Here is a 126,831-nt window from a genome sequence, read left to right on the forward strand (position 1 = left end):
ATGTGCAAAGAGAGAAACAAAGCAAATTGGGCAAATATTAAAAGTAAGCCAATAGCATTCAGAACAAAAGCAAGTTATTTATTCAGTAGGCTATGAGTCAAAGTATTTGGTGAATTCATTTCTAACTTTTCTGACTTCAGTCTCATTGCTGTCTGTTCTGAAATTGTTAGGTTGTGTGGGGGGTTGTGTTCAGGAAAACAATGAAATGCCGCCATCTGTTCTGGCACGTCATGACAGCATTTCTAGAAATCTCCTGTTACCCCATCCATACTACTCCTGCCCAAGCGATGTTTTCAAATTTACACACTCTGGAGGGCGTTGTAGAAAAGCTCCATTTTCGGGGGAGGAAAACGCCGTTTCAGTGTAGACGGAGGGTCAAAACGAAGAGAAAAAGCTTTGGTTACGGATTTATCCAGTCTAGTGTGGACGTAGCCTGTGTCTGATTCCACAATGTACTGACGAACGCAGCACAAGGACTCAGCAGGTAGTCTGCTGCCTCTTTGCAACAGCAGCTCAGTTTGATCCTGGCCTACTTGCTGTCTGTGTGGAGTTTGCATGTCCTCCCTGTGACTGTATAGATTCCCCTGGCTGCTTCAGTTTGCTCCCACATCATAAAGGTGTGCTAATTGGTGTGTTAATTTGCTACACCTTGTGTGTAGGTAGTTGAGGAGGAAATCAGAGAAGTTTTAATGGACATATGTGAGAGAAATAAGTCAGGGAATAAGTCAGGGACTGGGACTATGGGATAGCACGGATTGCCAGCACGGAGACAATGGACTGAATACCCACTTCAGTGTTTCAAGGAATGATGGTAAATCTGTGCATAAAATGTATGAATTCATCCTCCATACTATTACTGCCAATTTTGTTTCCCATGTCATTATATAGGTTAACATCCTCCACAATTATTGTATATGCAAAGTACTGTGCAAAATATCTGAGGCACATATATACATATATAGATAGGGTGTCTAAGACTTTTGCACAGAACTGTAGTAATTTTAGGTATTGCACTAGAATGCTGTCACAAACTAAAGCAAAATTCATGACATACCTGAGTGATGATAAACCTGATTCTGATATGGGTCTCTATTGTGGACTGAGAGTGGGAAGGGGGCAGGGAGATGGGAATCATGGTTGGGAAAGGGGGAAGGGAGAGGAGAGGGAGTGGAAAGCACCAGAGAGACATTCTGTAATGATCAATAATCCAATTGTTTGGAATCAAATGACCTTGCCTGGTGTCTCAGGGCTGGGTATGTCTGCACCCATGCCACCCAACCCAACCACTCCTACTCTGCCACCTGTCCACGCCTCTCCCGTGCACTCCACTTTCACCATTCCCAACATCCTTTTCTCCCACCAGATTTACAAACTCTCTGTTCCACATTGACAAACACAGTACTGTGCAAAAGCCTTAGGCTCCCTAGCAATATGTATGTGCCTGAAACTTCTGCACAGTGCTTAGAATAGTAGATAAATGCCCAAAGTGTGTAACATTGCACTCTAAAAATCAGAGCAATGCCACAAAATGGTGTTGAGTGTCCTCAGAGCAAGAAGTTGATCAGGAAAAATCAGCCTGGAGGAGCTAATCTGAGGGAATCACATCAAGAAATTATTCTGGAGGAATCAGTCAGCTAAAACTACCTGATCAAAGTCCAACAACCTATGAGTGGGAGGCCCAGTTGATGGACTGGGACGTGAGCACAATCATTTGACACTGTTTATTTATTTATTGATTGATTGAGATACAATGTGGAATAGGCCCTTCCACCCCTTTAAGCCACGCCGCTCCCCCAATCCCCTGATTTAACCCAAGAGACAATTTCCGATGACCAATTAACCTACCAACCAGTACATCTTTGGACAGTGGGAGGAAAGCAGAGCACCCAGAGGAAACCCATGCAGCCATGGAGAGAATGTATAAACTCCTTACAGTTTCTGGTACTGTAAAGCATTGTGCTAACCACTATGCTACCATACCACCCTCCCCCCCACAAAATGATCTTATATAACTGACATATGAAGAATGGTTATATGCATAAATAATCAATTGAATGCAAAGAACAGTGACAGCAAAATATAAATTTATTTGGTCACAGTATGTGTAAAAGTGTTAAAATTGCAGAATTGAACTTCATGGTCTAGAATTCTGATCAAAGCTCTTTGTAGCAAACTGGTTAAACTTCATTTAAGTTATGGTTCAGATGTAAACACACCTCTTGATCAGAAACATGAAAGGATTCACTAACTTACCACACCTTTTTTTTTCAATCCTACAATTAAGAACTTCAATGACATACATTGAAGGTATTCATCTAGCAGTTTTTTCCGGGAGTAGCCAAGCACCACTAGGAGAGCAATTTAATAAAAAGTGACATAGTATCAAGTACTTAGTAATCGAGAGCCGCAGTTTACACTGATCCACCAATGCAATTATAACACACTCTCAGACTAAATGGAAATCCATGATTAAGTTATTGCTATAACCTGTACTCATACAGTACCTTCCATGACCTTCAGACATAAAAAAAACACTTCCTAGTACCTTCTAAAGTGTAATCACAATTGTAATTTAGGCAAATAGATACAAGTCTGTCCTCACAAGATCCCTCAGTCAGCAATCACGTAAATGGTCACTAATTTTTAGGTGTGATCAAAGGATAAGTACCCCCTCTCTATTCCTTTTTAAAGAGTGTCTATGTGTGATTGGCATATTAAGTTGCTACTATCTTAAAAACAAAACTTCAGTCATATCCTCCTTCCATCTTCTAGCCTCATGAAAATACAAACCAGGTTTATGTAATCTGTGACATGAATCCACTGCAGGGGTATTTCACAAGGAGTCATAATCTTAAAATTAGAGTTGATCATTCAGGAGTGTAATCAGGAAGCATTTTCCACAAAAAGAACAGCAATAATCTGGAAGGTGGTCCACCAGATCACCACGGGAATATGCGAGATGGAAGTAGGAGCAGGCTTTCTGACTGACCAGGCTCTCCTCCATTCAATAGCATCTGCATTCCAATGTCATAAATCTACCAACCTCAGATACAAATTTTATCAATAAATAAGCATCCATGACCTTCTAATAAGGAATTTCAAAGATTCGTAACTATCTGAATACAGAAATGTCTCCTTAACTCATTTCGAGTTGGTCAACCCCTTATCCTCAGTTTATTCCCTGTTTCTCCAACAAGTGGAAAAAGCCTCTTATCATCTGCCTATTGGGATTTTATTTATTTCAAGACTGGCTCTCCTTTTTCTAAACTCAAGTGAAAATAAGTCCAAGTCCATCAGCATCAGATAACCCCCCTATCCTTGGTTCCAATGATAGACAATATCCATGGAACAGATTTCCAGTGAGAAGCAGAATGCAGGGAACCCAAACCCTTTTTGAGGAGCGGTACCTGTAAAGTTGGCCTCCAGTGAAATACGTTGCCCTAGAGACCCAAACTACAAAAAGGAGCAATGCCCACAAAACCAGACCCCAATGTCTAACAACAAACATAGAATTAGATGAGAGCTGACAACATAGACATCGACATGAGACATTACCATGGAATTTAAACCCCAGTGAGCCATGGTGTTCATCCAACTGACTTCAGTGAAAGGTATTGAATGCAGAACCTGATCCCCAAGAACAGTTAATCCTGAACCCAGGAAGAGATCTTCTAAAAAGTTAAAAGTTAAAGCAAATATACTACCCATAGCAATGATGGAAAAGGATTGATTAGCATTTCTCAATTAATTATATCCTTGAAAATTTTTTTTCCTGGTGGAGATGGGAAAATTGCAATGAAGAAAAACTAACTGGGGATTTCTATCAAAGAGGTGGTACAATTGTGAGCTAAAGGGCTCCTGCTATTTTGTAGCATTCGATGAACACCAAATCCTATTATTTTGTCAAATCTCTGAGGCAAGAAGCAGCAACTTGGATGGTGTCTACTGCCTCCTCGTATATACACCAGGGGACCAGCAGCAAGCAGACAGAAACTGGCAGCTCAGAAACTTAACTTTAATAAATATATTTAATTACTTACATTGACTTCAAACTTAGAAATCTAGAAATACTGATCCGTCCGTGTTCCTTCACTATTTACTCTAAACCAGTTTTGATTCTTTTTCCAGTTTCACAGTACGGGCAGCTCATACTTTCTACATCCAATCAGGTTTAGAAATAAAACTGGGCAGGGAACAGCTGCACATACAGGTAGCTGCACCATCCCACTCTACATAAATCTCAGTAATCAGTAATCATAAACAGAAGACAACCCGCCCACTTAACAATCTGTCAAATAGTGGGAACACCAGTATTTGACATAAGTAGACATAGTCAAAAGTTTGGGGTTTTCATTTCAAACTGAGATATGTAGGAAGTTCTTTTTTAAATACCTCAAAAATTATTCAGCTCATTTAAAGAGGAGACAAATATTTTTGTAAAAGACTGAGGAATTCAAGGATATGTGGACCTGGAGTTGAGGGTTGAGAAAGATCAACCATAATGATATTGAATGGTAGGGGAGGTTTGTGAGGCCAATTGACCTAATCTCATTTCTATTATTTTAATGTTTTTATGTTCCCCACCCTGACATGCCCCACCACTCCACACACCCACCAGCCATCTGTCCCTCAAGGTCCCAGCTCACCAAATGCACAGCCACACCAAGTCTCTGTGCATCTTAACTCACCCTACAGACACCAACCTGTAGGGTCGAAGACATCTTCAAGGAGTGGTGCCTCAGAAAGGCGACGTCCATCACTAAGTACCCCCACCACCCAGACATGCCTTGTTCTCATTGGAAAGGAGGTAAGAAATCTGAAGACTCAACGATTCAGGAAAGCTTTTTCCCTCTGCTATATGATTCCTAAATGGACATTGAACCCATAAACACTATCTCATTACTTTTCTTAATATACTACTTCTGTTTTGCGCTATTTTAATTTATTTAATATACACATATATACTTACTGTAATTGATCTACAGTTATTTTTTACTTTCTTTATTATCATATATCACATTGAACTGCTGTTAAGTTAACACAGTTCACAACAGATGCTGGTGATAATAAACCTGATTCTGATTCTAATTCTCAACCTGTCCTGGACTATTCCAGCTCACCTCACACACAGCAGCCATCATTGGTTTGCCCTAGTTAACCCCTAAACCACCAGCAGTCATAGTTTTACAGCACACAAACAGTTACCATATCCATGTCAACCTTTTATTACCCATCCACACGAAACCCTCATACCAGCACTTGGTCTATACCGGGGGTCGGCAACCCGCGGCTCCGGAGCCACATGTGGCTCTTTTACGTCTGTGCTGCGGCTCCCTGTTGCTTTGGGAAATAATTGGTTGTGGCGACCCTTTTCCTGGCACATCCAAACCGGCTCACAATCAGATAGCCTACGGGGGTTTGCGAGCACAGAGCTTTGGAGCCTCTGCGCCATGGGGGGGGGGGGGGCAGGTTGAGGGAGGCTTAAAAGTGAGGCTGAAGATTTCGAATAAAGTTTTTTCCTTCGACTGCAGTTACCGACTCCGTGTCGTAATTTTAGCGCTGCGTGTAGCACACCGCTACATGGTCAGTATTTAATTAAAATGTATTTTATGTTAGTTTGTTAGTTTTTGAAATGTAATTCTAAATTTGAAGATTATGGTGATCTTGTACAATCTAAATAAGACGTTGTGGCGACCCATTTCCTGACACATCCGAACCGGCTCACAATTAGCCAGCGTTCAGGCTAAGGGAGATAGCCTACGGGGGTTTGTGAGTACGTGTCTTTTGCAGCATCCACGCCCATGGGGGGCGGGTTGAGGGAGGCTTAAAAGCAAGGCTGTTTAGTTCGAATAAAGCTATCTTTGACTGCAGTTTACTGACTGCGTGTAGCACACCGCTACAACGTGTTTTTATCGCTGGCTGTCCAGAGGGGAGGTGCTGAAACGCTTTGTCGCGTGTCTGGAAGAAGTGAAAACTTTCCTGGGCAGCAAAGGGCTCAACTTTCCTGAGCTGGAACAGCCAGAGTGGCTGGAAAAGCTACACTTCATGGTAGACATGACAGCGCACCTGAACACGCTGAACACAGCTCTTCAACGGGGTAAGGACGTACAGGAGGATGTTTTGGCATTCGAGCGCAAGTTGACGTTGCTTGCCAGAGATTTACAGAAAGGCACATTGTCTCACTTCCCCAATTTGAGAGAGTTCAAACAAGGTCACGACATGATAAATTCGGAGTATTTACATTCTGCAATCATCGCAATGCAAACATCGTTTGGGAAACGCTTCTGTGAGTTCAGAGAGGAAAAAGACACATTATCCTTCCTGGTCACTCCCCTAAGCATCGATCCATCCCTACTGAATACGACTGCATTGTCAGGTGTGAGTCAACCTGAACAAGTATGATAAATATTTTAATTGCCTATTATTTTACGTATATTCATATGTTTTCATTGTTCAGTGAAATAGTCCTTTCATTTTTCAGGTTGACAGCTGGCTGACGTTATTTTTGGTTTGCTGCTGGCGGCAAATTTAAGTTTGGCGTTTTTCATAAATACAAGAAGGACTCAAATAGACGTTGAGTATTTTACTTAAAAGTAACCTTCAACCCAACGTCTTTTTTTCGGAGTTCAAAATGTTTTTGTTGCATGCAGAAATGTAATTTCGTTTTCTCTGCAGGAGTTCATCAATTTCATAAATGCAACACATTATAGTTTGTTTATACATAGCATAAAGGCAAAACAAAACGTTGTATGTAGTGTTATTTCATTTTAAATGTCAAACGGGTTTTGCGGCTCCCAGTGTTTTCTTTTCTGTGGGAAACAGGTTCAAGTGGCTCTTTCAGTGGTAAAGGTTGCTGACCCCTGGTCTATACCTTGGTGAACAAACCTGTGGGATTATTGACTTTCCTTGGCATTCAGATCTCAGCCACAACACTGAACTGACAAATTTTGATTAACACTTCTGCTTGAGGTGATTTACTATCAATGTCTTTTCCCTCATCAGCACAATGAAAAGGACTGAGAATAAGGGGCCAACTTTGCTCTTGCATGCCTTGCCTTTGCCTTATGCCTCACAAGGCACGAAATGAAAGACTGTGTGGTGCACCACTCCTCACACAGACAATAGGTGGCCGTTGACTCACAAGGAGTTCATCCGCCCTTTGACAGGTTTTGTTTTGTGCCTACACACCCTCCTCCCTGGTTAACCGAAGTGCACCAGAGGGTGTGCCTGTTGAGTTGACGACAACCCGACCCAAGACAGGTAGTACTGGGCTACGAGGTACCAGTAGCGAGGCAAGGCCTTGACCTCAGGCCCCTAGGCCTGAGTCGACGTAGTAGTAGTTTGTTCTTATGACAATCCAGTCCCTGGACTATGAAACTCCAGAAAATATGGCAGAGGCATGTCACACCACAACTCCATTCAGTCACACATCAGCCATCATATTGGTATTAGTATATTATTGTCACATATGCCAAGATACAGTGAAAAGCTTCTCTTGCATACTGTTCATACAGATCAAATCATTACACAGTGAATTGAGCTGGAATAAGGTTAAACAATAACAATGCAAAATAAAGTGTAAAAGCTACAGAGAAAGTGCAATGCAAGTAAATGATGAACTGCAAGATCATAACAAGGTAGATTTTGAGGTTAAGAGCCAATTATTGTACAGGAGGTCCATCCAACAGTCTGATAACAGCAGGACAAAAGCTGTCCTTGAGCTTGGTGGTACAGTGGATTCCACTTAATTGCACCATCGGTTAATCGGGGCAGCCAGTTATCTGGGACAGCTCTTAAAAAACTAATCGAGAAAATAGCCGATATTCCATTTGCTTATTTGGAACACAATGCCACTTACTTGAGACAGGAGACTGTTGCCGAACAGTTTCTAATTAGCGTCAGTCACGTGCACTTGTGTGGCAGTTAGACACTAAACCGTGCTTCACGCGAACAGTTTTTAAATAGCGTCAGTTGCATGTGTTTGAGTTCAAAAAAGTAGTGATTTTTGTCATTGATAGTTGGCAAGAAATAAGCAGTAAGACAATTCAAAACTGTTTTGCTCACTACGGTTTCAAGCATTGGGGCTTGGAGATGCCAGAAATGGCTGGAAGTGGAAATGAAACAATTTCATTACTTCAACAAGTTAGGACCTAAGAAGAATTTGAAGGTATTGTCAATCATCTTGAATGTTACAATGAAAATGAAGATTTGGAGGATGCAATCGTCGAAAGCATTGTATGAAGGCAGCCATTATCTGCACTAGGTATCTACGCTGATTTTGTTCATTTACAGTCAATCAAAAGAACAAAGCTGCATACACTGGATTAATTCCTCCGTCAATAACTATTAGGAACAAATACACAGTTTTATAATACTGTAGTAGTATTGATAGTGTTCTAATTTGTTCTGTATTTCACTTAAATGCATAATTTCTTACTCAGTTAAATGGTAGTTTGCCTTTTTTATAACTTCTACTATTTTCATGAAACTTTGGTTAATTGGGCCAAAATGTACTGGTCCCAATGTGTCCCAATTAACTGGAATCCACTATGTATGCTTTCGGGCCTTTGTATTTTCTGTCCAGTGAGAGAGGGGAGAAGAGAGAGTGTTTGGAGTGGGTGAGGTATTTGATTCTGCCAGCTGCTTTATTGAGCCAGCAATAACTATAGACAGAGTCCATAGAGGGGAGGCTGGTTTCTGTGCTTTGCTGAGCTGTGCCCACAACTCTGCAGTTTCTTATGAGCATGATGCACCATCAATAACTCTTGGAGACGTGGGTGAGGTGAGATAAAGGCTTTTATTGGCTGGAAGAAAGAACAAGCAGCAATCGACCACCATACTACATCCTGGAGACTGAGGCCGGGGCTCGGGCTCCAATCACCTTTATACCTGGGTCCGTGGGAGGAGCCATGGTCAGTGGGAGGAATATGTAGTTCACCACATTCACCCCCCCCCCTTTGTTTTAAAAGAGAGTCCCCATGGGGTGAAGTTTCTTACAAGTATATTTACAGGTTCAGTCTATCAGGTGGTCGAATCTGTCGCTGCGATCTACGTAGCACTGGCTGTGATTGCACAGGTGCCAGTGGTGATTGCACCGGAGACAGTGGTTGTGCTGGTTCCGGCCTAACTGGAGGTGTCAGCCCACTAGGCGTCAGTGATCCCTCATGCATGTGCGAGGCGCCTGGTATATGCGCGTGTGAGATGCTCGGTATAGGAGTGTCGTGAGGAGTCTGTGTAGGGCTCGGTGTGCGTGGTGTCACCTCGGTGGGTACAGGGTTCATAGTTACCGTGGAGTGTTCGGGGTAGTGGTCTGCTGCTCCTGCAGGCGCCAGGTCGCGGACGGAGACCGTGTCCTCCCGCCCATCAGGTGAGACCACGTAGGCATACTGGGGGTTCGCATGTAGTAGGTGAACCCTCTTGACCAGCAGGGAGTATTTATTACTCCTCACGTGTTTCCAGAGCAGCTCTGGCCCTGGGGACGTCAGCCAAGCCGGTAGGGTGGTCCCAGTGGCAGACTTCCTGGGAAAAGAAAAGAGGCACTCATGGGGGGTGGCATTGGTGGACGTGCATAACAGAGAGCGGATGGAGTGGAGTGCCTCAGGGAGGACCTCCTGCCATCGAGAGACCGACAACCCCTTTGACTTAAGGGCTAAAAGTGTGGCCTTCCACACTGTGGCATTCTCCTGCTCCACCTGGCCATTACCCCGGGGATTATAGCTCATGGTCCTACTAGTAGCAATGCCCCTAGCCAGCAGGTACTGGCGCAGCTCGTCACTCATAAAGGAGGACCCTCAATCACTGTGGATATAGCAGGGATATCCGAACAGAGTGAAGAGCTGGCGCAGGGCTTTTATGATGGACGTGGCAGTGGTGTCGGGGCAGGGGATGGCAAAGGGGAACCGCGAGTGCTCGCCGATAATGTTGAGAAAGTAGACATTGCGGTCGGTGGAGGGAAGGGGGCCCTTAAAGTCAACGCTCAGTTGCTCAAAGGGGCGGGTGGCCTTGATAAGTTGCGCCTTTTCAGGACGGTAGAAGTGCGGTTTGCTCTCAGCGCAGACTTGGCAGTCCCTGGTCATCGTCCTGATGTCTTCAAGGGAGTACAGCAGGTTCCGGGCTTTCACGAAATGGTAAAATCGGGTGACCCCCGAGTGGCAAAGATGTGCATGGAGGGTGTATAGCTGGTCGAGCTGTGCGCTGGCACACGCTCCCCGGGATAGGGCATCAGGGGGCTCATTGAGCCTTCCAGGCCAGTACAGGATATCATAGTTGTGGGTGGAGAGTTCTATTCTCCACTGCAAAATTTTATCATTTTTGATTTTGCCCCGCTGTTGGTTGCTGAACATGAACGCAACCGAGCGCTGGTTGGTCAGCAAGGTGAGCCTTTTGCCGGTGAGATAGTGCCTCCAGTGCCTAACAGCTTCCACTATGGCCTGGGCTTCTTTCTCCACCGCGGAGTGCCGAATTTCAGGGCCTTGAAGGGTACGAGAAAAGAATGCTACTGGCCTGCCTGCCTGATTGAGGGTAGCAGCCAGCGCGAAATCGGAGGCGTCACACTCCACTTGGAAGGGAATGGTCTCATCCACCGCATGCATTGTTGCTTTGGCAATGTCCCCTTTAATGCAGCTGAAGGCCGCGTGGGCCTCGGCAGAGAGGGGAAATGTGGTAGACTTGACCAGGGGCGGGCCTTGTCTGCGTAATGAGGGACCCATTGAGCATAGTAGGAAAAGAAGTCCAGGCACCGTCCGAGGGCTCTGTGGGAAGAGGGAGTTCTAACAGGGGGCGCATACGGTCGGGATCAGGGCCAATGACCCCGTTTTCCATGACATACCCAAGGATAGCAAGGCGGGTGGTTCCGAACACACACTTGTCCCTGTTATAAGTAAGGTTCAGAGCTTTGGCCACTTGGAAAAATCATTGGAGGTTGGTGTTGTGATCCCACCAGACGTGACCAAAGATGGTGATGTCATCCAGATATGGAAATGTGGCCTTCAGTTGGCACTGGTCCACCATCCGGTCCATTTCCCTCTGGAAGACAGAGACACCATTTGTGACACTGAAGGGGATGCGCAGGAAGTGATAGAGCCTGCCGCCCACCTCGAAGGCAGTGTAGGGTCGGTCCTCTGGGCGGATGGGGAGCTGGTGATAAGCGGATTTCAGATCTATTGTCGAGTACACCCTGTACTGAGCTATCTGATTGACCATATCTGCGATGCGGGGTAGGGGGTATGCGTCAAGCTGCATGAACCTATTGATGGTCTGGCTGTAGTCCACGACCATCCTATTTTTCTGCCCGGTCCGAACAACAACCACCTGGGCCCTCCAAGGGCTTGAGCTTGGCTCAATGATCCCCTCCCTGAGCAGCCGTTGCACCTTCGACTGAATGAAGGCCCTGTCCCCCACGCTGTACCTTCTGCTTTTAGTTGCCACAGGCTTACAGTCAGGTGCCAGGTTGGCGAACAGCGGTGGGGGAGGGATCTTGAGGGTGGAGAGGCCGCAAGTGGTGTCAGTAGCGCAGCTGTTGGCATGGTGCTGGGTGGGATGTGTGGGTCGGTGTGTCTGTGTGGTCAGTAGCGGGGTATATGATGAAGTCCCACAAAATTGAGGATTCCTGACAGTGAGTGGTGGGAGGGGCCTGTCATATGCCATAGTCACACTTTCGAGGTGGCTCTGGAAGTCCAGCCCCAATAGCACAGGCGCACACAGTTGAGGCATGACCAGTAGCGCAAAGTCCCGATATTCTGTGCCTTGCACCACCAACGTCGCTACACAACCCGCCTGGATGTCTGCGGAATGCGACCCAGAAACCAAGGTGACCCTCTGGTTTACTGGCCGTGTCACGAGTCCGCAGTGTTGCACCGTGTCCGGGTCAATAAAACTCTCAGTACTGCCTGTGTCAAACAGGCAGCTAGTCCTGTGCCCCTGCACCAGGATGTCCATCATTGACCTTGCAAACTGGTGTGGGGCGCTTTGGTCGAGGGTTATGGAGGCCAGAGTTGAACCGCCGTCTTGGTGCCCTGTAAGCACCGGTGGTCAGGGACGGGGCGAGGTGGCACCGACAAAGATGGCTGCCCCCATGTCTCGCTCGAGGCGGGCAGGCAAGGTGGCGGCCCCCATGCCTCGCATGAGGTGGGCAGGCAAGATGGCGGCCCCCATGCCTCGCACGAGGCAGGCAGGCAAGATGGCAGCCCCCATGCCTCACATGCAGCGCTGCCCGACCCCGCCCGTGGTTCAGACTTACAGACCTTGGCAAAATGGCCCTTCTTCCCGCAGCTGGAGCAGGTCGCTTCTTGGGCCGGGCAGCGTTTTCGGGGGTGTTTTTCGAGTCCGCAGAAGTAACACTGCACAGACTTGCGACTGGCAGCAGCTGTGGTCGGTTTCGGGGAGTTCGTGGACTCACGAATGCAGTGGTGGCGGTGAATTCACTCGCGGGTGGCAGGGTCTGTAGCATCCACGGAACCAGCGGGGGATCACATGGCTGTACAGCGTCAGCGTTGTGCAGAGCAGCCTCCAGCATGTCGGCCATCTCGATCGCTGAGCGTAAGGTAAGATCGGCATTTTCCAGCAGCCGCTGGTGCACGTGCACGTAACGAAGGCGGCTCATACTAGCAGCTCCGCATGTTGTTCCGCCGTCAGTCCTTTGCAGTCTCAAGTTCGCACGAGTGTCTGTAGGGCTCGGAGAAACTGCCTGCTCGACTCGCCGGGTCGCTGTCACCGCGTCGCTAAGCGATGTCTTGTGTAGACAGTGTTCACCAGCCGCAGGTACTGTCTTTTGAGGGCGTCCAGTGCCCCTTGGTAGGTCGGTAGGTCCCTGATAAGGGAGAATACTTTCGGACTTACCTTAGATAGTAATATTTTGTACAGTGTGGCAGGCTCAGTCACTGGAATCTGTTCCAAGTATGATTGGAAGCATGCAAGCCAGAGTTCAAAGGCAAGAGCTGCTTCGGAGTCTTGAGAATCAACATCTAATTTTTCTGAATGTAAAATGCTTTCCATGTTTTAAACTTCCAGCCAATAAAATTGATGCACCATCAATAACTCTCTGGGATGTGAAGCGAGATGTAGGCTTTTATTGGCTGGAAGAAAGAACAAGCAGCAATTGACCACCACACTGCATCCTGGAGACTGAGCCTGGCCTTATAAAGACTGAGCCTGGATTTATAAAGGTATAAATCGCCTTTATACCGGGGTCCGTGGGAGGAGCCACAGGAGCAGGTATATGTAGTTCACCACAGAGCACATGCACAACAGTTGCTATACCAAACTGTTATGCTTTCTATGGTTCAGTAGTAACATAACATTCTTACCTCTGAGTTGAGCCATGGAATTTTACCACAGTAACAAGCACATAACTTTGGCACCAATTGGCAGTGCTGCCATGTGGATGATGTGGTAACAGAAGATTTGATCTGCCCTCTCAAGTGGATTTAATGAATCCATCTGATCCTATAGGATGAAAACAATCTCAGCTCCCTGGCTGTTACTTAATGCTCATATGCCAACCATCAGTAATTTGATGATTACTTCATGCTGGTACGTATCCATGTGGAGATGATGCTGATGACTAAACTTCAAGAACTTTTAATTCTCTTGGCAAGTCTTGAGCATATTATAGTGTTAGCGAGTAGAGAGATCTATAATTAGAAGATATAAAGATGGGAATCATTGCTATAATCAAGGGCCAGCCTTCAAACTACTTCTATTGAATAGATTTATAGCTACATGCAGTTCTCAAATCATAAAGTACAGCAAAGACCACTCTGTATGTGGAAGAGCAGCAGTAATGTTACATAATAGACAGCCATTTGACCCTGTATTTCTGCAACAATTGGTTTCCCAATGTGCACATGTATAGCTTATAGATATACGCCTCTAATATAGCAAGCCTACAATTCTTTTCCAACATTGCTCACAACAATGACCTAGAGATTGATCAGTAACTTCTGGAGACAAGGATAACCTTGGGGAGTTGGCAACTCTACAAGTGAAATAATCTTGCTCTTCTTTGGCATTCACTTAGAACTGGAGATGGCTTATTTGCTTTCACCAGGCCTTTGTGGGCTCTGAGTGGCTAATGAATCTGGTAAAGGATCTGCATACTCTTTTACAGGATGCTGAAGGGAGGGCGCTTGGTAGTTACTGACGTTGTGTATTCCTTCTGCTCTTTACATCAGCTTTCTGTATGCTTCCAATGCATGGACTCAAGGTTCTCAATCCTTTCCCAAATGCTCCTTCTACATTCATGGGCCAGAGACTCCCACCAGTTATTGGAGAAGCTGCAACTTTCTTAAGGAGGCTTTAAGCACACCCTTGAACCATTTCCTCCACCTGCACCCTGACAATCCCTTCTTGTAACAGATCTCAGAATAGCATCTATTTCAGGAGTCTGATATCAGGCATCTGAACATGGCAGGCTGAGTGTAATTAGGGCCACAATGGTGGAACATTGGCCTGGCAGGAGACACTGATATTGGTTAGGATGTCCCTCCTGTGAGCTTGGAGAATTTTGCAGAGGCAGCATTAGAGATACAATTCCATAATATTAGGTGTCTACTATTGGTAGTCCAGGTCCCAGCAGACCATGAGCTTTGTACCAGCTATCAAGTACTAAAATAGTGGACAGAAGCTGACACTCAAATGAACAAATTCTCGGCCTTTAATTTCTCATTCATGTTCTGATAAATACCTCCCAACTATTGTTAGATCACTCAGTCATAAAGTTTTGGATCTACTCCACTTTAGCAAAAAAGGGTCAAAAATATTGGTAAAAGCAATATAGAGCTGTGGTCAGATAGCATTAGCTAACTGAAATGGACCTTCTGCTTCTATGTATTTTGTGATTTAATGATTAGTGTTCAGACACCAGGTTATTGGTTACTTGTGCACCTTGGATCAGGGAAACAGTACATGCCTGCCCTCTGGAGGACTACATGAGTAAATGCACAGGAATAAATGTCCACATCAGGAAAGTGGATGTAAGTTATATGTTGTTTCCAGCTAAAAAAAAACTAAGGTAAAGAAGCAGAGTTTGAATGTCATGGTCTCACTAATTTCACAACAGTAGAGAAAGGATACTTGGGAAATTAGTAGGAGTAATTACTTGAATAGGGAAGGATATGGTGTTATAAATTTATCAAAAGCAACTTTATTTTTATTCACTTTCCAAATCTAGGCATAGTTGGAGAGGCCAGCATTCATCATCCATCTCTAATTGCCCATTTAAGATGGTGGTGAGTTGCCTCTGGTGAAGAACGCTGGAGATGAAGATCCAGGATTTAGGTCCAGTGAAGACGAAGTAGCAGTAATGCATTTCTGTCAGGATGACGTTGGACTTGGACAGGAACTTGAGGGTGATGGTGTTTCATTGTTAATGGTGCTCATGCCCTTCTTGGGTGCTGTGTGTTTCAGGAGTAGCCTGTGTGAGTATCTGCAGCACACTTCATTTTACAAAGTTCACTGCAGCCACTGTTGGGTTAGAAAATTAAAGTTCTGGTTGGATAACAAGGTGCTAATCAAGTGGTCTGCTTTGTCCCAGATGACTTAGAACAATTTCAGAGTTGTTGACTTTGAACACAAGGCAACAATTCCTGCTTGTATCTTGCTATGGTGGAAAGATCCTTAGGTATCAGGAAGTGTTCCTGTCTACTGCAGAATACCCAGCCTCTGACTTACTGTACTCTTATGGTCACAGTACTTATGTGGCTGACACAGTTTAGCTTCTAGCCAATGATGACCACCAGGATATTGGTGGTGAGGGACTAGTGAGGTCGGGGTGGGTAGTGCGAACCTCTTTTCTTGGGGCACCACGGTAGTGTAGCAGCGCGACGCTATTACAGCTCGGGGGGGGGGGGTCGGGGTAGGTAGTGAGATTCTCTTTTCTTGGGGTGTCACAGCAGCTATTCCAGCTCAGTGCTCCAGAATCCAGAGTTCAATTCCAGCTCCATCTGTAAGGAGATTGTACATCCTTGTGAATGCTTGGGTTTCCTCTGGGTGCTCCAGTTTCCTCCCACAATCCAAAGATGTAACAGTTTGTAGGTTAATTGGTCATTGTAAAATATCCTATTTTTAGACGAGGGTTAAATAGGTGGGTTGCTGGGCAGTGCAGTTCATTGGTCTGGAAGGGCCTGCTCCACACTGCCTCTCAAAGTAAATAAATAAAGGCTGCTTGCTGACATTTTTGTGAAGTGAACTTTACTTGCCACTGGCTGGATGTTGACCAGTTCCTATTGCCCACGGGCATGGACTCTACATCATTTACTGAGGAACTGCAAATAGAGTTGATCATCGGCAAACATCCCCATGAGTTGAACCTGTTTCTGGAACTGGCTATCATTCACCTGCCAGCTTGTACTCCTTCCCCTCCACACCACAACTTCTTATTCTGGCTTCTGCCACCCTCCTTTTCCAGTCCTGATGAAAGGTCTCGGCTGAAAATTTATTCTCTCCCATAGATGCTGCCTGACTCGCTGATCAATAAGAGAAGGTCATTGTTTTCCCTCGACTCCTGACCAATACAGTGACTTCCCAGGAAAGGTGAGAAACTCAGGGTGAATAAATCTGAGAAACTCCTCTTCAGTGCAGATTGGGTACATAAATGTGCCAGTATTGCAGGCTTCCCCAAAGTGCTGGTGCTCACAAACTGCAATCACGTAGTATTACTTCTTGAAGAGACTCCACTGACACACCCTTGTAAGTATTGTTCTTCAACAGCCTTCCAATGTCCCTCTAACTCCTGGATAGCCTTTGCCCATATCAGTCACCTCTATCCCCCACCCACGCACCACACCAATTGTTCAAGCAGCCATTCATTAAGTAGTAATCATCCCCAGTAGCCAGAAGAGTGCTATTTGTATTGTTGTACATCTCTGACCAATTGGCTATCAAGTCTCAGTTACTTAGCTGTACACTGGTAGCAAGGAGACTTGGAACAGATACAAGGCAGCATTAAAACAGGGAAACCCAACAACATTGTGTAAACCTTGCTGTTGAAGATTGCTAACTTATTAACTCTGATACCTGCCATTGTCTATTAGGAGCTTGTCCATTCTCCCTGTGAATGTGGGTTTCCTCCGGGTGCTCTACTTTCCTCCCACAGTCCAAAAACATACCGGTTGGTAGGTTAATTGGTCATTGTAAATTGTTGCATGACTGGGCTAGGATTAAATTGGGGAACTGATGGACAGCGTGGCTTGAAGGCCCAGGAGGGGCCATTCTGCACTATATCTCAATAAATAAATAAATTCTCTCTCCACAACTGCTGCCTACAATGCTGGTTTTATGTCAGGTTTCAAGCATCTGCAGCATTTTGCATTGAAGGTGTTACCAGATATTCATATAGTCCTTCTATAGACATGGACATCCATTCAACTCTAATCCTAGGAATGCACATCTCACACAATCTCTCATCCTACACAGTCAGGGAAGCTTACCAATGCCCCTACCTTCTGAGGAGGCTGAAGAGAGCTAGACATGCCCATCTATACTTATGTCCCTTGACTCCTGACTAATCCTGACCAAGCAAAGTTGAGCAACTCAAGGTACACAGTAGAGAGCATCCTAACAAGCTGCATTACCCCATGGTACAGAAACTGCACTACGGTGGACAGGAAGGCTCCACAATGGGTAGTCAAAACTGCCCAACTCATCACCGGCACCAACCTGCCCACCATCAAGGATACATGTACAGAAAGGTGTCAGAAAAGGGCCAGGAACATCATGAAGGATCCCACCCACCCTGGTCATGGACTGTTTGTCTCACTCCCATCAGGGAGGAGGCTACATAGCATCCACACCAGGACAACCAGACTCAAAACCAGTTACTTTCCCCAAGCAGTAAGGCTGATCAACACCTCCACCCACTAATCCGCACCCCCCCCCCCATGCTCCCAACCACCACTACATTATCATTTCCTGTCAGGGTCACCTTATGTACAGATATTCCTGTGCCTAGTGCCACTTTATGGATACTCAATCAATCTATATATTATCTAATGTACACTTTTTTAGGTATTTACAAATTAGGAATTTTTTACGTGGTCTGCTGCCAAATTACCCTTCCGCTTATCCACCTAGTATGACAGATGCTTTCTTTCAGCTTAAACCTATTCAAAAAGGGTTGATAGCTATAATTTATAAACGGTTATTGAATTTACAAATGATATCTAATGATAAAATTAAACATGCTTGGGAATTGGAATTTCAAGAGTCATTTACAGATAATCAATGGAGTAAAATTTTTCATTTGGTTAATAACTCATCTATTTGCGCCTGCCATTCCTTGATACAGTTCAAGGTAGTGCATCAGGCACAAATGTCAAAGGATGAACTGGCAGGTATTTTTTCCAACATCAATCCTATTTGTGACAGATATAATATTGAGGTGGCCACTTGTTTTGGTCTTGCATAAAGCTAGACAATTTTTGGAGAGATGTTTTTAAAACATTATCAAAAGTCTTGGATCTGGACCTACAACCTAATTTACTTACGGCAATGTTTAGGATTATCCCATTGGAAGAAGGAAATATTCCTGTTTCCGCCCAACGTATGATAGCCATTTCAACTCTATTGGCAAGGAGAGCCGTTTTACTGAAGTGGAAGGATTCTAATCCACCCACTGTCTTTTATCGGCTTTCCTCCATCATGTCCTGTTTATGTTTAGAGAAAATAAGAAGTCAGACATTTGATACATCCTTTATATTTGAGCAAATCTGGCGACCTTTTATTCAATATTTTCATTTGATTTGATTTATTACTCTTCCGATTATTTTTTTCTAAGTTTTAGATTTGATCAGAAAGTCTTTCTTTTTTTTTGGCCGTATCCTCAGAATGGACTGCCCAGTCCCTTTTTTTTTCCTTTTCTTGTACAGTATAGTGGCTTTTTTTTCATTTAAAAATTGTTTTTTTTTCTCTCCATAAATTGATAAGAGGAGAATTAGCTATCTTCTTTTTTATTATATACTACATATTAGTTTAACACTATGTATGATTTTGATGACTATTTCACTTTCTGTTTGTATTGTTATTGATATATATATTTGAGATAATTCTCCTCTTGTTTGTATTTACACTCCTTTTAAATCAATAAAAAGATTAATAAAGAAAGAAAGAATCTATGCATATAAGCTACCTTATGCATTTATATTTATTGTGTTCTTCATCTTGTTATGTTTTTCTTTGGATTGCATCAGATAAAGGGTAACAATTATTTTGTTCTTCTTTACACTTGTGTATTGGAAATGACATTAAGTAATCTTGAATCTTAATACAAGTTTGAGAACCATGAATCATTCAAAATATCTGGTTAACATTCTTTATTTAATCAAGTAAATGAAAAATCAAAACACTAAACCTTCATGTACTGTAAATAATATACATATATCAAATTTACTCACATACCAGGGACTCCTTCAGGTGCAATACCCCAAGAACTCTAGTACATTGCTTCACAGACATGCTTAATTAGAATAGGCAGAAGTGAATCCCACACACAGCTATATTCTGTAAAATGCTGTTAGGCTGTACGCTCATGTTATGATGAATTTAGTTACAACCATTTGTTATCCATCTTGTTGCTTATTGCACTGTGGACTTTCCAAATATGAAACTTTATTAGCTTCCTAAGTATTGGAATCCTAATGTTTGTAACACAAATCAATTCACATGACTGTGTCCTCCATTCCTATGATATTTTGGCTAATGAGGTAAAGTCTTCTACATAATAGCCCTAAATTTCATATAGTCATATCTACTGTGAAACCATTCTTTAACATGGAGTTATACATTTTATATTAATATAAGATTAATATAACAAATTCCCATGTGCTTGTGCTCATCATGCAAAATACAAAAACAACACAGGCATCTGAACTAACCCTTCCTATTTAATAATTGAAATCAGGGTCCAATTGAAATAGAAGTTAGGGCTCCAGTTGTATACCTAGGCTGAATATGTATAAATATAATTCCACACAGATATTGACATTGACCATTTTGTTTGAACAGGTGAAGTGATAAATGTTTGCTTCATATTCCTGTTTTAAAAGCATACAAAATAATAATTGCAACACTTCATACATTTGATGAAAATAAATATTATCATCATAATGAAGTAAGAGCTCAAGATTGTTTGCATTGCAAAGATGGACTCAGGATCAGTGAAACTTCGATGGATCCTTGGTGTGAGGCCAATCTTCAGCTTAATCCCAGCCACTTTCTGGCCTTGCTTCCAACAGAAATAGGTCCCAAGATCATTCAACTGAAAGTCACGGAAAACCAGGTGATTGCCATGGTCAATGTACAACCTCATGCTATGGTTTACACCCATCATGTACTCCTGCCTGTAGAGCTGTCGTTCTCCCTTGTCCCAGGCCACTGCTTGTTCTGCTCTGGCTCCTGGACAGGCAAGAATCAAGGGTTGAGCTATGAAATGCATATGCACCTGCACTGGGACTTTAGGAACTACCTTATTCTTGTCATTGGTGAAACCAAACAGGTCAAAGATGAACTTCTGTCCTTCAACGAAATTGGGAGGTTTTGGGCACTGCTTGAAGCAGCTCCGCACCATAATCTCAGCTGTTCGCTTCTTCAGGATTTGGTGGTACCTAGGGGGAACAGCAGCAGAGCCACAGGAGACCACGTCAGGTATGGTCTTCTTGTATCTGAAATAGAGGTAAAGGCTATGGAAGTAACACAAGCCAATGCGCCGTTGTTCTCCTCTCACCCCACACCGATCACACATGGACCAGTCCCAATACAACGTAAAAATCTTGTAGGTCTTAGTCTCCACATCCATCTGAGGCTTCTCCTTCTGCTCTTGGAAGGTTACCTGCACATTGCTGTAACTTTGCACATCAACATCATAACCATAGAAGTAATCGCCCTTCACAGAACCACACATATAATGCCCAGAATCTTCAGGCTGGGCATTGAAAACTACCAGGTTAAACATTAAGATACTGAACCGTGAACTTATTGGTGATCCAAAACGTAACTGTGAAGTATCTAAGATCTTCGCTCCATTGAAGTCACTCAGCACCTTTGTGTGTCCCTTGCCCAGTTTTTTCTGATAGTACCAGACAACCGAGGTCACCCCCTTAGGCTTACAGAGGCATGGCAGTTCAAAGGTCATATCAGCCAGGTAAGCAGCATTCTGGAACATTAAGAAGGCAGGGCAGGACTGGATCTTGAATATATCCTCTTCCTCTTCTATTACAAACTCACTAGCATAAGCAGACAGTGCCCACAGAACGGGTATAAATGAAAAAATAGTGTGTGGGAGCAACATTTAGTGAGAGACTGGCCAAATCTTTCTACAGTCTCAAATGCAAGCAGGTGAAGACCAACATAAAACTGTGAGTTCTAGAAGGAATCCCTTAAAGTTCCAGAACACCACCATTATGACTTAAAGAACATGCTTTGTCAGTAGGAATTTCAGAGCTAGCTTGGTAATCAGATGCAAGTGCTTACTGACACAAGAATTGTGAACCACAGAGGTGAATTGGACAGGTGTGTAAACCTGCTCAATATATCAATTTAATTCAGCTTCCTTCCAATATCTCATCAATGTGAGCCATTACTTTCAGAGAAACATACTGCTCTTTATTGGCCAAACAAGAGACTGCAGACTGCAGTCCTTGAACATGCTCTCCACTCTTCCATTGGCAAAAGATACAAAAGCTTGAAAGGTCTTACCAACAGGCTCAAGGACAACTTCTATCCCACTTTCATAAGATTATTAAATTGTTCCCTAGTACAATAAGATGAACTCTTGACCTTACAATCTACCTTGTTATAATCTTGCATCTCATTGTTTACAAGCACGGCACTTCCTGGGAGATATTACACTTGATTCTGCATTGTTATTGCTTCAGCTTGCTCTACTTCAGTTGATCCATATAAACAGTATGCAAGACAAATTTTTCACTGTGTTTTGGTACATGCGACAATTTATGGATAATAGAGGCTTCGAGGGAAATTAGCCATGAACTTGATTAATGTTTTTTTATATTTCCTGCCTATTTTCCTCACCCATATTTTCATCTCCCATTTAGAGCTTGGATAGCTTTCTCGTTATCTTGACCTTCTACTCCACATTCAACTGGTGATGTTCCACGATTTCTGTCACATTCGATGATATGCCACTACCAAAAGCTTCATCTCTTCCTTTCCCCTTTCTGCATTCCAAATTAACGGACTGTTTCCTTCACAAATACCTTATTTTCTCTTCCATGTCCACAAACTCACAAGACTTTTCCATGCAACTGTAGAAAATTCAAACTGTCCTCTGCCCTTCCCTTCATCCATGAGCCCAAACAATCCTTGTATGAAAATGGACTTTGACTGACAAATCTAGAGATCATTGATTACAAAGTTCATAAGAAGTAAACTAAAGCCAAAAAAGAGGGATTTATGACAAATGTGGGCAATTTAATGTTGTAGAATTCCTGGAAGAATATAGAAAGTATTGGGCTGCAAGTAAAAGGGAAATTAGGAAAACAATTAGAAAGCAAAAGAAAATGGAGGCAGGTAAAATTAAAGAAGATTCAAGGATATGTTAAAGGCAAGTTTTATGCAGAGACTGGTAGGTGCCTGGAATGCACTGCCTGGGGTGGTGGTAGAGGCAGAAACATTAGGGACTTGTAAGAGACGTTTGGATAGGCACATGAATGTGAGGAAAATGGAGGGATATGGACATTGTGTAGGCAGAAGAGATGAGTTTAGTTGGGCATTTGATTATTAATTTATCTGGTTCAGTACAACATTGTAGAATGAAGGTCCTGTTCTATGTTTTATGTTTTATGAAGTCTTATAAATACAATAGGTATAAGAACAGGGAGAGTAGGGCTGATTTAGGACTTAATCTATGTGTGCAAAAAGATTATGTGGGCAGAGAGTCTTTACTAAGGAAAAGAATGATACTGATGTTGAAGTCAACAAGGAAGCATGCACGTCAAGCAAGTAGGTGTTGAATCAGATAAACATGATAAAATATGAATAAATTGGAAGATTTAGCATCTTTTCAAATGGATAAATCACCAGGCTCAGATGATTGGTATCTCAGGGTGTTATACAGCCCACTAGGGTGATATCAACTACAGACTTTTAGATGGAGTTACAGCAAAATCTGTCCACACAATCATAAATGAATAGGGAGTTGGGACTGAGGGTGCAGCCCTGTGGAACACCACTGCCGGCAATGTCAATGTTTATCACCCATTCCTAATTGCCCCTGAGAAGATGGTTTTGGGTTACTTTTTTAAGCCACTAATAAAGGCACTCCCAAAGTGCTGTCGGGGAGGGAGTTGAAGGATTTACACCCAGTGATGAGGAAGGACCTGTGATATATTTCAAAGTCAAGATGATTTACAACTTTGGGAGAACCTGCATCCATTCACTTGCTCCCTGGGTCCTACTTGGGGTGAGGTCAGAATACCTGCTGCTGGAGTAGTCTGAGACAGCAACTGTGTTGTATTTTGTAGGTACTACACAGTACAACCAACCTGTGTTAGTAGTAGAGAAAATTGATGTTTTAGATGGTTTTACATGGTTGACATTTCTCACCGAGATGGATTGGTGAATTAAAAGATTTTCAAGCTAAGCCTTTAGGATCCTTTCTCTGGTTGTTAATCTGCTAAAAACTAAAATGCTCAAATCCTATGAATAGAATATAGTTTTGTTATAATAAATATTATTAATACCTGGGCATCATTCATTCAGACACCTGCACTATAATTTTGGTGCTTCTCTCCTCTTATCCTGGCTTTGGTCTATATTCATTAATCTGGAAGATAAGTTAGGGGAAACTAGGGAAAGGATTGATCACCTCACATTGTGGACCACAATACTCCAAAGCATCACTTATATTAATTCTATACTTCCATTTTAGGTGCAACCAATTTCACTGCTTGCATCCCCAATACTAGCTCTACCCTCCCATTCAAATAAAAGCAACATTCATTTCTGAAAGACATACTAATTTACATTCCAAAAACATTTTGTATGTATGGGTGAGCAAATATCTAAAGTTTGGTGTCATACTTAATAGTGCAATAAAGAAAATAATTTTCAATAAATAGCAAACACTTGAGGAAGAGAAAATGCTAGAGGCACCACATCTCAATACTCACAAAATTAAAGTCATTCATTCCAAACTGAATAATGATGAAAGAACTGATTCACTATCTACTCAATGGCATTGGTCATGATTTTCATAAATGAAGATACTGTGTTAACAGGCACCATCTTCAGTCCTTCTCAAAAAATGGGTCAGGTCCATAGGTGGCAGCAGAAGGCTGTGATTTAAGTCCTCTGCCAGAAACTTGAGCCCAAAAGTTCAAACTCCAGAACGAAGGAATACTGTACATGCAACCCAGTCATAACTGGGGCTGAGGGGAGCATGAATTACCAGAAACTCACCCCAATGCATTTAATTCAATGCAATCTCATCATCTGCACATGCAGCAAGAAATACAAACTGACTATAACAAGATATTGACACAAATTATGTGAGTGAATTTTTATTCTGTATCTCAGAATAGCTAGAGGCTTTTTCCCCAGGGCTGAAATGGTTAACATGAGGGGGCATAGTTTCAAGGTGTTTGGAAGTAGGTACACGAGGGATGTCAGGGGTAAGTTTTTCACACAGAAAGTGGTGGGAGCATGGAATGCATTGCCAGTGAAGGTGGTAGAGGCGGATACAATAGTGCCCTCTTGTCCTGGACTCCCCTACCATGGGAAATAACTGTGCCATATCTAATCCGTTCAGGCCTTTTAACATTCGGAATATTTCTCTGAGATCCCCCCTCATTCTCCTGAACTCCAGGGAATACAGCCCAAGAGCTGCCAGACGTTCCTCGTACGGTAACCCTTTCATTCCTGGAATTATTCTTGCGAATCTTCTCTGAACCCTCTCCAATGTCAGTATATCTTTTCTAAAATAAGGAGTCCAAAACTGCACACAATAGTCTAAGTGTGATCTCACGAGTGCCTTATAGAGCCTCAACATCACATCCCTGCTCTTATATTCTATGCCCCTAGGAATGAATGCCAACATTGCATTCACCTTCTTCACCACCGACTCAACCTGCAGGTTAACCTTTAGGATATCCTGCACAAGGACTCCCAAATCCCTTTGCATCTCTGCATTTTGAATTCTGTCCCCATCTAAATAATAGTCTGCCCATTTTATTTCTTCCAACAAAATGCATGACCATACACTTTCCAACATTGGATTTCATTTGCCACTTCTTTGCCCATTCCCCTAAACTATCTAAGTCTCTCTGCAAGCTCTCTGTTTCCTCAACACTACCCATTCCTCCACCTATCTTTGTATCATCGGCAAATTTAGCCACAAATCCATTAATCCCATAGTCCAAATCATTGACATGCATCGTAAAAAGCAGCGGTCCCAACACTAACCTTGTGGAACTCCATTGGTAACCGGCAGCCAGCCAGAATAGGATCCCTTTATTCCCACTCTCTGTTTCCTGCTGATCAGCCAATGCTCCACCCATGTAATTCCGAGGGCTCTTAGCATGCTAAGCAGCTTCATGTGCGGCACCTTGTCAAAGGCCTTCTGAAAATCCAAGTACACCACATCTCCTTTGTCTACCCTGCTTGTAATTTCCTCAAAAAATTAGTTGGACAGGATTTCCCTTTCAGAAAACCATGCTGGCTTTGGCCTGTCTTGTCATGTGCCTCTGTAATCTCATCCTTAACAATCAAGTTCAACAACTTCCCAACCACTGATGTCAGGCTAACAAGTCCATAGTTTCCTATCTACTGCCTCCCACCCTTCTTAAATAACGGAGTAACATTTGCAATTTTCCAGTCATCCGGTATAATGCCAGAATCTATTGATTCTTGAAAGATCATTGTTAGTGCCTCCGCAAGCTCTCCAGCTACTTCCTTCAGAACCCGAGGGTGCATTCCATCAGGTCCAGGAGATTTATCCACCCTCAGAACATTAAGTTTCATGAGCACCTTCTCAGTCGTAATTTTCACTGCACAAACTTCACATCTGTGACACTCTTGAATGTCCGGTATACTGCAGATGTCTTCCATTCTTAAGACTGATGCAAAATATGCATTCAGTTGCTCTGCCATCTCTGTGTCTCTCATTACAGTATCTCCAGCGTCATTTTCTATTGGTCCTGTATCTACCCTCAATTCTCTTTTACCCTTTATATACTGAAAAAAGCTTTTAGTATCTTCTTTGATGTTAGTTGCCAGCTTCCTCTCATAATTCATCTTTTCCTTCCTGACGACTTTATTAGCTTCCTTCTGCAAGTTTTTAAAAGCTTCCCAATCCTCTATCTTCCCACTAGCTTTGGCTTTCTTGTATGCCCTCTCTTTTGCTTTTACTTTGGCTCTGACTTCACTTGTCAGCCATGGTAGTTCCGTTTTCCATTTGAAAAAATCTTCTTATTTGGAATATATCTGTCTTGTGCTTCCCTCATATTTCGCAGAAAATCCAGCCATTGTTGCTTTACTGTCCTTCCTGCTAGAGTCTCTTTCCAGCCAACTTTGGCTGGTTCCCCTCTCATGCCATTGTAATTTCCTTTATTCCACTAAAATACCAACACATTGGAATTTAGTTTCTCCCTCTCAAATTTCAATGTGAACTCGATTATATTGTGATCACTGTTCCCTAAGGGTTCCTTAACCTTAAGCTCTCTTATCACCTCCAGATCATTGCACAACACCCAATCCCTTAGTGGGCTCAACAACAAGCTGTTCTAAAAAGCCATCCCTTAGACATTCTACAATGACATTACCCTTCTGACACACATTTTCTATCTCCTGCTGTAATTTGCAATCCACATCCCGACTGCTGTTTGCAGGCCTGTATACAACTGCCATTAGGGTCCTTTTACACTTGCCATTCCTTAACTCAACCCATAGAGACTCTGCACCTTCTGATCCTATGTCATCCCTTTCAAATGATTTAATATTATTTCTTATACACTGAGCCACACCACCCCCTCTGCCTACTAACTTATCTTTCCCATACACCGTATATCCTTGGACGTTCAGCTCCCAATGGCAGCCATTCTTTAGCCAAGTTTCAGAGATGGCCACAACGTCACACTTGCCAATCTGTAGCTAAATTTCAAGATCATCCGTTTTAATTCTTATGCTGCGTGCATTCAAATTCAACACTTTCAGTCCAGTATTTGTTGCTTTCTGTTTTAACTGCAACATGCCTCTATTGCCCTGTAACTCATCCCACTGGCTGTGATTAAGCCTCATCTCCTGCCTGTCCTTTCTATCATCTCTGTTGCATGCTATCTTTGATTTATTTCTGTTTTCCCCTTCCTCAGCCCCATCACTCCAGTTCCCAACCCCGATGCCAAATTAATTTAAATCCTCTCGAACAGCTCTATTAAACCTGCTCGCTAGGATACTTGGCCCCTTTGAGTTCAGGTGTAACCCATCCATTTTATACAGGTCATACCTCCCCCAGAAGAGGCTCCAAAGGGGGAGGAGGGGCATTAACAGTTAGAGAAGTCAATGTTCATTGCTCTAACTTCCGTTAATGCCCCGCTCCCCTTTTTACCCCATCCCTGACAATATTTAGTTGTTTGTTTTTTTCTCTCTCTCTCTCTGCCCATCACTCTGCCTGTTCTCCATCTCCCTCTGGTGCTCCCCCCACCTTTTCTTTCTCCCGAGGCCTCCCGTCCCATGATCCTTTCTCTTCTCTAGCTCTGTATCACTTTCGCCAATCACCTTTCCAGCTCTTAGCTTCATCCCACCCCTTCCGGTCTTCTCTTATCATTTCACATTTCCTCCTCCCCTCACTACTTTCAAATCTCCTAGTATCTTTCCTTTCAGTTAGTCCTGATGAAGGGTCTTGGCCCAAAACGTCGACAGTGCTTCTCCTTATAGATGCTGCCTGGCCTGCTGTGTTCCACCAGCATTTTGTGTGTGTTGACAGAACCTCCTGTCTGTTCCCCTCACTATGGAATCCCCTATGACAACCGCATTCCTCATCTTCTCCTCTCCCTCTGCACCACAGAACCAGGCTCAGTGCCAGAGACCCGATCGCCGTGGTCGTCCTCTGTCAGGTAACCCCTTCAACAGCACCCAAAACGAGATAAAGATTACTGAGGGGGATGGCCACGGGGATGCTCTCTACTGTCTGAGCTCTTCCCATCCCTTCCCTGACAGTCACCCACTTATTTAACACCTGCAGCCGCAGGGTGACTAACTCCTTGTAGATCCTATCTATCTTCTGCTCATTTTTCTTAATAAGCAGTAGATCATTAAGCCGCAGCAGATCCCTAACACGGTCTCTCAGAAGCTGCATCTCGGTGCACCTGGCGCAGATGTGGCCATCTGAGAGGCTGGAAGAATCCCAGGATTCCCACATCTGACACCCAGAGCAAAGTACATGCTCGTTATGCCTCTGAAAAAAAAATGCAAGTTCTATACCTGGTCATCTTATACCTGATAGAGGTGTATAAGATGATGAGAGGCATTGATTATGTGGATAGTCAGAGGCTTTTTCCCAGGGCTGAAATGGTTAACACGAGAGGGCATGGTTTTAAGGTGCTTGGAAGCAGGTGCAGAAGAGATGTCAGAGGTAGGTTTTTCACTCAGAGAGTGGTGAGTGCGTGGAATGGGCTGCCAGCAACGATGGTGGAGGTGGATACGATAGGGTCATTTAAGAGACTCCTGGATAGGCACTTGGAGCTTAGAAAAATAGAGGACTATGGGTAACCCTAGGTAATTTCTAAAGTAAATACATGTTCGGCACAGCATTATGGGTGAAGGGCCTGTATTGTGCTGTAGGTTTTCTATGTTCTATGTTTTGGAAGAACTTTGTGAATTTTGCAAAGATGGATTTCCATTTCCTAAACTACCATAAAGTGAGCACCCCCAGTATTGATGCTATACAGAGATCCATCTTCTTCGGCCAATGTAAAACATACCATGGCGTTATTTGATGAAGAACAATGTTGTTTTCCCCAAGACTGTACCAAATATTCATCCCTAAGCCAATACAAAAAATGTGATTGGATAATTTATTTCAATGCTTTATGTAAACTAACTGATGAACTTTGCACAGCAATAGTTTTACTTCAAAGTGCATTGTTGACTGTAAAATGCATTGCGATGATGCCTTGTGCAGTAATCACAAAAAGTCAACTTGTAGATTGAGTTGGTGCTAAGGAAGGCAAATGCAATGTTAGTGCTAATTTTGAGAGGACTAGAATGTAAAAGCAAGGATGTAATGCTGAGGCTTTATAAGGCATTGTTCAGCCCGCACTCAGAGTATCATGAGCAGTTATGGGCCCCTTATTTAAGAAAAGATGCGCTGGCATTGGCGAGGGTCCAGAGGTAGTTCACAAGAATTATTCCAGGATTTAAAGTGTTAAATTTAAATAGGAGAGTTTGATGGCTCTGGGCCTGTGCTTGCTAGAATTTAGAAAAATGATGTGGATCTCATTGAAACCTACCGAATACTGAAAGGCCGATATAGAGTAAATGTGGAGAGGATGTTGAGGGAGTCTAGGACCAGATGGCACAACCTCAGCATAGAGGGACATCCATTTAGAACAGAGTGAGAAGTAATTTCTTCAGCCAGAGGGTGGTGAATCTGTGGAATTCATTGCCACAGACAGTTGTGGTGACTGAGATATTGAGTACATTTAAAGTGGAGGTTGATTGGTTCTTGATTAGTCAAAGCATCAGATATTAAGAGTGGGGTTGAGAGAGATAACAAATCAGCCATGATGGAATGGCAGAGCAGTCTCAATGGGCCAAATGTCCTAATTCTGCTTCTATGCCTTATGGTCATATGATTAAAAGGATGATTAGTCTCCAGTAATCAGTCACACATGAAGATTACCTGGAACTTTTAATAATCATGGTTTTTGGAAACTCAACTATTTGAACTGGCATTACCTACTGCATAAAAATAATGCACTGGAACACAAATAAAACAACAGATCTGGAATTGGAAATAAGAAAAAATGCTGGAAGAACTCAGTTATGCAACATCTGTGGAAAGAGAAAGCAAACAATGTTTTGAAACAAAACAAAAACACAAAATGCTGGCAGAACTCAGCAGGCCAGACAGCATCTATGGGAGGAGGTAGTGATGATGTTTTGGGCCGAAACCCTTCATCAGGAATGTTTTGAATCAATGACATTTCCTCCAAATGGGGAGAGTGGAGGGTATCAGTATTCAAAGCAGAGTTGGGAGGAAGAGAGGCATAAGACAAAAGAAAGCTAAGACGGATCCAGTGGTAAGCAACATGATTATTGACTATTAGTGAGGTTTTTATTTGCTTATTTATTGAGATACAGCATGGAATAGGCCCTTCTAGCCCAGCAATCCTCCAATTTAACTCTAGCCTAATCACGGGACAATTTTCAATGACTGATTAACCTACATCTTCGGACCATGGGAGGAAATTGCAACACCCAGAGGAAACACAGGAAGAATGTACAAACTCCTATAGGTAGCAGCAGGAATTTATTTAATTTTATTTATGTATTGAGACAAGGCTTTTCCAGTCCTTTGAGCCACACTGCCCAATCCAAGCCTCATTACAGGACAATTTACAATGACCAATTAACCTACCAACCAGTACATCTTTGGACTGTGGGAGGAAACCCACACGGTCACAGGGAGGACGTACAAACTCCTTACAGGCAGCAGCAGGAATTGAACCCAGGTCACCTGTACTGTAAAGAGTTGTGCTATTCACTACACTACCATGCAGCCAATTGTAAAGTATCAAGATAAGAAAAGGGTATAGTGTGATATGAGAGAACAGTTTACGTGAAATTTTTTTTTAAATGGTCATTCCAGGTTGCTAAGTACCTATATATGCAAGGCAAGATATTAATCTTCAAGTTTACATTGGGCCTCACTTTTCAATGGAGGAGGCTACAGACAGAGGGTCAGAACAAGAATAGGACTGAAAATTAAAAACGCATATAATGGGAAGCCCATGGTCACTCCTGTGGACTGCATGTCGGTGCTTTGCAGAGTGGCCACCCAATCTGCATTTGGTTCACCAGTGTAGAGACCACGTTCTGAACCCTGAAAGCTGTAGATTAGATCGGAAGAAGTGCAGGAGAGTCATTGCTTCACCTGTTATGGTTGTTTGAGTTCCTGGAAGGTGAGAAGGGAAGAGGAGAATAGACAACTCTTCTAGTTGCATGGGAAGCTGCAGTGGAATGTGGAGCGGTTAGCAGGGATAGAAGAGCAGACCAGGGAGTTAAGAGTAATCTGTCCCTGTGAAATGTAAAGAAGGGAGGAGAGACAAAGATGTAACTAGTGGTGGAGTCATGTTAAAGTTGATAGGAATTGCAAAGGATAATACAATAAATATGCAGAGTGAAAGGCAAATATCAGGGGAACTCTTATTTTACTTCTGTCATGTTTCAGGCAGGAGAAGATTAAAGAACCACCAAAGCAGGATTCTTTACATTGGAACAAATTCAACTGAGACAAAGAAACTAAGAGAAAGGAATGGTAGCCTTACAAGAGAAAGCATGAGAGTATAGTCGAGATTGCTGTGGGTGTCTGTGAGCTTATAAAAGATGTTAGTGACTGCTCTACCTCCTGAGTTAGAGACAGAGCACTCCAGAAAGGGAGTAAAAGATGGACCATGAAAATGTGAGACCATGTTGGAAGCTGGCAGCAAAAGTGATGGCACTTTCTAGCTCTGTGTGGATGCGGAAGGTGGCACCAATGCACAATAGATATGGCTGAAAGTTAAATATTAACCCTTTATGCCTGGGAACTACCTTCAAATCCAGCTAATAATGCGCTAAAAGTTTCCTCCAGTGGTAAGAATCCCAAAGAAGTTTTCAAGGCCAGCCTTGAAAAAGTCCCTAACTACCTGTACACACAGATCCAAATGATCCCTTATTTCAGCATCCACTGACAAGACCAAAACCACAGAATGGCTACAGTCAGGAAAGATAAATTGCAATACCACTGCTTCACTTGAATTCAATTGACTTTATTTCTTACATCCTTCGTATACAAGAGAAGTAAAAATCTTTATGTAACATCTCTAAAGTGTACAACGTGCAATCATAATTAGAGGGAGAATTAACTTTTCATATAGAAATTGATCAGATAAAAGAGGGGCAACTAATTTTCAGCATCAAAGACATTTTTTTCCAACCACTTTTTCTTTTCACTCCTCCAAGAGGACTATACACATATTGGAGGCTTGTGTGCCTCAATGACCCAGACAACTATGTTGGCTGGAGTCAGGACCTCATGCTTTGTCTCTTGGTAGGGTCACCCTTGACAAACAGGCCAAAGAGTAGAGGCCAGACTAAGAGTGGTCCACTGGTCTTCCAGGTTTGGGGAGTTCAGCTCAGGACTAACAACACTGACTGTCAAACCAGCTTACAGGAACAGCAATGAAGAACCCTTCTATACTTACATGCAAATATTTCTGAGTCTCCACCCAGGACTTGCACGACTGACAGTATTTTTTAAATAAATTTTTTAATTGAATTTTCAAATGGTTACAGAAGGAAAAAAATTATCAACCCTTCCCCCCCTTAACCCCTCCCCCTAACATATCCCTACAGGAAAAAAAAAGAGAAGTAAAAAGAAAGAAAGAAAGAATGCCTGGATATCAGAAGATCCCCACATGCTCCACGGAGTTCATAATAACTTTAATATATATATATATTTATTTATTTCCCCAAATAACCAATAATTTTATCTTCAGAGCACCTATATATTTAATCCTATCTTTTGTAAATAAATTTCAGAAATATTTCATATTTATCTCTTAAATTATAAGTAATTTTTTCAAGTGGAATACAGCTAAAAGCTATATCTATTTTCATTTTCTTAATGTATGTTAAAATTCTTTTTCTTTTCACCGGTGCATTAAGCCCATTAACATTAAAACTTAAAAAATTATGTAAATTAGTCATTATTTTTAACAGGGTTACTCCAGTCTATAGTAATACCTAACTTTTCAACTTTCATAGTACCTTGGGGAATCTTTTTAAACTTCTCCGTGTTGCTATGTGTCACCCCCCCACCCCACCCCCGATTGTCCAGGCAAAGAAAAAAAGATTAAAGAAAAATAGATTATAAAGAAAAAAATAACAAAATACCCCCCTACTAATGTTGTGAATAAAAAAAAACACAACATTACCCCCCTCTGTTGTACGGGTCATGGCAATCACCATGATTACACACATGAATCCCGTAGCAATTGATCCAATGTTCCCCCAGCTCCCCCGTAACATAAAAAAGTATATTTAAGAGAAGAAAAAATAATATCACTACTCTCGATTAATATTTCTCAAATTTTTACCTTTCTCTCCCATATCATATAATTAAGAATATATTTAAATATTCTTCTGTCCTTAAACATCCATCAGTTCCATTCATGGTCCCTGTCTTCATCTTTAATCCGTTTTACTTTTAAATCTTTGGCTGTGGTTAGCAAATATTTGGGAGTTCTTGAGCAAATTCTTCCGCATCCTGATAATCAGTAAAAGATCTTCTTTTTCCGTCATCCAAAAAAATTATCAGGGTTGCCGGGTGGCGCAATATAAATTTATAACCCTTTTCCCATAAAACTTTTCTCGCCCGGTTAAATTCCTTCTTTCTCTTCAAAAGGTCATAAATTATATCAGAATAGAAAAGAACTGTTTTCCCTTCTATCATCAATGGCCATTTCTCTTTCTGGCACGTTGGGCAGCCGCCTTCAGGATCTTTTCTTTATCTTGATATCTTAAGCATTTTATCAAGATTGATCGTGGGTTTTGATCAACTTGAGGTCTTGATCTTAAGGCTCCGTGAGCCCTTTCAATTTCAATTAACTGGGTTCCTTCTTCCATTTCCAAAATTTCCGGAATCCATTTTTGAAAAAAAATTATTGGATCCTCTCCCTCTATACCTTAAGTCCAACAATCTTAATATTAATTCGTCTGCTAAAATTTTCAAGTACATCCACTTTTTCCAACAACCGTTTTCTTTCTGATGTCCAGGCAGAAATATTATCTTCCATTTTATTCGCTCTATCAATGGTGTCCAATGGTTTCTTCCAAGTTTTTAATTTTCTTGTCCATTTTGTCCTGTCTTTTCATCATTTTATCAAACATAATCTTCATATTTTTAATATCTTTTTTATTACTTTTAATGCTTTTAATTCATGCATTATTTGCACCAAAGATTTTTTTTTGTCTCCAATATCACCTCCAACCTCTTCCTGTTGCTCTTCGTTGTTTGACTCTTCATCTTCGTCTGATTTATCCAGAGAATCTGATTCCACCTCATATTCACTTTCACTTTCAGTTCCGATCATAGCTGAGATTTGTAGTTTGGGTTGCCCGTGTTTGCACTGCTCATGTTTGCGCATGCCCCTTCCTTCACGCATGCACAATTCCTGTTGCTTTTTTTTTGGAAATGGTTGATGTTGCCGCAGTTTCCTGTTCTGAATCGCCGGAGGTAAAATGCACTTGGACCCGAGGCTCTTTCATGGCGGCCGGCCTTGATTCTTTTCCAACTTGCGTTGTCTTCAAAGTAGTAGTTTTCTTCTGCTTCTGTTTAGGAGACATATCTTAAGACAATCCTGAGTAGTTTATAAGTAATTTTTTAAAAGTATTTACTAACTTTTCTTCACTTAAACATTATTTTACTGTTTTTTTACGGGAGAGCTGGATTTCCACGTCTTGATCCTATATCATCACGAGACGTCCCCCCCACGACTGACAGTAGTGAAAGCTACAAGGATATTACTGGCACAATGAACAGCACTGAAATGGAGGACTTTCATGGCTGCCCTAAACGTCAGTGGCATGACAAGGCAGTAAGTTAGTTCTCTTTTCATTTCCTGAAGTTAAAGTGGCCCACTGAATTACTAAAGAGGGATTATATTCAAAGCTTCAGCATTTACAATTTTAATGAAATTCACACAAAAAGAATGTCAAGAAAGTAGCTTTTTTTTTTGGTACATTCCAAAACAGAAAATTTGATAACATAAATAGATTACATAAAAGCGTTGATGTTTAAAGTGAAGATCCAATAGCCATTACGAGGCTGTTTACTTTGTTGACATTAGCACATTAGCAAAATACATGTCCCTGATTCTGACATAAAGAACAAATATTCAATATCAGACCATGTCTGCCTCCCCAACCCTCCTAAAGACCATTTTATCAGAGATGGCAAAAGCATCCATACATTTTCCATTTGGAGATTGTCTCACAGAAAGTGGAGCTAGGATTATCTATTTACACCCTCATCTGAGCAGCCCTAGTTAGTAACACAGATTAATAACGTTCCAGACATCTGCAAAACAGCAGTAAATGTTGGCACCAAGTGATCCAGTCAGACCCATGGGATAAATCAGATGTGGAAACAGTGGGTGACAGGGCTTGAAGGGGGAGTAGAAACTAGGCCCAGGAAAGGAAATAGTGGTAGATACGAAACATTGAAATTGGAGCCAGGGCAAGAACAGGAATTCAGAGCTTGTGTTAACGTATGTGCCACAGATTTCCCAAAAAGTATACATAACAAGTGGTCCTCTGTATAGAATTCCACCAGCAGTTTTGACCAACTGATAAACAAAATGCTTAAGAAACTAAATTGAAGAGAAGTGGGGCTCTGGAAAAATTTCCCCCCTTTGAGTGACGGGTGGGAATTCTGGAAATCACTAATATCCTTAAAATCAATTTATTTTTCCCCAGTCCCAGCAGACAGTATTCCAGGAATAGTAATATAATAGCCAGAAAGCAGACTGTATTTCTGCAATCAACCCAACCCCAAGAAAACAAGTAACAGCCAAAATGGAACATGCTAACCATTTAATGTTACAGTCCTTGCAGCATGTAGCAAATGTTACAGCAAACACACTTTTCCTGCCATGTGCCATGGATGGTTTATAGATAGTATTAAAAATAAAAACAGTTTAATTACAGCTGTTGTGGAAAGTTCAGCTACTACTTACATTGCAACCAGTAATAAAACATAATACAGTACAACTAAAAATAAAAGTACTGTACTTCAAAAATACAACTGAGCTGGAAGTACCTGAAGAATAGATGAGCTTATTTCCCGCCCGCCCCCCCCCCCCCCATTCATCGGCTTCTAACTAACTTTCTAACCAACACCAATGATTTAAAAAGTGATTTAATTGATTTGATTCAACCCAACAAATTATAAGTATACTGAAATAAAGAGCGCAGTCAAGACACTGTAACGGGCAACTTTGAAACTAATATTAACACAGATTATGGCTATTCCATTTGTCTATTTCAAATGTATACATTCCAGATGGGATTAACAAATCAAAAATACCATACATTTTTGGAATTCTTTACTCTGAGCTGTGGATGCTCATTCTATTACATTCAAGATCAAGATCAATAAATTAGAAACACTCAAGCAATCAAGGCATATGCAGATACAGCAAGAAAGTAGAGCCGATGTTACACGTGCTCATGATCTTACTGATACATATAGCAAGCCAAAAGAGTCACGCTGCCTACATTTACTGCTTTTTATTTTAAATACTGGTTTTTAGACTGGCGCTCCCATTTTGAAAAAAAATTCAGATGCTACACTGTCAGAAATGCAGGGGAATTCCCAAATTTGAATGGGAATAGAGTAGTCCAGAGTTACAAAGACTGGACTAGTTAAATTTGTATGCTTTTATTAACTGTTGGAGCGCTCTCATATTTATTGCCTCAGGATTCATCTCTATCTCACTTCCCTGCTGCAAATCTCCACCCAGGTTCTGCTCTAGCAGTTGAAACAGCCTTAGGCCCTTCTCCCTCTCTTTGCTGTTCAGGAAATCCACACTCAGGCTGAACCGTCGAGTTTGAGAGAGATGCAGCAGGATCCAATAAATTGCGTTCGTGTCTTCTGGTTGGAACTGATCACAAAGTATGACCAAGAATTCACCAAGCAGTCCAAATCCTATTTCAGTATGGAAGATATTTCCCAAGAGCTGGGCACCTAAGGTGAGAAGGAAGGCATACTTCTCTGGTTCAGTAGAATAATATCTTCTCCAGTCACGGCTAAACTCTGCTGCTGTCCTGGGCTGGGAATCTGCATGCTGTAATTTGTGAAATGTTAGCATGATATTGTCTTCACTCAAAAGCAACACACACACAAAATCCTGGAGGAAATCAACAGGTCATGCAGCGTCTATGGAAATGAATTGGAGAATTACTTTCTTCCTGGGAGAAGACCCTAGCACCCCTCCCACAGCAGAATATGGGGAAGCCACCCCATTGGTAACCAAAGGAGCATGACTGCATTGGGCCTGTTCCATTGCAAGCAACTTAAGTACTAAACTACATTTCTGTTTACAGCATTACTGTCACACATCAGCCCACTCCTCCTAAATGCTTCCATCAATATCAATATTTACCCAAATAAAAGCTAGGCTTGTGTTTGGTTTTTTTTTCTAATAAAGATGGTCTAAGGGAGACTGAGAAGAGATTGTTTGCAGACAAGAAAACATGCTGAAGGCAGCAGGCATGAGTCTCAAAAAGTCTGTGTCCTTTGGGTGTCTCCTTGGGCTTTGTCCTATGTCCAGCAATGTTTAACTGCTTGTAGATGAAACGTCAGGGATATTGGGAATGGTTGGTGACAGGCATTGATCGTGGGATAGTCAGAGGCTTTTCCCCAGGGCTGAAATGGCTGCCACAAGAGGGCACAGTTTTAAGGTTCTTGGGAGTAGGTACAGAGGAGATGTCAGGAGTAACAGGTTTTTTTTAAAAACGCAGAGAGTGGTGAGTGCGTGGAATGGGCTGCCGGCAACAGTGGTGGAGGCGGATACGATAGGGTCTTTCCAGAGACTTTTGGATAGGTACATGGAGCTTAGAAAAATAGAGGGCTATGGGTAAGCCTAGTAATTTCTAAGGTAAGGACATGTTAAGCACAATTTTGTGGGCTGAAGGGCCTGTATTGTGCTGTAGGTTTTCTGTATTTTTATGTAGATACAAGAATTGCCCCCAAAAGTTTTGACACAAGGGTGAAAAGAATGAAGTAAGTAATGAACAAAAAAAAATGAGGAAGCAAAATGGTATGAAAGGAGTATCAATTTGAATATATTGTCACAAGGGCAGTGAAGTACAGGCATAATGTAAGACTTTATTTATCACTAAATAACTTGCTTGAAACAGCATCACAAGCACAGAAGATGCAAGTAAAACTAATCGAAATTAGAAAGAAACTCATCTGAAATGAATTAAAAGCAAACACAGAAAAGCAGAAATTCACATGTAACATGACAAAAATTGATTTTTTTCCACCTTGTTAAAGTATAACAGAGGAAAACTGGGTAGAAGATAACAGTGTCAAGAAAAAAAAAGTCTAATTGCATTTAAATTAAAAGCTTCAAAAGATAGTGATTTTCTGGAATTTTGAACCTCAAATTTCTCTTGCACTATCTTGTGAAGAAGAACATAATGATTAGGTCAGAGGTTAAAAAAACAATATGGCTAAAACTTGATACAGCTTTGAACAGAGAAAGGGAAGAGAAAAATATTCAAGACATTTAGAAAGGGCATCAACACATCTTAAAATGTACTTATCTACAACTCAGCTGCATAAGAAGCCCTGCATGTGAAGTGACAGGACAGAGAACAGGAAGAAATTCCTCACAGACAGCCTTTATTCAGTATTATACAGTATTTGTAAAAATAGTCATTTTGCCCCAAAAGGTACATGCCACTATTAATATTCCACACCAGTCTCCCCTAATGTATGCCGACATTACTACATACTGCATTTAGCACCAACTATAGATGAACCTCTGTGCATATACCCTTCAATGCCCCTGTCTAACCTCCATTTAAATAGTTTCAGTTGATGCCCCAGCCTCAACCACTTCATGAGGAAGAGTGTTTTAAACTTCCAGTATCCTCTACAAGAAGAATTGTTTTATACTAGTCTTTCCCCACTTGAAAAACCAGCTTACTCTTATCTACCCTTCCAAGTCCTTTAATAATTATGCTTTGAAGATTTCTAAGGATGAACAGAAGATGCCATTGACCCCACACTTGAGAACCTCCTTACTCGAGTATTGAATACTGACCTTGGATAATTCTACCTGAACACTGCTCTTTGCTTTCGTGGCACATGTATTCCAGGGTTGATTCCTTGCTCCCAACTTGTCTCGCAATTCCAAAGGCTTCAGATGCGAAGCTAGCACAATCTCCCTGTGGAATACAAAGTGGTAAAACAGGATTTACTCACTGCCTTTCTTCACATTTCCATTTCCTCCAACTTCTAATTTTTCTATTGTGAACAAAATTGAAGATTTTTTTTTACAGATGTGCCATAGAAAGTATCATATCTGGATACATTTCAGTTTGGTATGGCAACTGCTCTGCCCAAGACTACAAGAATCTACAGAGAACCATGGACACAGCACACTACAGAAACCAGCCTTCTCTCCATGAACTCTGTCCACACTGCTCACTGCCTTGGTAACGCAACCAACATAATTAAAGACCCCACCCACCCTGGACATTCTCTCTCTTCCCCATTTTCATCATACAGATGATACAAAAGCCTGAAACCATGTTCCACCCTACTGTTTTAAGTCTATTAAATGGTCCTCTAGTGTGATATGATGAACTATTGACCTCACAGTCTATCTCGTTACGGCCTGGCACCTTATTGTCTACCTGCAATGCACTTTCTCTGCAACTGTAACACTTTAATCTGCATTCTATTATTGTTTTCCCTCAATGCACTGAGGTGATAGAATTATTTGCATAGATGACATGCAAAACAAAGCTATACTTCAGTACAGATGACAATAACAAACCAATATTATTAAGTTTTTAAAAGGAAAGGTGGTCACAAAATAAAATAGGAATATAGGTAGAAAATCTCTAGTACTGCATTCAGTGCTCTAACAATTTCCATGGTTCGGTATGTGTAGAATCTGTAAGACAGATGTATACCAATTAATTCAAACCAAGATCTAAACTAAGAACTGAGATGTGCACTAATCAGTAGATAATTAACCAACCAGTGCAACTTTAGGGAACTCAGTCAGTGTTTCTCATTCACAGGAAATATGGATTACTGACAGTTCCCGAAACCCTTACAGTACAGTATATAACATCAGTACAATTTCTGTGGTCCAGATTGTCTGAGGTCTGGCACCAGTCAAGTCCCAAGAGGATCAGATAAGACAGTTTCAACCTGTATTACCTTTCTCTTTGTATCCCATGCACTGTATTCAACACCATATTTAAAATGGATTATAAGGTTTTTAAAAATCAAGGGGGATTCAATAAACAATTATTTCAAATTAACATACTAGAACCAGCTTCAGGTTGGTAGCAATGAGATTAGTATGGAGTGATTTTTCTGGCACAGGAGAGGCACAAAGAATTCTAATGAGAAGGTAGAATAAAATGTGTGTAGTTATCTACAATACCAGACATAACTAAATACTGCATGGGCTTTTAAAAAACTAAACAAAAGCTTCAACTTCTCAAAACCACTGGGTGACAGGCTTCAACTATCTAATGCCAGCACCGTCTGCATCAAGGCTATTCTGTAGAGCTGCACAAAGGAACCTTAGAATGAGATTTTTCCAATTACTAGGTCAACACTTTCTTCAAAAGTAATTGCATGTTAATGATACACATTAATTAATTGGCAAATAGGCAGCAAGTCTAAGGAAAGAAGGGTTATTCCACAAGCTGTGAATCCCCAGAACACACTGATTTATGCCAATCTATTTATTTCACAAAAACAGCATTGTGCCTTTAGCTCACTGTTAGTTTTACAAACATGTTAGATTTGCATATTAATTTAAACTCATAACAGAAAGCAGAGCTTATGCATAATGGTGCAAGAACTCTTAATAATGTGATGCAAATAATTTTGCCCATGTGAACAAGTTAAACTGGCATTACATTACTGAAGTTTGAAAATTTCAGAAATCTTTAAGAAAAATTTCAAACTTTACATTTTATTTCTGTTTTACATTTTATTTCTCTATTTTTATTGCCATCAGTCCAACCTTCTGTTTTCTTTCTCTGTATCTGATTTGACTCCAGATTACCCTGTTCCCTTCTATTGTTTCCTGTCTCAGTTCATCAGTCCTGTAGTTCATTAAAATTGAGTTGTACATATTTTGCCCTTCTTTACGATAAGTTTTTACTGTTACCAGGTATGGTATATTTGAACTAAAACTGCATCAAAATGTCTAACTAGATGTGGCATTAGAAGCCTTGGTGTAGCAAGATGTAGCCCACATTTAGTAGCTGGATTGTCCATTTTCAACTCCACATGTAACACTCTCCAGTTCCCTATCACCATGACTGTTGCCTTGAAACAGTCTTGCTACTGAGGTCATGCTTTGATAGTGCTATCCCCTTGGATACCATGCCTCCTTACTTTCTCAATAATCCTTGCATGGGGTACCTTATCAAATGCTTTGCTGAAATCCATGTACACTACATCTACTGCTCTACCTTCATCAGCGTGTTTCGTCACATCCTCAAAAAATTCAATCAGGCTCGGAAGGCACAACCTGCCTTTCACAAAGCCATGCTGACTATTCCTAATCATATTATGCCTCTCCAAATGTTCATAAATCCTGCCTCTCAGGATCTTCTCTACCAACTTACCAACCACTGAAGCAAGACTCACTGGTCTATAATTTCCTGAGTTATCTCTACTCCCTTTCTAGAATAAGGAACAACATCCACAACCTCCAATCCTCCAGAACCTCTCCTATCCCCATTGATGATGCAAAGATCATCGACAGAGGCTCAGCAATCTCTTCCTTCACCTGCCACAGGAGCCCGGTCCTGGTGACTTATCCAACCTGATGCTTTCCAAAAGCTCCAGCACATCCTCTTTCTTAATATTTATATGCCCAAGTTTTTCAGTCTGCTGTAGGTCATCCCTACAATTGCCAAGATCCTTTTCTGTAGTGAATAATGAAGCAAAGTATTCATTAGGTACTTATGCTATCTCCTCCGGTTCCATACACACTTTTCCACTGTCACACTTGATTGGTCCTATTCTCTCACGTCTTATCCTCTTACTCTTCACATACTTGTAGAATGCCTTGTGGTTTTCCTTAATCATGTCCGCCAAGGCCTTCTTATGGCCCCTTCTGGCTCTCCTAATTTCATTCTTAAGCTCCTTCTTGCTAGCTTTATAATCTTCTAGATCTTTATCATTACCAAGTTTGTTGAACCTTTTGTGAGCTTTTCTTTTCTTGACTAGATTTACAACAGCCTCTGTACACCACGGTTCTTGTACCCTACCATCCTTTCCCTGTCTCATTGGAACATACCTATGCAGAACCCCATGCAAATATCCCCTGAACATTTGCCGCATTTCTTCCATATGTTTCCCTGAGAACATCTGCTTCCAATTTATGCTTCCAAGTTCCTTTCTTTTTCAATCTTTTTATTATTATTATTATTATTATTATTAGTATCAACATAATAAGATTAATACATAGATAATGGGATTACAAACATACACATTTCAACTGAACATGAAAGAATACATAAGCAATAGTTACAATATAAATGAGTCTTCCCAAATCATGGACAATACAAGTAACATATAAACAAAGCAAACCTAGGTATATCATAATATATATTTAAAAAAACAGAAAAGAGAAAAAGAAAACAAACATATATGCAAGAAAAACTAATCTAACAATCTAATAATAAGGAAAAAAACAAAAAAAGAAAAAAGGGGAAAAAAAAGAAAAAAAAGGGCTATTTATAATATCTAACAAAAATACAAAATCATCAGTGTCGTCAACTCCGATCCTCTCAACATATGTAAAAGCAAAACTGGAAAAACAAATAGGCTTGGAACAGAGTCACATTATATCATATGAAAATATTGAATAAATGGTCTCCATATCTTTTCAAATTTAATAGAAGTATCAAATACAACACTTCTAATTTTTTCTAAATTTAGACATAACATAGTTTGAGAAAACCAATGAAATACAGTAGGAGGATTAATTTCTTTCCAATTCAACAAAATAGATCTTCTAGCCATTAATGTAAGAAATGAAATCATTCGACAAGCAGAAGAGGATACATGGACTGAGTCCATCATTGGTAAACCAAAAATTGCAGTAATAGGATGAGGTTGTAAATCAATGTTCAATACCGTGGAAATAATATCAAAAATGTCTTTCCAATATTTTTTCAAAAGCAGATAAGACCAAAACATATGAATTAAAGACACTATCTCAGAATGACATCTTTCACAAATAGGATTTATATAGGAATAAAAATGAGCCAATTTATACTTGGACATATGAGCCCTATGCACAACCTTAAACTGTATTAATGAATGTTTAGCTCATATAGATGATGAAATAACTAATTGAAGAATTTTATCCCAATTCTCAATAGGGATAGTAAGGTTAAGTTCTCTTTCCCAATCATTTTTAATCTTATAGAAGGGCTCTGAACTTATCTTCATAATTATATTGTAGAGTTTTGATATTAGCCCTTTCTGAGAAGGATTTAGTTCAAATAAATTCTCCAAAATACCTAAAGACACAAAATTTGGAAAGGTAGGAAGTACAGTATTTAAGAAATTCCTAATCTGTAAATATCTAAAAAAAAATGAAATCTAGGCAAATTATATTTATTAGATAATTGTTCAAAAGACATAAAACAATTATCCAAAAATAAATCGGAAAATCGTAGTATTCCTTCAGTCTTCCAAGCTGAATAAGGTTGGTCTATAATAGAAGGATAAAAAAAGCAATTGGATACAATAGGAATATTTAAAACAAACTGAGTCAACCCAAAAAATTTCCGAAATTGAAACCATATACGTAAAGTATGTTTAACTATCAGATTGTCAATTTGTTTCTGCAATTTAGAAAGAGCAAAGGGAAGAGAAGACCCTAAAATAGAACCCAATGAAAATCCTTGTACAGATTTAATTTCCAGGTTCACCCAATGAGGGCTAAAAGATAAATCCCAATCCTTTAACCAACATATCAAATATCGGATATTGACTCCCAATAATAAAATCTAAAATTAGGCAATGCCAATCCACCTTCCTTCCTTGCCTTCTGTAAATATTTTTTACCTAATCTAGCATTTTTATTCTGCCATATATATGAGGAAATTTTTGAATCAACATTAGCAAAAAAAGATTTTGGAATAAAAATTGGTACCACTTGAAATATATATAAAAACTTGGGTAAAATAACCATCTTAATAGCATTAATCCGACCTATCAGAGATAAAGATAATGGTGACCATTTAGTAAACAAACATTTAATCTGATCGATTAGGGGTAAAAAATTAACCTTAAATAAGTCCTTATAATTTTTTGTGATTTTAATCCCTAAATAAATAAGAGTCATTAACTAATTTAAAAGGTAAATTTCCATAAATTGGAACCTGTCTATTTAAAGGAAACAATTCACTCTTATTAAGATTTAATTTATACCCAAAAAATTACTAAATTGAGCCAACAATGATATAACTGCAGAAATGGATTTCTCAGGATCAGAAATAAATAATAAATCATCTGCATATAATGATAGCTTATGCATATCCGTCCCACGATTAATGCCAAAAATATTCTGTGATTCTCTGATATCAATTGCCAAGGGTTCTAAAGCAATATCAAATAATAATGGACTAAGAGGACAGCCTTGTCTAGTACCCCAAAATAAACGAAAAAAGGGAGATCTTTGATTGTTAGTAAGCACCAAGGCTACTGAAGTATGATGTATCAGTTTAATCCAGGAAATGAATGTTGGACTAAAATTAAACTTCTCAAGCACAGTAAATAAGTATGGCCATTCCACTCTATCAAATGCTTTCTCCGCATCTAATGAAATTACACATTCTGAAGTGCTATGTGAAGGAGTATAAACAATATTCAATAATCTCCTAACATTGAAAAAATAGCGATTTTTAATAAAACCAGTTTGATCTTCCGAGATGATTTGAGGTAATACCTTCTCCAGCCTGGATGCCAGTAACTTGGAAAAGATCTTGGAATCTACATTCAATAAGGATATTGGTCTATAGGATGCACAGTCAGTAGGGTCTTTATCTTTCTTCAATATTAAAGAAATGGAAGCTCTATAAAAAGATTGTGGCAGATTACCTAATCTAATTGCTTCTTTAAAAACCTTGCATAACCAAGGAGAAAGAGTAGAGAAAAAACATTTTAAAAATTCTACTGTATACCCATCTGGACCTGGTGCTTTCCCAGAATTCATAGAGGAAATAACCCTTTTAATTTCTGCATCTGTAATAGGAGTTTCTAATATTGAAAGATCATCTGATGATAATTTTGGAAAATTCAATTTCCCAAGAAAATCACACATGGTATTATAATCATGAGGGAATTCAGAATGATACAGGAAGGTATAAAATGCTTCCAAGTTCCTGCCTGATGGCTTCATATTTCCCCTTACTCCAATTAAACACTTTCCTAACTTGTCTGTTCCTATCCCTCTCCAGTGCTATGGTAAAGGAAATAGAACTGTGATCACTATCTCCAAAATGCTCTGCCACTGAGAGATCTGACTCCAGACACCAATACCAGATCAAGTACAGCTTCTCCTCTTGTAGGCGTTTCTACATACTGTACTGTAGCAAGAAACCTTCCTGAGCACACCTAACAAACTCCACCTCATCTAAAACCTCTCGCTCCAAAGAGATGCCAATCGATATTTGGGAAATTAAAATCTCCCACCACAACAACCCTGTTATTATTACATCTTTCCAGAATTGTCTCCCTATCTGCTCTTTGATGTCCCTGTTTCTAATGGGTGGTCTATAAAAAACACCCAGTAGAGTAATTGACCCATTCCTGTTTCTAACTTCCACCCAAAGAGACTCAGTCGACAATCCCTCCATGACTTCCTCCTTTTCTGCAGCTGTGACACTATCACTGTTCAGCAGTGCCATGCCCCCACCCTTTTGCCTCCCTCCCTGTCCTTTAAGAAGTATCTGAAGCCTGGTACTCAAAGTAACCATTCCTGCCCCTGAGCCATCCAAGTCTCTGTAATGGTCACAACATCATAGCTAGAGTAGTGGAACATCAAGTAGAGGAAGTTTCATTCCCTGGCATTTCAGTCTGGCTTGGAGTCCTCCCCTCCTTCCTCTCTTTCAGCCGTGGTGATGTACTTTTCTCCACTTAAAGGTGTCATATGTACATGCTTGAGAGTTAAGTCCGCCAGGTCCTTCAGAAAATTGCGCCTCTAACTCTCTATCAAGACATCCAGAAGCACATTTTAGCCATATAAGTGTTTTTAAAAGTGCAGCTGCCATTGTAATGGAGAAAACAAAAAAAAAGTTAATTTTAGCATGTAGAAAAGACCATAAGACATAGTAGCAGAATGAGGCTATTTGGCCCATCAAGTCTGCTTTGTCATTCAATCATAGGTGATTTATCCATCCTCTCAACCCAACCTCCTTCCTTGTCCACATAACATTTAATGCTACCAACCTCCACTTTAAATATACCCAATGACAGCCTCCATGGCTATCTATGGTAATGAATCCCACGGATTCACCATCCTCTGGGTAAAAATGTCCCTTCTCATCTTTGTTTTAAAGGTATGTCCTTGTATTCTGAGGCTGTGCCCTCTGGTCCTAGACTCTCTCACTATTGGAAACATCCTCTCCACATCCACAATTTCAATATTCAGTAGATTTCAATGATGTCCCCATTCATTCTTCTAAAATCCAGCAAGTACAAGCCCAAAGCCATCAAACATTCCTCATACATTAACCCTTCCAGTCCTGGGGTGAAAACAGGGAAGGTAGAGAGAGGGAATATTTGAGAGGGCAGAAGGAAGCAAATAATTTGTGTACAAAAACAGCAGTGTGTCAATGAGCAAATAATCCGCTATAGAAAAATTTAAATAGAAATAAATATAATGCAGGATACCAGTAATACACCTTGTTACTCTTTGAATCAATGCCATGTGATCTTTTACTTTCAAGTGAAAGAGAAAGCTAATGTCTCATCTGAAAGATTACATCACTAACAATACAGATTCCCTAGTATAGCCATGGAGCTTCAGTTTGTTCAATTTTCACCCTCCTCCCCAAGAAACAATCTGCATTTATAAGCTACCTTAAACAGAAGTTCCAAATAACTTTCAAAAATAAGTTCAGAATTATTTTGCTGCATTTTGTTGATATCAAACCCTAGCTAGCTGAACCAACCTCAATATGATCAGACTACCTGCGGCTGCATCTCATCAAATCTGCAAGAAAAATATCATAGATCATTGGGCTCAAGTACGGTTAGGCCATCTCTTAAATAATGCACAAAGTAGATTGGGGTGTGATCAGGCTGACTGCTCCAAATCACCTCAGAGTGTAGCCAACACAAAAATTAGCTCAATTTCTTGATCTGCCTGCAAAATATGCCAGAACTGCTATGTCCCAAATCAACTAGCCAAAGCAGAACAGAGTCTATGAACAGAAAATAAGACATTGAATTTGTGAAATAAGAAAGAAAGTATCAGAAATGATTAAGTATAATTGCTGTTGTCTGGTAGGTTTCTAATGAATGAATTTTAATTTAAAAAATGTGGCAAGTTAATGCAGACTAACAAAATAACTGTAAATCAGGGGTTCCCAATCTAAGCTCCACAGACCCCTTGCTCAAAGGTGGCATTAAAAAAAGGTCGGGAACACCTGCTGCAAATCATTTCCTAAATAATTTAAGAACAGCAATCTAGTTGTTTACGCTAAGTGCCAGCAATAGGGAACAAAAGCCAGGTCTTATTTTTTTCCTAAGAAACTGATCAGTTCAGTGTAAAATCTGGACTGGACTGGAATGGAATGTAAAAGTACAGGAAATTTCACATCCCTTCACACAACCTAAGCCAGACAGGACCAAAATGATATGTGGGTTGGGTACATATTAAAAAAATGTAATAATCCTTGGCCTTAGATTGGCTATGCTCAGATTAGATACTTTAACTGGACTTAATTTCATACCAGAGGTATCCAAGTGCCACTTATGAAAATCCCATAAATTCTGATTTTCACTAGTGAGATTCCTAGAAAAGCTTTAATGGATATCCCTATGCAACACCTCATTCAGTTAATGTCAGCATGCATTCTTTGAGTGATATACCATCAGTTCTCATGACTGCTTGCACTTAAGCCTAGCAGCGGTGACCTGGTCAGCAATGTACAAAAGTATACACCACAAGACAATCAGCAGGCTTCTAGTGACAAAGGAGTCTGAGTATTTAATCAACAGATGGTGCAATAATGACTGGAGGGTGGTGTTGGATGCTCTCAGGAGAAAGAGTGAGCTGTCAGAGGGACCCAGACAGCCGAGTGAAGAACAGTACTTGTGGGAGACATGTTACCTGTACAAGGAATCACAGAGGCCCTGAATGCCCTTTACAAAAGGTAGTCATTTCCCAGTGTATTAGGACTCACAACATCTGACGGCAGATTTTGGCAATAGTTTTCAATGTTAACTTCATCGTTACCTAAATTCTTCAAATGTTTCCACTTTCTGATGAACTGCTCTAAACTTGGCATCATTTTCTCGCTGATTTTTCTCATCAATAGCCACAGCCATCTGCATCTCCTGTTCCAGAGCCTGAAAATCAAGGGTCTCACTTTCTTCCATTTCTACCTACTGGAAAACAGGAGGAGAATTACATGTTAAAATAGAGGTAGTGCATCACTTGTAGAGCATTAAAGCTGTTGTTGACCAAAGCAGAAAACTGGTGCTAGTGCTGCAATTAATATCCATCATAAAATCTGGTAACGGCTCCAACTCAGGTGAGAACCAATCCTCTGCGACATTGGACATCACTATTCCAAGCTGGATGAGTGATCTACTGCACCATTTGGTAGAAAGCTATCGTGTGAAAACAGGCTCACAGGTTCGATGAATGGGAACATAAGACACTCAAACATGACAAGACAGACACTAACCATTAGGTAAACCCTTCAAATTACAGCCAGTTACAAACACTTATCTGAAGTACGCGTTCGGACTCCACTCCCACCGCAGCACACCTTCACTGTTCCCAAAGCACCAGTCGCGACCCAGAATGTCAGCAAGCTCCTGAAGCAAAAGACCGGATGCTTTCAGTGTACTAGAGTTATACTCTACTGGCATCATTACAACATCAGCCAGTGCTGTGGCACTAAATTGCAGCCAAAGGAAGGAATCAGGATCAGGTTTAATAGCACTGGCATACGTCGTGGATTATGTTGTCTTACGACAGCAGTACATTGCAATACATAATAAAAACTATATAATGCAATAAGAAATATGTAAAAAATTAAATTAGTGCCAAAGAGCAAACAAGTAGTGAGGTAGTATTCATGGGTTTAGAAATCGGATGGCAGAGGGGAAGAAGCTGTTCCTGAATTGTTGAGTGTGTGCCTTCAGGCTCCTGTACCTCCTTCCTAATGGTAGCAATGAGAAGAGGGCATGTCCTGGGTGATGGGGGTCTTTAATAATGGACGAAGCCTTCTTGACGCACCACCTTTTGAAGGTGTCAAAAAGGAAGCTTGTGCCCATGACAGGGCCAGATGAGTTTACAATTTTCTGCAGCTTTTTCCAATCATGCAATTTTCCCATTATACCAGACAGCGATGAATGCTCTCCACAGTACATATGTGGAAATTTGCAAAAGCCTTTGGTGACATACCAAGTCTCAGTCCTAATGAAATACAGCAGCTGTCCTGCCTTCTTTTAGATGTGAGTGCAACTGGGCAAGAGTCACTGAGGTAGCTCACCCTGCTCGTAGGCCTCAAGACCATAAGAAAACCATATAACTATATATGGTTTACAGCACAGAAACAGGCCATCTTGGCCCTTCCAGTCCGTGCCGAATGCTTACTCTCACCTAGTCCCACTGGCCCGCACTCAGCCCATAACCCCCCATTCCTTTCCTGTCCATATACCTATCAAAATTTACTTTAAATGACAATACCGAACCTGTCTCTACCACTTCTACTAGAAGCTCGTTCCACACAGCTACCACTCTCTGAGTAAAGAAGTTCCCCCTCGTGTTAACCCTAAACTTTTGCCCCTTAACTCTCAACTCATGTCCTCTTGTTTGAATCTCCCCTACTCTCAATGGAAAAAGCCTATCCATGTCAACTCTATCTATCCCCCTCATAATTTTAAATACCTCTAATCAAGTCCCCCCTCAACCTTCTATGCTCTAAAGAATAAAGACCTAACTTGTTCAACCTTTCTCTGTAACTTAGGTGCTGAAACCCAGGTAACATTCCAGTAAATCTTCTCTGTACTCTCCCTATTTTGTTGACATCTTTCCTATAATTTGGTGACCAGAACTTTACACAATACTCCAAATTTGGCCTCACCAATACCTTGTACAATTTTAACATTACATCCCAACTCCTATACTCAATGGAAATCTGTAGATGCTGGAAATTCAAACAACACACACAAAATGCTGGTGCAACACAGCAGGCCAGGAAGCATCCATAGGGAGAAGCACTGTCGACATTTTGGGCCGAGACCCTATAGATTCTGCCTGGCCTGCTGTGTTCCACCAGCATTTTGTGTGTGTTGTTCCTATACTCAATGCTCTGATTTATAAAGGCCAACATACCAAAAGCTTTCTTCACCACCCTATCCACATGAGATTCCACCTTCAGGGAACTATGCACCATTATTCCTAGATCACTCTGTTCTACTGCATTCTTCAATGCCCTACCATTTACCATGTATGTCCTATTTTGATTAGTCCTACCTAAATGTAGCACCTCACACTTATCAGCATTAAACTCCATCTGCCATCATTCAGCCCACTCTTCTAACTGGCCTAAATCTCTCTGCAAGCTTCGAAAACCTACTTCATTATTCACAACGCCAACTTAGTATCATCTGTATACTTACTAATCCAATTTACCACCCCATCATCCAGATCATTAATGTATGATCTAGATAAAGATTAAGATATAGGCTATTTGGTCCACCGATGTCTACTCTGCCATTTCATCATGGCTGATCCAATTTTCCTCTCAGCCCCAATTTCCTAGCTTCTCCCTGTATCCCTTCACGCCCTGACCAATCAAGAATCTATCAACCTCTACCTACCTCTTCTTGGGTATTGGTATGATTGTCAATCTTATGAAGCAGACGGGAACTTCCAACTGCAGCAATGCAAAATTGAAGGTGACTTTGAACACTCCTGCCAACTGGGTGGCACAGATTTTTAGTGCCCCATCAAGTTTACACACCATCAGAGCCTGACGCCTTGTGAGGGTTTACCCTTTTGAAAAATACTCTGACATCGGCCTCTTAGCCAGAGATCACAGGGTCACCAGATACTACAGGGATTCATACAGATGTAATTTTATTCTCACATTCAAAATGTGCATAAAAGATGTGATCTTCTGAGAGTGAAGCATCATAGCCATTCTGATTATAGGTTATGGTTGTAGGAATTTCAGGATGTATTTTGTATACATTTCTCTGATATTAAATTAAACTATTGAACTAATGGCCTGCAAACCTAGAGCTGGCATACATCTGATTCAGTCTCTAACTTCAATCGGGATTGTTTTCTTACTCTTAACATAGCTTTCTGTAGGCTGAATCTGAACTCTTTGTATAGTTCTAGATCATCGATCTTGAATGCCACACGTCTATCCCTCAGCAGACTACAAACCTCCTGGTTCATCCATGCTTTTTGTTTGCGGATGTCCGCTATGTTCTTGAAGTTACACACTCATCCACACAGATCTTGATGAAGTTGGTGATGACTGTGGTGTATTCATTCAGATTTGAAAATGAATCCCTGAATATTGCCCAGTCCACTGACTCTCTGCCTTCCTTGGTCCTAATCACAGTCTTTAGTTTCGGCCTGTTTGCTGGGTACAGCCAAGTGATCGGATTTTCTGGAGTGTGGGTGTGGGATGACATGGTAAGTGTTCTTGATGGTGGTATAACAGTGGTCAACTGTGTTGGCTCCTCTGGTTCCACAGGTGGTAGTTGTTCAGAGACTTCTTCAAGCTGGCCTGGTTGAAATCCCACGCTTCGTGACTGCTGACTATGGTGCTCAGCTCCTCCAGTACCTGCCTGATATTGATCTGAGGTGGAATGTACACCACTACCACGATGATGGCACAAAGCCCAGCCCAACCCAACCAAGTACATTCATTAGCCTGCATTATCTGCAATTCTAGTCATCACATTATAGAAAGGACGTAATTGTAACAGAGAGAACGCAGCGGTGGATAGGTTGGGCTTGTTTTCTCAGGAGAAACAGAAGCTGAGGGGGCGACCTTACAGAGGTATATTTTCAAGAGCTAAGGAACAAGGTGACATTGGATGCAGGTCAACTCTGGCAGGGTTTGCAGGCCATTACTTCCTACAAAGCAAAATTCAACATTGATTGTGAACAACAGAAAATCTGGAGATGCTGGACATCTTGAATTTACTTTTTTTTTGTTTCTATATTATGTATTTCATTGTACTCCTGCCACAAAGTTAACAAATATCGTGATATATGCCAGTGACATTAAACCAGATTCTGATGAGACATGGTAGAAGGTTAAAGTTTTTCTCCCATTGTAGGAATATTAAAACCAAGACAGCATAGGGTTATGGCAAGAGGAAAGAGTTCTGAGGTAGGGTTCTCACACTAGGAGTGGTTGATAATGTGGAAAGCACTGCCAAAGGAGGAATCAGATAGATTCACTATCTGCTCTCCTCTTCAACCATGGACTCACCCAGACTTGCTCGACCCAAAGCATGGACTGTCCGTCCCCAACACAGACACCACCTTAACCCGCTGGATTTCTCTAGCACTTCTGTAAGTTCATCCACCTGAAGCTTCGAGGACCCGCCACCTAATAAAGGAGACACGGATCTAATGCGGGCACATAGGATTAATGGAGACAGGCAAAAAGGATCAGTATGAACATGGCCAGCCGAGTGTTGGTTTCTGCGCTGCACGACTCTAACCTGAGCCGTTCCCCGGGAACTGACCTACTCGGCCCGGTTCCAGTCTGCCGAAACCGACCCCCAACCCCGCTCAGTCCGTTGCACCCTAGCCAGAACGTTAGGTCCCGCTCCACTCTGCCAACCGTAGTAGCCGTTGCCATGGGACCGGACCAGGCCACGCCCCCTTTACTGACCCGCCTGTGTCGCAGGATTGACAATGGGCCTGCAGCCATGTGACGGAGTGCCGGTAGCCGCCGTGCCGGGCTATCGGAGAGGAGCGGGTTTGGATTGGGCTGGGTGTGTGGGAGCGAAGCCGAGCCCTTTGCAAGTGGTTTTGCGGTAGATTGAAGTTGACAACCGCCACTGACTGCTTTCAGGGAGTGCAGGGCAAGTAAGGCTGCATCTGTATGCTGTGAGCCGCCAAGCCATTCCTCTATTCATCTGTGCCGCTCGAAGCCTTTAGCGCGGCCGTGTCTCCCACTGGGACAGGAATCTACCCGGCCACTTGGAATGAACAGCACGGAACCAAGTCATTGTGCTCATCCAGCCCGTCTGGTATCTGCTTCCACACAGTGGCTCCTCGGATGATAGCCGCTTCCCCTTCCCAAGCACCTGAACACAGCTCCATCGGCCTCTCTGCTATCTCCCACATATTAACCCCTTCGGGTGCGACCGTTTTCTCCTGAATTCCCCCCAGGGTTGAATTGAATCTTGCATTTAACTTGCATTTAGTTTTGAATTATTCCATATGGAAACATCTAGCCTCTGTTGTGAAGAATGGAAGCAGATTACTCATCTGTTTTTTTTAAATATAAAAATTGTTACAATCTATTTCAGGTTTTGTAAATAGTTCCAGGCTTTGGGCTCTGCAATGACTTTTTTCACTACCTCCGACATGTATTTGTCATTTTAATCAAGGGAAAATGAAAATTGGAGTGTCTGTTTATGGAGAGCAGATCCATAAGTGTGGTCTATGAATTCTAGATCAACTGGGTATAATTTTCTGGCTTGGCATTTAAATTTTCTAGAGATACAATAATTAATTATACATTCTGTAGTTTTGTTAACTTGTACAAGTTGCTAGAAATATAATGCACCCTGGACTTTTTGTTTTCTGTTGTTGTATGCCATTTAAATTATTTCCAAGATGTGATTGGCTTTATTCCTCCTGCCAAAATGGCATGCACTTATCTAAAAAGAAATTGATTTTCTACTTCGCCACCCATTTTGCAAGTTTACTTATTACCAACATCTCCTATTTCCACTTTAGATTATAAGCATTCATAGTATTTTTAGCATTAATTTGTTGTATTTTGTCAAAGTCCTCATTACACTACTGCTGACACCACCACCACCATGACCACAAATTTGGAACTTTCACCAAGAAGTTGTTCATCCATATTATTTTTGCAAATGCAGTCTCAGCACTGACCCTTTTTAACCCCTTTATACTCTTTAGCTGGTTTGCACACAGTTTGATGCCTGCTTTGATGTCATTTTCATTCCCTGCCTTTTGTTTTTCTATATACAGGCAGTCCCCAGATTAGGAACGAGTTCCGTTCCTGAGTCCGTCTTTAAGTCGGATTTGTACGTAAATCAGAATAGGTACATCTGGTATTATTTAGTGTCAGTTAGTCAAACGTTTGTCTTAGTATATAGTATATATTTTACCTTTCTATGTATATAAAACACTTGAGAAATGTATGTATTTCAATAATTAAACCACCGCGTTGCTTAGTAATAATTGTAGCTTTCATTGGGGCAGGGCCTTTCACATGCTCTATTATTCTCACTTTATCCTTTACCTGTATCCTTTAAAGTTGTTCCGATCGTTGACCAACTGCAGCCTAATGCTTTTCCAATGACCAATGGCGTTTCACCTCTTTCCAATCGCTTTATTATTTCCACTTTATTTTCAATCGCGATCATTTTCCATCAATGGAACAGAAAACTGTGGACTTTATGCTCTATCGCTGATCAGTGAACTGTCTAATTGGCCTGTCAGAGTTCTCTTTAGGAACTAGTTGACTTGATCAGCATTTCTGATCTGGCTATTGTTCATGATCACACTTAATAAAAAAAATACAGCAGCAGCCGTGGTCAGTGGGTCTTGTGCTGCTCCAGGTCCTAAAGTCCACCTGCACTGAGGTTAAATGGGACAAGTACTGACTGGAAAAGGGGGGGTCAGGGCGAATCTTGCTCAGAAATATTTAAGCCAAATATAAAGTTACACACTCAACACAGTGTTAATGGCAATGACTTAAAATAGCGGACGGCATTCTCCTCCCTCCGTTTGTAAGTACAAGTTGTCCATAAGTTGGACGTTCTTAACTCAGGGACTGCCTGTATACATACAAAATCCATTGAAGTATCCCGTATACTCTTTGTGTACTTAAGGTAACAGTATAATTGACCATGCCTTTTCATATTAATCAGCATTAACTTTAATAATATTCTTGTTTCCAGATTTTTTTCTATTGCATCCTTGACCAGTAAATATTCCAAAATCTTTCCAGCCAGTAAAATATGACAATGCTCTCAAATTTATGCAAGGCCTTTCAAAATTTTTGCTGCAAAGATTGCATGGAAGATGATAGTCTTACACAACAACCAAAACATAGATTTCGCCACAGAGAGAATGATGGTAAAAAAGTCCGTTTCACAAACAGTTCCTCTGAGAGGAAGGTTCTACACTTGAAAAAAGAGAAAGCAAGGAAAGGGCAGACAAAAGGAACAGAGAATTCAAATGTTAAGAAGGCCACAAGACATCAAGCGGGAAAGCCTTCTCCAGCACGCAGAGGCAGACAGCACAGTAAAGAAAACTTGAATGTTAAAAAGGGCACTGCAAGCAGACAGAACAGCAAGGAGGATGTAAATAGTAGAAAAAACAGTTCACAACACAGGGGCCAAGGAAACCAATCCCCCAGCAGAGAGAGCACTCAGAGCAAAAGATATTCTGAAGACAACAGAGTGAGTCAAGGGCCCAGCGAAGAGAATCTGAAAGTCAGGAGAAATACGGCAGCTAAGAGAGGTAAAATCAGCAGACAACATAACAGAGGAGAGTTGAATGACAGAAGAGGCTCAGCAGCACACAAAGGAAATAGAAGCAATGCATCTAACAAAGAGAAGCTGAGGGACCAAAAAAACACAGCGGTGTCCAGCAGACAACATAGCAGAGAAAAGATAAATAGCAAGCAAGTGACTTCTGGGCACACAAGGAAAGCAAGCAGATAGCACAGTATAAAGTGAAAAAGAGAAAAGTAGTCATTGCAGTAGAGAGAGTCTTCGACCAGGTGGCATGGCAGAGAGAGGCTTGAGAAGGAAAGATGCAGTAGCCAGGGAGAATGCAATCACCCGAGTAAACAGTGGTTGTGGGGAAAAGGGCGCTACACCAAGAGGGCAGCCCCACAAAGGGAAATTAAATAAGTTTGCAAAGGGAGACTAAGCAGAAGCCTGGTTCAGAGCAGTCAAATGAGAGGAAGCAAGTGAAGTGCATAGACAGAACCACAGAGACTTGAAACAAAACTACTGGAGTGCTGAATCTGCAAGGAAAACATTTGCAGAAAGACAAAAATATAAATGACAAATAATGTCTGTGAGTTAAAATAATAAACTAATACCCATGATTTTTTGTGTGTTTTCTGAAATTTTTAAATATTTTTGTTGAGATGTTCACTCATAGTTGTACATCTCTCCCACATTGATAAATCAATAAGTGGCTGAGGAAAGCATACATTGTTTACACAAATGGCAACAGTATAGTGCTGACTAGTGAGACCAACTGGACACCTGTGCAGAACAAACCTGCAATTCATTAAAACCACTCTACAAAATTAACTGATGTTCAATCTCACGTTTATATATTTTGATTGTGCAAACCCAGAATGAAAAGAATAACGAATGAGATAAATTAAACAGCAGTGCTTAAACTGTAGAATTTGATTTTTAAATGTGTTAATAATCATGCCAACATGATTAAACAGTGCATTATAGAGTTTTCTTAGTAAAGTTAGATGAGAAATTGCCTTTTCTCTGCCTTTCTGATTATGAAAGTAGACCTGCAGCTGACAGAACAGAAAAACCAAAGTCATTTACAGACATGTTAGTACGTAAAAGGACAGTCTGGTGTGATATGGAATCACAAATAAAGATGCATACACTGCAATAGAGGTACAAACGGAGGACTTTTCCCCTCTCTCTACAAAAGAAGAAGATGCTGCAATAGCCACAGTCAAAGTGAAAGTAGTTGAAATACTTGGTTGGCTAAACATTTTTCAGGAGGTGGTATTTGCTAGTACTGAGATGTCAGGATGGATAGAATGCATCCTAGGTTACTGAGGAAAATCAGGGCAGAAATAGCAGAGCCATGGGCTATATAAATTTCTGGCCTTCAATGAAAAGGTGGTGGCATGTGACTAGGTAACAGCAAATTGTAACTTTATTCTGAAAAGGATGAAAAGAATAAACTTACCAAATTTAGGCCTATCAACTTAATATTGGTGGTGTGGAGTCTACTTCAAGTATTAAAATCAATCCTGTGGATTAATAAATAAAAGTTAGCACATTATTTAAAAATGGCATTTAACAGATTTGACAAAATTTTTTTGTTGAGTTGAGAGGATTGATGAAGTGATTGTTAATCTGAGTATGTTGAAACATTTGATAAGATACTAACAGCAGAATTGGAGTCCAAAAAATAACTCGGGCTGTGATAACGTGGATGCAAAATTGACTAAGTTTAAACAGAGTTGTGAATTGTTTTTCTGTAGAAAAGTGGCATGCCTTAGATTGGTATTGGGGACAACTGCTTTTGTACAACTGTTTTGACAGTTTGAACTTTGTCCAGTGGTTTATTTCGGTTAGTGGACAAGATCATTGCAATAGTTTGCAAAGTAATTTAGACAGCAGATAAAGGCAAATAAAATACAGTATAATGCAAGGATGCATAACATAAAGATTTGGTAAAAAGAATGGTAGAGAAAATAACTTGAAAGGTACATTTCTAAAGAGTTACTGATCACAATGATCTGTGTCTGCACAGATGTTTGAAAATAGCTGCAAAGGTGAAAAAAGACTGTTTTATAAGTACAGACAGTGTCAAAAGTAAAGGAGTTTTGTAACCACTGATTTACTGTCTAGGAACACACAAAAGATTTTTTTTCTCCCTGAGTACAAAGTATCTTTAAATGGAAAGAATAAAGAATCAGGTTATTCTCCTCAAAGGAGCGAAAATTAAATGGGAATTTCACGAAGTGTTCAAAAGTCATGAAACAATTAAAGTGTATAAAGAGGGAGGATTGGCAGAGGACCAAAAATAACTGAAGGAAGAAATGTGCTAGGTTATTGGGAAGTAGCCAAGGAATGGGATCAATTGGATTGTTTTCACAATGTGCTCTAACAATTCCATTATTTCCTACAACTTTCTTTAAACAATAATGAAAAGCATGAGTTTGAAAAAGAACCTGAAGTCAGTGTTTTTCACTTCCTTGGGACCTTCTTAAGTGCTTCATGGCCAATCATAGAAAATTTATGACACAGAGGCCACTTGTCCCAGTGCCAGTTGAAAACAAGCTCACTGGGCTAAACTCACATTCCAGAACATAACACTAACCCTGCAGGTTAAAGCTCTTCAGATGCACATCCAAGAACTCGTTAAATGTGATGTAGGTTTCTTCCTCCACCATCCTTCTAATAAGTAACTTCCAAAGCCCTATCACTGTTCAGTGAGCTACTTCTCCATCTCCTCTGTAATCCTCTCTGCAGTAGGCCTTTCCCATTTACTTTTTTATGCCTCTCAAACTTCTGTATACTTTAAGTTTACCCTGAGGCTTCTATGTGACAAAGAAATCTATTCTAACCTATGCAATTGTTCCTTATCTTTGTTTTCTGTCCTGGACAAATGCACATAAATTTCTGCACCCTTCCGGTGTAATTACTTGTTTCCTGTAATCTGGTCACCAGAACTTTACTGAGAACCAAACTATTACTTGCTCTTGCATTCTATGCCCCAGCTGACAAAAGATAATATTCTGTATGCACTTTAAACTATTTATTATACTGTCACTATTAGGGTCATAGAGTCACACAGCATAGAAACAGACAGTTTGCTCCACCGTGTCCATACAACGCATCAGCCTAATTACAAGTGCTTGTCTAAATCCCTAGTTAAATGCTTTCTGCAACTCCACATCCACCACTCTTTCCAACACTAAGTTCCAGATACTCGTCACTCTCAGAACGAAAATCTCCCCCTCAGATCCCCTCTGAATCCATCTCTTTATATTCAATGCCCAGACTAATGAGGGCCAAGCCCTATCACATGCTTTCTTAACCACACTGACACTTTCAATGATCTTTGGGCAAACACCAAAGTCCTGTTCCTCAATACTCCCTAACATCTTACCATTTATGATGCATATCCCAGCCTCATTGGTACAAAATATTCACATTTATCTGGATTAATCTCCATCTGCCATTAACAGCTTAACATCTTAAAACAACACAACTAACAACTGCACTGATCTTAGTGTTAACTGCAAACTTATGATTATACTTTCTACAAGTGATGGGACTCCTTCTCTTCGTGATATTTATAAATGACCTGGATGAAGAAGTGGAGGGATGGGTTAGTAAATATGCTAATGACACAAAGGTTGGGGGTGTTGTGGATAGTGAGGAGGGCTGTCAGAGTTTACAGCGAGACATTGATAGGATGCAAAACTGGGCTGAGAAGTGGCAGATGGAGTTCAACCCAGTTAAGTGTGAGGTGGTTCATTTTGGTAGGTCAAATATGATGGCAGAATATAGTATTAACGGTAAGACTCTTGGCAGTGTGGAGAATCAGAGGGATCTTGGGGTCCGAGTCCATAGGACACTCAAAGCAGCTGCACAGGTTGACTCTGGTTAAGAAGACATACGGTGCAATGGCCTTCATCAACTATGGGATTGAGTTTAAGAGCTGAGAGGTAATGTTGCAGCTATATAGGACCCTGGTCAGACCCCACTTGGAGTACTATGCTCAATTCTGGTCACCTCATTACAGGAGGGAAGTGGAAACTATAGAAAGGGTGCAGAGGAGATTTACAAGAATGTTGCCTGGATTGAGGAGCATGCCTTATGAGAATAGTTTGAGTCAACTCGGCCTTTTCTCCTTGGAGCGGCAGAGGATGAGAGGTAACCTGATAGAGATGTATAAGATGATGAGAGGCATTGATCGTGTGGATAGTCAGAGGCTTTTTCCCAGGGCTGAAATGGCTAACATGAGGGCACAGTTTTACAGTGCTTGGAAGTAGGTACAGAGGGGATGTCAGGGGTAAGTTTTATTACACACAGAGTGGAGAGTGCGTGGAATGGGCTGCCGGCGGTGGTGGATATGATAGGGTCTTTTAAGAGACTCCTGGATAGGTGCATGGAGCTTAGAAAAATAGAGGGCTATGGGTAATCCTAGATAATTTCTAAAGTAAGTACATGTTCGGCACAGCATTGTGGGCCGTAGGGGCTGTATTGTGCTGTAGGTTTTCTCTGTTTCTATGATTACATCTACTTTGAAATCATTCACATATATTACTAAAAGCAAAGGTGCAGCAGCAATGTTGATCAACATCGCTAATCTCAGACATCCACTCATAGAAATAACCCTCTACCGTCATCTTCTGTCTCCTATTACCAGACTATTTTTGGATTCAATTTACCAATTCGTCTTTAATCCCATTGGCCCTAATACTTTGGACCAGTCTCCCATGTGGGACCATGTCAAAGGTCTTATTAATAATCCATGTAAACTAGATTTGCTGCACTGCTTTAATCAATATACCTTGTTACTCTTCAAAAAATAATCAGATTGATCACTCACAATCTGCCTTTGACTAAGCCATGTTGGTTGAAACTGATTAGTCCCCAATTTTCCAAGTGATTGTTAATCCTTTCCCACAGATTTTTTCCCATGAATTTCCATAACATTAATAGTTAGGCTCACAGATCTCTAATAAACAGGCTTTTTCCTGTTGCCCTTCTTGAAACAGGACCACATATGCCATCCTCCAGTCATCTGGCCCGCAATAGTTAAAAATTCTCAGAGCCCCAGTAATCTCTTCCCTTGCCTCCTATGGCAGCCTGGGTTAAATCTATGACCACGCAGTCCAAAGTCCCTTTTAACATTCTCTTGCCATGCTGCACCTACCCTTTCCCAAAAATGCATTACTTCACATTTCTCCAGGTTAAATTCTTTTTGCTACACTTCTGCCCACTGATCACATCAGAATCAGGTTTATTATCACTAGCATGTGCTATGACATTTGTTAACTTTGCAGCAGCAGTTCAATGCAATACGTAATCTAGCAGAAGAAAATAAATAAGTAATCAATTACAGTATGTGTATATTGAATAGATTAAAAATCATGCAAAAAACAGAAATACTATATATTTTAAAAATTGAGGTAGTGTCCAAGGATTCAATGTCTATTCAGGAATCAGATGGCAGAGGGGAAGAAGCTGTTCCTGAATCACTGAGTGTGTGCCTTCAGGCTTCTGTATCTCCTGCCTGATGGTAACAGTGAAAAAAGGGCATGCCCTTGGTGCTGAAGGTCCTTAATAATGGACTTTGCCTTTCTGAGACACTGCTCCTTGAAGGTGTCCTGGGTACTTAGTAGGCTAGTACCCAAGGTGGAGCTGACTAGATTTACAACCCTCTGCAGCTTCTTTCGGTCCTTTCGGTACAGTAGCCCCCTCCATACCAGACAGTGATGCAGCCTGTCAGAATGCTTTCCACGGTACATCTGTAGAAGTTTTTGAGTGTATTTGTTGACATACCAAATCTCTTCAAACTCCTAATAAAGTATAGTCGCCGTCTTGCCTTCTTTATAACTGCATTGATATGTTGGGACCAGGTTAGATCCTCAGAGATCTTGACACCCAGGAACTTGAAGCTGCTCACTCTCTCCACTTCTGATCCCTGCGTGAGGATTGGTATGTGTTCCTTTGTCTTATCCTTCCTGAAGTCCACAATCAACTCTTTCATCTTACTGACGTTGAGTGTTGCTGCGGCACCACTCCACTAGTTGGCATATCTCACTCCTCTACATCCTCTCGTCACCACCTGAGATTCTACCAGTAATGGTTGTATCATCAGCATATTTATAGATAGTATTTGAGCTATGCCTAGCCACACAGTCATGGGTATAGAGTGAGTAGAACAGTGGGCTAAGCACACACCACTGAGGAGCAACAGTGTTGATCGTCAGCGAGGAGGAGATGTTATCACCAATCCATACAGATTGTGGTCTTCCAGTTAGGAAGTCGAGGATCCAATTGCAATTGGAGGTACAGAGGCCCAGGTTCTGCAACTTTTCAATCAGGATTGGGGGAAATTATGGTATTAAATGCTGAGCTATAGTCGATGAACAGCATCCTGACGTAGGTGTTTGTGTTGTCCAGGTTGTCTAAAGCCGTGTGGAGAGCCATTGAGATTGCATCTGCTGTTGACCTATTGTGGTGATAGTCAAATTGCAGTGAGTCCAGGTCCTTGCTAAGGCAGTTCAGTCTAGTCATGACCAACCTCTCAAAGCATTTCATCACTGTAGATGTGAGTACTACTGGGTGATGGTCATTAAGAAAGCTCACACTATTATTCTTAGGCACTGGTATAATTGTTCCTTTTTTGAAGCAAATGGGAACTTCCTCCCATAGCAGTGAGAGGTTGAAAATGTCTTTGAATACTCCCACCAGTTGGTTGGCCACAAGTTTTCAGAGCCTTACCTGGTACTCCATCAGGACCTTCCGCCTTGCGAGGGTTCACTCCCTTTAAAGACAGTCTGGTATTGACCTCTGAGACAGAGATCACAGGGCATCAGGTGCAGCAGGGATCTTCACATCTGTAGTTATATTTTCCCTTTCAAAGTGGGCATAGAAGGTGTTGAGCTCATCTGGTAGTGAAGCATCACTGCCATTCATGCTATTGTTTTTTGCTTTGTAGGAAGTAATGTCTTGCAAACCCTGCCATCACCTATAGCATTCTTTAGTTGAGAACATTTCTCCTCATTTTCAACCATATGGCTATTTTTTTTGTATTGTCTGCAAACTTCATTTTCATATCTTCTACATTTGAATCTAAGTTATCAATATTTGCTATAAAAAGCACGGAGAAGGGACATGACCAATTCCATCATTAACATTCTTCCACCATTGCCCTTTGTGTCCTGCCACTGAGCCAACTTTGCATCCAAGTGGGCTTTAAATATTTGAAGAGCAAACACGAGGAAATCTGCAGATGCTAGAAATTCAAACAACACACACAAAATTCTGGTGGAACACAGCAGCCCAGTCAGCATCTATAGGGAGAAGCACTGTCAACGTTTCGGGCCGAGACCCTTCATCAGGACTAACCGAAAGGAGAGATACTAAGCTATTTGAAAGTAGTGGGGGGGAGAGGGAAATGTGAAATGATAGGAGAAGACCGGAGGGGGTAGGATGAAGCTAAGAGCTATAAAGCTGATTGGCGAAAGTGATACAGAGCTGGAGAAGGGAGAAGGAAAATGGAAGACATCTCCTTCGTCCTGGAATGAAAAGCCTCATCCTGAGAGCAGATGCGGCGGAGACGGAGGAATTGTGAGAAGGGGTTAGCATTTTTGCAAGAGACAGGGTGGGAATTGTCTTCCTTTTTTAAACAAAGGGGCTTCCCTTCTTCCACCATCAACTCTGCTCTCAAACACAACTCTCCCATCTCCTGCACATCTGCCCTCACCCCATCTGCCTGCCACCCCACGGGATAGGGTTCCCCTTGTCCTCACCTACCACCCCAGCAGCCTCCAGGTCCAACGTATAATTCTCCGTAACTTCCGCCACCTCCTACGGGATCCCACTGCCAAGCACATCTTTCCCTCCCCCTCTTTTTGCCTTCCGCAGGGATCGCTCCCTACACGACTCCCTTGTCCACTCATCCCCCCCATTCCTTCCCACCGATCTCCCTCCTGCCACTTATCCTTGTAAGCGGAACAAGTGCTACGCCTGCCCTTACACTTCCTCCCTCACCACCATTCAGGGCCCCAGGCAGTCCTTCCAGGTGAGGCGGCACTTCACCTGTGAGTTGGCTGGTGTGGAATACAGCGTCCGGTGCTCCCGGTGTGCCTTTAATATATTGGTGAGACCCAACGCAGACTGGGAGACCGTTTCACTGAACACCTACGCTCAGTCCGCCAGAGAAAGCAGGATCTCCCAGTGGCCACACATTTCAATTTCATGTCCCATTCCCATTCTGATATGTCTATCCATGGCCTCCTCTACTGTCAAGATGAATCCACACTCAGGTTGGAGGAACAACACCTTATATACCGGCTGGGTAGCCTCCAACCTGATGGCATGAATATTGACTTCTCTAACTTCTGTTAATGCCCCTCCTCCCCTTCTTACCCCATCCCTGACAATATTTAGTTGTTTGTTTATTTCTCTCTCTCTGCCCATCACTCTGCCTGTTCTCCATCTCCTTCTGGTGCTCCCCCCCCCCACTTTCTTTCTCCCGAGGCCTCCCGTCCCATGATCCTTTCCCTTCTCCAGCTCTGTATCACTTTCGCCAATCAGCTTTTTAGCTCTTAGCTTCATCCCACCCCCTCTGGTCTTCTCCTATCATTTTGCATTCCCCCTCCCCCCACTACTTTCAAATCTCCTAGTATCTCTCCTTTCAGTTAGCCCTGACGAAGGGTCTCGGCCCAAAACGTCGACAGTGCTTCTCCTTATAGATGCTGCCTGGCCTGCTGTGTTCCACCAGCATTTTGTGTGTGTTGTTTAAATATTTGACCAGCTTTCCTTGTGGAACCTTATCAAAAGCAATCCAAAAATCCACATAGACTACATCAAACAGATAGCTCTCATAACTCTCCTTGTTACTCCATCAACAAACAAAATCTTCAGTTAAGCCCCAACGTGTGACAAATCCACAGAATCTGTCCTTCATTAATCTGTGCCTTTCTAAAGTGTTATTTAAGTATGTTTAGTGATGTTACATAGACAAGTAGCAAAGTCGAGCTGAACGGGCTCCATGCCTGTGGACTCACTTTCAGGGACTCAGTGGTTGCATTCTGTTGTTTATTTGTTTGCATTTTCCATTGTTTGCACGATTTATTCTGTTTTTGCACATTGGATGTGTGACCATCCTTGTGATATTTGGTGTGTTGTGGATTCATTTGTGATTCTTACTTTGTTTTGTGACTGCCTACAAGTAGACAAATCTCAATGCTGTATACGATGTATTTTCCTTGATAACAAATGTACATTGAACTTTAAATACACCAATTCATGTGCCTAAGCCAACATCTTGCAAGCAATATTTTTGGCATTTCAGAGGGTTAGGCTGAATAGAAGATGAAGTGGAGAGCTTATCTGATACTGAGGTAAGTCGGACAATAGGAAGAAATTGCCTTGCCTGAGGGAATCAGCAAAATGAATCAATTTCAATAAAAAAAACAGAAAATTTCAATTAAGTTATCTCCAGTTTTTTTATTCCTTTGTGGTTTCTCTCTATGTCTCTAACTGCCATAATTAACCTATTGAACAGATCGCAACATGTTAATGCTAGCCTTCCCTTTCTTCTGTCCATTGCTATCACATCCTCTCTACAACTTAACACTGACCCATTTTCCTGAAGTGTTTTTTGAAATTCACTTTCCCTTCCTATAGATAGAAACATGGAAACATAGAAAACCTACAGCACAATAGAGGCCCTTTGGCCCACAAAGCTGTGCCGAACATGTACTTACTTCAGAAATTACCTAGGGTTACACAGAGCCCTCTATTTTTCTAAGCTCCATGTACCTATCCAGGAGTTTCTTAAAAGACCCGATTGTATCCGCCTCCACCACCGTCAACGGCACCCCATTACACACACTCACCACTCTCTGCATAAAAAACTTACCCCTGACATTTCTTCTGTACCTACTTCCAAGCACCTTCAAATGGTGCCCTCTCATGCTAGTCATTTCAGCTCTGGGAAAAGCCTCTGACTATCCACACGATCAATGCCTCTCATCATCTTGTACACCTCTAACAGGTCACATCTCACCCTCCGTCACTCAAAGGAGAAAAGGCCGAGTTCACTCAACTTATTCTCATAAGGGATGCTCCCCAATCCAGGCAACATCCTTGTAAATTTCCTCTGCACCCTTTCTATGGTTTCCAAATCCTTCCTGTACTGAGGTGACCAGAACTGAGCACAGTACTCCAAATGGGGTCTGACCAGGATCCTATATAGCTGCAACATTGCCTCTCAGCTCCTAAACTCAATCCCATGATCAATGAAGGTCAATGCACCGTATGCCTTCTTAACCACAGAGCCAACTTGCACAGCTGCTTTGAGCGTCCTATGGACTCGGACCCCAAGATCCCTCTGATCCTCCACATTACTGTTAATACAATATTCTGCCATCATATTTGACCTACCAAAATGTACCACCTCACACTTATCTGAGTTGAATTCCATCTGCCACTTCTCAGCCCAGTTTTTCATCCTATCAATGTCCTGCTGTAACCTCTGACAGCCCTCCACACTATCTACAACACCTCCAACCTTTGTGTCATCAGCAAATTTACTAACCCATCCCTCCACTTCCTCATCCAGCTCATTTATAAAAATCACGAAGAGTAGGGGTCCCAGAACAGATCCTTGAGGCACACCACTGGTCACCAAATGATGCTAAGAAAAATAATCTCAGGGTTGTATATGGTAACATATATGTAGTTTGATAATTTACATTGAACTTTGCCTGATCTTCACAGATGAGGCAAATCAAAATGCCAAAGGTAATGAGATCACGCATTGCATTCAAGGTCACTTCTTATAATAATATGTTACAGTAAATAAGAGAAAGAGCTACGTTATATCTCATCCTGTGGAAGGAGGTGGATTTAATTCCTTGTGGAGTCTTCTAGAGAAAAGTTAATCGTAACACAACCAAATTTCACATTTAGTTTCAAAATAACAAACAACAAACAGAAAATAAAGTCTTAAACTTAATGAAGGTCAATTACATAGATATGAAGGGACAGTTTGACTAAACTGGACTTGGAAATGAGATTAAAATGAATGACAGTAGATGGCCTGTGGCAGATAAGATCTTAGCATAATTATCAGAAAACATGCAAGCCTACAGACCCTGTGGGAAAAAAATATTCCAGTTATGGTTACTTAAAGCAGTTAAGGACAGTGTTAGACTGGAAGCAAAGGTCTTTAATTCTACAAAGAATTGAGGTGTGCCTAAAGATTTGGATAATTTCAAAGACCGGCAGCTAACTAAATTATTGATAATGGTGGCATCCGTTAGTCTTGCAAGATCATGGATCTGCACCTGGAAGGTTTGATAATGTATAAATGAAAAATATGAGAGTAAACATGCAAGAACTGTGAAGGATTCTACAAGTACATAAAAAGTAACAGAACAGGGCACAATAGCACCTCAAGTAGCGTAGGTGCCTCACAGCACCATGACTTGTCTTCAATTCTGATCTCCCATACTGTCTACATGAATTTTGCACGTTATACAAATTTACCCCAGGTGCAAGTTTCCTCCCACACTCCAAAAGTGTGCTGATTAACAGGCTAATATTGTAGGTGGCTAGTGGTATGATCAGGGGAAGGTTTGGTGCAATTGTAGAATGTCTGTTGGTGAGTTTGCACTTGGAGTATTATATACAGTTTTGTTTTCTGTACTTCAGAAGAGATATTCAGTGCAAGTAATGGAGGGAGTCAGAATCATACAACACAAACACAGGCCCTTCAGCTCATCTCATCAATGCCCACCAAGATTCCCAACTAAACTAGTTCCATTTAGCTGTGTTTTGTCTATATCCCTTTAAACCTTCCCTATCTATGTACCTGTCCAAATACCCTTCAAATGTTGTTAGTGCACCTGCATCAACCACTTCCTCTGACAGTTTGTTCCATATGTATACCACTCAACATGTGGAAAAATTGCCCCTCAGGTCCCTAATTTTCTCCTGACACCTTAAATCTATGCCTTTTAGTTCATGACTCCCCAACCCAGAGAAAAAGACTTTGTCCCCCAATGACTTTTATAAGATCACCCTTCAATCTCCTACACTCCAAGGAATAAAATACAAGCTGCCCAACCTCTCAATATAATAGTTCTTTGAATCATTGCAACATCCTCGTAAATCCCTCCTGCACTCTTTCTAACTTAATGATATCTTTTCGATAGTAAGATGACCAAAACTGAAGACAATTTGCCTAGCGCGACCATTACAACATAACATCCAACCTCTATACTTAGTACACTGACTGAAGAAGGCCAGCGTGACAAAAGTCTTTTTCACCACCCTGTCAACTTATGACATGACTTTCAGTGAACTATGTACTTTTACTCCTAGGACTCTCTGCTCAAAAACACTCCTCAGGGACCTACTGTTCGTTGTGAAAGTCATACCCTCGTTTAAATTTTGAAAATGCAACACCTCACACGTATCTAAATTAAAATCAATTTTTCCTTTCCTTAGCCCTCTTTCCCAGCTAATCAAGATCCTGCTGTAGTTCCTAATAACCTTCTTCACTTACTACAATACCACCTATTTTACTGTTGTCTGCAAACTTGCTGACTTTGAATATTCTTGTCCAAAAATGAGCCACTGGAGAGTACTTGTTCTTCAACATCTCCTCCTGCAGCTGCTACCTCCAGCCTGTGGGAAGTTGCCTTTCAAAACGTGCTCTAAGTAACCCTGCAATTGAAAAAAAATCTGCTGGAGGAACTCTGTTGATTGTGATGTACCGTATAAAAATGATTTGGATGAAAATATAGGTGGGTTGATTGCAGACAATACAAAAATTGGCGGAATTGTGGATAGTGAGGAAGATTGTCAGAATATAAGTTAGTTGAAAATGTGGACAGAGAAACTGTAGGTGGACTTTAATCCAGACAAGTGTGTGGTATTGCACTTTGGGAAGTCAAATGTAAGAGAAAGTTGGATTATATAGTATATAGAAAGTATATAGTAAATGGCAGGACCCATTGATGTACAGGAGGATCTTGGGGAGCATATCTACAGTTCCTGAAAATCGCAACACAGAAAGACAAGTTTGGGGCATTGAATATAAAAATTGGGAAGTCATGTTGCAGCTGTATAAAACCTTGGTTAAACCACATTTGGAGCACTGCATGCAATTCCAGTTGCTGTATTGCAGGAAGCATGAAGAGGCTTTGAAAGGGTGTAGAAGAGGTTTACCGGGCTGCCTGGTTTGGAGAATAGTAACTATAAGGAGAGGTTGGACAAATCTGGATTGCTTTCTCTGGAGTTTGATAGAGTTCTGAGGAGCATAGGTTGGGTAGATAGTCAGAGTGTTTTTTCCATTGTAGAAATGTCAAATAATAGACTGTATAGTGTTCAGGAGAGAGGAGTAAGTTGAAAGGAAATTTACAAACAAGTGTTATTTTTGCATAGAGAGTAGAACATGCTGCCGGAAGTAGTTACCATATTGCTGTTTAAGAGGCATTGGGAAGAAACAGGTAGGAACACAGATATGGACTCTGTGCAGGCGGATGAGATTAGTTTAGACTGGCAGCACAGTCAACTGGCCTGAATGGCCTGCTCCTGCATTGAACTGTTTTATGCTCCATGTTCTAAGTTCTGAGTTCACTATTTCTGACCAGAAATAGTAACTATGCCAAGTCTTAATTAGATTTATTTGTTATGAGATCACATTAATCTGGTTGTCCATGAGCCAGTCCTCTTTGGGGGATCAGAAGTGGAGAGGGTCTTTCATTGATTCTGCTATGGTTATTATTCTATAGTTTTATTAAGTATGCCCACTAGAAAATGAATCTCAGGGTAGTATATGCTGACATATATGTACTTTGATAACAAACTTATTTTGAACTTTGTTACATTTTTTATCATTTAGTAATGGTAGAGCAAGTAATGTGGCAGGCAACGAGGCTGCAGCAGGGTCACGAATCAAAGATGGTGATAAGTCAGCATATAGGAGGGAGATTGAAAATCTGGCTGAGTGATGTCATAACAACCTTTCACTCCGTGTCAGCAAGATCAAGGATCCTATTATAGACTTCAGGAGAAGGAAATCAGAATTCATGAGCCAGTGCTCGGGGGATCAGAGGTGGAGAGGTCAGCAACTTTAAATTCCTCGCTGTTATTATTTTGGAGGACCTGCCCTGGGCACAACACTTAAGTACTATTATGAGGAAAGCATGGGAACAACTCTACTCCTTAGGAGTTGCGGCATGACATCTAAAACTTTGACAAACTTCTATAGATGGATGGTGGAGAGTATATTGACTGACTGCATCACAGTCTGGAATGGAAACACCAAAGCCCTTGAATGGAAAATACTACATAGAGTAGTGGATATGGCCAGTCTATCACAGGTAAAGCCCTCCCCACCACAGAGCATATCAATATGAAATGCTGCCGCAGGAAAGCAGCATTCATCACCAGAGATCCCCACCACCCTGGTCATGCTCTTTTCTCCCTGTTGCCATCAGGAAGAAGATACAGGAACCTCAGGACTCACACCAACGATCATAACCACGGATTCAGCAGCGCAGTCAATACAGCAACTGCACTCGTGAATATGCATGTGTCAGCTAATTATTATTTCATTGTGATAGTAATTAACTCCATTCATTCCGTTGTAATATTTGTCGAGACTTGGACACAGCACAGCAATGCTTCGCTGCTTGTCTGCATTCGGTCTTGCCTGAGAAATTGGACTGCCAAATCAACTGACACTGAAGTCTAGCGGGATTCATTTAATAGTTAGTTGTTCTTTCCAGCTGCAGTGAAGGCTTTGTTTTCCATTCAAGAGCTTAGTTAATGGCCCTGTTTGGCCTAGTGCTTATTGTTTTCTTTTCCCTTTAACACTATTTGCATTAAAGTCTGTGAAATGTCGACCCGTTCAGTGTCTCTCACTCTGCACTTGGGCCATATCCGAACCTGATGACAGAAATAGTTACTACCCCATCAACCATAGGGGATAAATAACTTCACCCAACTTCACCTGCCCATCACTAAACTGTTGCCACAACCAATGGAACATACACAAAATGCTGGTGGAATGCAGCAGGCCAGGCAGCATCTATAGGGAGAAGTACACTCCCCCTCCCCCTCCAGCTTTCAAATCTCTTACTATCTCTTCTTTTCAGTTAGTCCCAATGAAGGGTCTCGGCCCGAAACGTCGACTGTACTTCTTCCTATAGATGCATTTCACCAGCATTTTGTGTCGCTTGAATTTCCAGCATCTGCAGATTTCCACGTGTTTGCCATAACCAATGGGCTCACTTTCAAGGACTCTTTGTCTCATGTTCTCGATATTTATTGCTTTTTTACTATAATTTTTTCTCTCTGTTTGTATTTGCACAGTTTGGTGTCTTTTGTACATTGGTTAAGTGCGCAAGTTGCTGCAGTCTTTAACTGGTTCTGCTATGGTTACTGATCTATAGGTATACTGAGTATGCCCACTAGAAAATGAATCTCAGTTGTCAACGGTGCCTCATTTCTTTAACATCTGCACTTTGTGTTTCTTTAATCTGCTGCCACAGTATAAACTTAATTTTCTGAGTTCAAAGCTTTGTAATTCTCTCATCACTCTCTCCATCTTAAAACTGCTTTCTCCCTATCATTCTCTCGTTGGATTCAGTCTCTCATCTGGACCTCAATTCTTCATCGTTTTGGCTCCCAACCTCCCACTCCATTTGAAGGAACAGACAAAAGTCTTCATTTTAATTTGTCTTATCAACCATATAAAACCATAGAACATTACAGCACAGAAACAGGCCTTTTGGCCCTTCTTGGCTGTGCCGAACCATTTTTCTGCCTAGTCCAACTGACCTGCACCTGGACCATATCCCTTCATACACCTCTCATCCATGTACCTGTCCAAGTTTTTCTTAAATGTTAAAAGTGAGCCCGCATTTACCACTTCATCTGGCAGCTCATTCCACACTCTCACCACTCTCTGTGTGAAGAAGCCTCCCCTAATGTTCCCTTTAAACTTTGCCCCCTTCACCCTTAACCCATGTCCTCTGGTTTTTTTCTCCCCTAGTCTCAGTGGAAAAAGCCTGCTTGCATCACTCTATCTATACCCATCATAATTTAATATACCTCTATTAAATCTCCCTCATTCTTCTACGCTCCAGGGAATAAAGTCCTAACCTATTCAATCTTTCTCTGTAACTCAGTTTCTCAAATCCTGGCAGCATCCTTATAAACCTTCTCTGCACTCCTTCAACCTTATTAATATCCTTCCTGTAATTTGGTGACCAAAACTGCACACAATACTCCAAATTCGGCCTCACCAATGCCTTATACAACCTCACCATAACGTTCCAACTCTTATATTCAATACTTTGATTTATAAAGGCCAATGTACCAAAAGCTCTCTTTATGACCCTATCTACCTGTGACGCCACTTTTAGGGAATTATGTATCTGTATTCCCGTATCTCTCTGTTCTACTGCACTCCTCAGTGTCCTACCATTTACCTTGTATGTTCTACCTTGGTTTGTCCTTCCAAAGTGCAATACCTCACACTTGTCTGTATTAAACTCCATCTGCCATTTTTCAGCCCATTCCTCCAGCTGGTCTAAATCTCTCTGCAAGCTTTGAAAACCTTCCTCACTGTCCACTACACCTCCAATCTTTGTATCATCAGCAAATTTGCTGATCCAATTTACCATATTATCATCCAGATCATTGATAGAGTATTATGGGTATACAAAAGGCAGACAGGACTAGGATTTATCAAGTGAAAGTCAGCAATAGATTTCCTTGCGGGTGGCTTATGGTGCAAAATATCCAGGAGCAGAGCAAGGAGGACTGTGAGATGAAGGATGTTTCTGCAGTGCATCCCAAACTGGTGACGAAGAATCAGCATGTGATCTTATTGAGGAGGCATCATCAGTAAGACCAGACCGGGTGGATCCTCCAGCAATACCTAGGAATCTACAAATTGATTGCAGGTGCCACCAATACCTTTGCGGAGGTCACAGTTGATGGTACAAAGTAGTTTAGAGTCATTGAGTCATACAGCACAGAAACAGGCCCTTCAGACCCCCACCCCCCCATGCTCATACTAACCATTGTACATATCTACACTAATCCCATTAGTTCTGTAACTTGTTGAATATGTCTTAATGTTCAAGAACTTGACTAGGTGTTCTTAAATGCTGTGAAAGTATCTGCCTCCACCACCTTTTCAGGCAGAAATTCCAGACTCCAAGCATCTTGTTTATGGAGAAAACACCTTCTCAGATTCCTGCTAAGCCTCCTATCTCTCACCATAAACCTACAGCCTCTTGTCAAGGACACCCAAACCATGGGAAAAGATTTTTATTTTCTACCTTTCTCATAGTTTTGTATACCTTTCTCAGCCTCATCTGCTGCAGGGGAAACAAGTCCAAGCTATCTAATCTTTCCTTATAACTGAAATGCTTCAGTCCAGGCAACATCCTGATGAGTCTCTTCCTGCATCCTCTTCAGTGCAGTTATATCCTTCCCATAGAGTTGTAGAACAGAGCTGCTCACAGTACTTCGGCTGTGGCTTAACCAAGGTTGTAACATGATGCCATGGAGTTTTATAGCACAGAAACAGAACCTTTGACACAACTCATCCACCTACTGTGATGTCCATGGATGCCAATCCCATCTGTCTGCATTAGGCCCACATACAGCCACATTCCATCCCATCTCCCAAGTCCAAGTACCTGTCCAAAAGACATCTAAATATCATAAATGTACCTTCCTCTACCACCCCCTCAGCTATGGTAGCTTTTAAACTTGTAAACTTGTGAGGATGTAAACTCAGTGTTCGTGTCCTGGTGTTTAAAATGGGAAGCATTCTAGTATAAGGAACATTGGCAGTGAACAACAATTGTTGTTTTAAGACTGATAGTTCTTTAAAGTTTATGACTTGTAACTCACTGTTATGAACAACAATCTTTATAAATAGCTCCACAAGCAAGTTGATGAAATCCTGGAATTAAATGGAGGCAACACACAATGTGCTGGAGGAACTCAATGGGTCAAGTATCATCTATAGAGGGAAATAGATAGTTAACATTTTGGATCAAGACTTTTCATCTCAAAACATCAGTTGTCCCTTTCCCTCCATAGATGCTGCTTGACCCACTGAGTTCCTCTAGTGCTTTGCGTGTTGCTCCATGTTCTAGCATCTGCAATCTCTCATGTCTCCATAAAGAAAAGACACATTGGTTTCAGCTCTTTGTGTCTTGTGTATATTGGCTTGTACACTCTGCAAATGGGCTTTGTTCGATTTTAGCAATCTCCTGAGAACACACATTAATTCAGCAGGGATTCAAACCTTGTAAAATATTTATCTACACCTACAGATGGAGCTCCACTCAAGAAGTCTTAAAAGATTAATTGTCCTGTGATACAGAGAAGTGTTTTCAATCATGGTCAAGCTGCAAATTACCTGCCTGAGTTCTGCCTGCTGCCATCACATGGAATGCAACGAATGTCAACATGGGAATTCCCTTGTTACTGAAAAGTATTTTTAATGGAGCATCTAACTCAATTACTGATTCTGAATTGAAATAAGATTTACTAGCATGGGTCTTCCTATGGAATCGTACATGATGGCCATTACTTCCACACCTCACAATTCCCTTGTGTAAACAGATAGGCCATTCATTCCCTCAGGTTGTTACACCATTTTATCAGATCAAGGTTCACTTGTTGTCCACGTTTGAACCAAGACCCTTTAATACCTTTCTCAGCCACATCAGTGGAGGTTGTCGAGCAAGCCACACACCATCCTGATTTGAAATTTTTCACTGTTTCTTCACCATCATTGGGTCAGGGACTGTAGTGGTTCAAGAAGGCGGCTCACCACTACCATCTCAAGAGCAATTGGGGATGTGCAGTGCTGGCTGAGCTTGCAAAGCCCACACCCACTGAATAAATTTTTTTAAAAGGCCTCAGCTTTGAGGATTTCAGTTGTCCCACAAACCCACAGCTTCTTGGAAAGAGGGAGTTCCTACCATCCTGTGTTCCTCCTCAACCGAGTCCAATTTTAAGACTTTGCCCCTGTTGTCAAAGCCCCTCAATTAGAGTCTGACTTGGTATCTCACCAACCTTACCCAGTCCTTTCAACTTTCTAAACACCTAATTCAATTACTCCTCAACATTCAAAACCTTGCAAACACAGGCAATACAATTGAATTTTTAGAACCTGGTGTCATGTCCATATCCCATACATCAAAAAGGTCCTATACCTTCTACTGAAATATTCACTTTTACTTATTTTTGTTTTAGTTTCCCCAATTCTTTTTAGACCCACTTCCTACTGACCGAGAGCTCCCATCACCATTCATAGGGACGCTGCCTCCCTCTCAGGATGGTCCTGGCTCTACTCCCAGTCACTGCCCTGCACCTGTACCTACCTCAGTTATGACCCTGTTCCTGTCCCTGAGATGACACCCCTGCACGTGCATCAATTCATACAATTCCAGCAAATTTTACAGAGTGCTGTCTCTAATTGTCTCCCTGTCCAAATGGTTAGCTTTGAAAGTGTTTGTTCATTCATTACATGCCATGTTGTATGATGTGGGTGAACATGGTCTTTCCATGTCCATGATTATTCTTGGCAATTTTTTCTACAGAAGTGGTTTGCCATTGCCTTCTTCTGGGCACAAGACGGGTGACCCCAGCCATTATCATTACTCTTCAGAGATTGCCTGCCTGGTGTCAGTAGTCACATAACCAAGACTTGATATGCACCAGCTGCTCAAACAACCACCCACCACCTGCTCCCATGGTTTCACGTGACCCTGATCAGAGGCTAAGTAGGTACTACACCTTGCCCAAGGGTGACCGGCAAGCTAGCTGAGGGAAGGAGCGCCTTACACCTCCTTTGTTATCTCCACCCCAGCACCCATTTATTTGAAAGTGTAGTTAATTTATAAGTGCTCAGATTGGCATGAAAATGAAACAGTCTGAAGATTTAGCAGCATTTCCTGCTCCTTTTCTCGATGCCACATGAGCAACATATTTTATTGGGAAATATTTTCGGTCCTCATTGAGAAACATGTTAAAATACCTCATGGACCTTTGGCTTTCTAACAGGAGCCTGGAGTACAAAAACTAGAAAGTCATATTACGTTGTTGTAAGCCACTGGCAGGCATCCTTTGGAGAACTATGTCAGCAGTCAGCAGTTTCCATATAAGACTGGCATCTACCCAACGTACTGCAAAAAAATCTCTTCCCCTTTTTGTACTGTTTATCTCCTTTTCAGCTCCGATGCAGGGTCTTGGCCTGAATGTTGATAAGCCTGAGTTCCTCCAGCAGTTTGTTTGTAACTCTAACATTTCCCTGGTATGTTCCATCCTCAGCCTTCTCAGTCTGTCCCCTCTCATTCAATAACAATGTAATGGAGTGTATCAAAGACAGCATCATCCAGTGGCACCTAGCAATAACATGCTCATTAATGCCTAGTTTCTGTCTGTGAGGGTCACTTGGCTCCAGAAACCAATGCCAACTTGGTCATGATATGACAGAAGAGCTAAATTTGAGATTAAATAGCTGGGTTTTGACACAACAGCAGTACTTGACTAAGTCTACCATCAAGGAACCCAACAAATATTGAAGCCAATGAGATTCAGAAGGAGTACGCTCCTCCAGCCTGAGTCATACCTCGTGCCTAAGCATCTTCAGTTCCTTTGATCAACTTACTTTACCACCTCAGAAGTGGTGATGTTCACAGAGAATGTACAGAGTTAAATTCCACACACACTTCCTCCAATAATGAAGCAGCATTTTACAATCTTGGAGGAATTCCAGTTTTGCTTGCCAACAGGAGGACTCAAATCTCACGTCACAAATAATGCCTGTATTCAACAACAGAGAGCCTAACCACTTCACTTGACATTTAGAGGCATAACTCTATTGGATAATCATAATCAGTCCTAAAGAAGGGCCTCGGCCTGAAACGTCAACTGTTTACTCATTTCCATAAATGCTGTCTGACCTTCTGAGTTCCTCCAGCATTTTGTATCCTGGAGTCACGACTTAACTGGACTCCAAATTAGTGCAGGTCAGAGGTAGGGGAGTGTATCATCCCAAAGGTGTCAATAGATTTTTAGATATTAAGACAATCAAGAGATATGGAGTTTGTTTTGTAAAGTAATGTGGAATTAAAAGATCAACTGTGATTGAGTGGTGGAGGAATCAGGATTGTTTGAATGTACTATTCCTGCTTAAGTTTCCATTTCTAATGCTTCTAGCACTGCAGAGTTTAAGTGAGAATAATTGCCATCAGCTTTAACAACTGTCAAGAAACTCAACAACATCCAGTCAATGCAGCCCTTAATTGGTATCCCATCTACCTTTTTAAAAATTTACACCTTAGCAGCAACTAAGGTACATCTGTGATGGAGGGAATAGACTAAGGTCTACTACCTATAACCTCTTCCACAGCACCTTCTAAAACAATGTGTTAGAGAAGGATAGGAACTGCAGGTGCATTGAACTGTCACATCCCATTCAGACATACTGTACAAATATATTACAATTCTTCCTTCATTGCTGGGTCTAAATCCTGGAATTCCTTCCCCAGCAGCACTGTGGGAGTACCTTCATGAGAAGGACTAAAGATGTCCAAGGCAGTAACACACAAAGGTTTTGAGGAGCTCAGAAGATCAGGTGGGATGGAGGGATTTGGACCGTTAATGATCTAGTTGGGTTGAGACCCTTCCTCTGGACTGGAAAAAAAGAGAGGATATAGCCAATGCTGACCCACTACATTCTTCCAGCACCTTTGTATGCTGGTCCAAATTTCCAGTAACTGCAGGCCCTTGTCAAGACAGTAGTTCACTTCCTTCTCAAGGGCAATTAGGGATAGGTCTTGCTAGTGACACTCACAGCCCCTACATTAACCAAATATTATTCTAATCATTGTAGCAGACTTTTGGAGTTATATTAAGTTCTTGGAAAGTCTACAACAAAAAATAATTGAATGAAACAGAGTTGAAGGATTTGTTTACGGGGAGCAAAAATAATTAACAAAGAATTTAATAGCAGTTTAAAACTGTCTGTTGCCCAGGCTCTAAAATCTTCAACCTGTTTCCCAACAGTGAATTAGGTAACAGATACTGCCTCTTTTAAAAAGCATTTCTAATTACCCCTTCCTCTTTCTCGCTCCAGGTTCCGAAAACCTATTTCCCAATACTGAATGATAAAACAGACTTTTAGTTTTACCACCAGTCAACAAACATGGGACTTCATAAAACTTAGTACCAATTTGTCAGCATTGAGCAGGAACCTAAGTGGCTGAGCAGACAAGGAAGTCTCAATGCTTGTGGGTTTGAAGCAGCATCCGTTCCAGAAAGCAACTATCAGCCTGCATCTCCCCTCCTCCCACCATTTCACCATTGGACTTCATCCCTTCCCCTTATTTCCATTTCTTTATGTAATTAAAAACTAATAATAGGAATGGGAAACTAGTCTGACAAATCTGGTGGTTTACTGACATTTTAGCTAGCAGAATAGATCAAGGTAAACCAAACAATGTGGTATATTTGGAATTTCAAAAGGCCTTTGATAAGGTATTATGCAAGATATTATAAAAAAAAAACAGAAAACCAAGTGTTGGAGGTTACACCCTGGTGTGGATTGAGAATTGATTAACAGACAAAAATAAAGATTAGGGGTAAAAATGAGTCATTTCGGGTTGGGAGGCTTTGTTCTTGCAAGGATAATAACAAGCCACGAGGGCCACAAAATAAGAGAAAAAAGATAACAGGCAACAATGTAACTGAAGGCTAGGAGCAACTGGTTGAGGCTCACTAATTCGATGGGTGAACAGGGACTGTGGATGAGAGCAAGATTTAAATAGACTGCAGGTGATGAGTTGGAAACGAGTGGCAGGTGACTCCTGTTAGCTGGGTGGAACTGTACTGGGCACATTGAGGGTAGGCAGTGTAGAACTGATGTACATCTGCGATCATTATGGGCCATTAGAACTGAAAATTCAAGGTTCGCCATTTGCCTGGATGGCCAAAGAGTGGTGAGGAGTGGACCCACTGGAAAATCTGGTTATCAAGGTTCCAGACAATTGGGGTGAGGATCTTGAGAGGATGAAATGATGTGCTGAGGGTTGATCTTCATTTCAGCTGGGTCAAACTGTCGTGACAGGGGTCTGCCTTAGTGTTCTTGGAGCCAGGTCGGAAAGAAATAATGAAGTTGAATTGTTTAATGAAGAAGGACCAGTGAACCTGACGTGGGTTGAGTTGTTGGGTCTGCTGAATGGATATAAGTTTCTGGTGGTCAGTCCAGATCAGGAAAGTTTCGGTGTTCACTCACAGTCAATGTCGCCATTCCTCCAAGGTCCATTTGATGATGAGTAACTCTCGCTCTCCTTCTCCATAACGACATTGTGTAGAGTTGAACTTGCTCAAGAAGAAAACATAAGGGTGTGTTTTCCCATCCAGTCCTTGCTGGGAGTGGATAGCTCCAGTTCCCACATCAGATATGTCCACCTCTACCACAAAAGGTCCGGAGAGGTTTAGATGGCGGAGAATGTGAGTGATGGTGAAGCGTCTCTTGAGCTGTAGTCCAAAGCAGCAGACTAGGTTGTCCGTGAGGTAGATGATTTTGAAACTATAGTTTTGATGAAATTGTGGTAAAGGTTGGAGAAGTCCAAGTGCTGTAGTGTTTGAGGGAGTGCAGTTGGGGCCATTCAATAATGGTGCACACTTTCTCTGGGTCCATGGTTATGCCTTGGGGTGTAAGTGTGTACCCCAGGAAGAGAATAACTAGGGTGTGGAACTGGTATTTCTCTAACTTACATGTTTTTGAGGAGATGCTAAAGGACTGAACGGACTTCAGATGTGGTCTTGGAGGTCCTTGGAGAAGATGAGGATGTCATTGAGGTAGATAAACACAAACCTGTGTAGCATATCTTGCAGGATCTCATGAATGAAGGCTTGGAAAACAGCTGGACTGTTGTGAAACCTGAAATGCATCACCAAATATTTATAGTGGCCAGTGGGTGTTATGAACGCCATCTTCCACTCATCCCCCAGCGGATTGGGTTGTATGTGTCTGGTGAAGATCTGGGCTCCATGGAGTGTTTCAGTCGTGCTAGCCATCAAAGGGGAGAGGGTAGTGATTCTTAATGCTGATTTTTTTTTGAGTCTATAGTAGACAATGTATGGACAAAGAACCCCATTTTTCTTTTTGACAAAGAAGAATCCTGCACCAGCTGGGGCTATGATGGTTGAATGAAGCTGTGCTGTAGCACTTCAGTGATCTTGTCATCCATGGCTTGGGTCTCCGGACGGGAGAGGGAGAACAGATGACCTTGGGAAGGGGTGGTGCCAAGGGAGGAGGTGGTTTCTGAGGTGGCAGGGTGCTGTCTTCCCTCTTGCTGAAGGCAAATAGGCAAATTGAGGTATTCTGGTGGGAATTTGGTGAGGTTAAGGGTTTCCTCCACCTCTGTGGATTTAAGGGGTGAAGTCAACAGAGGTTGCAGACAGAAGGTCTGGCAGGTGAACTCAGCAATTAACCAGATATCCAGGCAAAGTGAGGGTAACCTAAGATGTGATGAGTGAGTCAATCAGGAGGAATTGGATGGACTTGCGGTGCTCTCTCATGCTCATGTGCACAGGACTTGTGTGCGTTCTGACCATCCTACCAATCAATGGTCGTGATGTATATGGGGTGTGAGATACGCTCGGTAGGGAGTCCAAGCTGCACACACGGAGTTCAGTCCAAAAAGTTGCTCTGTAGTAAGTGCATAAGTAAATTCTCCTCTAATGCTCATGCTCTTTGAGGGTTAAGGGAGCTCTCCCTAACCGCACAGTTCTGAGGGCATTGTTGATGTGACCCTGCAGCCCAAAATAGTTCTGTGAACAGAACAGAGATTCTGGCTGGTGATCTGGAGGGGCATTTCATAAGACGCTTGTCAACACAGAGGGCCAGAGCGATGAGGCTTTTGAGATTGCTGGGCACCTCCTGAATCTTTCAAGTGCTCCAAGAGACCATGACAGAAGTGGACCAGCAACATTTCCATATTCCAGCTGCAGTCCACCACGAGGGTCCTGAATTCCAGTATAATCCAACACTGAGCGTGAGCCTTGATGCAGATGAAGGATTCGATCCGCTGCCCCCCTTCCATTTCCTGGATGGTCGAAAGCCTGGCGTATCTCAGTGCTGAATTCCTCATATTTGCTGGATGTTCTACGTGTCTGTGGTGGCCAGTGCTATCATGTTTGCTGTTGTGTGCTGGGGCAGCAGGCTGAGGGTAGCAGACACCAACAGAATCAACAAACTCATTCGGAAGGCCAGTGATGTTGTGGGGTGGAACTGGACTCTCTGACGGTGGTGTCTGAAAAGAGGATGCTGTCCAAGTTGCATGCCATCGTGGACAATGACTCCCATCCACTCCATAATGTACTGGTTAGGCACAGGAGTACGTTCAGCCAGAGACTCATTCCACCGAGATGTAACACTGAGCGTCATAGGAAGTCATTCTTCCCTGCGGCCATCAAACTTTTCAACTCCTCCCTCGGAGTGTCAGACACCCTGAGCCAATAAGCTGGTCCTGAACTTATTTCCACTTGGCATGATTAACTTATTATTATTTAATTATTTATGGTTTTATATTGCTATATTTCTTCACTATTCTTGGTGCGGCTGTAATGAAACCCATTTTCCCTCGGGATCAATAAAGTATGTCTGTCTGTCTGTATTTATTGCAAACAGTGGTCTTATTGTTCCAATTAGTGGCAGCCCAGGTCAGAGCTCTCCCAGTTCAGAGAGAGATGATGAAGGCACTCTTGGTTCAGTCCATAACATACAGAGATGGCTGCAGCTTAAATGCAGGACTTGCTGGGACAGGAAGTTGTGGCATCAGGTTGGGGATGTGTTGAAGCATTCGAGCAGCAGAATCTGGGGCTCCGAGGGAGGAAGTTGAATGGCACAGGGTTGCTGTATAGAGACAAAGAGTTGGTTAAGAGTGGCGAACAAATGGTCAATAGTTTCCTGATGCTTCTGGCTCACGTGCTCATGTCAATGGATGACTCCCTTTAGGCAAGCAAACTCTGCTGGGTCAATCACTGGTTCACCCATCCTGTCAGGAAAGGTTTGACCGAAATGCAGAGCAGTGGAGACAATTTAGCAGTGAGCGATCAACTTTAATAATAAACTGCAAAATAGCAAGCCATGAGGAACCAAAAAACAAGAGAAAGTACTAAACACCACAGGCAACAAGGTAACTGAAGGCTAGGAGTAACTGGTTGAGATTGGCTGGTTCAATGAGTAAACAAGGATTGTGGTTGAGTGTTGGGTTTAAATAGGCTGCGAGTGATGAGTTGGAAACGAGTGGCAAGTGACTCCTGCTAGCTGGGTAGAGACTGGGAGGTGCTTGCCTGTGCAGGCTTGACAGATACAGACAAATTAGGAGAACGGGCAAAGACATGGCAGATGAGAAATAAGTGTAAAATGTGAGGTATTCCCCTTTGAAAGTATAACTGGAAAGACATTATTTTTAAATGGTAGGATTGGGAATAAAGTGGGTGCTCAGAGGAACCTGTGTTTCCTTGTAAAAGAATCACCAAAGTTAGCATGCAGAGTGGGCAAATGATCTATTAGACCTGATTGCAAGAGAACTTCAGTATGTTTCAAATAAAATTATCTTACTCCAATTTCACAGAAACTTGGTGACACTGAATCTGGAATGTTGTGTATAGCTCTGGTCTGCAATCTTAAGGAAGGATATACAAGTGATTGAGAGGGAGGTAGAGGCAAAGATTTGTGACATGGATTTTGGAGACAGCAGGCTTTTTGTGTCAGAAGACATCAAGCAGAGTCAGCCTGTGCAGTTTTGAGTTTAGGAGTTAGAGAGGTGATTTCAAAGTAACTCACAAATTTGGTACAGAGTTTGTCAAGGTAATGCAGAAATAATATTTCCATAGTTGAATTGTTCAGAGCCAAAGGTTATAATTTCAAAATAAGGTGTTAGCCATTCAGGACTGGGGTAAGAAGTAATTCATTGCCCAGAGGACAGTTAAAATTTGGAATTCTCTGCCCAAGAAGGCCGAGGAAGCCTGGGTACTCATTGCATTTAAGGGAGTGACTTATATCATTTTAAATAATTATGGGAATCAAGGGATATGAGGTTAATGTGGGGAGTGGTGCTAAACTGAAATATAATCTTATTGAAATAATGAGTCTGAATGCATTACTCTCATAAATTTCTTTCTACCTACATTGTTATACATCTTCTCTCTTCCCAGCACCCTGCCAATTATCTGTCTTTCTCCTTTATCATTCCTCCCGCCCCCGCCACACGAGATAAACACTGCATGTTCATCACCTTTACTACCTACCTCCCATATCACCTTTCCCTCAACACTTTGACGCTGGCTGCTCACTACCCTACTTGAAATTTATTCCATAAAAATCAACAGCCTTTCATATTTTTGTGCTTTCCCTAAAGATGCACCACTGAGGGAGGCATTAAATATTTAGATGCTGAACAGGAAACTAATCCTCCCCCAACACCCTCATTAGAGCTCACAGAAAGCAAACAACAGAGAGGTGCAGTGGAAGAGAGTCGGTGACAGCAACCCTGATGTGGGTGCAGCAAGTCCATCTTAGAGGTTAACTTCTGGGAACTGAGGCCAGAATTCTTCAGGACTGTGAGCAACACAACAATTAACCAGCTCACATACTGTGGCCATGGTGTATCTTCATGGAAATGAAATTCAAAATGGAGTAAGTGCTAGTCAGATTGTCAAAGGTTTGAAAAGTCAATCATGGAACTACATTTCTTATGTTAGAGAACAATGGGTAAAGCAAGAATGAGGGACTGAAAGAAATACTGTATTAGTAAAAGTTAAACTGGAGAAATTCTAGAACCAGCTTAAGATGACACTGCTGAAGGCGAGTAACAACTTACTGGAAGTTAACGAAACAAGAAGTACAAATTACTTTATTAATACTACCTTTTCTTTTGAAAATTGTGGTAAATGAGGTGGGTGGAGGCGGTCGAGGGTCAAAGCATGTGGGTGTGAGGCAAAGTCGGGGCGAGCAGAGCAGAGGAGAAGCAGATTTGTGGCCCATCCACCTAAACCAAGAGCAAAGTTTGATTGATCTAAACTCCTGGCCAATTTGGAAAGGTTGGGTACGGGCCAAAATGTGCCAGCGGGGTCCAGGCCCAGAGTGCATTGATGCAACAGGGTTCAGGTCTTAGAACGAGGAATGACCTGATGTTCAGACAATTTAAACACCAGGCCAGATGGATTGAAAATGTAGAGGTGAGGGTTGGGCCAGTTCTGCTCACTGCTCTGCGATGTTTATTCCGCTCTTCGCTACGCTGAGGCTGAGGCTCAGGTTCTGGCCCGCTCTGGCTGCTCCAGGCTTTGGGTTTGCAGGCCCCACAATGTTTACTCCGCTATGTGCTGAACTGAGGCTGAAGCCTGCCCCAGGCTTTGGGTTTGCAGGCCCCACAATGTTTACTCCGCTATGTGCTGAACTGAGGCTGAAGCCTGCCCCAGCTACTCTGGACTCCATCTCTGAAGGCTCACTTTCATTCCAAATGCTATTTGCTTACTTTTATTCTTTGCACGATTTGTTTTCTCTCTCTCTCTCTCTCTCTCTCTCTGCACATTAGGTGTTTGTTGGTCTTCTTTTTATGGGTTCTTCTGGTTTTCTTGTTTTATGGCTGCCTGTAAAGTGATGAGTCTCCTTGCACTTTGAACTTTGGTGAAAGAACCTGATGAACTGCATCTCAGAGTTTGGAAAGTGTTGGCTTTGGTAACAGGATGAATGAAGGGAGGTTGTTTCCCTAGGTGAGGAGTCTAGAACCAGTAGTCACAATTTCAAGATAATGGATAAATCATTTAGAATTGAGATGAGCAGAAATTTTTCCACCAGAGGGTTTTGAACCTTTGCAATTCTCTACCTCAGGGGACTGTGGAGCCATAGCTATTGAGTTCATTCAAAATAGAGTTGGAATAAGTTCTGGGTATCAAGGCAATTAAGGGATATGAGGAAAGGTAGGAAAATGCTGCTGAGATAGAAGCTTCCCAACTTTTCACTGTAGATGACAACTCAGGAAAGAAGAAGTCCATTTTGCTCTAACCTGTTAAACCACATGTTGATCAGAACCTTGCTGTCTCCAGGCATTGCAAGGCACAAGACATCTGTAGAGTTGGTCAATGGGGTCCAGAGAAATGCCCCACCCCAAGCCCTGTTGTCCAAGACCATTGCAAATTCAAACAACCAGCAACGTGATCCAACTGCAGATTTAAGGCAGATAACTGAACACAACATGTTTAATAGAGTTTTGAGGAAGTTTAGTGGGATCACATAGTTCGTGGAATCTATGATTTGTGCATGTAAAGGGTGCTGCTGAGTGAGAAGAAAATGATTTTCAAGCAACCAGTTGACATTTCCCGGGCAATGGAATCTCAGACAAGCAAGCGCAGGGTTCGCCGGATCACCCAGTGACACGAGACCTCTGCAGGAGCGGAAAGAACTGCCTGAAGGGGAGATATTATCAGAACAATATCAGGCTGGAGAGTACAGACACAGAGACTGTTCATAATATTGGTCATATCAAGTGACACCTGTGAACAGTTTGCTGCAAAGCAATGTAACACCATGTCAAACTGATATAACCAGCAGCACAAAACACTGTAATGTAAGCTGAAGGGTATCATACACATGAACAAGGTGCAGAAGGCGCTGACCTCAAAGGATTGTATGGACTGCTTACATTAGGACAGAAGTCTACTGAACCTGTCTGTGCATCAGTATGCATTGAAAAAGAGAACCAATGGAAGATGACAATGGTGCTGCAGTAGGGGTGATGTGTGTGTAGGAACTTAAGCAAAATGGTTCAGATGACACAGTGAAGCTAAGGAGCCTCCAGCCATCCTTCATAACTACAATGGGGAGACTATAGAGGTGATAGGGATACTTGAAACTGGAGTGAAGCCAAGCTCCTTCTTCTTCTGATTATTCCAAATCAAGGGTCCAGTTTGATATGCCAAATCCAATTATCCAAGACACAGCTAAATTGAGGAGAGAACAAGAGCTTGAAGGCACTTTCTGCATCAACCATATTTGAAAAGTATCTCATCATTTTGTGTTAAGCTCATCTTAAGGAAATGTTATACCTTGGTCCTTCAAAACACAGCCTGCACCTCACTGTAAAGGAAGAGGTTGAGGAAAAGCTGGAGAAGCCACGGGAAATAAAGATCATTGAGCAGGTTGACTTTACTGTTTGGGCTCCTCCAGTAGTTCCAATAAATTAAACTAATGTTACCTTTAGAATCTGGGAAGATTCTTAGTTAATGATGAACAGAAAACCAAAGATGGACAGATAGCCCATAGGTCTGACTGATGACTTCCCTTTGAAGTGGGGAATGTATCTTCATAACCTTTGAAATATCACGGCAGATTGAGGGACAGAGGTTCAAAGGGATATTCAAAAAGACTGACCAGTACAACAAGTTTCTCTTTGGGATAATATCAGCTCCAGAAATCTCCAAGAGGGCAATGGACAGTTTGATGCAAGCTTGCCAGACATCAAAAGCTAGCTAGATAACATTGCACTAGGTGTAAAGACAGGTCAAGTCAAGTCACTTTTATTGTCATTTCAACCATAACTGCTATGTACAGTACATAGTAAAAATGAGACAACGTTTTTCAGGACCATGGTGTTATGTGGCACAGTACAAAAACTAGACTGAACTACGTAAAAAAACAACACAGAGAAAAAACTACACTAGACTACAAACCTACCCAGGACTGCATAAAGTGCACAAAACAGGGCAGGAATTACAATAAATAATAAACAAGACAATAGGGCAGTAAGGTGTCAGTCCAGGCTCTGGGTATTGAGGAGTCTGATAGCTTGGGGGAAGAAACTGTTACATAGTCTGGTCGTGAGAGCCTGAATGCTTTGATGCCTTTTCCCAGACAGCAGGAGGGGAAAGAGTTTGTATGAGGGGTGTGTGGGGTCCTTCATGATGCTGTTTGCTTTGCGGATGCAGCGTGTAGTGTAAATGTCCATGATGGAGGGAAGAGGGACCCTGATGATCTTCTCAGCTGACCTCACTTTCCGCTTCAGGGTCTTGCGATCCGAGATTGTTCAACTTCCGAACCAGGCAGTGATGCAGCTGCTCAGGATATTCTCAATACAACCCCTGTAGAATGTGATGAGGATGGGGGGGTGGGAGATGGACTTTCCTCAGTCTTTGCAGAAAGTAGAGACGCTGCTGGGCTTTCTTTGCTCTGGAGCTGGTGTTGAGGGACCAGGTGAGATTCTCTGCGAGGTGAACACCAAGAAATTTGGTGCTCTTTACGATCTCTACCGAGGAGCCATTGATGTTCAGCAGGGAATGGTCACTCCGTGCCTTCCTGAAGGTGAACAGTACAAGAAGAATCTAAAGAGTTCACTTTGATTCTGGGAGGCCAAAGCAAGGATGAGAAAAGGTAAATGTGCATTTGCTGCCTCAGAAGTAGCCAACTGTGACTCTAACATAGACTCTGAAGAAGTCCATACATTGTGGATAAGACCAAGTAGTGTTGGACTCCCCTGGTCCAACCATTTGACTGAGTTGATGGCCTATTTAGGAACATTCTCACCATCTTTAAGTAAAGGACCTCTATATGGGTTTCTGAATCATGACAAAGAGGAAGTGAACAAGGAAACAGGAAGCAAAGTTCCAGGAGTCAACGTGATAACTGCTGAGTTCATGATGGTACAGTCAAGATACTGCTGCTGACCTGAGAGGTATCAATTCATGCCTTTGCTATAGATTGGTCACACTTTATGGAGACGAGCAACCAGCTGGCTTTTCACCAGCTCATTTTCCAAAGACAAAGACAGCTAGGTTAATTGGTCATTGTTAGTTGTCCCATGAGTAGATTAGGGTTAATCAGGGTTATGGAGTTGCTCAAAGGGCCAGAAGGACCTCCTCCATAAAATAAAAATAAAAAGCAGATCAATGAAGCACATGGTTTCGCTGTGGCCTATAATTGTAAAAGTTCCTTATGGAACTTAGGGTACAGTATGACTAGATACATTTCCGTCTTCACATATTTTAACAGGGAACTTCTGGTGAATCAATGAAGTATCTCCAGTGGCCTCAGCAGAATGCAGAGATAACTCACTGAATATGTTTTGAAGTCCTAGTGTGTACAGTAGCAATCAAATGGAGGAAAATGGAGGACCTGAAGAAATGCACAGTCACAGCAAGAATGTTCAGCTTCCACCCACACAATGGGTTCATTTGAGACTACAAGAATATAAAAGCAAGGATGTCATGCTGAGGCTTTATAAGGCATTGGTCAGACCACACTTGGAGTATTGTGACCAGTGTTGGGTCCCTTGTCTAGGGAAGTTGTGCTGGCATTGGAGAGGGTCCAGAGGAGGTTCATGAGAATGACCCCAGAATGAAGGGGTTAAAGTATGAGGAACATTTGATGGCTCTGGGCCTGTACTCACAGGAGTTTAGAAGGATGAGGGAGGGGTCCTGTTGAAACCTCCAAAATATTGAAAGGCCTAGACCAGGGGTCGGCAACCTTTACCACTGAAAGAGCCACTTGGACCCGTTTCCCACAGAAAAGAAAACACTGGGAGCCGCAAAACCCGCTTGACATTTAAAATGAAATAACACTGCATACAACGTTTTGTTTTGCCTTTATGCTATGTATAAACAAACTATAATGTGTTGCATTTATGAAATTGATGAACTCCTGCAGAGAAAATGAAATTACATTTCTGCATGCAACAAAAACATTTTGAACTCCGAAAAAAAGACGTTGGGTTGAAGGTTACTTTTAAGTAAAATACTCAACGTCTATTTGAGACCTTCTTGTATTTATGAAAAACGCCAAACTTAAATTTTCCGCCAGCAGCAAACCAAAAATAACGTCAGCCAGCTGTCAACCTGAAAAATAAAAGGACTATTTCACTGAACAATGAAAACATATGAATATACGTAAAATAATAGGCAATTAAAATATTTATCATACTTGTTCAGGTTGACTCACACCTGACAATGCAGTCGTATTTAGTAGGGATGGATCGATGCTTAGGGGAGTGACCGGGAAGGATAATGTGTTTTTTTCCTCTCTGAACTCACAGAAGCGTTTCCCAAACGATGTTTGCATTGCGATGATTGCAGAATGTAAATACTCCGAATTTATCATGTCGTGACCTTGTTTGAACTCTCTCAAATTGGGGAAGTGAGACAATGTGCCTTTCTGTAAATCTCTGGCAAGCAACGTCAACTTGCGCTCGAATGCCAAAACATCCTCCAACATGTGCAGGGCTGTACGTCCTTACCCCGTTGAAGAGCTGTGTTCAGCGTGTTCAGGTGCGCTGTCATGTCTACCATGAAGTGTAGCTTTTCCAGCCACTCTGGCTGTTCCAGCTCAGGAAAGTTGAGCCCTTTGCTGCCCAGGAAAGTTTTCACTTCTTCCAGACACGCGACAAAGCGTTTCAGCACCTCCCCGCTGGACAACCATCAGACTTTGTTGTGCAGCAGGAGATCAGAATATGCAATTTCCAGCTCGTCCAGTAACAAACGGAATTGACGGTGATTTAAACTTTTTGCCAATATTTTATTGACAATCTGAATGACAACATCCATTACTTCTGTGCATTCCGGAGGAAATGTTTGAGCGCACGGTGCCTCTTGGTGCAAGATGCAGTGAAAAGTCAGCAGCTTTCTGTCCAGCGACTTCTGCAGTAAAGCCACAATTCCCTTGTGCGTTCCCGTCATATTCGGTGCCCCCATCAGTAGCTACTGACACCAGATGGGTGGTCTTTATTCCTTTGGCTCTTAAACAATTCAAGACAGCCTCACAGATGTCCTCCCCCTGTGTTTGGTCTTTTAGAGGTATCAACTCAATCAGTTCTTCCTGTGGCCCGGCAGAGTTTACATACCGGCAGAACAACGCTATTTGTTCAATATCACCTTTGTCTTTAGACTCGTCACAGGCAATCGAGTAGGCCACAGCTGAATTGATGTCTTCAATTTGCTGTCTTGTGATGTCTTCTGCCATTTTTATGGTTCTGTCTTTGACAGTCTTTGCAGAGAGGGGCATATCCCTGATTTTCTGCACAATTTCACTCTTGTTTTTAAAGTCCGTGAATAGATGTTCTGAAATCTTAATGAAAGATTCTTTTATATATTCTCCATCTGTAAACTGCTTCCCGTGCCTGACTATTTCCTGAGCGGCAATATAACTGGCGTATGTCGTTGATTTTCCAGACTTCATCCATTTCTGGAAATGATTTTTGCTCAGATCAACCTTCCGCATCAGTTCCGAAACGGCTTTTTTTCTCTCATCTCCATCCGGATATTTTTGAGCAAAGGCTGCGTGTTTATTCTGGAAATGCCTTGCGACATTTGACTTTTTGTTGTTTGCTAGTTTCTCATTGCATATTAAGCATACCGGTAAACCAGTCTCGTCAACAGTGAAAGCAAATGAATCTGTCCACGTATCATTAAACGTTCTGTTTTCTTCAGTCACTTTTCTTTTTTTAGAATTCTCCATAGTTGGCTTACCTTGGATCGAAAAATTAAAGAAATCGCGCACTGGCGGGTGTCAGGTATTGGCAGTGGTGACGTATATTAATAGCGATAAAAACACGTTGTAGCGGTGTGCTCACGCAGTCAGTAAACTGCAGTCGAATAACTTTATTCGAACTAAACAGCCTTGCTTTTAAGCCTCCCTCAACCCAGCCCCCATGGACGCAGATGCTGCAAAAGACGCGTACTCACAAACCCCCGTAGGCTATCTCCCTTAGCCGGAATGCTGGCTAATTGTGAGGAAATGTGTCGCCACACTTAGATTGTACAAGATCACCATAATCTTCAAATTTAGAATTACATTTCAAAAGCTAACAAACTAACATAAAATACATTTTAATTAAATACTGACCAATTATTTCCCAAAGCCACAGGGAGCCGCAGCACAGAGGTGAAAGAGCCACAAATGGCTCGGGAGCCGCAGGTTGCCGACCCCCGGCCTAGACAGAGTGAACATGGGAAGGATGTTTCCAATAGTGAGACCAAAGGGCACAGTCTCACAATAGAATGACATCCCTTTAGAAAATAGATGAGAAAGAATTTTTTTCAGGCAGAGGGTGGTGAATCTGTGGAATTCATTGATGCAGGTGGCTATAGAGGCCAAGTCATTGAGTATACTTGAAGTGGAGGTTGAAAAATTCTTTATTAGTGATGATATCAAAAATTACAGGAAGAAGGAAGGACAATGGCAGAGCCAACTCAAGGGCCAAATAGCCTAATTCTACTCCAATGTATTTTTGTCTTATGTGCGAAGTTATGTGAGGCAGTGGCTCTACTAACTGCACTACTGTGTCGTCCCTGTACCACCACACACCCCTTTAACTGCTCGGAGTGTTCCAGATCCCTTGCATTGTCACTCAGTAACATGTCACAACTAGTACACCGTGCACGGCCAGTGTTCTCCCACCTTTCTTGTTGGCAGTCCAGCAGTTCTCTGTCTGACTAAATTTCTTTTATTTGAAAATATATACAAGAAATGCAGGAAAAGCGCATGGCTTTCTTTATGCTCAGAGCACATTCACAGTCTTCTCAGGTCTGTACATTTAAGTATGAGAACATTCTATATATAAGGTATCGTGCCATTCATGTGACCTCTCAGGACAATACAAACTTCAAGTGTTACGCTGAGCTTACCCTTTCAACGTCTAATGGCAGAAGGAGCCTAGACTGTGGTGTTTCTTTACAAAGCCTTTGCATCAGCTTCCCTGGACTTCAGTGTGTCTTCAGCACATACCCCTGCAGCCTGGAATGTGCCAGCAAGCAGTATTCCCTTACAGACATGACATTGTACCAGAAGACCAGTAAGTTTCAGTCTGATCAAAGAGCATCTTTCACTGAGTTGATGATTGTCCAACAGCATTGTGTTTATCTCTGTATGTGTTTCTGAGAAGAGCTTGAAGATCAGAGATCTGTTACACAGCTGCTTGAGATGAGCCTTGCATCTGTTTCAAGACCATTTTGCAAATGTACAGTCTACAAAGGGGTAGGTGAGATGAGCCTCATCACAACCCTCTCGAGGGCCCATCCTTCAAGGCAGCAAGGTCAGATAGAACCTCAGCATGTAGTGACACATGCTGCTTGTGCACTCTGATTTTCTGTACTCAGGGTGGGACCTGAGGATGAGAGCCAATGATCCCCAAGGTCGGCAAGTCCTGGGACAGGGGTCAGCCAGCAAGTCCTGAGGTCAAAGGTCAATGGGTAAGTCTGGATGTCAGAAATCCGAGGTCAGCAATTCCATACTGAGGTCAGAGGTCCAAAGGTGGCCTGTCCTGTGACTAAAGGCTCAAACAACGGGTTCAGAAGTCAGGTACCCCAAACTGGGTGGTTTGGTGGGAGGTAGGAAAGAGTTTGTTTTGCTGTTGTTGTGTCTGTCTTGTATATTGATTGCATGTTGTTCTGTTGAATACTGGAGAAATATAATGTTGACTCTGGAAGCATGGTGAACCTTGCAGGCTGCCCTAGCGAATCCTCAGACTGTATCACAAATGACACATTTACTGTATGTTTCAGTTGGTCCTGATGTCAAAGAGCATGGCCTTGTTCTCCGGCGTCAACTCTGGCCCTCAATACCAACTCAAACCTATCACAGATCCATCTGTGTACTGACTGTGGTTTTGAGCAGAAGATGATGACATCATCTATGTACAGCATGGTTTTGATATGAATGCACCCGTTTCCTAGTATTAGGGTCCTCCCTGATAGATTCAGCAGAAGTTTCTGTACAACACACAAACAGAACAGGAAAATAGGCAACTTTGTAGACTCCAGACTTGATGGGAAAGCTATCTATTTCCCACCCATTGTGTTACATAGAAACATAGAATAGTACAGCTCATTACAGGCCCTTCGGCCCACAATGTTGTGCCAACCCGCAAACCCTGCCTCCCATTACCAGTATCCAATTCCTCACAGCCTATCATAGTTGTGTGCAATATCCTGTCAAAGTCCTTCTGATCCCGCACAAAGGTGATGGTATCCCTGAGCAGTGCAAGGCTGTCAGAGATAATCCTGCTGAGCACACCATAGGTTTCGTCTCTGTGATCTTCTAATCCAGAATCAGGTTTAATATCACTGGCATATGTTGTGATATTTGTTCTTCACATTCAACAGCGAGTGGATCTCTGATCCCTAATGTCTGACCGCTCTCCTCTCTGCTCCTGGATGACGGTGATGATGTCCTTCCATGTGGATTCTGACATGCTGCCAGTTAGAACATAGGTTTGTACACTTCCAGCAGGTATGGACCCATCCAGTCCCACAGAGCTGAGGACATCTTCGTCAGTCTCCTGTCAGCACTGCTAGAACGTCCAGTCACATTGACAATGCAGTTGAATTCAACAGCCAATGTGATCAGCTAGGAGATTGCCAGCAGCGGTGGGAGCCTCAGGTGGGTGGTTAGCTGCCCACTCCATGTGGGTTATTGATTAGCCAGAATGGAGTGTTTGGTATACTAATTCCACTGCAAGGAGACTCCCACCAAACGTCTCTTTGGTTTCAGTGACTGAGAAGTTGCCTCCTCAGAGCAGGATACAAAGGACAGATGTACCACAAGCCAGCAGAGGTTTAAGATCAGAGTTTTCCTTCTCCTAAGTGAGCTGCCTACCACAGCTGATGAGCCCCATCTGCTCAAAGCGACTGCTTTTAAGACACCATTCACCCACCTTTGCCCCTTCTCCTGTCAGTAGAAGCAGATCTGCTAGGCTTAGTAGCTAAGCCACACCAGAAGGCCAGGGCTTTAACTTGGTTATCAGAGACTATTTAAGATGTAAGGCATTGGGAGCATTTGATAGGTAGTGGGGGCTTATTGCCATTACCACCTCCTGGCTATGACAACCTTAGAAAACCGTAGGATAATAACTGTTCCAGAACCTGGTGGTGTGGGACCAAAGGGCTTTTTACCTCCTATCCAATGGTAGTAGCAAGAAGAGAGCATGGCCTGAATGATGGGGGTCCTTGATGATGGATGCTGCTTTCTTGTGGCAGTGCTCCACGTAAATGTACTCAATAGTGGGGTGGGCTTTGCCTGTGGTGGACTGGGGGGTATCCACTATTTTCTGTATCCTTTTCCATTTTTGGACATTGGTGTTTCCATACCAGGCTGTGATGCAACAGAATTAAACTCTCCACTGTGCATCTGTAGAAGTTTGTCAAAGTTTTCACTTCATGGCAAAGTCGGCAATGTTATTGGGAGCGATCAGCACATATTCCAATTATTTTTGTCTCCAGCTGTTTCTGGTCAGGGTTACTAAATTCACCACCATCGTTTTCAGCTTGTAGTTACTCATAAAGGGCAGCTCCCTGAATATTCACCACCTCTGGGTGATAATTGGTTTATTAATGTAACATGTACTGAGATACAGTGAAAACTTGTGTTTGTTGCCACTCAGACAGATTATTCTATACATCAGTACATCGAGGTAGTGCAAAGGCAAAACAAAACAGAATGTAGAACATAGTGTTATAGTTATAGTGGAAGGTTGCCAGACCTGTAAGCATATTTAAGAGAATGGCGTTAGCAATTCTTACAGTTTTAGAATTGTGATTGAAAGAACAGAGCGATTACAATAAATGTAACAATAGATCTGCTAAGTCACCATGGTCTTGAGTGGCAAGTGCTTTTGAAGTGTGGTTGCCGCTGTAGTAACAGAAAGCAGTAGCCATTCCTACTGCACAGGACCGAAGGAAGCTGTAGAGGGTGGTAAATCTAGTCAGCTCCATCTTGGGCACTAGCCTACAAAGTACCCAGGACATCTTCAAGGAGTGGTGTATCAGAAAGGCAGTGTCCGTTATTAAGGACCTCCAGCACCCAGGACAGGCCCTTTTCTCACTGTTACCATCAGGTAGGAGGTACAGAAGCCTGAAGGCACACACTCAGCAATTCAGGAACAGCTTCTTCCCCTCTGCCATCCGATTCCTAAATGGACATTGAACCCGTGAACACTACCTCACTTTTTAATATATATTATTTCTGTTTTTGCACAATTTTTAATCTGTTCAATATCCATATACTGTAATCGATTTATTTATTTTTACCTTTTTTCTCTTCAGCACTATGTATTGCATTGAACTGCTGCTGCTAAGTTAACAAATTTCACGGCACATGCTGGTGATAATAAACCTGATTCTGATTCTGATTCTGCACACAGCAACTTCCCTCAAGCAGCGACATGAACATAAGAAACTATCAGACTCAAATTGGCAAGCTGTGCTGATCACACATATAAAGGCAGTGGGTATTCTGGGAGGTCCGACAAAGTAGAACTGCTTGATTAATGAATTCCAGTTGTAATGGTGAGGGGTGGGGGGTGGGTGGGAAGAGTGAAACAGAGGGAGGAGACTCACCCTGTTCATGCTGTCAGGCATGCAAGAACTGAGTTCTCCAGCAAACACTTGGCGTTGCCTTGTGGATAATAATCCACCCTGACCTTTCAACCAGTGAAGGTGTGTGAAGGCAGACGGAGACTATAAAAGGGAAGCAAATTGATCAGATAAGTTGCAAGTAAAAAGAGAAGGCGTATGCAACAGGTTAGAGCTTGACGTCAAATGGCGTGGAAAAGCTGAACTGAAACTGGGTCAAAACACATGTTGCTGAGGTTTTCATTAGCCTTTCAGCTCAACCTTTAATTTTTTGAAGCAGGGTTTCCAATCTGAAACATTAACTCGCTTTCTCCTTCACCAGATGCTGCCTGACCTGCTGAGATTTTCTGGCATTTTCTGGTTTTATTTTGGATTTCTGGAATCTACAGTTTTTTTTTATTTTGGAGGGGTACTGAGCCCATTAAATTACCTTCAGAGCACAATAGTACAGTGTGCTGAACCAACATAGGAGAATGCAGGCAATAAAGACTTCCTCATCCATAGCCCTCAGAGAAGGTCACCAGAGGGAAGTGGCTGTGTATGTTGTCTATGCAAGCTGTTTTGCAGTTTATTTGTCCAAATTGTGTGAGTTATTTGCCCTTCTTGAATTGCCTTAATAGACCATTTCTGTGCCACAAGAATCAACCAGATTGCTTTGATTAGCAATCACAAATAGGTCAAACCATGTAAGGGTATCAGAAAGGGTAAATGAGGTGAGATTTTAAGACAACACAGAAGTTTCATGGTCCTAGTGCAAGAAAGTGAAATTAATGTAGATGGCCACAAAGGTCAGCCAAAGAGTGAGTTTCTGTGCTGTATGGCTCTATGAACTTTACTGATACCAGCTTTTTATTCCAGTTATAACTTCATGGACTTGAATTTCACCAACTGCCGCAGTAGGTTCAAGCTCACCTTTCCAAATATCTGGATATTAGTTTGGAAACTTAGCCATTAAAATCAAAAGAGAAAATCCTTAGAACTGAAGATAGATAAGACACAAATCAGCAACTGGTTGGTAGTGAGGAGAACCTAAGATAATAGGAGTGTTTCCTGAATGGTGAAACAAGTGCTATTTTACAGTAGTTCCAATTGGGTACTAACCTCTTCATCTCATCGCTCTTCTATCTACTACTACTACTACTACTAGTACTATTGTCATTAGAAGGAGGTACAGCCACACAACCAGGTTCAGGAATAGTTATTATCCTACAACCATCAGACTCTTGAACCTGCATGGATAACTTTAATCACCACAACTCTGAACTTATTCTACAACCTACAGAATCATTTTCAAGGACTCTTTACAACTCACGTTCTCAGGATTAGTTTTTGTTTGCATAGTGTGTCTTCTTTTTCACATTGGTTGTTCATCAGTCCTTGTCTGTTTACAAATAGTTTTTCATAAATTCTTTTGTACTTTTTTCCTGTAAGTGCCTGTAAGTAAATGAATCTCAAGATAGCATGTCATAACATATACGTACTTTGAATAATCAGTGAACAGGTAACATTCAGTTAGAAGGGCTCAGTTTGTAGTTTTGATGGGAGAATAATTTACTTCATATTTATTGTTTATTTATTTATTATTGTTATTTCTTTCTTTTTGTATTTACACAGTTTGTTGTGTTTTACACACTGGTTGAATGCCAAGTTGGTGTGGTCTTTCATTGATTCTGTTATGGTTATTTTTTAAATTATGAATTTATTGAGTATGCCCAGAAGAAAGTGAATCTCAGGGTTGTATATGGCGATATATATGTACTTGAGAATAACTTTACTTTCAACTTTGAACAGAGGAACATAGACTAGAAAGCAGTTGTGTCTTGTTTTGTCCTGTCCATACTGCACCAACTGCTGCCACTGGGCTATAAACGTGCAGGAGCAGTGTGTGGTTAAGTGCCTTGCTCAAGGACACACACGCTGCCTCGGCTGAGGCTCGACCTTTAGATCACTAGCCCAAGGCCCTAACCACTTGGCCACGCGCCAATCTTAGTCCACTTCCAACATACGCGTATTTCAGATACCCTGCCCACTCTTTCCAACATCACTCCATATCCCTTGATACTTGGCTGGCAACCCTGTTGGCCTCATTCCTGACATATTTAATTGTTCGAATGTCCAATGACTTTTCGGGCATTGGTGAATTTGCTTCTCAGTGCTATAAATCTCTTGCTCAGTGATTGTTCTGTGCATGCACCATGTTGGACAGAACATTGGGAGGAAGTATAGGGTCACAGGGTATTAAAGGACAGAAACAGGCCATTTGACCCACCACGACCCTCAACCATCCATCTACACCAATCCTGCATTCATCTTATTATATTATTCCCACAGATTCACCTGCACGGTGGGGACAATCAACAGCTATCAAGCAGAGCATCTTTGGGATGTAGAAGGGGATGCAGAGTCACTGAGAGAATGTGCAAACTCCACACAAAGGGCACTGGAGGTTAAGATGGAGATGTGAGTCAGCAACTCTACTGGTTGGCTAGGTTGGCATTCACAGAAGGATCTCCCAGTGCCCATGTCCTTAAACTGCTTCACGGAGCCACCTGGAGTCCAGGCTGAAAAAGAGCTCTGGCCTCTGGTCCAAAGTAAATTCAGTGGAAGTCCCTGAGCTTGGATCAAAAGGCACTTATTTTCCAATCATCCTATACAATCCCTGAGCGAGCAGATCAGGTCCAAGTTTCCAGCATGTATGGGATCATGTTTTTGAAGAGAGAGTGAAATCTTATGTCAAAGGGGCAAAAGCATGACCCAACCCCATTCATTTGAAAAGCCATGGACATCATAAGTTATAATTATAAGGTTTTAATCTGGCCACTTTATCTTCTATAACCAGGGGTTATAAAAGCACAAGGAAACAAAGAACAAGCTTCTCCCAAAGGAAGTGGGGATGGTCTGTTGCCATGCCATCTCACAAGCAAGGAAGCAGTGGGCACACAGCAGTGATGTGGCCTAATCTCGCCCATGGAATATCACAGCCCCCACCTCCCATTACCATCAAGTCTAGGAAGAGGGCACCAGCTGGTGAAAACTACTGTAACCTGTGTGTCAGCAGGCACCAGAGAAGGAGCACAGAGATGATGCATCACTGACTTTGGATCCTGACCTTGAATTTGCTAGAGAATGGAGTGACAGAAAAATCATTACATATAAAAAAACAGGTAGATGATACTTTTAAAATATTTATTTTTTAGAAACATAGAAAAACCTACAGCACAATAGAGGCCTTTTGGCCCACAAAGTTGTGCGGAACATGTCCCTACCTTAGAAATTAAGATGCTTACCTATAGCCCTCTATTTTACTAAGCTCCATGTACCTATCTAAAAGCCTCTTAAAAGATCCTATCGTATCCACCTCCACCACCATTGCTGGCAGCCCATTCCACGCACTCACCACTCTCTGCGTAAAAAACTTACCCCTGACATCTCCCCTGTACCTACTTCCAAGCACCTTAAACCTGTGCCCTCTTGTGGCAACCATTTCAGCCCTGGGAAAAAGCCTCTGACTATCTGACTATTTTAAGATCTGATTTTAATGCTTCAGGATGGGCATTGGTTACCCATCATAATTAATCTAGAGAAGATGGTGGAATGCTGCCTTCCTGAACTGCTGCAGTCCTTCTCAGTGAAGGTACTACTATAGAAGTGGGGGGTCCAGGATGTAGGCCCAGCACCAATGGAGAAACAAAGATAAATTTCCCGATCAGGACAGTGTGTGACTGAGTTCCCATGCACCTGCTGCCCTCATCTTTTGTGGTGGTTGGGATCACAGAGCATCCTCAGTGAGTATCTGAATGGGGTACACTGCATCAGTGTAGTTGAGTACGGACATTCAAGGTGGGTGATGTGGAGCTGATCCAGTGGATTGCTCTGCCCTGGATGGCGTTGAGGTTCAACACTTATCCAAGTAAATGGAAAGTATCCCTTCACACTCCCGACTTGGGCCTTGAAGATGGCAATAGATTTTAGAGTGCTGGTGCTTTTTTAACCATGGGACTTAGCTGTGTGGCTTAGTTGAATTTCTGATCTATGGTGAACCCCAGGATGAATAAAACTGCACTTAGTGGGATCTGAAACAAAATCAGAAATGCTGGAAGAACTCAGCCAGTCAAGCAGCACCTGTGGGAAGAGAAACCAGTTCTGAGGAAAGCACCTGACCCAAAAATGAATTCCTTTCTTTCTTTCTCTTCAGACACTGCCTGACTGGCTGAGTTCTTCCAAAATTCCTGTTTTTGTCCCAGGATGTTGATGCTGGAAGACTCAACAATGCATTGCCATTGAATATGAAGGGTAAGTAGGTAGCTTCTTTCTTGTTGGAGAGATTGTTGCCTAGCACTGCTGTGGTATGAGTGTTACTCACCACGTATCAGCTCCATCAGATGGCTTGGAGCATTTATTTGTGTGGAATTGTTGCCAAGGAAACAGTGGTTTACATTTTGGAAATGAAATAGACCACAAATACTCAGTATTATAAACATTTTGAAGTAAACAATTAATCACACTGCAGTTATATCTTTGTTAAAATCTACCCAAACTTGTTGAGGAAAATACCATAGTTTATGTGCTAAGAGAGTACAGCTACAGAGAGAGGAGGCCATTTTATGCTCGAGCCTCCATCTGGCATTCAAGCAAATTGTTACTCATCTGTGGCTCAGCTTCACTTTCCTGCTTTTACTCTTGTTCCTTGCTATTCCTACATATTCTGATTGAGCTTGAATCCTTCAGTTCAGGAACTGCATCTACAGCCTTTGGGGAGGGACTCCCAGATTTCTATTCTTCTTTGATGGAAGAACTGCCTCCCAATTTCACTTCTGAAAGAGTTCAAAAGCAGCACCAAGGTTCTGAGAGTTTAAACAGGCAGTCTGTTTAGATAGAGAGCAGAGAAATTCAATATGTTCAATTAAACAGTTAAAGCGGGAAGTAATTTAGTGCTGTGTATTTTAATTATGCTCTTTGGCTGTTGCATGTATGTGCCTGTCAGACCTATGGAATGCACAACTTGTGCCAAGTGGGATCTCCAAGATGGTTCCATTGCCTTGGAGCAGAAAGCATTATGAGTTGAGAGTGAATGTTCTGGACTCCAAACACCATTGTGTGGCACCTAGAAGCCCTCATAATACTGAATTTACTGGTCAATAAAGGGGAAACACTTCAGGGGTTAGAGTTATGGTTCACAAAAAGGAAGATGGTTGTAGTTGTTGGAGGGCAATCATCTCAGCCCCAGGACTTCACTGTAAACATACTTCAGGGCAGTGTCCTTGTCCCAATCATCAGCAAGATCTGAACAACATACAAGAATGGGCTGATTAGTAGCAAGTGACATGCCACAAAAATATTCAGCAAAAACCATCTTCAACAAGAGAAGATTTAACTACTTACAACATCCTGGAGCCACTAATGACCAGAAACTCAACTAAGCAGCCACATCATTATGTGAATACAAGAGAATGTGGCTCACACACCACCCTGACTCGGAAATACATAACCGATCTTTCACTGCCATCAAGTCTAAATCTCAGAACTCTATGTTCAAACACATTGTGCAAGCACTTTTGCCAGAAGGGCTGTAGTGATTCAAGTGGGCAGCTCACCAGCACCTCTCAAGGGCAGTTAGAATTTGCCAGTGATGCCCAGGTCCTGAAGTATGAGTAGCTAAAGGCAGGAGGAGCCTGAACAATTACTGATGTCACTGATGTCATCCAGGCAAACAATAAAAGAACAGGCAGGTTGTCCGGGAAACCTCTAGGTGTCATCTTAGTCTGTAACTAGTATTCAGTTCCCAGCAGATTTCTCCTCAGGTTGCAGCCATTGCTGAAACCATAATACCATGGATTGCTCAAGTGTAGAGAGATGGAGCAGGAAATTCAAAAGCGTACTTGAGGCAATTCAGAATCAATATCAGAATTAGATTTATTATCACATGTGCAGTATCTCATGAAATTTGTTTTGCAGTGTAAGCCATAAAAATAACTGTTATAAAAATAAACAAATAGTGAAGAATTCAAAGTAAATTTATTATTAAAGTAAGTATATATATATATATCATCAAATACTACCCTGAGATTCATTTCCTTGCACACAGATGCCATTTCATTGACTCTCCACTCAGCTCTGAAACACCTGGACAGTGAAGATACCTACATCAGGGTCCTCTTCATCAACTACAGCTCGGCATTCAATACTCTCATCCTCACAAAACTAATCATCCTCTCAAACTGCCTCCCAATTTCACTTCTGAAAAAATTCAACAGGAACACCAAGGTTCTGAGTGTTTAAACAAGCAGTCTGTTTAGATAGAGAACAGGAAAAGAAGGAAGTAATTTAGTGCTGTGTATTTTAATTATGTTCTTTGTCTGTTGCACTTGTGGTATTTCTTTGTAATTACTGTGAACACCTGCAAGAAAATGAATCTCAGGGTTGTATAAAGAGGGCATATCCTGGATTGTGAAGACCTTGTTGAAACACTACCGTTTGAAGATGTCCTCAATAACCTGGAAAGCAGATGGGTGTTTCTGTGGTTACAGACGTGATTCCAGTGCCCTCCTGTTTAAAGAGATTATTAGGGGTTGAGTGTGAACAGCCAGAGGTCTGGTCCTGATGCACCATCTCGGAGACAGGAAGTGAACGATAGGCTTTTATTAGCAGCAAAACGGAGCACGGCATCTCGGAGACTGAGGGAGGAGCAGTGCCTCCAATCGCCTTTATACAGGGGTCTGTGGGAGGAGCCACAGGAGCAGTCAGCAGAGGGGTATGTCCAGACAGGTGTACATAGTTTACTACAGGTCCTGACACTACCAACGATATGGGGAGAAATGGGATGAAGTCCTGATAGAAGATTTTAATGAGCTAGGAAGAATCATAGAAAATATATCCCATAGGAAAACCATTCAGCCATTCATGTCAGTGCTAGTCATCAAAGAGCCATGCAACTCAATCTCATCTTCCAGCCTTTAGCTCTGTGGGTCACTGCTCTTCAAGCACACAGACAAGTTTAAATTCTGTTTGTTCAAGATCTCTGCCTCCACTATCCTTTCAGGCAAAGAATTTGACCCTCACCACTTGATTTCCGCATCTCCACTTTAATCCTTTTGCAAAGTACCTTAAATTTACAGTACCTATTTTTGACTCCTTTGAGGAAGTCTCACATAAATCTCCATACAGTATTGCTTCCAGTACCACACACCATTTAGTACAACCATTCCTCAATTTATGAATGAGAAGTGTTCCTAGAAATAATTTTGTTGAGCAAAATTTCATAAGTAGTGAAGGCTGGATGCAATGCATTGTGACCATGTTGGTATGCTGTATTCTGATTAGCAGAGAGTTTTGACCTGTTCATTATAGTAAGAAGTGGATTCACAAATCAAAGGCACACACCACAAAGAGTTAATGAGGTTAAACTAAAAAAATATGTAAATCCAGCATTTGTAAATCAAGGAGTGACTGTACAAAAACAGAGAATAGTGCAAATGTGTGTATGTGGCTGGAGCGATGATGCAGGAAGGAGGGCTTTAGGTTCAAGGGGCATTGGGGCTAGTTCTGGGAAAGGTCAGACCTGCACAGAACAGATAAATTTCCCTCAGCAGGCCAGAGAACAATATCCACACTCGCTGGCCTGTTGTGCTACTCAGGTTAATATAAATTAGCTTGGCGAAGGATGAGAAGCTTCATAAGGGAGAAAAGCAGAACTGGAAATCGAAGACAGGAAATTAGAGTTTAAAAAGAAAAGGAAGCAAAGCTACAAGATAACCAAAAAGAAGGTATCCGCTTCATGTCATGGGCCTAAATGCCTGAACTCCAGTGAATAAGCCAGATAAGCTGAAGGCACAGATAGATATGTGGGTATAAGTTGTCAAGACTATTACTGAAATGTGGGATAGAAAGGGAAGTTTAATTCTCCTGATTACACAATTTTTAGTCAAGGTAGAGCGTTTTAAAAAAAAAGAAGGAATGTCAGTGTACGTTCAGGAAATAATCACAACTCTGAGAAGGAATATAGTTGAAAGATCAACAAATAAAACTTTCCAAGTCAAACTAAGAAACAGAAAAGGGAGCAGTTATGCTGTTGGGCAAGTGCTATTAAAGTTCAGTCTGAGAGAAATAGAGAAGCAAATTTCTGACAAGTCATAAATGCTGGGAGCTTCTGATTCCCCTAATGTTCACTGGGATATTACAGAGAGGAAATTAAGAACCTGGTGGCATGGTGCGAAAGCAATAACCTATCCTCAACGTCAGCAAGACGAAGCAATTGGTTGTTGACTTCAGAAGGAGTAGTGGACCGCACGACCCCATCTACATCGGTGGTGCGCAGGTGGAACAGGTCAAAAGCTTTTAGTTCCTCAGGGTGAATATCACAAATGACCTGACTTGGTCTAACCAAGCAGAGTCCACTGCCAAGGAGGCCAACCAGTGCCTTTACTTCCTGAGAAAGCTGAAGAAATTTGGCCTGTCCCCTAAAACCCTCACTAATTTTTATAGGTGCACCATAGAAAGCATTCTTCTAGGGCAGGCATGGGCAAACTACGGCCCGGGGGCCATATGCGGCCCGTTAAGCTTTTTAATCCGGCCCGCAGAACTTGATGAAATTATATTAATAAACCTTGTTAATGTTTTTTCCCCGCAATTCTGGCGTTTTCCCAATAGATGACGCACTCTATATACATTTGTGGAGACCCATTTCCTGGCACATTCGAACCGGCTCACAATTAGCCAGCGTTCCGGCTAAGGGAGATAGCCTGCGGGGATTTGCGAGCACAGAGCTTTGGAGCCTCTGCGCCACGGGGGGCAGGTTGAGGGAGGCTTAAAAGTGAGGCTGGGGATTTCGAATAAAGTTTTTTTCTTCGACTGCAGTTATCGACTCCGTGTCGTAATTTTAGCACTGCATGTAGCACACCAATACACATTGACCTTTGTTGAGGTGCAGCGTATTACTCCACATTTGCGCTTTACTCTTTGTTCGGCTCGACCTATTTGTGTGAACAGGCGTTCAGCATCATGAACATCAACAAAGCCAGCCACAGATCCAAGTTAACTGACCAACACCTCAGATCCATCCTGAGAATCGCCACAACAAAACTAAATCCAGACTTTGATGCGCTGGCTAAAAAGGGAGACCAAGAACACTGTTCCCACTGAAATTAAAAATAAGTTTCTTCGTTGTGTTACGTAAAAAATGCATTTGAAAATAATTTTTTCAATAAGCCTTACATGTTACATGTCATTTCTGTTAAGTGATGGACATGAGTAGTGCGCAGGTGCACATATGTTCTCAAAATAAAAAATGCGCTCCAGATCAAATAACGCGCTCCGCATACTGGCGCTCTGTCACTGTTCTGTCCTTGTGCTGGTCATTGTTGAGTTTTGGCACAGGGGACAATTGAATAAGAAGGAGCAGGACAAGTAGACCTGCATCTCCTACCGTTTTTGAAATAAAGACAGGCAGGAGGAGAGTGATGATGATAATATCTTGAAGGATAACAGAATTTTCAGTGCTTTAAAATAATAACTGTTACTATTAAAAAAGCTGTATTTTATTCATTTAATTTTCAGTGTTTTAAAGTCATTTCAATAAATAGCTAAATACCATGGGACTTCAAAGACAGATATTTTGTTGTAATGCATTTGTTCATTTTCAATTGAAATTAAAGCACATGTTTTCTACATATCCCATGATATTTTATTTTCTCTTATGAGGTGTATTACCAAAACACTCTGTCCATCTGCTCCTGGTCCGGCCCCCCTGTCAAATTTTAGAACCCTTTGTGGCCCACAAGTCAAAAAGTTTGCCCACCCCTTTTCTAGGGTGCTTCACATCCTGGTATGGAAGTTGTCCTGTCCAAGACTGGAAGAAGCTGCAGAAGATTGTGAACCTAGCCCAGCACATCACGCAAACCAATCTTCCATCCTTGGACTCACTTTACACCACACACTGTTGGAGCAGTGCTGCCAGGATAATCAAGAATAAGTCCCACCCAGCCAACACACTTTTTGTCAGACTTCCCTCCGGGAGAAGGTTCAGGAGCATGAAGATACATACGGCCAGATTTGGGAACAGCTTCTTTACAAATGTGATAAGACAGCTGAACAGATCCTGACCCGAATCTGGGCCGTACCTTCCAAATATCCGGACCTGACTTGCACTACCGTACTTTCCCTTTTCTATTTTCTAATTATGACTTATAATTTAAATTTTTATTATATTTACTTCAATTTGTACTTCAAGGAGTGCGAAGCACAGAAACAAATATCACTGTGATGATTGTACGCTCTAGTATCAATTGTTTGGTGACAATAAAGTATTTGTATATAGACACAGTAGAAGATGCAAATAGCACAGAATCCTAAATGAGATTCACCAGATTAATTCTGGACTTAGTTTTAAGGAATGGGGCTGGACAGGATGGAGGAATATCATTGGGAGAGTGGGTTTATGATATAGGTCATAATTCAGATTTAGTATTATTACAAAAAAGGTCAAAGATAATACAGCACTAGAAATTCTAAATTGGAGTGGGGCCAGTTTCACTAGACTGAAAAATACTTGGTGTTAAATCTACCCCAAAACCACAGCTGGCAGTCAAGAAGACAATTGGAGAGGTCCAGGGAAAATATGTTTCCATAAAGAGAAAGGATCGAGCTGGCAAGTTTACAGCTCTTTGGATTACAAAGTCCAAATAGAGCAGGAAAATTCTGAAGAAAAAAACAAAAATGGGAAATTTATGTCTACTGTCAAGAACTTAATACTACAGAAAGCCTAAAATATAGAAAGTAAAAATAAAAAGATTAGATAAACTAAAAAAGAATGAAAAATACTGGAAAGTCTAATTATAAAATAAAATCCTCTGGTGGTTTCTAAGTACAAGAAGAACAACTGATGAACAAATAAACACATAATGAACCAAAAATAATGTTCATAATATCAAAAAGCAGATTCCCAAATCAAAAGCATGTAAACTTGGTGGCCACTTTATTAAGTACTCCTGTACACCTGCTCAATAATGCCTGTTCAGTCAATGAAGTGGCAGCAACTCAATGCTGAAAAGCATGCAGACATGGTCAAGAGGTTCAATTGCTGTTCAGACCAAATACCAGAATGGGGAAGAAATCTGATCTAAATGACAGGAAGGCATAAGTAATTCAAATAACCAAGCATTACCACAGTGGTGTGTAGAAGAGCATCTCTGAATGCACAACACATTGAACCTTGAAGTGGATGGGCTACAGCAGCAGAAGACCACGAACATACACTCAGTGGCCACTTTATTAGGTATAGGAGTTAGAGAAACATAGAAAACCTACAGCACAATACAGGCCCTTCAGTCCACAATGCTGTGCCAAACGTGACCTTACCTTAGAAATTACCTAGGGTTACCCATAGCCCTCTATTTTTCTAAGCTCCATGTACCTTTCCAAGAATCCCTTAAAAGACCCTATCTTATCCACCTCCACCACCGTCACCAGCAGCCCAATCCATGCACTCACCACTCTCTGTGTAAAAAACTTACCCCTAACATCCCCTCTGTACCTACTTCCAAACACCTTAAAACTGTGCCCTCTCATGCTAGTCATTTCAGCCCTGGGAAAAAGCCTGACTATCCACATGATCAATGCCTCTCATCTGATCCTCCACACTAACAAGAGTCTTACCATTAATACTATATTCTGCCATCATATTAGACCTACCAAAATGAACCACCTCACACTTATCTGGATTGAACTCTATCTGCCACTTCTCAGCCCAATTTTGCATCCTATCAATATCCTGCTGTAACCTCTGACAGTCCTCCACACTATCCACAACACCCCCAACCTTTGTGTCATCAGCAAACTTACTAACCCATCCCTCCACTTCCTGATCAAGGTCATTTATAAAAATCACGAAGAGAAGGGTTCCCAGAACAGATCCCTGAGGAATAACACTGTTCACTGACCTTCATGCAGAATATGACCCATCTACAACCACTCTTTGCCTTCTGTGGACAAGCCAGTTCTGGATCCTCAAAGCAATGTCCCCTTGGATCCCATGCCTCCTTAGTTTCTCAATAAGCCTTGCATGGGGTACCTTATCAAATGCTTTGCTGAAATCCATATACACTACATCTACTGCTCTACCTTCATCAATGTGTTTAGTCCCATCCTCAAAAAATTCAATCAGGCTCGTAAGGCACGACCTGCCTTTGACAAAGCCATGCTGACTGTTCCTAATGATATTATACCTCTCCAAATGTTCATAAATCCTACCTCTCAGGAAATGTTCATAAATCCTGTATCTCTAAAGTGGCCACTGAACATACCCCAAAATTCAACAACATAATAAAATAAATCATTATGAATTTTGTGTATAAAGTCAGAGGATGTGGGTAGGGTTATTCATGAAGAGCTATTTAATACCTTTTAAATGGAGTAAAGTGAAAAATCACCAGGGCCAGATGAAATGTATCCCACTCTGTTAAAGGAAACAATAGAGGAAACTTTTTGAAATTATTCTCACTGTAGGAATGATACCAGATGATTTGAAAACCTTAATATTGTACTCTTGGTTAAAAAGAGGGGAAAAGATGCAGACAGACAGGCATACTTTATTGATTCTGAGGGAAATTGGGTTTCGTTACAGCTGCGCCAACCAAGAATAGTGTAGAAATATAGCAATATAAAACCATAAATAATTAAATAATAATAAGTTAATCATGCCAAGTGGAAATAAGTCCAGGACCAGCCTATTGGCTCAGGGTGTCTGACACTCCGAGGGAGGAGTTGTAAAGTTTGATGGCCACAGGCAGGAATGACTTCCTATGATGCTGTGTTACATCTCGGTGGAATGAGTCTCTGGCTGAATGTACTCCTGTGCCTAACCAGTACATTATGGAGTGGATGGGAGTCATTGTCCAGGATGGCATGCAACTTGGACAGCATCCTCTTTTCAGACACCACCGTCAGAGAGTCCAGTTCCACCCCCACAACATCACAGGCCTTACGAATCACTGAGAAATTGCAATTCAGTTTGTTTAATTAGAGTTACAGGCAAATTATTGGAATTGGTTCCAAGAGACAATATTAACATTCACTTAAAATATACACATTAACCTCGGATAGTCAACAGAGATTTATCAGAGGATGATCTTGGCCTGAATGAGGAGGTAACAAGGAGGATCTCAAATAGAAGTAGAAAGTGTTGGGAAGATTCATCACATCAGGCCACATAAAGAGGGAAACAGTGCTGAGTTTGCAGGTTCATGACTTTGCATCTGAACTGATCAGTTGTGATGTAAATTGTAAAAGTTGCTTATCTGAATTACGATTCAATATGGAGCCCTGGAGCCGCTGATGTTTTAGCAAAGAAGGTCAATGAGAGTTACTCATTTAATGTAGTCCACGTGGATTTCAGCTAGGCTTTTGACAAGGTCACAAGATCAGATTGCTGTTCATGGCTGTAGATTTGATTGTTGAAAGGGGCTTTGAGTGTCTCAGGTGCAGCATTAGGTAACTGATATTGCTGATGCCCTGTTCTGGAGAGCAGTAATCGCTCCATGAAGACTGCATCAGCTGGACTTCTCATGATGATAATATATGCACTTCCAGCATCCTGACTCCAACAAAGTGCTCAAAGTTATCTCTCAGTCAAACAGCCTACACTGTTGATGGTTATGGGGCATAATTTAGAGCAAAGCTTGGCTACATAGACCCCTAAACTGCTCTCAGGCCCTTCATGGACATCAGAAACCTCCATGCTCCAAGGTCTCACACTAGACTAACTAAAGGCAAGCAGAAGACAGGACTAAATATAATTACTCAACTCTTATGAGGTATTGACTTTGAATGGATGTATGCAAATGTTTGGTGTGTTCTGGCTTTGGTAGTTTGTGCAGACTCTGAAATGACCTGTTACAGAGGGCGGTGATGTGGGAGATGGATCACTAGGGGGATTGGAGTTTCTCTTTTCTCACTGTGGTTGTGAATGCATGGGATGGTGTGTATTTACTGCTCATTCCTAATTGCATTTGGGAAAGTTGAGAAGCCATATTTCTGGCTCACTTGTGCTTAGGGAATTTGGACAATGCTGTTATGGGAGTAGCTCCAACACAATGAGTGAGTAAGCATGCAAGAAAATTACATATATTTCTAAATGAGGATGTTTTGTGGCTGAGTTTGATTTGTATGTGATAAAGTAACCGAGCAACAGTTAGCCTTATCTTTCTGGGCAGTGGAGTTAAAGTTTATTCGGGTGATAAAGAGGAACAGTTGGTGAATTATTAAAGTCTATAGGGTTCATGGTGCACAATGAAGGCATTGTGTCAATGATGCCTTAGTGAAAAGTCAGGTTAGCTAATGCTTTCTGCTGAATGAGGTAAGTGTTTGCCAGTGTGTGGTGCTGAATGCAAATATGCATAGAGGGGCTCTAATGTGACACAACTCTCCTGCTCCTCCTCCTCTTCCTCCTTGTGCTGCTGCTGGTTGCAGAACATGCAGGAGACTATTATAGGTGAGGGTCTCTCTGGGATGTGAGGATGCAAGGGTTGCAGCTTGATTTCTGGAAGCCCTGTTGAAAGTGTGATCACCAACACGACCAAAAGCCTGCACTGGAATGAGCTACCTCAGAGAGATGAGGTAACATTGTCCCAATGTGTTAGAGTGGCTAGAATAGAATAGGCACATCAGACAGGCTTGGGATCAACAACTTGTATATGCTTCCCATGAACAGTGTAGTGTACTGATCAAATGGATTTTATAGTTACACATTATCTGCAAATTCAGGGTGCTGTGGGTTAACTTGTGAAACCCTGAGTTCTTCAAAGATGCAAGTAATCACTCCCTGCAGAAAGCCCACAGCTTAAACATTATCCATAAGCTGTCCTGTCAGTTTCTCAGGACAAATCTGAAAGTAACTCCAATGCATTGCCACCCTATTAACCAACCTAACTATTTACTGTAATCCAGCACTGACAAACTGCCTTCATTGTCCACTGAGTATCATAGAGATCATAATAATTCACTAACGCTTCCCTCACATCCAGCAAATTGTGGCACATGGTGACTTTGATCCACCACAACCTGGAATGATGCGGACTTTAGGAAATTCAAGGGCAATTAGATGCAAATATGATTACATAGAGTGCAAAGAAAGAGTGCAGAAAAAATGTATAAAGATGTTGTCAGGATTTGTGGAGCTGAGTTATAGACAATGGTTGAATGGATTAGGAATTTATTCCCTGAAGCCCTGAAGAATGAGGAGAGGTCTCACAAAGGTACACAAAGCTAGGAGGAAAATAGACAGGCTTTTTCCCCTCAGGTTGGGTGAGACTAGAACTAGAAGTCATAGGTTTAAGGTGAAAGGTAAAATATTTAGGGGGAATATGAGTGGGGGGAACTTCTTCAAATTCACACCAGAGGGTGGTGCAAGTGTGGAACAAGCTGCCATGAAAGTGGTGAATGCAAGGTCAATTGTATTAGGAGGTTTGGATAGGCACATAGATGAGAGGGGTATGGAGAGCTAAGGTTCAGGTGCAAATAGATAGGACTAGGCAGAAGACCAGGTCAGCATGAACTAGATGGACCAAAGGGCCTGTTTCTGTGCTGTAGTACACTATGACTCTAAAAGAACGTAAAAAAATAGCAGCAGGATTCATCTCTCCACCCTGCTCCATTGTTCATTGAGATCATGGCTGGTCTAGCTTAGGACCACTTCCTGCACTCTCCTCCTACTCCATGGCTGCCTTAATGCCCAGAAATCTACTGTTCAAAATGAACATTATGACTGAGTTTCCACAGCCCTTGGGGTAGAGAGTTCCAACCATACACCACCCCTAAGTGACAAAATGTCTCCTCATCACTGTCTTAAATGGCCAACCTGACACTTTGAAAAATTGGCTCCTGATCCCAGACCTTTCTGCTGGGGGCAGGGGGGACATCTTCTCTATAACCTTCAATATGGTTGGAGCTCTGACTGCAGAGGAAACACATCCTGATAAGCCCTTCTTGATACATTGTTTCTTAGACAATTGAACTAGAAAGCAAGTGAGAGCCCATCTTGCTGTCCTTTGTCATTATCTGCATTCCCAGTGGACTCCCTCCTGCTTGAAAAGCCATGAGACTAAAACACACACAGTTTTCTAAGAACAAATGCAGGACCAGTACGTACGTGGAACTGCTGAACTCACATGCTCTGTTGCTGCTCCAAAGATCACCGTGCCCGACTCCAACAGCCTGACTCTCCAATATCTCTGCTGGCTCAGCGGCACAGCTGGTAGAGCCACTGCTTCACATCTCCAGAGGCACGGGTCCAATCCTGACCTCTGTTGCTGTCTGTGGAGTTTGCATATCCTTCCTTGGATTCCTCCAGGTACACCAACTTCCTCCTGTATCCCAAGGATAGGTGAGTTGGTAGGTTAATTAGCCACTGTATATTGTGTTTAATGTGTAGGAAAGTGGAAGAATCACGGGAGAGTTAGTGGGAATATGGGCAGAATAAAATGGGTGTAAATAAGTGCTTGGTTGTCGGCATGGACTCAGTGGGCCAAACAGGTCTGTTTTGCACTCTGTAACTATAATACTCTGCTCCCTATACATCGGGCAGCGGCTGGGCTTCCTCTTGTTATCCAGAGCTTGCATAGTCCTCACTGCGGAAGTACAAAAATCCATTTCACAGGTGAGGAATCAATTCCGTATTGATGAACACCACCCCTACTTGTGTGATTAAAAGCCAAAAGCAACAAAATCATGTGCCATTTCATTTTTAGAATCTTTTTATTAATACATAATCTTCTACAACTATAGAATAATACAAAATTTCAACAAATTAATAATAGAGCTGAAGAAAAAAACTAATCATAATATATAAAAATGAAAATATATATATATATATATAGAAAAAAGAAGGAAAAAAAAGAACCCCACCTAACTAAGAAAAAAAAAACCCATTAACTACAAAAAAAACCTATTAGGAATCAACCCCCGGAAGCAATACGTTTAACCATCACCTAGATATATAGAAAAAATTCATCAACGGCCAATTCACATTTTTTTTAAAAAGATAATAAAATTGCAAGGAAACCATGTAGAATAATTTAAATTAAATGGTAATATTTGGCAAAAGAACCCCATCTTCTCTCAAAATCAAATCAAGGTTCAAAAGTTCTATTTTTTTCCAAGCTGAGACATAACATTACTTGAGAAAACTATTCAATTAATGTAGGGGAAGAGAAGATATCTTTCCATTTTAATAAAATAGCCCTTCTTGCCAACAATGTAACAAATGCAATTACATGTTGATCTGAAGATGAAATACCTTAAAATCATGTGTCACAAACAAAGTTATATTGTTCTTTAACCTTGTACAACAAAAATATATACTACTTGACTGAAAAAAGTATTTAATTTGTGTCCATTTGGTCTTTCCTATACTGTAGTACTTGGGAGGCTCAGTGCCTTGCATTTGTCAAAGACACTGTAGCTTGATATTGCACATTGCCTCAAGTTATTTGATTGTATATAGAAACATAGAAAACCTACAGCACAATACAGGCCCTTCGGCCCACAAAGCTGTGCCAAACATGTTCTTACTTCAGAAATTACCTAGGGTTGCCCATAGCCATCTATTTTTCTAAGCTCCATGTACCTATCTAGGAATCCCTTAAAAGACCCTATCGTTTCCACCTCCACCACCATCACCAGCAGCCCATTCCACACACTCACCACTCTCTGCATAAAAAACTTACCACTGACATCTCCTCTGTACCTACTGCTAAGCACCTTAAAACTGTGCCCTTTCGTGTTAGCCATTTCAGCCCTGGGAAAAAGCCTCTGACTATCCACACGATCAATGCTTCCCATCATCTTATACACCTCTATCAGGTCACCTCTTATCCTCCATCACTCCAAGGAGAAAAGGCCGAGTTCATTCAACCTATTCTCATAAGGCATGCTCCCCATCCAGGCAACATCCTTGTAAATCTCCTCTGCACCCTTTCTATGGTTTCCACATCCTTCCTATAGTGAGGCGACCAGAACAGAGCACAGTACTCCAAGTGGGGTCTGACCAGGGTCCTATATAGCTGCAACATTACCTCTCGGCTCTTAAACTCAATCCCACGGTTGATGAAGGCCAATGCGCTGTATGGCCTCTTAACCACACAGTCAAACTGCATAGCAGCTTTGAGTGTCCTATGGACTCTGACCCCAAGATCCCTCTGATCCTCCACACTGCCAAGAGTCTTACCATTAATACTATATTCTGCCATCATATTTGACCTACCAAAATGAACCACTTCACGCTTATCTGGGTTGAACTCCATCTGTCACTTCTCAGCCCAGTTTTGCATCCTATCAATGTCTCACTATAACCTCTGACAGCCCTCCACACTATCCACAACACCTCCAACCTTTGGGTCATCAGCAAATTTACTAACGCATCCTTCCACTTCTTCATCCAGGTCATTTATAAAAATCACAAAGAGTAGGGGTCCCAGAACAGATCCCTGAGACACACCACTGGTCACCAACCTCCATGCAGAATATGACCTGTCTACAACCACTCTTTGCCTTCTGTGGGCAAGCCAGTTCTGGATCCACAAAGCAAAGTCCCCTTGGATCCCATGTCTCCTTACTTTCTCAATAAGCCTTGCATGGGGTACCTTGTAAAATGCCTTGCTGAAATCCATATACACTACATCTACTACTCTACCTTCATCAATGCGTTCAGTCACATCCTTAAAAAATTCAATCAGGCTCGTAAGGCACGACCTGCCTTTCACAAAGCCATGCTGACTATTCCTAATCGTATTATGCCTCTCCAAATGTTCATAAATCTTGCCACTCAGGACCTTCTCCATCAACTTACCAACCACTGAAGTAAGACTCACTGGTCTGTAATTTCCTGGGCTATCTCTACTCCCTTTCTAGAATAGTCGAACAACATCCGCAACCCTCCAATCCTCCAGAACCTCTCCCATCCCCATTGATGATGCAAAGATCATCACCAGAGGTTCAGCAATCTCCTCTCTCACCTCCCACAGTATCCTGGGGTATGTCCCATCCGGTCCCGGAGACTTATCCAGCGATGTTTTCCAAAAGCTCCATCACATCCTCTTTCTTACTATCTATATGCTTGAGGTTTTCAGTCCTCTGTAAGTCATCCCTACAATTGCCAAGATCCTTTTCTGTAGTGAATACTGAAGCAAAGTACTCATTGAGCACCTCTGCTATCTCCTCCGGTTCCATACACACTTTTCCACTGTCACACTTGATTGGTCCTATTCTCTCACGTCTTATCCTCTAGCTCTTCACATACTTGTAGAATGCCTTGGGGGTTTTTCCTTAATCCTGTCCACCAAGGCCTTCTCATTGCCCCTTCTGGCTCTCCTAATTTCTTTCTGGAGCTCTTCCTGCTATCCTTATAATCTTCTAGCTCTCTATCATTACCTAGTTTTGTGAACCTTTCGTAAGCTTTTCTTTTCTTCTTGACTAGATTTTCTACAGCCTTTGTACACCACTGTTCCTGTACCCTACCATCCTTTCCCTGTCTCATTGGAACGTACCTATGCAGAACTCCACGCAAATATCCCCTGAACATTTGCCACATTTCTTCCCTACATTTACCTGAGAACATCTGTTTCCAATTTATGCTTCCAAGTTCCTGCCTGATAGTCTCTTATTTCCACTTACTCCAATTAAATGCTTTCCTAACTTGTCTGTTTCGGACTTTTCTGCTTCAGAGCTATATACAGTATTAGTCTTGTATTAAATTAAGTTATTCTTTGAATACTTCTCATTATTCTATGTAGATTTATTTCTACACAGTTTTACATATTATAGACAATAGACAATAGGTGCAGAAGTAGACCATTCGGCCCTTCAAGCCTGCACCACCATTCTGAGATCATGGCTGATCATCTACTATCAATACCCGGTTCCTGCTTTGTCCCCATATCCCTTGATTCCCCTATCCATAAGATACTTATCTAGCTCCTTCTTGAAAGCATCCAAAGAATTGGACTCCACTACCTTCTGAGGCAGTGCATTCCACACCATCACAACTCTCTGGGAGAAGAAGTTTTTCCTTAACTCTGTCCTAAATGACCTACCCCTCATTCTCAAACCATGCCCTCTGGTACTGGACTCTCCCAGCATCTGGAACGTATTACCTGCCCCTATCTTGTCCAATCCCTTAATAATCTTATATGTTTCAATCAGATCCCCTCTCAATCTCCTTAATTCCAGCGTGTACAAGCCCAGTCTCTCTAACCTCTCTGCGTAAGACAGTCCAGACATCCCAGGAATTAACCTCGTGAATCTACACTGCACTTCCTCTACAGCCAGGATGTCCTTCCTTAACTTTGGAGACCAAAACTGTACACAATACTCCAGGTGTGGTCTCACCAGGGTCCTGTACAAATGCAAAAGGATTTCCTTGCTCTTGTACTCAATTCCCTTTGTAATAAAGGCCAACATTCCATTAGCCTTCTTCACTGCCTGCTGCACTTGCTCATTCACCTTCAGTGACTGATGAACAAGGACTCCTAGATCTCTTTGTATTTCTCCCTTACCTAACTCTACACCGTTCAGATAATAATCTGCCTTCCTGTTCTTACTCCCAAAGTGGATAACCTCACACTTATTCACATTAAATGTCATCTGCCAAGTATCTGCCCACTCTCCCAGCCTTTCCAAGTCACCCTGAATTCTCCTAACATCCTCATCACATGTCACACTGCCACCCAGCTTAGTATCATCAGCAAACTTGCTGATATTATTCTCAATGCCTTCATCTGAATCGTTGACATAAATCGTAAACAGCTGTGGTCCCAATACCGAGCCCTGTGGCACCCCACTAGTCACCACCTGCCATTCCGAGAAACACCTATTCTCCGCTACCCTTTGCTTTCTATCTGCCAACCAGTTTTCTATCCATGTCAATGTCTTCCCCCCAATGCCATGAGCTCTGATTTTACCCACCAATCTCCTATGTGGGACCTTATCAAATGCCTTCTGAAAATCGAGGTACACTACATCCATTGGATCTCCCTTGTCTAACCTCCTGGTTACATCCTTGAAAAACTCCAATAGATTAGTCAAGCATGATTTGCCCTTGGTAAATCCATGCTGGCTCAGCCCAATCCTATCACTGCTATCTAGATATGCCAATATTTCATCCTTAATAATGGACTCTAGCATCTTCCCCACGACTGATGTTAGGCTGACAGGACAATAGTTCTCTGTTTTCTCCCTCCCTCCTTTCTTAAAAAGTGGGATAACATTAGCCATTCTCCAATCCTCAGGAACTGATACTGAATCTAAGGAACATTGGAAAATGATTACCAATGCATCCGCAATTTCCAGAGCCACCTCCTTTAGTACCCTAGGATGCAGACCATCTGGACCTGGGGATTTGTCAGCCTTCAGTCCCTGACATTGAGCTGACATGTCATTTCTTCAAGATTGGTGTCACTTGAATTTAAAGCTGTGGTTTCAGAGTGAGTTCTAGAGTCACAGTCATACATACATTGCCGAACCAGGTGATTTGGCTCAGCATGTCGTGTAGCCATCTTTCTAATAACACCTTCCAGCACTCCAGAAAATGGTAGTAGATGGTTCCCAATCTAACTAGTGACTAGTGGTGTGCCACAGGGATCGGTGCCAGGTCCTTTGTTGTTTGTCATCTATGTCAATGATCTGGATGACAATGTGGTTAACTGGATTAGCAAATTTGTGGATGACACCAAGATTGGGGGTGTAGTGGACATCACATCACAGCTTGCAGAGGGATCTGCACAGGCTGGAAAAATGGGCTGAAAATGTCAGATGGAATTTAACGCAGACAAGTGTGAGGTCTTGCACTTTGGTAGGACCACGCAGGGTGGGTATTACGCAGTGAGCAGTAGGTCCCTGAGGAGTGCTGTAGAACAAAGGGATCTGGGAATACAGGTCCATAATTCTTTAAAAGTGGCATCACAGGTAGATAGGGTCATAAAGAAAGCTTTTGGCATATTGGCCTTCAGAAATCAATGTACTGAGTACAGGAGATGAGATGTTATGTTGAAGATGTATAAGGTATTGGTGAGGCCTAATTTGGAGTATCGTATGCAGTTTTTGTCACCTACCTACAGAAAAAATGTAAATAAGGTTGAAAGAGTGCAGAGAGAATTTACAAGGATGTTGCCAGGTCTAGAGGACCTGAGTTATTAGGAAAGATTGAATAGGTTAGGACTGTATCCCTTGGAAGAGTGGTGTTCCTTAGGGGTCAATATTGGGACTGCTACTTTTCACACAGCCATCACCACTGTTAGATTGTAAAGTTTGTGGATGATACGAAGATAGGTAGAGGGGTAGGTAGTGCTGAGGAAGCAATGTTCTATGTCCTACCACCAATCTTTATAACATCTGCAAACCTCCTAATTGTATCCTATATTTACACCCAGACTGTTAATGATGAACAGCAAAGTTCCCAGCCCTGGTCCCTGTGGCACATCATTGATCACAAATTTCCAATCATCAAAACACCCTTGTGCATCACGCTCTGCCTCTGATCTCCAACCTAATCAGGAGAAATTTACCAAATATTGGATTTCATGGACTTTAACCATGTGACATCTTGTCAAAGGTCCACGTGGACTACATCAATCACACTATCCTCATTGACTTAGTTACCTTTTTGAAAGATTCAATTAGATTAGTCAGACAGGATTTCCCGTTAACAAAGTCACACTGTTGTACTTGATTAATCCCTGCCTCTCCAAGTGTAGATTAATCCCGTCCTTAAAAATGTTTTACAGTAATTTCTATTCCACAGATGTAAGACTTGACAGCCTGTAATTACCAGGCTTATACCTGCTGCTCTCCTGGAACACAGTGACCATATTTCATACACAGCCAAAGATCCATCTGGACTTCCTTGCACTTTTACCCAGCTTCACGGTCCCAATCACCACTGTTAGAGCGATTTTTTGAGTGAAGCACATTTACATTCAGCAGTTGACTTTGGCTACCTGTCTTCACATCTGAATATGTATTGTGGATTTAATTGGGAGTGCAGCTCTGAACAATGGGTTCATAAAATCCATGAATCCCAGACCAGAGAATGCTAATTAAATTTCATTTCGATGTCTGTGGTGTGGATGCGAATCAGGAGGTGTGAAGTTTATGTGTAGTTTCAAAGAAAGCATTGTCCAAATGTTGTAAATATGGGATTGCCTTTGATGTCAGGACATAAACTAAGACCTTTTTACCAAAAGCGTCTCCATATGATGCCTGCTGTACCTTGTTGAATAAAGTAGCTGCTTTGTACCTACCAGTAATTTTCTCCAGTGACTTCATTCATGCAACAACCATCTCGCTCTGCCATCCAGCCCTAAGTTTCTAATGCTCCAATGGGATCTTTCACTTCTTTTCCCCACTTCTGTTCTCACCCCAGCCCACACTTCCTTGCTTCATGTCCTACCTCCAACCCTCACACTACACTTACTACCTCCTCTTCCCCTTTTCCCCTGAAATCCTCCCCTCCTCTTATCTCATCCTCTCCCCTCTCCTCATCTGCCCCAAGACCCCACTCCCATTACCCTGTTCTCCCTCTCCTGACCCAAATCCTCACCCAAGCTCCAACCTCTGCTGGGTCCTTGCCATTTCCTCCTGATCCTCTCTCTAATGTTGAGTGCTCAGTCCTCAGCCAAGTCCATGCACCCACACCTCAGTCAGGGTTTTGACCCAAAACGTTTCAGCTCAAACCACTGAGTTCTTCCAGCACCACATTTTCAAAGTTTAGTGTTCAAACCACCTTCGTTTGTCTAACAATTCATAGATATTCCACTCTGAGGATCTCTATAATCTGCTCCCTTGCCTCCCATGGTAGCCTGGGATAGTTCACATCACACCCTGGGGATTTTGTCACATTAAAGCTGCCAATCTATTTTAAATCTTCTTCCTTTTCAATGATAATGTGCCCTAGAATTCCAGTATCGCCTCCCTGAATGTTTCAACTAGAAACTGTTTTCTCTTCTGGGTATCAGATGTGGGATGTCCAGGAGACTTCTAGCCTCTCAGCCTCCCATATCTGCGCCAGGTGCGTCGAGCTGCAGCTCCTTAGGGACCGTGTTAGGGAACTGGAGATGCAGCTCGTTGACCTTCGTCTGGTCAGGGAGAGTGAGGAGGTGATAGACAGGAGCTACAGGCAGGTAGTCACACCAGGGCTACAGGAGACAGATTGGTGGGTGACCATCAGGAGAGAGAAGGGAGGGTGACAGGTAGTGGAGAGCACCCCTGTGGCTGTACCCCTTAACAATAAGTACTCCATTTTGAGTGTTGTTGGGTGGTACAGCCTACCTGGGGGAAGCAACAGTGGCCGTGCCTCTGGCACAGTGTCTGGCCCTGTGGCTCAGAAGGGTAGGGAAAGGAAGAGGATGGCAGTAGTGATAGGAGACTCCACTGTTAGGGGGTCAGATAGACAATTCTGTAGGCGTGAAAAAGAAAGAAGGATGATAGTTTGCCTCCCAGGTGCCAGAGGCCGTGATTTTTCTGAGCGCATCCTCAATATCCTGAAGTGGGAAGATGAACAGCCAGAGGTTGTGGTACATATTGGTACCAATGACATAGGTAGGAAAAGGGAGGGGGCCCTGAAAACAGAATTCAGGAAGTTAGGAAGGAAGTTGAGAAGCAGGACCACAAAGGTAGTAATCTCAGGATTACTGCCTGTGCCACGCAACAGTGAATATAGGAATAGAATGAGGTGGAGGATAAATGCATGGCTGAGAGATTGGAGCAGGGGCAGGGATTCAGACTTTTGGATCATTGGGACCTCTTCTGGGGCAGATGTAACCTGTACAAAAAGGACAAGTTGTCGAGGGGACCAATAACCTGGTGGGGTGGTTTGCTAATGCTGCAGAGAGAGTTTAAACTAGATTTTCAGGGGGTGGGAACAGAAGTGAAGAAGCAGAGGATGGTGAAGTTGGAGCACAAGTAGAGACAGATTGAAGGGAGTTTGTGAGGAAGGATAGGAAGAGCAAAAATGCACTCAGCCTGAAGGTTTGAAATGTGTCTATTTAATGCAAGGCGGACGAACTTAGAACGTGGATCAATATGTGGAACTACGACGTTGTGGCCATTACGGAGACCTGGATGCCTCAGGAGCAGGAATGGCTGCTGAGTGTGCTAGGCTTCAGATGTTTCAAAAAGAACAGAGAGGGAGGCAAAAGAGGTGGGGGCGTGGCATTGTTAATTAGGGATAGTGTCACATCTGCAGAAAAGGATGAAGTCATGGAGGGATGTTCTGCTGAGTCAGTGTGGGTGGAAGTCGGAAACAGGAAAGGGGCAATAACACTACTGGGTGTTTTTTTATAGACCCCTCCCAATAGTAACATCGAGGAGCAGATAGGGAGGCAGATTCTGGAATGGTGCAATAATAATAGGGTTGTCGTGGTGGGAGATTTTGATTTTGCTATTGATTGGCATCTCCCTAGAGTAAGGGGTTTAGATGGGGTGGAGTTTGTTAGGTGTGTTCAGGAAGATTTCCTGACACAATATGTAGATAAGCCTACAAGAGGAGAGTCTGTACTTGATCTGGTATTGGGAAATGAACCTGGTCAGGTGACAGATCTCTCAGTGGGAGAGCATTTTGGAGGTAGTGATCACAACTTTATCTCCATTACCATAGCACTGGAGAGGGATAGGAGCAGACAATTTAATTGGGGTAGGGGGAAATATGATGCTATTAGGCAGGAACTTGGGAGCATAATTTGAGAGCAGATGTTCTCAGGGAACACTTGCATGGAGTTCTGCATAGGTATGTTCCATTGAGGCAGGGAAAGGATGGTCAGGTAATAGAACCATGGTGTACAAAGGATGTAGAAAATCTAGTTAAGAAGAAAAGAAAAGCTTACGAAAGGTTCAAAAAACTAGGTACTGTTAGAGCTCTAGAAAATTATAAGGCTACTAGGAAGGAGCTTAAGAATGAAATTAGGAGAGCCAGAAGGGGTCATGAGAAGGCCTTGGCGGACAGGATTAAGGAAAACCCCAAGGCATTCTACAAGTATGTGAAAAGCAAGAGGATGAGCCGTGTGAGAATAGAACCAATCAAGTGTGACAGTAGAAATGTAGGCATGGAGTCGGAGGAAGAAGAGGAGGTACTAAATTAATATTTTGCTTCAGTATTCACCACGGAAAAGGACCTTGGCAATTGTGGGATGACTTACAGCAGACTGAAACGCTTGAGCATATAGACATTAAGAAGAGGATGTGCTGGAGCTTTTGGAAAGCATTAAGTTAGATAGGTCACTAGGACCAGACAAAATATATCCAGGCTACATAGAACAAAACATAGAAAACATACAGCACAATACAGGCCCTTTGGCCCACAAAGCTGTGCCAAACATGTCCCTACCTCAGAACTACCTAGGCTTTACCCATAGCCCTCTATTTTTCTAAGCTCCATGCAGCCATCCAGGAGTCTCTTAAAAGACCCTATCGTATCCGCCTCCACCACCGTCGCTGGCAGCTCATTTTATGCACTCACCACTCTCTGCGTTAAAAACATAACCCTGATATCTCCTCTGTACCTACTTACAAGTACCTTAAAACTACGCCCTCTCGTGCTAGCCATTTCAGCCCTGGGGAAAAGCCTCTCATTATCTTGTACACCTCTATCAAGTCACCTCTCATCCTCCGTCACTCCAAGGAAAAAAGGCTGAGTTCACTCAACCTATTCTCATAAGGCATGCTCCCCAATCCAGGCAATATCCTTGTGAATCTCCTCTGCACCCTATCTAAGGTTTCCACATCCTTCCTATAGTGAGGCGACCATAATTGGGCACAGTACTCCAAGAGGGGTCTGACCAGGGTCCTATATAGCGGCAATATTACCTCTCGGCTCTGAAACTCAATCCTATGATTGATGAAGGCCAATGCACCATATGCCTTCTTAACCACAGAGTCAACCTGCGCAGCAGCTTTGAGTATCCTATGGACTCAGACCCCAATTTCCCTCTGATCCTCCACACTAACTAGAGTCTTACCATTAGTGCTATATTCTGTCATCATATTTGACCTACCAAAATGAACCACCTCATCTGGGTTGAACTCCATCTGCCATGTCTCAGCCCAGTTTTGCATCCTATTACTGTCCTGCTGTAACCTCTGACAGCCCTCCACACTATCCACAATACACCCAACCTTTGTGTCATTAGCAAATTTACTAACCCATCCGTCCACTTCCTCATCCAGCTCATTTATAAAAATCACCAAGAACAGAACAAGGGTCCCAGAACAGACCCCTAAGGCACTCCACTGGTCACCGTCCTCCACGCAGAATATGACCTGTCTACAACCACTCTTTGCCTTCAGTGGGCAAGCCAATTCTGGAGCCACAAAGCAATGTCCCCTTGGATCCCATGCCTCCTTACTTTCTCAATAAGCCTTGCATGAGGTACCTTATCAAATGCCTTGCTGAAATCCATACACACTGCATCTACAGCTCTACCTTCATTTTGTTACATCCTCAAAGAATTCTATCAGGTTCGTAAGGCATGACCTGCCCTTGACAAAGTCATGCTGACTATCCCTAATCAGATTATGTCTCTCCAAATGTTCATAAATCATGCCTCAAACAACACACACAAAATGCTGGTGGAACACAGCAGGCCAGGCAGCATCTATAGGGAGAAGCACTGTCGACATTTCAGGCCAAGACCCTCGCCTCTCAGGATCTTCTCCAACAATTTACCCACCAGTGAAATCAGACTCACTGGTCTATAATTTCCTGGGTTATCTCTACTCCCTTTTTTAAATAAGGGAACAACATCTGCAACCCTCCAATCCTCCACTACTTCTCCCACCCCTATTGATGACACAAAGATCATTGCCAGAGGCTCAGCAATCTCCTCCCTCGCTTCCCACAGTAGCAGGTACGAAAGGCTCAAAAAACTAGGTAATGATATAAATCTAGAAGATTATAAGACTAGCAGGAAGGAGTTTAAGAATGAAATTAAGAGAGCCAGAAGGGACCATGAGAAGGCCTTGGCAGACAGGACTAAGGAAAACCCTAAGGCATTCTACAAGTATGTGAAGAACAAGAGGATAAGATGTAAGAGAATAGGACCTATTAGTGTGACAATGGAGAAGTGTGTGTATGGAACGGAGGAAATAGTGGAGGTACTTAATTAGTACTTTCCTTCAGTATTCACTACGGAAAAGGATCTTGGCGATTGTAGGGATGACTTGCAGTGGATTGAAAAGATTGAGAATGTAGATATTAAGAAAGTGGATGTGCTGGAGCTTTTGGAAAGCATCAAGTTGGATAAATCACCGGGACTGGACGAAATGTACCCCAGGCTACTGTGGGAGGCGAGGGAGGAGATTGCTGAGCCTCTGGCAATGATCTTTGCATCATCAATGCGGAGAGGCTCAGGAGGATTGGAGAGTTGCAGATGTTGTTCCTTATTCAAGAAAGGGAGTAGGGATATCCCAGGAAATTATAGGCTAGTGAGTCTTACGTCAGTGGTTGGTAAGTTGATGGAGAAGATCCTAAGAGGCGTAATATGATTAGGAATAGTCAGCATGGCTTTGTCAAAGGCAGATCGTGCCTTACGAACCTGATTGATTTTTTTGAGTATGTGACTAAGCAAGGAGACTTTGCTTTGTGGATCCAGAATTGGCTTGCCCACAGAAGGCAAAGGGTGGTTGTAGATGGTTCGTATTCGGCATGGAGGTTGGTGACCAGTGGTGTTACTCAGGTATCCGTTCTGGGACCGTTCTTCTTTGTGATTTTTATAAATGACCTGGATGATGAAGTAGAAGGATGGGTTAGTAAATTTGGTGATGACACAAAGGTTGGGGGTGTTGTGGATAGTGCGGAGGGCTGTCACGAGGTTATAGCGGGACATTGATAGGATGCAGAATTGGGCTGATAAGTGGCAGATGGAGTTCAACCCAAATAAGTGTGAAGTGCAAACACGAGGAAATCTGCAGATGCTGGATGCAGATGCAGATGCCCTTTCGGTTAGTCCTGACGAAGGGTCTCGGCCCGAAACGTCGACAATGCTTCTCCCTATAGATGCTCCCTGGCCTTCTGTGTTCCACCAGCATTTTGTGTCTGTAAGTGTGATGTGGTTCATTTTGGTAGGTCAAATTTGAAAATAGAATATAGTATTAATGGTAAGACTCTTGGCAATGTGGAGGATCAGAGAGATCTTGGGGTCCATGTCCATAGGACACTCAAAGCTGCTGCGCAGGTTGACAGTGTTGTTAAGAAGGCATATGGTGCATTGGCATTCATCAACCATGGGATTGAGTTCAAAAGGCGTGAGGTAATGTTACAGCTATATAAGACCTTGGTCAGACCCCACATGGAGTACCGTGTTCAGTTCTAGTCACCTCACAATAGGAAGGATATGTATACTCTAGAGAGAGTGCAGAGGAGATTTACAAGGATGTTACCTGGATTGGGGAGCATGCCTTATGAGAATAGGTTGAGTGAACTTGGCCTTTTCTCTTTGGAGCGATGGAGAATGACAGGTGACTTGATAGAGGTGCATATGTTGATGAGGGGCATTGATCATGTGGATAGCTAGAGGCTTTTTCCCAGGGCTGAGATGGCTAATATGAGTGGGCATTTTTTTAAGGTGCTTGGCCATAGGTACAAGGGCATGTCAGGGGTAAGTTTTTTACACAGAGAGTGGTGAGTGCGTGGTATGCACTGCCGGTGGCGGTGGTGGAAGCAGATACAGTAGGGTCTTTTAAGAGCCTCTTAGATAGGTACATGGAGCTTAGAAAAATAGAGGGATATGTGCTTGGGAAATTCTAGGCAGTTTCTAGGTTACATGGTCAACGCAACATTGTCAGCCAAAGGGCCTGTAATATGCAGTAGATTTCTATGTTCCAACTCCTCCCCCTTGGTATTTATTAAAGATCTCACCTATGTGATCAGGCTCCATGAACTCATTGATGCCTTGGTCCCAAATGGGCCCTACTATTTCCCTGGTTACCCTCTTGCACTTAATACTTTTTTAAGAGGCTCTGTAATTTTCTTTCATCTTCTGCTCTTCCATCCCTCCTCTACAACCTCCTGTTTACATATCTAAGAACCTCCTATACTTTTCATACTCTTGTTTTCAGTGCTCTATACTGCCATAGGATATGTTTTTAATGCACCCTCATTACTCCTTGACATTCAGGGTTCCTTAGACATGTATGACTTACTTTTCACTTTTCACAGGCTGTGAAACTCTAACTGGCCACATGTAGGTTTATCTCCAAGTAGTTGCCGCCAGATCCTGTTTTATCAGCCTTCCCCCAATTCAGGACCTTAATTTCTGGTGAGATTTTCCTTAAGAAAATTTATATGAATCTCGATTATTTTATGGTTATTGCAAAATATTCCCTTGTTGTCAGATTATTAATTAATTCTGGCTCATTAGTCATTACTAAATCTGGTATGGCCTGGTCCCTTGTCTGTTCTCCTTCAGAAAACTGTCCTCGATACACAAAAAATTCTCTGTCTTTCTGGCTTCAGCCGGGATTAGCTCATAATCACTTCCCATTCTTTTGTTTACTGTCGATTTTCTCTCCTGTCCTGTTGGTGTTGACTGCACGTCATGATCAAATTCCAGGCCTCCTGGCTTTTCCCACTCTACATTCTTCACATCTAAGCCTAAATTAGCCTTGAGCATGGTGAACAATGAGACTTACTAAACTGGCAGGAGACATACCAAACACAAAACAACATTGGTGAAATTGCTAGCAGTTAATCTTCTCCATCTTAAGACATCAGTGTAGGAATTCCACTGGGCAATCCTCTAGAACAAGGCTTCCCAACCTGGGGTCCACAGTTAATGGTAAAGCTCCATGGCATAAAAAAGGTCGGGAACCTCTGCTCTAGAATGAACCAAAAACAGATATGCTGGAAGAACTTAGCCAGTCAGGCACCATCTGTGGAACAAGAAACCACTTCCTCACACTGTTTCTCCTCTCCACAGATGCTGCCTGACTGGCTGAGTTCTTCTGGCATTTTTGTTTTTGCTTCAAATTTGCAGTTCTGTTTTCAGGGAACTAATTACAGAGCTGCTTCATCAATGAGACTTAATAATAAGACGGGTTAACAGGGATGTTTCCTGACGATAGCAAAGTATACATAGAACATAGAATAGTACAGCACAGTACAGGCCCTTCGGCCCACAATATTGTGCTGAACCTCAAACCCTGCCTCCCATATAACCCCCCACCTTAAATTCCTCCATATACCGGTCTAGTAGTCTCTTAAACTTCACTAGTATATCTGCCTCCACCACTGTCTCAGGCAGTGCATTCCACGCACCAACCACTCTCTGAGTAAACCTTCCTCTAATATCCCCCTTAAACTTCCCTCCCCTTACCTTAAAGCCATGTCTTCTTGTACTGAGCAGTGGTGCCCTGGGGAAGAGGCACTGACTGTCCACACTATCTATTCCTCTTAATATCTTGTACACCTCTATCACGTCTCCTCTCATCCTCCTTCTCTCCAA

The 126,831-nt window shown here is 42.1% G+C and overlaps 2 protein-coding genes and 1 long non-coding RNA gene across 10 annotated transcripts; 1 reads left to right on the forward strand and 2 right to left on the reverse strand.

The window, feature by feature from the left end:
* Window positions 1-20,032: 20,032 nt before the first annotated feature.
* Window positions 20,033-21,280, reverse strand: LOC132384991 (Ig-like V-type domain-containing protein FAM187A). Its single transcript, XM_059956716.1, has one exon. The coding sequence runs from the start codon at window positions 21,278-21,280 to the stop codon at window positions 20,033-20,035; it is 1,248 nt and encodes a 415-aa protein (XP_059812699.1).
* An 11,289-nt stretch (window positions 21,281-32,569) lies between these two features.
* ccdc103 (coiled-coil domain containing 103) lies at window positions 32,570-111,563 on the reverse strand. 8 transcript variants are annotated; one of them, XM_059955766.1, is made up of 6 exons: window positions 111,514-111,563; window positions 107,750-107,804; window positions 57,387-57,450; window positions 48,465-48,616; window positions 39,048-39,171; window positions 32,570-37,058 (listed from the first exon to the last, which is right to left on the reverse strand). In XM_059955766.1, the coding sequence occupies exons 4-6, from the start codon at window positions 48,605-48,607 to the stop codon at window positions 36,633-36,635; spliced, it is 693 nt and encodes a 230-aa protein (XP_059811749.1). In that variant the 5' UTR covers window positions 48,608-48,616; window positions 57,387-57,450; window positions 107,750-107,804; window positions 111,514-111,563; the 3' UTR covers window positions 32,570-36,632. The 8 variants fall into 8 exon arrangements, with proteins under 8 accessions (XP_059811749.1, XP_059811748.1, XP_059811745.1 ...); XM_059955765.1 differs by lacking the exons at window positions 57,387-57,450; window positions 107,750-107,804; window positions 111,514-111,563 and adding exons at window positions 48,963-49,051; window positions 52,702-53,063 and having other exon boundaries at window positions 48,465-48,613; XM_059955762.1 differs by lacking the exons at window positions 57,387-57,450; window positions 107,750-107,804; window positions 111,514-111,563 and adding exons at window positions 48,963-49,051; window positions 52,702-53,063.
* Window positions 91,851-104,787, forward strand: LOC132384571 (uncharacterized). Its single transcript, XR_009508932.1, has 3 exons — window positions 91,851-91,982; window positions 99,552-99,649; window positions 101,442-104,787. It is a non-coding gene; the product is annotated as an uncharacterized LOC132384571 (long non-coding RNA).
* Window positions 111,564-126,831: the final 15,268 nt, after the last annotated feature.

The sequence above is a fragment of the Hypanus sabinus genome, chromosome X1 (assembly GCF_030144855.1).
Source record: "Hypanus sabinus isolate sHypSab1 chromosome X1, sHypSab1.hap1, whole genome shotgun sequence".
NCBI lineage: Eukaryota > Metazoa > Chordata > Chondrichthyes > Myliobatiformes > Dasyatidae > Hypanus > Hypanus sabinus.

Bases quoted from the DNA above. Each gene is read 5' to 3' on its own strand.
- LOC132384991 (XM_059956716.1), bottom strand. From the start codon at position 21,280: ATGTTGCTCCCACACACTATTTTTTCATTTATACCCGTTCTGTGGGCA.
- ccdc103 (XM_059955766.1), bottom strand. From the start codon at position 48,607: ATGGAAGAAAGTGAGACCCTTGATTTTCAGGCTCTGGAACAGGAGATG. The intron at 39,172-48,464 runs GTAACGATGAAG...TGTATTCCACAG, and splicing joins GAAACATTTGAAGAATTTAG to GGAGATTGTGCTAGCTTCGC. The intron at 37,059-39,047 runs GTCAGTATTCAA...CACAAATTACAG, and splicing joins TTCAGGTAGAATTATCCAAG to CATGCAGATTCCCAGCCCAG.